Below are 144,179 nucleotides of genomic sequence, written 5' to 3'. Positions count from 1 at the left end.
TAAGAAAATATGTTTGGTTAGTTGGTGGGTATGTTATATTAATATGTTTGGTTATGGGGAATAAATTGGTGGGTATGTTATTTAAATTACTACATTGCCCTCTTTTTAAATATTAATATAATATTATTTTTATTATTAATTTTTGAATAATTTTTTAACCCCCAATATTTCAGATTTAGCTAAAACACCCCCACTTATATAAAACTTTGCTTTATGACAAAATCACCCCCACCCCTGCCGCCGCCACCAGAAACCACTGTCGGAAGTCTCCGAAAGTCATCGTGAGTAGCTCACCGTGACCACGAGGCTCTGATATGACCGTTTCTGGCCATATTGATAGCCAAAAACAGCCATATCAGGCCAGATCTGGCCATTATTGCCTAGATCTAGCCACTAATGGCCAGAGATCTAGCCTGATATGGTCATTCTCAGCCATTAGTATGGCTGGAAACGGCCATATCGAAGCCTCCCGGAGCCTCCCAATGAATCTCAGTCATTTTTAGGAACTCCAGCTTCCCGACGGTGGTCCGTGGTGGTTGGCTCGTTGTCAACGGTGGTGGTCTGTGATTTGTTTTAAATATAAGGGCATTGTTGTCCAAAAACTTAATTAAATAAGGGTAAAATTGAAATGGTATGTTAATGTAAATTTATTTTAAAACAGGGGCATTATTGTCCAAAATTTTTATTAATAATGGATAGAATTGTAATAAAAATAAGATTACGAAGGTAATCTTCAATACCTAAAAAAATGAAGGTAATTAATAAAAATTTTGTTACAATAGATCTGGCCGCTAACGGCCAGATCCGTGGCCGTTAACGGCCAGGTCTGGTCCAGACCTGGCCGATAATGGCCAGGGATCTGGCCGGAAATGGCCAGAATAGATCTGGCCATTTCCGGCCAGATCTGGCCCGATATGGCCGTTTTCGGCCATCAATATGGCCAAAAACGGCTATAGCGGAGCCTCTTGGTCACGGTGACGTACTCACGGCCACATCGGCGGTGGTCGCGGTGGTTCGCGGGTGGTGGGGGTGAATTATAAATTAAAGTTTTATATAAGCGGGGGTGTTTTAGCTAAATCTGAAATATTGGGGGTTAAAAGAGTTATTCAAAAATTAATAATAAAAATAATTTTATATTAATATTTAAAAGGGGGACAATTTAGTAATTTAAATAGCATACCCACCAATTTATTCCCCATAACCAAACATATTAATATAACATACCCATCAACTAACCAAACATATTTTTCTAAAGATTCCCAGTAATCTTTCAAGGTAATCTATCTTTCCAGTAATTTAATATTCCCAGTAATCTAACATTCCTGAACCAAACGCCCCCATATTGTTTATTGACGGAATTCCATAAAGTAGATTAATACAGTTGATGTTTATAAATAAATATTTTTAAAATCCATATTTTAGTTAATTTAGGGGTCAATAAATGATCGATCTTTACTTAGAAGACATGCTCAATAACAAAACTTTTGATTGGTGGGTTCGGGTTTTGGTTACTATATCCAGGTCTCAAGTTTAAAATAAAAGATCCGATCTTGATGGACATTGATGAAGATTTGATAAGACATTGATATGACGTTAACTGATAAATGATATACTTAATTTTTTATCACTTTTTTAATATATTAAAATGAAAGCTTTTAGAGGTATGATAGTTTGTGTTGGAGTCTCGCATCGATTAGGCACATTCAAGCCTATTGAGTTATAAAAGGGGGTAATTCTCTTATTTAATAAGATCTTATTGGGTGAGGAGTCAGGCTCACCTCAAATTCTAACATGGTATCAGAGCCCAGATTCAGTTGAGTTGATCGCTTGACCAGCGGATGAGGAGTTAGAACATGTAACTATCTCTAATAACAGGCATGACCCAACATATGAGCTTGACCGTGAGGGGAAGTGTTAGAGTCCCACATCGACTAGGCACGAGTTATAAGAGGGGGTAATCCTCTCATTCAACAAGGCCTTATTGGGTGAGGAGTCAGACCCACCTCAAATTCTAACATGGTATGAGGAGTTTGAGCCAACAACTACCTCCATTAACAGACATGACCCGATATATGGGCTTGACCTTGAGGGGGAGTGTTGGAGTCCCGCACCGACTAAGCACGCTCAAGTCTATTGGGTTATAAAAGGGGATAATCCTCCCATACAATAAGGTCTTATTAGGTGAAGAGTCAGACCCATCTTAAATTCTAACAGTTGATGATTCGGAATATGTGGTATTCAAACAAAGAAAGATAAGCCACTATGAAAAAATTTCTTGAATCATAGAATAAACTCGAGTAGAATTCCCGCAATGTCATTGTGTAGCATACTAATCTACATGGAAAAATAAAAATTGTACATGAATTTTAATAAATGCAATCAAACAAATTACATGGCAAATTAATAACGAACACAGGAGGAAAACATTCACAAAAATGTTAATTTTTCTCCATGCATTGGACCCTTTGCTAATGGAAAAATGTAAGCAAAGTGGTTAGATCAATTACAAACCCATGCAATAGCATCTAGAAAAAAATTCTCAAGGACAATGTTGACAAGTAGAAATAAGTTATAAAACATAAAGCACTCACTGAAAACCCAAAAACCCCTTCTTTGAAAATTAGATGTGAATTTTCAAAGCTAATACTAATGTGAACATGATGACAAATTGCAAAGTTAAATGATACCTACAAAACAATAGGAAACTGATTTTCTTTTGGTTTATACATAGCAAATTATTTAATACCTCGACAAAATTACCAACTTATAGTGATGAAGTTGAGAGTTGAAATCTTCTACTGTAGATGATTCAGAAGGTAAAATTCTTACCATTCAAAAAAAAAATAAAAAAAATAAATAAATATGATTCAGAAGGTATAGTGCCAAAAGTAGGAACTTGATTTGCTTTTGGTTTATAAATAGCAAATTCTTTAATACCTCAACAAACTTTACCAATTTATAGTGATGAAGTTGAGTCACTACAATTACAAATGAGTCTCACTAAATTATTATTCTTAAACATGACTATTTTTTAGAAAGCGAATCAGTGTTTTAAAAATGGTTGATTTTTCAAAAATAATTAGGATTTTAAAAATGAATATGTAAGTTATTTAAGGTTCCTCAAATATATTTATGGTTTTAAAAAGGTTTTTTTTTTTTTAAGAAAAAATAATGTTTTAAAATTGGCTATTTTTGCAAAACATATTTAGGCCTTTATAATTGGAAAAATATTTACAGTTTAAAAATGACTACTTTTGCAAAATAATTTAGCATATAAAAATGACCCTTTTTGGAAAAAAAAAAAATAGGGTTTTGAAAATAGATTTTTTTTTTTTTTTTAATATAGAGTTTTGAGAATGGATTTTTTTAAAAGAAATTTAGGGTTAAGAGAATGAATTTTTTAAAAAGAAATTTAGGGTTTCGAGAATAGATTTTTTTAAAGAAATTTAAAGTTTTGAGAATGGATTTTTTTAAAAGAATTTTAGGGTTTCAAGAATGGATTTAAAAAAAAAAGAAATTTAGGGTTTAGAGAATGGATTTTTTTTTTCAAAAAAATTAGTAAAAAATCAATTTTTGAAACCCTAAATTAAAAAAAAAAAAACATTCTTGAAATCCTAATTTAAAAAAAAAAAATCCATTCTCAAAACCCTAAACTAAATTTAAAAAAAAATCAATTCTTGAAACCCTAAATTCAAAAAAAAAAAAAATCCATTCTCGAAACCCAATTTTTTTAAAATCTATTCTCGAAGCCCTAAATTAAAAAAAAATCCATTCTCAAAACCACTGTTTTAAAACCCATCTCGGCCTAGTCTGTTTAATCGGGATTCGAAAGCCTCACTAGGTCGGGTTTACATTTTTCCTATTCACCTAAAACCCTAGAATTTGGAATGATGATCGATAAACAATTAAAGACCGAGATGTTGGGGCTTTTAAAAAGAAAGTGTTGGTGAGTGCAACGGTGGTGACAGAGTTGATTTTTGGTGAGCTAATCGACTGGAAATCGATAAAATCTGGCAGTGGCAACAATCGGCTATTACCAACGGTTGGTGAGGCTAACAGGGGTGGGGTAAGGTGGGTTTTGGTCGAGAGGAAGAGAGGAGTATTTTTAGGGTGATTGGAAGGGTTGTTGATGCCAGCGTTGGTGAGATTTGCCCTAGAATGCCAACATTGACGTTGGTGAGATTTGACCGAAATTGAACCTATTTCAACTAGATCTTGGGTAGATTTTCAGGGGAATTAGGTCAAGGGACGATTGAAGTTGTATTTGGGGTGTTGTTGTCGCCAACCAGTCGCCGATTTGGGGGTGTGTTTTTAAGGAATCAATCTACCGAACGCAGTGGAAAAATAAATTTAAAGGATAGAACAATTACGTATTTACCAAGATCCGGGTATTGATTATATTGTTTACATGCTAAAAACAAAAATTTTGTACAAAATAAAATTATTCCATTCAAGGATTAGAAATCTTACGTTCGTTTGGAGACTTCTTCAAGTGTCTCTCCTTTTATTTCACTACTGATTTAGTTTAAAATTGCACGAATGTTGATCCACACGAAGATAATATGAAAAACTAACCGTTGTTTTGCTAGAACAACAAGATGGCTTTAAGAATCAAGTTTTTCAAAGAATCAAGAAGAGAAAAATATTTCTCTTCAATCAATGAATAGGACTTGACAGAGAGAGTGAGGTAGGTGGTTAGGTTTTTTTTTTTTTTTTTATTGAATAATGTTATATTGTTTTTAATTTAAGTTGCACTTATATAGTGCAACAATTAAAACCCTATTCCAATAAGGAATATCATGTGTTCCAACCCTAATTCACCCTTGCTACCAAATACCTTTTAATTGATATTTTAAATTTTAATTAATTATTATTATAATTAAAATCAATTAATATATATAAAAAATATATTAACATTTAATTAATAATAATAATAATCCATTTAAATATATGCGCACATATAATTAAATATAATTTTACTAATTTTAATTTTAATATTAAAATTAAATATAGACAACAACCTCAATAAATTTATTTGCATTGTAAGATTACTAAAATACTCTTTCGTCCTAAAAGACAAAAATACTTCTTTTATAAATTGATTCTTAAATTATCTTTTAAGTGTGTAACCCGTAGGCTCCTTATCATATGGGCATTGAGTAGTATCGCGATTAACACCAATTAATCGTCTCATTACACACATGTCAAGGTTGGCCCTAACAAGGTATCATGGCCATCCGATAGATTTGGATTCAGCGAAATAGCTACCTATCAATGATATGATTACCGTGCAATCAAACCTTTCATCATACGTTATCTCATCGAAGCTGAGGTACAGAAATAGTGTCAACCTCAGTTATTCTTGATATCTTTGTATTTAATTATTGGACCAATGACCGGATAAATAAATTTGATTGAGCAACAACTCAATCTCATTGTGACCATAGATTTTGTGTCATTGTCATTTACTGAATTGCACAGTGAGATAAACTTCTCCCGTACTCGGGAGTGATAAATTCTTTGTCGATCCACCATAGTCTTGATACACTCCTCGATGTAGCCAATCACTACCGTATTGATAGCTCTGAATAAAACTACGTTAGACTTACCATCTATATGGAATCCTCTGGTGGGTTAGTCCAGTGAACTTGCCTCCAGCAAGCACCCATGCGTTGCACCAGGTTGTCGGTAAACAACCTTGACAAGTGAGATTAGTCATTGTCTTTCGACAGGGTCGTTCAACACTATGATAGCCTCACCGTATTATCTGCGTCCTTAGTCAGAGTAATACTGGGGCTACAGACATTTCTAGAATGACCACCATATGTGATAATATAATTCTCATTATCAAGATTTGAAACACTTGATACACTCGTCACGGTTCCACCATCCTAAGGATATATATCGATACATATAGTTTATGATTTACACAATATAAAATAAAATGTCTTTTATTGATTAATAAACATTATGTTCAGTTGCAGGAACACAACCGAAATTACAAAATATCAGAATATTGACATCTCATTCAAGACAAGCCATTGCCCAGTAACAAATTTTTTACTTATCTTTGTTATTAGAAGACAAAAGTTAGTGCTTTCGGGTAATATAATCTTATCAACAAATACTGAGATCAAACGGACCATGAAAGACTTAGCAAAATGCCCCAACCTTGATGATGCCAATAGTAGTAGGGTAAGAACGCACAAAGAATCCAAATGGAATTCGGAAAGCAATTGGCATGGTTAAAGCTTCCTGAAGCTTAGTTACTTTTTTTTGAGCATGGTAGAATAACTCAGACCGATTCACCATAACATCCATGAGGTGATTAACTTTTAACGGTTACCATATAAAAGTCAAACACTGATTTCATCAACAGAAAAAGAACCAGCCAGAATGTGGTCAAAGGATATTTCTCCAAAATAAGGTACAATATTGACCAATGACCATTGTTTCCATTCTTGTTCCAATGACTGCATTTGCAAGTCCCATTGAAGCAACAAATTGTGAGTTGTGACACCAGTAATTCAGCCACAAGCATAGCACTCGTACGGAATCTAACAAAAAATAGTGTATCATGTACATGCAGTAGATTATTTCTTCCTCAACTTGGAAAAAAGAAAAAAATTCTTTAGGTCACTCCATTACCAATAATAATTGATCCACCAATCGGACATATCTAATAAAGCAATTATTTCCAATTCCGGTCCAGCCAGAAACAAAAAAGTAACAGAAATTGGAGGGATGCTAGTTGACAACATCAAGGACCAACTTGTAGGACTTGAGAACTGACCACCTCAAGCGCAGGTAATAAGCAGCTTGAAGCAATGCCAATGACAATAGAAATATCCATTTAAAACCCATCTGCATTAGAAGGCATAAAATTTTAGGAATAACTCAATATCAAATAATGTTTTTTTGGGGGTAACTTGATTTAAAAACAAATGTACCAGCTTCCTCTCTTCCATTTCTGGTTCTGTTGCCCATGATAAAAATGACACATCTTTTCCCATCTGCATCACAATAACAAGGGTAGAAGATTGAGCTTTGTACCACAGAAACATCTATATAGTAAGCTTACAACTAAGAACGTCTACCAAAACCTAAGGCATTACATCTTAGAAGAAAAACCAACCTGAGATTCAGTTGCAGGGGTACCATCTTCATACTTGATGGCACCATCAATAAGCATTTTAGGCATAGAAATGGCTCCCCCAGGGAAGTAAGGATTATAGTGCAATCCTTCTCTAATCTACAATAGCAATTGTAAATAGATTGTGGTTAGGAAGTGAAACGATCATTATCCTTTATTTCATCAAAAATACAAGTCATAATCTCAACTGCAAATAAGATGCAACCTCAATAAATACATTAGATGATATTTAGTAGCACTCCACTTTTAAATACATAGTTTTATGACAAGATATAAGTACATAGTTTAATGACAAGATCTAAACACCTTTAAGTTTGATAACACACCGTTACCATCAAGGCAGATTGGAAATTACCCAAAAAAGATAGAAAGAAAGAAAACAACCCAAAAGTGTATTGTAACAAACAAGAGAGCAAAAAAGAATAGCCAACTGAGCAATAGTGTGCTTTATATTCATCTGGTTAGCAGCTAAACAAAACTCCTCTTGAAAGCTCAAAAATAAGAAAACTTCCTAAATGAAAATATATAAATATATATATATTGCTTGAGAAGAAATTTTCTATGGTTGTGACAGAGAAGTGAGCTTAATTTATCAGCTGGAAAAAATGACTGGTGGTCCAGGCCAACCAACCTCATAACATCTCAAAGAGCTATTATGAAAGATAGAACCCATAGAAAGGCAACTTTAATGAAAAAAAAAAAAAAAAATTAAGAGGGGGCCAAATTCCTGCCAGCTTTAACACATCTTTGTTTTTGGTTCTCCTTGTACCATTACAGTCAACCATGTCTATACTTATGATAAGATATGGAGAATTCCACAAAAGCATAACTTAAATGCCACACGCCAATTATGGAAGCCGGGAGTTAAAGAGGCTTGGCAGCAGAATTTACCATAACACCAGCAAGAGGATCACAGTAACCAGTTAAAAGAGCAAACACATAATTCTGACCATTGTGATGAGCTTAGAAGGAAAAAGAGTAAGATTTTTCCCGGATAGGAAATTACATCTTTTTTTGTTTAATACCGGAAGATAGTAATTACTTTGGTAATAAGACTCAAATCTGGAGATATGCCCCTCCATTTGCAAACCTAGCAGCTTGCTCATTGGCATATGGCTGAGGAAAACGATCACTGAGTTTACCAGGAAATGTAAACATCTCACCCTCATCATTAGGTCCATCAACCACCTCAATCTCAGTTGCCATTGGCTTTGTTTCCTCTTCTGTATATGTAACTCCCACCAAATCATGGTATGATATTAGTGACACAGAATGGCAGGATGCACATACTTGCTGGTAAACCTGGTGACCACGCCGAATCCTGAACATTGAAATTTGATCACAAAAATTACAACATGTAGTACCGTCAAACTAAATATTACTAGCAACTAAGAAACAAATAATATCACAATTTCTCTAATGAAAGATTCTAAATAGATAAATTTGAAAAGCTAACCTGCCTCTGAATTTAAATGATGTAGAACAGACACCTTGTTGTCTAAATATATATATTGAATGTTTCTCTTTCACTCATAGCATGGAGTAACAGCAGCCACAAGTATAGTACATGTAGGGCCATGTAATTTTTTAACACCACCAGAATGTCTTTCAAACAACGATTAAACTAGTAGAATAAAAGAAAACATTCTCACTTACAGTCACTACAAGCAAAAGAGTAAGGCTAAAGCCTAAACATAATGTGAACCCTGATATTGGACATAGCATGAAGATATATAACATAATTGATGGTGAATATAAATATTAGGGAACAATAAAAAAGCGATACTCAGTCAGGTTCCATTAAACTAGAACTTTGCAAGTCAACTAAAATTTGCAAGTTCAACAACGAATTTTACAATTGCAAAAGGAGGCCCTAAACTCACGAAGCATAGTCGTATGAACTAAGAATGCCTTCATGAGGCCAGGGATGGTTTGGACATGCCAAGCCATGCTCAGCTTCATCAACAGGTGCTATTGTTGCAAAACTCAAAAACCCTGAAACACCAGCACCAGGGAGTGCAAATGTTTTTAGGAACTTCATACCCACAGATCCAACATCTTCATGAAATTTCTTAGAATAAAAAAAGGATAAAGTGGGTAACCCTGGCAAGATCACATGCATAAACTATTAGGTATAGCACCAACGACTAATTATATATTCCACTTAGCAGCAAAGTATAAAGGTCCAATCAATACCACCAACTCTGATCGACCTTTCCCTTTACTTACAATTTGGGCTTTGGTTTTGGCCCAACTCACCCAATACGCTAAACACCACTTATCCTAAAAAATTTGATGCGTTGTTACTACAATATGTAAATATAGCAAGTATACTAGTCGTACAAAGTAATAAAATGATAAGTGAATATCGTTTCCATGAGGATTAATTGCTAAGCACTGATTTTCCTATTTGTTCTCAAGTTAGAGAAACCGAAAGTGTTTGGATTTATGGGAGAATCTAAAACTAAACTAAAAGTAAAATCTACTACGCAATTAAAAGACTAATTACTTAAATCAAGATTAAAGCAAGAGTAATATCAAGTAAAGCAAACGGTTAGGGTTTTGATTTTATTAGGATCCTATGGATTAATTCTACAAATTATGCTACTTTTACAGTCACATGCACGGATTGTAAATCGAATTCTTTAAGTTGCAAAACATACTTTCTTAGGCTATGAATTCCTACTTTTCCCTATTAATCTTCCGCACCAAGCAAATTGAAGATTAACAAATCCAAGTTCATTAAGCTAATGAAATTCTAAATTGATTTCATTGTTTCTCAAATCTATCTCTAGCATTCAAAATAACAATGGTGATTACCCAAGAAGCTCAACATAGATTATTTCTCAATCTCATCATGTTCAACAAGTAAAATCAATAAAAATCACAATAATCACACAATCTATGCAATAGAGTATAAAAGCAACAATAATCAATTGATTAATCCATAGAAATCCAAATTACATCAAAACCCTAACCCAAAATGGGTTAGTCATAATTAAATTAACACAAATAGCAAGAAAAACAGTAAACACAACAGTCAACATATTGAAATAAAGAGAAAAGAGTAGAGATCTCCCTTAGTTGAAGAATCCACAAGATTAAAGCTCAAATCTTCTCTCCAAATGTAAAAGCTACTCTAAACCAGACGAATCCCGACCAAATGGCAAGGTTTTTCTTATATAGTTCGCTCAAAAACCTAAAACCTTTCCTAAAATAAAACTACGCGTTTTGGAGAAAAAAAAGATTCCAGACTTCGCCGCGGCGACGAACTAAAGTAAATCTCATGCCTAGCTTCTTTCGCCACGGCGAAGAATAAACTTTGCCACGACGAACCTTCTTGGAACATTCTGAATTTACAGAATTGCCCTCCACTTGCTTCCTTGCTTGAATCTTCGATCTTCGATGCTTTCCCATGGGAACAAACTTCACAGTGCTTCAACTCTACTTCAGAACTTTCCCAAATTCTGAGATTCGCTTGCTTCTGGGTCCAGAAACTCCAATTTGCTCAAAATACACGTTTTGGCCTGAAATAGAAAATATGTTAAATTAAGTAGCAATTCAGGCATAAACGAACTAGAAGTACCCAAAATCCGGTTAAAAAGTCTAAATAAAATAATATAATCCTCGGATTATCAAATAACCCCAAACTAAAGACATGCTCGTCCTCGAGCATCAGGTACAACACACAACTATAAGAAAAACAACTAACAAACAAAAACACAAAAACAACAAAACCAAAAATGAAATAAGAAACATTAGACTCAAACTCAACACAACAAACTGCCTAGAATTTAAACAAATTTCAAAGATTGTTGAAAAATTATTACTAGAAAATGTTTAACGCTCCAAGAAGTTATAAGTTGTATTGACTATCTTTCTTTATTAGTCCCTCGAGTAGGTGATCCCAACTTTAGTCCACATTCCGACTTCCCGAATTATTCTATGTAGAAATGCAAAGTTTATCAAATGGCGGCAAACTCCATAAGCCTAAGTATCGAACTACTCTCCACTAATAAAGACTAGACATCACTAAAGATTAAAATATCTTTGCAGGTTTGTAACGTTAGGCTCGGTTAGTGGGCTTCAAAGAAAAGGAAAGGATAAACTAAGCAAGAGAACTCGGTTTCCTTTAAGCAAACACTTAGACTTACATCAACTTCCACTTTCTTTCTCAACCACCAGTCAAGATGTCAACCATTTTATAACCCTCAAACATGTGCACTTCTTATTTTTGCTTCTGAATTTCAATTCTCAAAATTTTTTTTTTTTTTTTGAAACAACAATAGTCTTTTCGAGGTTAATTACTCCTCTTATTCTTCTTACCCTTCTCACAACCCCCAAACTAATCTTTTAGTACGTGAGCATCTCACACAACTCTCCAATCTCTTTATGTTTGCATTAGGTATAGAGTTCTCTTAAAGGTTGTGGACATGTTTAGGGTGAAAGGTTTGGGTATTATTGGCTGCACAAGAAAAATATGACATCGATGATTTCATAAGGCTCAAATGGGTAACTAAGGATAAAAATTATTGTCAGCTGGAAAGGCTCAAAGGTTCTGAAAAACTGCCTAAATCACTTAATAATGCCTATTCCTAGAATTTCGCCTCAAACATTTCTCAACTAGGTTCTAGAGTCCACCAATATTATCAAGACTTCACCTAACTGTATCAAATGAATCTAAGCATGCCAAAATAATGGAAATGGTGGTTGAACCACTCAACAAACCTCAAGCTAAATTCAGTCAACCAACATAAACTTGAAGAAATGCTTAACATTTTTCAATAATAAAATCCCAACAATCTTATTCGCATCATAGACTTATGTAATTCATCATCGGCATAACACAACAAAACATGAAAACAACTAAACATAAATAAAAAATTTGTTCAAATTTTTCTTACCCCCAAACTAAAGATGACATTGTCCCCAATGTCACATTATGCACAATTTAGGAATAGAAAAACAGAATTTACAAAGGTACGAGATAGTTCCCTAAGTTACGCTCACAGCAAGCACACCCGTTCCTTGGCTTTCTCATCACCATAATCTGTAAAACAATTGAAATTCTGTGGTGTCCACTGTGTTAGAAAATTTCACTGACTAATATGAAAATATTACAATCATAATCTCGCCCTTACGACTACTAAGAAGTTCAAACAAAATTAAACAATCCAAACAAAAAGAAAAATTAGGTTCAGTGTACAAATCAAAGACAATACAACTAAAAATAAAAATAAACTACAAAACAGCTGCTCAGGTTTCATTCTTCAGCCTCCTCCTCTTCCTTGGTGTCTTCATCTTCTTCGGAGCCCATCAATTTCTTAGAATCCCAATCTGCCCATTGGAAGCTCGAAGTATCAATGTCGAGCTTGGTGCAGAAGCTGTGCTGCATACGATACATCATCTGGATCTGCTTTGCCAACCAATCTTGACGTCGTTCCATCCGTTTCATCTTACCCAACATCTGCTGCAGCAACTCTTTTACTGTGGATGTTGAACTAGATGATGTGACAGCTTCTTTGGTTCTTTGTCTTTTTGTTCCGAAGCTAAATTCTTCTCTAGGAGTATGCCCAAGTAGCTTCCGATAGTAGGCGGTGTCGAGAACTAGGGTAGGATGGATAAGTGGTTCATCATCCGTCTTCTCTACTTCTGCTCGAGTGCACAGCTCGGTGATGAGATGTGGGAAGGGGAAGCTCCCTCGCCGTGGTTGGGCTGCATTCCGTATACTCGTCATGATAATATTCCTCACATCCATTCTCTTTCCAGTGGCAATGGAATAAAAGCAATATCGCCTTATCAAAAGTTACTGAACTATAATGTGTCTCTGGAATCATTGGTATCAGATTAGTTCCCTTGATGCTCTTCTTTCCCTTCTTCGAAACCTCCCAAGAGGTATCTGGTTTTGCTATGACTTAAAGTATCTCATCCTCCTTAAATTTTTTTTTTTTTCTTAAATTTCAGATACTAATCACGGTCAATTGAAGGCAAGTTGTAAAAATCGTTGATGACCTTCGCATCAATTGGCACATCAATACCCCTTACAAACACATGCCCAGGATCATGGTCAGGGAGGCTGGCATAAAACTCTCTTACTATCGGCTCTACGGCCGCATGTCCGGTTTCACTCATAAATGAATCCCACTTTCTCCCTTGACTCCACTCTTCAGCATAGACAGTGGTCAAACCCCACTCGGCAATAAACCCTTTATCATTCCTTTTGATTGCTCCTTCATATCATTGCCAAGCCTTGTCACTCACAAATCTATTGTCTACTTTTTTTCCTTTTCCTTTACCCTTGGATGGTACTTTGAGGGGCATTTTTGGTTCGGCTCTAATATACCCCCAAACTAAGATTCTAAATAGACAATTCAACTCTAAATATCATTGCTACCGACCACAATCAATCCTGCAAATACACCAAAGTTCAAAATTTTGCACCTAGACCCCCAAAATCACTCTTCTTCCAAACTCAACAAAATACTCCCCAATTGAAAACCCAAGCTCCTCAACACCACACAATTCAAGATCCACACTTCTTTAATCACAATCAAAGCACAAACTTCACAAAATTCCACAACTCAACTCATCCAAACAATATTTCAAACTTAAAGCACTACATTCAAAATTGAGCAATTTAGATGTTGGAGAACTTGAAATCTTACCCTTCTCACGCTGAATGCACCACCAATTTCACCAATTGTGGCCCAGATTGCAAGATCCCCAAATTTTGAAAACCAAGGGTTTCCAAAATTTTCTTCAATTTTTCGCAAAAATCCTTGCTAAAACGGTGTTTGTGAGGGTTAAGGAGTGAGGAAAAGTGATGTAATTTCATTGGAAAGGCTCTAGATTGAAGGTGGAAGTGTTTGACTCTCGCATGTGTTTTGAAGTTTTTCGCAAAAGTGAAGAGCCACGACGCGGTATTTATAAAAAACAGTTTTTGCCGCGACGAAGAGTAAACTTTGCTGCGGCGAAGTTCTTCGTTCAGAGACAAAAAATTCAAACCCAATCGATGCAAGCAGGGGGCAATTCTGTAAATTCAGAATGTTCCAGGAAGGTTCGCCGCGGGAAAGTTTATTCTTCGCCGCTGCGAAAAAAGCTAGGCACGAGATTTACTTTAGTTCATCGCCACGGCGAAGTCTGCAAAATTTTGTTTTCTTTATTTTAGGAAAGGTTTTAGGTTTTTGAGCGAACTATATAAGAAAAACATTGCCATTTTGGTCGGGGTTCATTTGGTTTGGAGTAGCTTTTACATTTGGAGAGAAGATTTGAGCTTTAATCTTGTGGATTCTTCAACTAGGGGAGATCTCTACTCTTTTCTCTTTATTTCAATATGTTGACTAATGTGTTTACTGTCTTTTTTGCTAGTTGTGTTAATTTAGTTATGAACTAACCCATTTTGGGTTAGGGTTTTGATGTAATTCGGATTTCTATGGATTAATCAATTGATTATTGTTGCTTTTATACTCTATTGCATAGATTGTGTGATTATTCTGATTTTTATTGATTTTACTTGTTGAACATGATGAGATTGAGAAATAAATCATGTTGAGCTTCTTGGGTAATCACAATTGTTATTTTGAATGCTAAAGATAGATTTGAGAAACAATGAAATCAATTTAGGATGATGCGTTGTTACTACAACATGCAAATATAGCAAGCACTAGTCGCACAAAGTAATAAAGTGATAAGTGAGTATCGTTCCCACGAGGGTTAATTGCTAAGCACTGATTTTCCTATTTGTTCTCCAATTGGAGAAACCGAAAGTGTTTGGATTTATGGGAGAATCTAAAACTAAACTATAAGCAAAATCTACTATGCAATTAAAAGACTAATTACTTAAAGCAAGATTAAAGCAAGAGTAATATCAAGTAAAGCAAACGGTTAGGATTTTGACTTTATTAGGATCCTATGGATTAATTCTACAAATTATGCTACTTTTACACTCACATGCACAGATTGTAAATCCAATTCCCTAAGTTGTAAAACATACATTCTGTAATAGCCACTACTACTCAAATTCTCATAATAAAATACATATAAAATAATATAAAGAAATTGAGCCCAAATTTTTCTTTTATTAAATATATACATATATTCTTTACAAACATATACATTTTTACATAAACTTATAATGTATACAAAAGATACTAAAACATGGTAGACAGTGTAACCGCTTCCCCTCGCATGTCGACGTCCATCCGACTGCGTCCTCACCTGGATCCTGCAAAACATAGGAAAACAACGGGGTGAGCACTAAAATAATGCTCAGTAAGTAAATCCTCTACTCATCTATCCCCGTAACTCCCTTTCTCTCTAATTCTTTCCTTACAACTTCTCATTCTATTTCTCTTTGGGTACTTCTCTCTCTCTCTCTCTCTCTTTCTCTTTCTCTTAGAACTCTTTTCTAGTAACTCTCTCTAGTAAGTCACGACCCCATCTTACCGGGGGCACGACCGGGACTCACTCCCGCTCTACGTGACCTCTACTCATTTTAACCGATCGGACTCGGTTATGCATGGATTCGGAACCCTTGGCCATGTGAGTGTATAATCTCTCTCTCGGGTACTCGGGTATAGCCCTCATCCGCATGCACTCTCACGGGCTACACCACTTCTCTATCTGATACTCATGCCGCTCTCTCAATGCGGCGTACATACGAGAATACTCTACCCATTACTCACGGGTTCCCCATCGCACAACCTACTCTATTCTCTTTCTCTTAACCCTTAAAGTAGCTTATACTCAAATTCTCTACTAAATCTCAAGCTACTTATCAAGTGTATAAACAAAGGTTTAGAGCTAGCTCATGCTCCCTAATGCACTAATGAAATGCCAACTACAAGATTTCCTCAAAACCGTCATTTTGCACAGGTCACACTAAAACGGCCATAACTTGCGTTATACATCTTGGATTACTATGGTTCTAGTCTCGTTTCAAAGCTTAGAAACAGGGCCATAACTTCTATGTTTTGGTCTCAGCCCAGTTCAATATGTAAGATGCCCAAAAATTACTTAGAAAGTCACGGCAGTGACATGGTAGATTTCACTTAGGCATTTCATCAACCAACTCATGTGCATATAAACACTCTACTAAAATTACTACTATACTTCATTCTCTAGCCATCCAAAATGGGGGGAAACTCCCTCAAATACTCATTATCCCTGTCAAGGAAAGCACTTCCAAAAAGGATTGCACAACATCTCTCAAAATTCATCTCAAATTACATTTCTCTTCACACATCAAAAACACTTCTCATACATGGAGTCTATTCAACAACCACAAAAATAGCTACTCATCTCAACTCAATTTCTCATCAAGCATACTACATACTGATCATGCATATATCTCTACTCAAAAGCTTATTCCAAAACTCAAGTTGGTAGGATTTACTTACTTGTGAAAAGATGACTTCTTTAGCACTTTTCCTTTCCTTTGTTGTCTTGTCTCCTCTCTACAACTCAAAACAACAACAACCAAATAAAACTTCACTATAATTATAAGAAAACTCACATCTAAAGCATGAATCCTTACCTTAGGATGCTTTAGATGAAATCTCTACTCAAAACCCTCTTAATTCCCTTAGAAATCTTGGAAGATTGGATGGAGAAATTGAGAGAATTTAAGCAAATGGAAGAGGCGGTGGAATGGATGGACTAAAGGATTTCTCTACACTTAACTCTTTTTAGTTCATATTATAAGCATCCTTTCCCATTTTGCCCTTGCACTTTTGCTAAAATTCCATCTATATCCTCTGATTCTTTACAAATACACCCCCATCCAAACACAATCTCTACTAAATTTCCTTTTATTTTACTCCCCACTTTTCCTACTAATTAGGGGTAGAATGGTCATTGTGCCCCAAAAGAAGAATTCTCTAGAAAACTCAAGAAACTTTGTGTTAGGCTCGTCGCCGCGGCGAAGCACTTTTCGTCGCCCCAGCGTAACAGGGCAGAACCTACCCCTGGGTGCAGCTCCTCCTCCTCGCCGCGGCGAAGCTTCTTCTTCGCCCCGGCGAAGATTAGATTTCCAAACTTCACCAAAAATTCAACCAATTTCAAGGCAACCATTCAACCAACTCAACATACAAACTCAATTGAAACTGAAACAGTAAACTTTTAACTAATACAGCAAATCTTAAATACGTACCTCAAGTGGGATATTACACATTCTTAGGCTATGAATTCCTACTTTTCCTTATTAATCTTTCGCACCCAACAAATTGAAGATTAACAAATCTAAGTTCATTAAGCTAATGAAATCCTAAATTGATTTCATTGTTTCTCAAATCTATATCTAGCATTCAAAATAACAATGATGATTACCCAAAAAGCTCAACATGATTCATTTCTCAATCTCATCATGTTCAACAAGTAAAATCAATAAAAATTAGAATAATCACATAATCTATGCAATAGAGTATAAAAACAACAATAATCAATTGATTAATCCATAGAAATCCGAATTACATCAAAACCCTAACCCAAACCTTTTAGTACACCCTTTCGTTTCCTTTAATTTGGGATTGGGCAAGATGGGAAGTTTGTATGGAGGAAGCAAAACCCAGTCCATCTCTACCTTTGGACACTTTTCATATCTGTCACAAACATGCATGCATGCTATCTACCATACTCATCATCAACTTACTCCGATTGCCTGCCATTCATGTAATATCCCACTTGAGGTACGTACTTAAGATTTACTGTATTAGTTAAAAGTTTATTGTTTCAACTTTCAATTGAGTTTATATGTTGACTTGGTTGAATGGTTGCCTTGAAATTGGTTGAGTTGTGGCGAAGTTGGAAATCCAATCTTCGCCGCGGCGAGGAGGAGCTGCACCCACGGGTAGGTTCTGCCCTGTTTCGCCGGGGCGACGGAAAGTTATTCGCAGAAAAGACGAGCCTAATACAAAGATTCTTGAGTTTTCTAGAGAATTCTTCTTTTGGGACACAATGACCATTCTACCCCTAATTAGTAGGAAAAGTGGGAAGCAAAATGTAAGAAAATTTAGTAGAGATTGTGTTTGGATGGGGGTGCATTTGAAAAGAATCAAAGGATATAGATGAAATTTCTAAAAAAGGGCAAGGGAAAAATGGGAAATGATGCTTATAATATGAACTAAAAAGAGTTAAGTGTAGAGAAACCCTTTAGTCCATCCATTCCACCGCCTTTTCCATTTGCCTAAGTTCTCTCATTTTCTCCATCCAATTTTCCAAGATTTCTAAGGGATTTAAGAGGGTTTTTGAATAGAGATTTCATCTAAAGCATCATAAGGTAAGGATTCATGCTTTAGATGTGAGTTTTCTTATAATTGTAGTGAAGTCTTATTTTGGTTGTTGTTGTTCTTGTTGTGATTTTGAGTTGTAGAGAGAAGACAAGACAACAAAGGAAAGGAAAGTGCTAAAGAAGTCATCTTTTGACAAGGTAAGTAAATCCAACCCAAGTTAAGGTTCAAGCAATCAAATGATGCATATGTATGCTTATGTTTATGAGCTTGAGACTGATTGTTGAGAATGATATTATTGATGAGTTGATGGCTTTTGATGAGAAGATTTGAACTATGAGAAGTAGAAATGAAGTTGTGGTAACCAAGTGAAGTTTGGTTACATTTAGAAAGAATTTAAGTAGAATATTTGAAGTGTTTTTCTTGGCCATATTTAGATTTATTGTGGAATAGTTTTGCTCCATTAATGGATGGTTAAAGAAAGAAGTAAAGAGGTATCAAAACTAAAATTAAAGTATGCATGCATTATGTTTGATGAAATGCCTAGGTAAAGTCTGCCCTGTCACTGCCGTGACTTTCTAAGTAATTTTTGGGCAACTTACGGACTGAACTGGACTAAGACCAAAACATAGAAGTTATAGCTCTGTTTCTAAGCTTTAAAACGAGACTCAAACCGTAGTAATCAGAGGTGTATAACGAAAGTTATGGTCTTTTTAGTGTGACCTATGCAGAATGACTATTTTTAGGAAATCTTGTATTTGACATTTCATTAGTGCATTACTGAGCATGAGCTAGCTCTACACCTTTGTTTATACACTTGAGAAGTAGCTTGAGATTTAGTAAAGAATTTGAGTATAAGTTCTTTAAGAGTTAAGAGAAAGAGAATAGAGTAGGTTGTGCGATGAGAAACCCATGAGTAATGGGTAGAGTATTCCCGCATGTACGCCGCATTGAGAGAGCGGCATGAGTATTAGATAGAGAAGTGGTATAGCCCGTGAGATTGCATGCGGATGAGGGCTATACCCGAGTACCCGAGAGAGAGAGAGATTATACACTCATATGGCCAAGGGTTCCGAATCTATGCATAACCGAGTCCGATCGACTAGAACGAGTAGAGGTCACGTAGAGTGGGAGCGAGTCCCGACCGTGCCCCTGGTAAGATGGGGCCGTGACTTACGAAAGAGTTAATAGAAAAAGAGTTCTAAGAGAAAGAGAAAGAGAAGGAAAGAGAGAAGTACCAAAGATAAATTGAATGAGAAATTGTAAGGAAAGAATTAAAGAGAGAGAGAGTTACGGGGATAGATGAGTAGAGGATTTACTTACTGAGCATTATTTTAGTGCTCACCCGTTGTTTTCCTATGTTTTGCAGGATCCAGGTGAGGACGCAATCGGATGGACGTCGACACGCGAGGGGAAGCGGTTACACTGTCCACCATGTTTTAATATCTTTTGTACACATTATAAGTTTGTGTAAAAATGTATATGTTTGTAAAGAATATATATATATATATAATAAAAAGAAAGTTTTAGGCCTAATTTCTTTATATTATTTTATATGTATTTTATTATGAGTATTTGAGTAATAGTGGCTGTTACAATTCATTCATTGTAAGAGTAATTTAGATCACAAGAAAAAAATTGCAAGAACTACATATTAACATCAAGGTAGCAAAATGCATTATCATTTCATAAATTTCCTTAAACTCTTGAGGGAATGAAGTTTAATTTAAAAAAGGAGTAATTCCCTGAAGAAGTTCAATTTAAAAAAGGAGCAATGAAATTTGCTACTGGCAAGTAGTACTAAACCAAAAATGTCAAGGCTTTCTTCTCATAGAAATGCATAACCTCAATAGATGAGCACAATTAATCAATTTATATGAAATAACCTTTAAAACAAATGAAAGGAGAAGCAGAGATATACAGCTATAAGCAACAGTATGGACTAAGAATTGTATGTGAATATAGGACAAAAAAACCTATTGAGAATTGTATGTATGTTTTGTTAACTTGACATTTTGTAAATGAACGTCTCTTTGATTATTAATATAGTTTTTTAGAGCTAAGCATATCAAATTGCAGACAATATTTTATCCTCAACGACTATTTAAGCTTCCTATAGTAAGGAGCACGATAAAATGTGAAAAAAAAGAACTTAATTGAGAGCAATTAAGAGGATGCAAATTATTCGCAAGAAAAACCAAAGAACACTGCATATAGGCAAGGTGAGTTTTATGAAATAAACGTTATACTAGAAGCATATGTCACCAAATAGTTCATCAAAAAAAATCATCAATATGAGGATAAAATTTAGCCAGACGTTAAAAATGAAAAGTGGAATTTATATAATAACTTTAAGAAGTCTGGAAACAAATAACAATTAAAAACTAGAGAAAAGCTCATGAAGATATATCAATCCCATATCTATACATTTTAAGGCGCCAAAAAGTCCTGTTTTAGGTTTAGTAAACTGAAACAAAAACCTAGATTTTTCTAGGTTCCAGTATATGGACATAATCCATGAAAAGGTGTAAGCTTGAAATTGAAGGTGCTAAATAAAATCTTGACAACTAGAGAATTAGGTCCATGTCCACGACCTTCATGGCTAAGAACATGCAAGTAATCTTCGCAGCATATTTTCTTCTTGAAACCTTAGGTAAATTGAATGATTATTTTACTAGCATGTGGTCATGAAGACTTTACCAAATGATTCTAGGCATAACAAATTGAGAATGACAGTGAAACATTTTAAATTGAATTTGAGAGAATGGAGTGCTAAAAAAATTGGGAGGAAGATATGAATCCGCTATAAACAATCATGAATGAAAGTTTTAAACAATTCAAAAGGCAACCAAATGAATATTTCCAATTAAATCACATATCATAAAAAAAAATTCAAGACTAGACTGACAAGTAGAAATAGGTTATAAAGCATTTACTAAAAGCCCAAAAATCTCTCCACTGAAAATTACATGTGAAATTTCAGAACTAATACTAATATGAATATGATGAAACTGATTTTCTTTTGGTTAATATATCAGCAAGTTATTTAAGACTCAACAAAACTTGTAATGGGAACAAATCAAATTGGAATAAGACTAGGAATAGGAATAAAAACTCGAATGGGAATGGGTAACTAACCATCAGTGCATGATAACTCAAGATTTTCATACCAGGGTTTGCCTTTACAACGTGAACAAAATAAAGAGAACCTACCTATAGCAAGAGCATTGGTAAAAAAAAATGCAGAATATCACACAACAGATTATCAAACCTAACGAATTAAAAATAAAATGTGATTATTGAACATGTACTCAGTGTTTAGAATAACAAAGCAAATCAATAGATACTAATGGATATAAGACTTGAGTTTTACGCGCCTCAAACCTTGATATGTTCTTCCTTGTTCCTCCTCCAAATGCAAGCATAGGCAAAAAAGCTACAGGTCCTTTAATTTTCAATAAAAGAAATAGAAATGTCACAAATTTTCTATTCAAATATAAACATTACATCAAGCTCTATAAATCAAAATGAAATGATAATCAGGACTGGACAGGTTGGATTGGACTGGACTGGATAGAATTGGATAGGACTGGACTAAAATGGACAGGACAGGACTGGACAGAACGGTATAGAGCTGGACAGGATAGGACTGAACAGGACTAGACCTGACTGGACTGGAAAGGACAGGACTGGATAGGACTGGACAGGACAAGATAGGATGGGACTAGACTGGGCAGGATTGGACTGGACCAAACTGGACTGGATTGAAAAGAACGGGATAGAGCTGGATAGGACAGGACTGAACAGGACTAGACCCGACTGGACTGGATAGGAGTTAGGACAGGACTCGACTGGACTGAATTGGATAGGACTGGACTGGACTGGACAGGATAGGATGGGACGAGACTGGGCAGGAAAGGACTGGGACGGGAACTCTATCATAGATCCATCATTTCACCATCATTGGACAAGACAGGACAGGACTGGATGAGATGGGATGGGACTAGACTGGATTGGAGGACAGGCCAGGACAGGACAGGACAGGACAGGACTGGAGGTCAAGACTGGACTAGACAGGAGAGAACTGGAGTGGACATGACAGGACAGAGCTGGACAGGACAGGATTGGGACCCAGGGAACGGGAACTCTATTATAAATCCATCACTTCATCATCACATATTACAATTATCGTGATGTTGGTAAGATAACTCTTTCTGCTTTTTATCCTTTGTAAGGAAATCAAATTTCTATGAAATGAAGAAAATATTAAGATGAGAGTATATTTCACTCAATGAAGACAATGCAGTTAGTGCCAAATGAGTCCTATTTTCTAGCCATTTATTATCCTACTTTCGAGAACTCTAAAACTTTTTCCTTTTGAGTTCTCCTTGAATGATCATATGAGAGAAGCAGAGAGCAAACATATCCCTGACATTCTTGAAGAAAAATAGAAAGAAAATTGTCCTCCTCTGTGAATGTTCAATATTTCTCCCAATTTTAAGTGACCAACATTACTGTTATTGAGATAGACAAAATTACTGGCTCCGTTTGGTTCAAAATTTGGGGGTTTTGGGAAAAGTTTTTTGAAAAAAGTTAAAAAAAAGTTGAATTGGGCAGGTATTACGATGTAGGATTTATAAATTAATAAAATACCCCATATGTTTGTTTTTTTACAAAATACCCCCTATAATAAAACATTAAAAGTTAACAAAAATACCCCTAACCCACCCTCAAACACCCCCAATAATTTTAAAAAAAATATTTAGGGGTATTTAATTAAATTAACAAATTTAGAGGGTTTAAAAAAAATTGAATAATATTGAAAATAGTATTCCCAAAAATGAGAGTTTTTGGGTATTTTACTGTTTAACTTTTTTGGGAATACTAAGAGTAGTATTCCCAATCTTGAATCAAACGAAGTCACTGTTTCTGTTGGCAATAAAATTCACAAAACTAACTTGAGTAAAAATATTACTGTTATTAGAATATTTTTCCATCTCTTTTAAGAAACATTCAATTTAGTTTTATTCTCCTTCAAGAGATGGAGAACAAGAAAAAGGAGAAACAGGTTTAAAGAGAAAGATGGAGTAAATAAAGACTTGAAAGAGCACATGATGTGACCAGATCAGACATTGAGATAGACAACATTACTGTTCACCTTGGCAGATAACATGACCAAGTTTTTATTCTTTTTTATTTTTTATGAAACTAAAGGAATTGTATTCGTGACAGTTCAAGGAAAAATATACAAATGTGGGTAACATCACTAATATGGAACATATCAAACATGGAATGATGAATTTATAGAGATGCTTTTATCCCTGGGTAATATCACTAATGTGGCAAAATTGTAGTCCAACATTCCAAGATAAGTGCATAATGAAATAATGCAGAATCTCGTGTTCAAGATATGATCAATGTCAGGGAAAGAGAAATTTACAATCCAAGTGTTTTAAGTTATCATCTAAGCAAAAAAGATCTTGCAGCAGTAAAGAGAAGAGAAAATTTTAAAGCTTCAAGCCACTATGAGTAAAGACATAACAGTCACCTGGATCCTTCTCTGACGGCTTAAAAATGAACGTATTGCCACATTTGACAGCAACAGGAAACATCTGTGTATAAAACAGAAATTAAATAAAACGAATGACAACTTTATGGTTAAATCATCTTCCCTTCAGGACCATATTAACAATGTAAGGTTTACCCTTACGCAACAATAAAAAGATTTGTATATTATAAACAATAGCTGAAAGATGAGAATACAAAGCTAAAAAAATATGGTCATAACCACTATGCATTCTTCAATTATCACTGATTACAAGCAACACATGCAATTGCTTTCCTGAATTTTTCCCTACACAATATGATTGCTCTCATGTGCTCCCTAGACCAACACTATAGTGCAATTCAAGATTAAAAGGCCATAAAAGAAAGAGGTATGGCAAGCTTACCCATAAAGGGATCATAGCTGCAAAGTCAAAGAAGCAAATCCCACAACAAACACCAAGTGGCTCTCTAATACTATAGGAATCAATTACATGTGATACATTGGAAAAGTATTCCCCAATTTGCAGAGTTGCCAATCCCCAAGTATGTTTGATAGGAACCCACTCCAATAACTCAACAATTTGGGCTGGGCCGTGGGTCTTTCATGGGCTTGGGTAGAACTCTCCTTGGAAAACTGGCTTGCCAAGGGAGGGTGCCCAAGCCTTTATAACCCACATGGCCACCCTTTTCTCTTTCAATATGGGATCTTAACATTCCACCATGCTTCCACAACCGACGTCCACGTCGGCCTCTTTACCTCTTGGGTGACTACGTGGATCCCCTTTCCCTCGGGCCTCCATGCCCTTTCTCGGGGTAGCAGCCAGAGCCCAAGGTCAGTCTGCCACGGGTCAGCCTGCCACGCGTTGTAATACCCAAGATGTCAAAGGTATGTTCCTAACTCAAAATAGTCCTTTAAATGTTTATTTTATGTTAAAAAGCATAAAATCTAACTAAGGGCAAAATAGTCAATTCATTTAGAACGGTATGAATCAATTATCCATAAAGAGGCTTAGGGGCAAAATGGTTATTTTGCCTATGGATAAGCATTGAAAAAGTCAAGGATGAGTAGGCTTCATTGCATTTAATGGCATTAATTAAGTAATAATTATGTCTAGTGTGAAATGACCAAAATGCCCTTATATGAAGAATTAAGGACTTATGAGTTATACAATTAAAATAATTGGGCCAATTGCATAATTTTGGAAAATAAATGAAATATTTTCCTATAAATGAGATGAAATTCGTTCAAGCCAAGGGAGAGAGCCTTTCTTCAACATTTCTTCCATTTTCTCTCAAATCTTCCATGAAACAAGCTTTCTTTCTCTAGGTTTTCAAGGAGTTTTGCATAATTTTTCAAGGAGAACAAGATAGGAGCCTTGGATCTTCAATTTGAAGGGTTTAAGGTAAGGATTAAAAACTTTAGTTTTGATGTGATTTGAAGATTTGAGGTAGATGTTGAGGTATAATGTTATATATGTAGGATTAAGGTGTAAAAGAAGTCAAAGGCAAAGGATTTGTTGGAGGAAGTCTTTAAAAAGGTAAGGAAGAACCTCCCATGACTTTAGGGTTTATGCTAGGGTTTGTAGATTTTTATGAAACCTTAAATTAAGGCTTTAAGGCATAGAATTAGTTGATGGCAAGTGTAGTTGAACTCATTTATTCTACTTATTGCCTTGAATTCATTATACATGAAGTTATTGCTCTTTATGTTTTATGAGTTGTGATGTTTGATTGAAGAAAATGAAGTGTGGATACTGATTGTGGCAAAAATTGTAGTATTGGAGGCCACATGGTGTTGAATGGTTGCTATTAGAAGTGTTGATGTGTTGTTTGCATTAGCTTACAATGTTATAGCAATAATGGAGGATTATGGAAATGAGATTTTACACTTCCTTTAAGATGTTAAAGACTATCAAGGGGAGGTTTATTTGATCCACAAGTTAACCTATTGGTTAATGTCAATAGGAATTGATGTGGCATAGTTAATATGAAAATTCGGATTTAATGGGCTTAGGGGTTTTGGTAACCCTGCTTCTGTATTTCGACCATAACTTGAGTTATAAAAATCGAAATGAGATGATTCTTGAAGCATTAGAAAGCTAAGACACAGACCTATAACTTTTATGTTTATGCCAAGAGCCAATTCGTTTGAGAAAAGGATGGAAAATGGCCTGAAGCATAAACTGGTTATTAAAGTTTAAGATTTAACATAATCAATTCTTATGATTATGAATTGATTATTAATGTATTATTGTAAGTATGCCATGTACTAATGTTTACCCATTAGTTAGATGATATTTGAAAGATATACATGGTCATGATGTTAATACATGATTAATGTTATGAAATGGCATGAAGATGCAATATAATACATGTTTTAAGATGATGTATGTGAGCAAGAGGTAATGTAAGTGGATTGATAATCCATAGATGAATTAAAAGTATTAAGCTCACCAAAATATGTATTTACATGCCATAAGATGTTAGAGATGCAAATAGACATGATAGAGATGCATATAGACATGATGGAAAACGCGTAAGCATATCCTCGTATACCGGTTGAGGAAAGATGAATATATGCTTTAGATGCTAAATAACGCGTAAGCACGCCTCCCGATGATATGAGCTCTAGATGAAATTTGAGGCTAGATGATATGAAGTGCTTAAGATGCTAAGAAAGGTCCGATCGGCTAGATGTTAAATGTTTCATATGCATTTAGTTGCATTACATGAGTTATGATGTTATTTACATCATGAGATGATTTATACTCATGTTAGATGATTTTAGATGTTATGTCATGATATGTGATGTGTGTGTACACATTGATGTTTATATAGCCATGGGATAAAATGATGAAAAGCATATGAATTAGTAATAAAAGGGGAAGTATCCCTAGATGTAAAAGATAAGTGATGTGTTAACAGATAAGTTTAAATAAAGATCAAATAGTACATTTAGAATGAAACGGATCATTCCTTACTGAGCGATTAGCGCTCACCCTTTCATTGTTGATTGCTTTGCAGGTAGACTAGAAGCGAGGGATGCTAGAGACAGCGGGACTACACGTGAGGGGAGATGATTTATTGTCATCTCGATGTTTTTATCTTGATGTAAATAATGTAAATGATAAATATTTGTGAAATACCTTTGGAAGCTTCCACCCTATAAATATGTTTTGATTGTGTAATTTCTTAAAGTTTGTAAATTATAAGTTTGGATCCTGCGTGACATTTTATATGCATGTTTTGGATATTATTATTATTATCCTTATATAGATTTTTTCTAAATACAACTCGTTCTCCAGACATGTATCCTCGGGATTCTCATTGAGGGATATTCAGAGGATACCTGACTGGAGGGGGGTTTTACACGCGTGCGCTACCACATAGGCGCAAGATCATGCTCTGATACCAATTGATAGGAACCCACTCCAATAACTCAACAATTTGGGTTGGGCCATGGGTCTTTCATAGGCTTGGGTAGAACTCTCTTTGGAAAATCGGCTTGCCAAGGGAGGGTGTCCAAGCCTTTATAACCCACATGCCCACCCTTTTCCCTTTCAATGTGGGATCCTAACAATGTTCAACTATCTCTACACAGTATAATCAAAGAATTCTTAAAGCACAACATTATCAGCTGAAAATTTGTTCAAGTATTAGAAGAGAAACAATGGCACTAACCAAGTCCACGCAGCACATCATTGTGTGCCTCCTCTAGTGTCTTTCCATGTTCAGTAGTAATGTTCATAGCAAGCTTATCCTAGGACCAATTTGTGAAGAATCACTTTACTCAAAAATTAGGATACATAAAAATAAGATGAACAAGTTTAAAAAATTTACCATGTCCCTCTGAATAAGCTCTTGAAATTTGAACATGATGCGTTGACGAGTGGTAACTAGTGTATTTCTCCATGATGGAAAAGCCCATTTCGTTGTGAATATTGGAGCTCTAAACTCCTCATTGGTGGTCAAAGGGACTTGACAAACAACCAGCTGTGTTGCCTATCATGACTTGATAGATAAATTAGTAAAAGAAAAACACAATTGTTTTCAATGATTATTAACTTCACAATATATTGAAATCATCAAAAATGAAATTTTAGGGAAATTTTCCTTATAGGATTTATAACATCGATAGATGCAGAAGACTGGGAATCAACAAATCTACCTCCAATTAGATTGGGAACCCTCTGACATACGACATCAAGACAAATTAATTATAACTTCAGAGAAAGAGCCACAAAGCAACAGAGATGAATAGAGAACTTAAGAACTATAAATATAAATAAATAAATAAAAGAATGCATTTTCTTTATTTCCTTCTTACCCAAAGTAGTTGGGATAAGGCTTCATTGATCTGAGTTGCATTGGATTACATCTAAGCTTACCGGAGGGGTGATTAGCCTCCAAGATGGCTCTATAACGGCTTGATAATTATTCCTTACAGCAGACTTTTGAAGTCTTAATGACTTGAAGTTTCTCACTGCAAAGAAAAATGTCATCCCCATTGTAAGGAAATTGGAAACTTGGTATAATGATTTTTTTAAATTCTCAAGTAGACGGATGGCAAAGAGTAAAACTGATCATCACTCTGAAATCAATCAACTTTAATATGATAAAATTGCAACACTAGTAAGCTTACCGGAGGGGCGCATAGCCTCCAAGACGGCTCCATAATAGCTTGATAATTATTCCTTGCAGCAGACTTTGGAGGTCTTTATGACTTGAAGTTTCTCACTGCAAAGAAAAATGTCATCCCCATTGTAAGGAAATTGGAAACTTGGTATAATGATTTTTTAAAAATTCTCAAGTAGACAGATGGCAAAGAGTAAAACTGATCATCACTCTTAGATCAATCAACTTTAATATGATAAAATTGTAACACTGGTAATATATAGCTTTTCTAGGGGGGAACAACACTCTTCACTTCTGATAACTTCGCTCTCGAATGACCATTATTATGAATACTCACTACTTGTTGTACAATGGTTTTCAAAAAATGTTCAAGTAAAAGGATGGTGAAGAGTAAATTTGATCAACACTCTCAAATCAATCATCTTTAATATGGTATAAAAAAGCAACACTAACACTAAAAAATTGCCCTTCAAAGGGGAATAGCACTCTTGATCTCTGATAACTCTGCTCTCAAATGACCATTCATCCTCCCTTAGCAACACATCATATGTCATTTGACAATTGAACAGCATCAGCTTATTCATAAATCAAATTTTCCAATAATTAAGAACCACTTATTATTCAAGACATCCAGCAATTAAGCATGACAATAATTACTGAATTCTATAATGTTGGAAACCTCCTGTAACACAAAGCTCACGGCACCCAACACACACACACACAAGGCAATAGGCAAAGATAATATGAATGACAGATTGTATTAATAGCTACTGAATGAAAGAACAGAACAAATGCAATTAGCAAACTGATAAATCCCAGCAGTTCGAGGAGCTGGGGACCTCCCACCCAATTTCCAGAAAACTATCTCCTACCCTCCACTCTCTTTCCCATTTATAAGCAAGTTATTCCCTTCTGTAACAAACTTGACAGCCACCTGTCCAGACTCATAACAGACTCCACAATCCTAACAACTTTTATTGCACACCTCAACCCCTGAAAACAAACTCATACCCAGCACCTCTTTATTCTTATTCCTTCTTTTGCCCTTGGATTTATAGACCTTATGTATGGGAGGTCTAACATATAATGGCACATTTTTATATTGATATTAGCAACAATTATTCAAATAAGCCTAGCAAATTGTTCTGCTTTCTTACATCAATATTGATAACAATAATCTAAATCAACCTAACAATAAATGATAAAATCCTGACGCATGGCAATGCTGGAGGCAACAGCTAGCGCCTGAAATTAAGATGCTAAAATTTCTGAATTAACTTTGTCAATAGATTGAGCTGCCCTCATGGAAAATAATCCCAAACACATAAAACTCACTAAAAAATAAAAAGGCTCAAGCCATCAGAAGATATTATTAATCCTGGCATCCAAAATATTCTAAACTTAAATTATATCCATTGAACAACATACAAAGAGTCAAAGCTTGTGCCACACCAAATTCATTTTGCCAAATCAACAAAATTAACCACCAAAATCAAATATAGATTTTGATCAAGAGCCTCTCACAGCTAAAGGCAAAGAAAATATTAAACATTCAACGACTATTGTATGAAAATAGTTAAGAGTTCCACAGCACAGTTTAGGGTATTTATCAACTACAACAAACCAACCTGTATCTGTCAATGCTAACTCCTCTGTTCATTAGTTAGACATACATGAATAAAACTGCACTAGAAAGAAGATCTTAAAATAAATTTCTACACTTGAAAAACAACAATAATCACAAAAAATAAAAATAATAAATCATAAAAAGAAAAGAGTTCATGAGGACACTTTCAAAAAAATTCTACCTGTCATATTTCCTTGTCGGGAGCTTCGCTTTAACATTGTAAACATGTTTTGGAGTTGATAAGTTCTGGATTGCTTTGTCTCAGTCTTTTAAGAATTTGGTGAGGTTTTGATCCAGCTTCTGTCATCTCTTTAATTAACAAAACTTCTCTTTCTGTGAAGCGTCGAGTAGAAGGATGTTCAGAAATGTCCTTTAAAGGTTCATGGTTGTGTGTACCATTTTTAATAGATAGTATCCACAAACCATCATCCTTCTTACCAACAGCTTCAAAAGGACAATTGGTAAGTCGAGAACCTGTTTTTCTCCGGCGGATACTTTCAGCAGAAGACTCATCAATAGTTTTCTGCCTATTACGATAAACAGCTTTTCTGTCACATCCAAGGACTACTACCTTGTCCCTCTTAGATTGCTTGATAGTTACCACATATCCCAGGGATATGGCAAAGTCACTGACATGGTGGATAAGTTCCTCACGATCTACAAAAGTTCCAGGTGGTGGTGGAAGCATTTGTGGGCCTCAATCAACTCTGAGGAATTTTGAGTGTCCATCATTGAATAATGAATCAGATAACCTGCAGTAAACATATAAGTTACAATTTTACACATCCTTATAATCATCACTTATCCCATTATCATCCTCACATCAAATTCAGCTAATGAACCCCAAATCTATATAGGCAATGAAATTAGTTTTATAGATCCATACTATACTAGCCATTCTAAGGACAAAATTATTGACACTTGGTTGCAAATACGAACTATCAGCTTGCAAACAAGATTATTGATATTCTTCAGATAAATTTAAAAAAGAAGAATTAAAATAAAATAAAATAAAAAAAGGAAAAGGAAAGGAAGTTCAAAACCAAAACTTTACATTTCCTCTAGCCACTGATCACACAATAAACATAAATAAATAAACAAATGAATAAATTATTAAGCGGGAAACACTACCCAATTATAATCTCTCAACTCATTTATTAATCTTCAGGAATTAGAGTCCATAATGCAAAGTATACAGAATTCACCAAAACAATTGTCAAAACTGAATTTTGAATGAGACCCATTTTTCAACTGAGCCCGAAACAACAATTTCAGAAAGTTAAATTAAAATTATAGATTGTTCAGACATTCCGTTTTTCTTTTTTCTTTTCTCGAGAACCAAACAGGAGAATGTTAAGGGAAGGCTTACTGGCGACGGCGACGGCGATCGGCCGACAAATTGACGGCACCGAACGTTCCGGGACTGCAGAGGTTTGCTTTTGGTCCTATGATGCGTTGTCTCACAGTAAATCAGCACCAAGTCTTGAGAAAGAGAAAGAGAAAGACAGGGAGATTCAAGGCTGTGCCGTGATGGTATTGTAATTTCAACGTATTTTACAAAAACTTATAATTTATTAAATAAAATTAAGATAGAGGTTTAAATTTAACTTTTTATAAAATTCACTTTAATTTATTGATAAATTTTTTATAATAAATAAAGTATCTTTGAAAATGCTCTAAATAAAGGGGATTGTGATAGCCTCTAAAGGTCATGGGTAAGAAAAATATATTTATGTGTGTACTCCAATTTTTATATAAATTTTGCAGAGGTTGTACTGAAATAAAACGAGGATACATATTTTTTAAAATAATTAAAAAGAGGTTGGGTCCGTTGTGATCCTTTTAACTTAAATTTTTTACACAACTTTTAACCATTGATCCATTTCAACGGTTTAAGAGTTAATAATGTGGCAATGTAAATAATCACCTTCAACTTTTATTACATATTAATTAGATTGTAATAAATTAATGGTCATGAATTTATGTTTCAATTTAAGTCATGAATTTAAATTAAAAAATCATATCCCATTAAAAAGAGACATAACTTTTCTAAAAAGCAAAAGTATGACACTTAAAAAACAATTTAATTTAATTTTAAAAATGCAATAATAATAAATCTATTTGATTATATTATGTAAATGTCAAAACAGTTATTAAAATATATAAATAGCCATTAAGAAATAAACATCTGTCAAAGCCATATTGTATAAGTAGATGATATACATATTACAATATTATTTGACTAAATATCAAGAAAAATATTAAAAGGAATTTCATTAAATCCCCAACAAAACTAATTATATAATCAATCATGATTTTTATTTAGAATACAACATATCTACCATTGTTAAAATGTAAACTAAATCAAAGTAAAACCATTTAACCGAAATAGTTATATTTTTATTTTTGGAATTTTATCAATTAAAAAGGATTGAATAATCATTTTCTATATCCTGAATCCATATCATAATAATCAATATAGTAAAAGAAAAAATTAATAAGGATACAATAGACTTTTCAATATCTTGAATCATTTTTTTTTTATTTTCTCCTTAAAAATTAAATGGAAAAAGACATATCAATTTTGGGCTTTCAAAAAACTTATATTATCCCAAAACTCATCAAATTTATACTTACACAAAAACATTTTATTGAACATTCAAATTTCAAAATATAACCAATAAACTCCAAAATGCTTAACCCAAATTGTTTAACCACAAATTCTAATTATAAAATCTAATGGAATGGAATTGAAACATATGAGGGTTTGTTGTAATAACGCCTATATTAAATTTAGTTTTCACTCCGTTAATTATATTATATTATGTTAATATGGTTGCGTTTGGTTTGGGGTAAAGTAAGATTACTCTAGTAATCTTTGTTTAATTTTCAAGATTCCCTTATTTGATTTGTAAATAATAAAATATTATAGTAATCTTTTGTTGCAAATGGTGTTTACTGTTGGTAATATAGAGGGTAATTAGATTACCTTACCAAGGGGTTATTAAAAGATTGTCGTGGTAATATGATTTTATACCTATTTTGCCTTTAATTAAATACAATTTCGAACACAATTACCTTCAAATGTCTATCAAATAACAATTAGCTAGACCCTTTATATTTGAGAATTTAGCTAAAACACCCCGACCACATAAAAGTTAATAAAATTTCCCTAGCCACCCAAGACCACCGTCAGCCGCTAGCGAAAGTCGCCATATTGGCGCACAATCGACGGGATTTGGCCTGCCATGCACCGATCTGGCTATTTTCGACCTTCGATATGGCCGAAAACGGCCAGATCAAAGATCGATGGCCGAAAACGACCTTATTGAATCACAACCGGCCAGATGCAGTTGGTTGTGCGCCATTCTGACGACTGTCAGCAGTGGCTTGGGATGGGTAGGGGTGATTTTGCTACAAATTAAAGTTTTATATGGTTGGGGTGTTTTAGCAAAATTTCAAATGTAGGGGTTTAAAAGAAATGATTAAAAATAATAATAATATATTAATATTTCAAAAGGAGGGCAATTTAGTAATCTATATAACATACCCACCAATTTATCTTATAACCAAACATATCAATATAACATACCCACCAATTTATTCTAACCAACCAAACACATTTCCCTAAACATTTATAGTAATCTTCAAGGTAATCTATCTTTTCATTAATATAAAATTTTTAGTAATACAATATTCTTTGAACTAAACGCACCCTATATGGACGTTTGGATTATATAATGTTTTATTATAGGGGGATATTATATTAACGGAATAAAATATCACCTTGAAAATTACTGAGAATGTTTAGAAAATGTGTTTGGTTGGTTCGAATAAATTAGTAAATAATATATTTGGTTGGAAGGATAAATGAGTGGGTATATTATATAGATTACTAAATTGCCCTTCTTTTTAAATATTAATATAACAATATTTATTATTATTATTTTTTAAATAATTTCTTTTAACCCCTTACTTTTCAAATTTAGTAAAAACACCATAGTAACCAAAAACGTTTTAAACCTAACAAAAACACTCATACCCACCCAAGTCACTGCCGACAGCTAGCCACCACCGTTGGTAGTGCCACAGATCTAGCTGTGATGTCGGTAATGCCATAGATATGGTCGTTTCACGGCCAGATCTATGGTTGTTTCATGGCCAAAGATGTGGCCATGAAATAGCTAAATCTGGCCTTTTCCGACCATGGGTCTGTGATCTATGGTCGAAAAAAGCCTCACCGGCGCAAGACCGTTGTACACCACTATGACAACTTTTGGCAGTCTCCGGTGACAGTCGACGGTTGCTAGCGGTGGTGACTAGTTCTGGGTATAATGACATTTCTATAAATAATGATAATAACAAGGGCAATGTCATCCGAAAAATTTAAAAAGTGAGGACAAAAGTGTCTGTATGAGTGAATTGAGTGTTTTGTAAATGTTAACAAATATAAGGTTAATTTGGACCAAATGCTTAACTGTTTAAGGGTAACATGGGAAACAAAATTGTATTACCAAGGGTGAATTTTAATAATAGCACCCCACACACCCCCCCCCAAGATAGAATTTAGTGTCATCTAACACTAAGAAATGTTTAGATTTGTGATACTGTATGTGTTTTTGACTTAATTACATTAGAAGGTATCGAACTATCATTTTTTTCCTATTGAAGGTACCAAACTATTTTTTTTCCTGTTGAAGGTACTAAATTATCAATTATTCGTATTGAAGGCATCAAACTTGCACACCGTCAAACACTTTAGAGACTGAACTCTAATACCATTAAAAATAAACGACGTGAGTAGTTTTTAATTCTAAAATGTGTATGTGTAAATTTATGAGGGTTGACGTGTACATGTGGCGCTGACGTGGACTTTTTTAGGGTTGATGTGTACATTTTCATATTTTAACTTCTTCAAATGTACCCCTTCCTCCAATTTTAATTCCTCAGAAAACACAAAATGCATCCAAAATAACCTAAACCACCCAGAACGAAAACTTGGCCTGAGTTCAAACTTGCACACCGTCAAACACTTTAGAGATTGAACTCTAATACCATTAAAAATAAATGACGTGAGTACTTTTTAATTCTAAAATGTGCATGTGTAAATTTATGAGGGTTGACGTGTACATGTGGCACTGACGTGGACTTTTTTAGGGTTGATGTGTACATTTTCATATTTTAACTTCTTCAAATGTACCCCTTCCTCCAATTTTAATTCCTCAGAAAGCACAAAATGCATCCAAAATAACCTAAATCACCAGAACGAAAACTTGGCTTGATTAAAAACTCAGCCTAATCGCGTAACCAAACAATTAAGCAACTAAAACAAAATTACAAAAAAGAAAGCAAGCTAATATGATATTATATTTCTTAAAACCCTGAAGATTTATAAAATAATAAAAAAATAATTTTTAGTTTATTAAAATTATAAAATTATGATGTGTCATAGCAAATATAGTTTATTGGAAAAAGGAAATTGTGAAAAGTCCCTAGGTTAAAATTACAAAAAAGAAAGCAAAAAGACCATAATAATACAGAGAGCAGAGACTTTAAAGAGGCAATATAAATAAATAACGGGATGTACCAAAAAAGCAGCGGGATGTAATATAAAAAGCAGTGGGATGTACAATAAAAAGTAGCAGGATGTACCAAAAAATTAGCGAGACCGGGCAAATAAAAAAAGAAAAAGAAGTAGCGGGACTAGGAATTGTTATGTTTTGTTGCATAACTCTTGAACTAAAAAAAAATCAAGGATTGGCAAGAAAAACCACCTATTGTAGTCTTAAAAGCCGAAGAAATCATGTACACTAATATGAAACTAGAGAGCTTTTACCGCCTTGTGTTGAAGCTGCCCTTAATTTGGGTTGCATTCTAGTGAGAGCTTCAAGAAGCCAATGACATAGTAACCCTAGGACTTATCTCAACTTGAGACCACAAGATTCTCCATCCATGCCTCCTAGAATTGTGGATAAATTTGTTGATGAACAATGCCTTAAGTTATTAGCACTTCATTCAGGTAGTTCATTAAACTTTGCAAGATCTTCTGTGAATGTGAATTCAACTTTTCCAGTTTCACAATCAAACTGCCATGTTATTGGAAATGATAACCTAGCAACTTCTGTTTCTCTCCATTTGAAGGTATCTTTGGTTATTGGCTCTTTGTTTCTTTGTTTTTACTTGCATTTGACAGATATCAGTGTTTTCAAGTCAGTATTGTTTGTAGAAATAATGGGTTTATTGTGATGGATTTCCGAGAAGGCATCGCTTTGTTTTATGTGAATGATTGTGGTGATGATTTTGGCTTTTGATCATGTGACATGTTTGTTTTATCGATTGTTTGGTGACTGGTAAGCCATTGATGTTTATTTAGTTCTGCTTTAGTTAGAGTGTTTTTTTTTTTTTTCATATTTTTGGGTAATATTTTTCATATTTTTGCATTCAAAGGATGTGGTACTCTTTGTAACTGATAGCAATGATGATGGATATATGCCTTTACTATGGAAATTTGAGTTTTAGTTAGTGATTTTTTAGATTATAGAATGAGGGGAATATTTGGGGAATTATCACGTGCCTTAGTTCGTTTGACCATTATAAAGCTAGGGGAATATCTGGGGAATTATCCCTAACTTGTGTCTAGCCTGAGATAATATCTGCCCCAGACTTGTTTGGTAGTTAGGGTTTTCAACAAGGAGAGAAAACACATTATTGGTTACTTGAAAGACAATTGAGGATGAAAGTATAGAGTTCAATAGATTGGAAGAGAATGGAGTCTTTTAAGCTCAACATCAAATCATTTTTAAGCGTTTCCAAGCATTTGTATGGTTTACCCAAATCACAAAGTCTTACATAGTTATTAACCGAAGGTCTGCCAGTTCACAAATTAATAGGAAATAAAAACATGGTCTTGGACAACTTTCTTAAGCTCATGATCAAGTAATTTGGTATACCTATTTATCATTGAAGGAAAAGTATGCTTATCAAGTGAAGACTTCAGTTCTGATTTTGGAGTAAAAAATACAGCCCAATGTGGATAAGTTCTCTAATAATTGAGTTCCATTGATTTACATCATTTGTGGATGAAATTTGTTGAAAGACTGAAAAGAACATATGGGGTATTTAAGTAGAATACTTGATTATGAGTTTGCCATAGGTGCAGATTCCCAAACTCCTAATGCAATGATAAATGATTGGACATTGTGTTATTATTAGTGTGATGTAGAGGATAAAGCTTTTTAGATGGAAGAATGGACAACCTCTCGTGAACCTTTAGTGTACACTTTTGGGCCGTGAAAATGCATCAACGTGTAAATATTAGTGATATAATTTTTTTTTTTGGTTTGGCAAGTTATGACTTTCTGTAGTCCTTGGCCAATAGCTTTCATATGGTAGACCTAGTATCTGCCAAAAGTTTCCAACATTTAAATATTTAGATGCATCACCAAATTTGCGTTCAAGATTATAAAATGACTTCTTGTTAGATTACAAACATAAACAAATGCCAATTGATAGTTTCTCATGAACATGTCGTTCAATACTCTACTTGCTTATTTAGTATATGAAAATTGAATTTTCGTGTTTAAATTTATCATGTTTTAATTTCTCATCATTGAAGAATATATGTACAAACTTGAATTGACATGAAATGATCGTGCTTCTTGTGTCATTGCTTGGTTAATTCTTGTGAACATTTTTTTCTCAAGATTTTTGCAAAAATCTTCTATCATTGAAATCACATTCAAAAATCTCTCAGGATTCTGGTGCTACTTTTATCAATACTCATATTTTTATTTTTATTTTTTTGTCTTTAAAGGATGGTGCTTATGTATATGCAAAAGCATCAGCTAAGGGGAAGCGAATGCAGGTAAGTTTTGTAACTTTTATGAGCGACATGTCTGTTATTTTACCTGTGCAATAGTTAATATAAACTAGAATTGACTAGCTTATTGTTTTCTTCAGTGCAATATTGGTTCCAAAAATCATGCAATTGTCATGTCTGATGCAAGTTTGGATGCTACTTTGAATGCCCTAGTTGCTGCTGGGTTTGGTAGTGTAGGACAAAAGTGCATGGCACTCAACATAGTCGTTTTTGTTGGAAGCTTAACTCCATGGTATGTTTATCTTCCTTGTTAACGTGTGTTGTCTTTGTGGTTTTATCCGTCCTCGAAAAATGATGTTTTAAGTTTTGAAAGGAATCAGGTCTACTTTGTGGAGACTCTAAATCAGTGATAATATATCTTTTATCTGAATTCAATGATAGACATGATTTGGCAAGTATAAGAGTTTCTTTATAACCTTTTTGCCAGGGAAGATAAACTAGTGGAATGTGCCAAAGCACTCAAAGTAACTGCAGGAACTAAACCAGATGCAGACCTTGGTCCAGTAATTAGTAAGCAGGTGCATTCATGTTTAAGCATTTTTTCAATAATTAGATATGCCAATTCTCAAAGAGAAGAACCAGAATTTGTGGACCTCTTTTAATTTAAATCACTTTCCTACTTTTATAATTATAGAAAGCAGGTGCATTCATGAAGTTGTTTCTTTTTTTCTTGATCTCTAGAGACTGGGAGGCCATTTTAGTCCTTGATTGGTGTCCTTTGAATGGTTATTTCTTGTATTTTTTGGTTTTTGTAGTAGATTGCTATTTCACTACTTTATAATTCTTAAATAAAATTTGTTTGTTGTTCCCTGTCAGTAATGGAAAAAAAGAAGTAATTTTCCTATGTATATCATTCTAGTCATTGTTTAAGGTTTAACAGTTGCATTTTTGGGTGTATGCAGGTTGCTTTTTTAAATTGCACCTTTTAATCGGTTCTATTCTCACTGATGATACTACGGTGCTATATGGCTATCAAATATTTATAGGTGAAGGAAAGGATGTGCAGATTGATCCAAGCAGATTTTGAAAATGGTGCAAAACTACTGCTTGATGGTAGAAACATATTGGTATCTGGTTCTTTGTTTCTTTAAGCAGTTAGCTTGTCAAACTTTATCTAGTCGAGTTATTTGTTCAAAATTTGTCTACATAAAAGTTAGATTATATGATCTAAAAAACTAAAATTGTCTAATTAATCAGTGAAAGATTTCTGAAAAAACTGATTTAATGTAAACAAATTAAAAAAAAAAAAAAAACTTGAATTTTGATACAACCACCTGCAGATTAAATCAATCCACAACCAACCAACAATAATTCTCACACAAATCAACCAACACACAGTCAACCAAAACCCAAGATAATGCCCAATACACAAGAATGCAATCCCTACAATGTTTGTATTAAACAGATTAACTGAATGAAAATGGAACAAATGAAAAATGGAATAAACTGAACATAAAACCCTGGCGTTTCGAGGAGCCAGGAGCCTCCATTGTTTTATCAACCCAAAATCAAAGCTGCCTGCTACTACATCTCTCCTTGAATATATACGACTTCCCTTTTTCCACAATTATCCTTACTCACACAATTTGTATTCTCAAAACAAAATCCAACCCAATGACACCTGTACTTTGTGGACCCAACTCCCTTAACAACCTTCCTAATGCCTTTTACGCCCCTTAAGGGTGTAGACTTTATGCACTGCCAGCTTATCAATACCCCCCCTTGAAGATTGACCTTGTCCTCAAGGTGAAATTGTGGGAACTGTATTTGAATCACTTCATATGGTTCCCAGGTGGCTTCAAAATCAGGTAAATGCTGCCATTTGATGATGACCTCTTTAGACCCATCTGACAGAGTATGCACAGGAGAACAGTGTCTGGTTGGACCATTAATTCCATATCCTCAGAGAGTGAGTCTGGAAGGGGTTGGATGGGTACCGATTGATGTAAGCTCCTCTTGAGCTAAGAAATATGGAAGACAGGATGAATACGGGTTGTGGGAGGTAGATCCAATTTATAAGCCATTGGTCCTATGTGTTCCAAAACAGGGTAAGGACCATAGAAACGGGGACTGAGCTTTTCATTCATTTTTTGGGCAAGTGATTTAAACCTGTAGGGCTGAAGCTTCAGGAAAACTAAGTCACCAGGCTGGAAACAGTCGTCTCGCCGATGAAGGTCAGCATTGTGTTTCATGCGAGCTTGAGCCGCAACTAAATTGTCCTTAAGCTCCCTTAACATGGCATTACGCTCAGTCATTTGGACATTGATATCTTCCACGGCGGATGGACAGTCTGTGAATTTTAAGAGGGTGGGAGGATCTTGTCCATAGAGGGCCTTGAAAGGCGTCATTCGGATGGACCCGTGGTAGGTTGTATTATACTAGTATTCTGCCCAAGTCAGCCAATTAGGCCACTGTCGGGGCTGAGAACTGCAGAAACAGCGAAGATACGCTTCGAGGTACCTATTGACCACCCCTGTTTGCCCATCGGTCTGCGGATGGTAAGCCAAACTAAATTTCAGAACAGTGCCGACAGCCTTGAACAACTCCTGCCAAAACTGACTCATAAAGAGTTTGTCTCTGTTAGAGACAATGGAATGAGGGAAACCGTGTAGCCGGACCACTTCCTTAACGAATATGGTGGCCACATCCTTTGCATTGTATGGGTGACTGAGACTAAAAAAAATGGCTGTACTTGGTCAGGCGGTCAACGACAACAAAGATGGTATCAACTCCTTTCGAATGTGGTACCCCCCCTGATAAAGTCCATCGATATGTCCTCAAAAACCTGTTTTGGAATGGGGAGAGGTTGGAGGAGTCCAATAGGTTTTAACGACGACTGCTTATTAAGTTGATAGGTGGTGTAGATTTTAATGTAGCTTTGTATATCTCCCCGAATACCCTCCCAATAAACTACAGAAGATACTCTCTTGTATGTTCTGAAGAAACCTGAGTGGCCGCCACTAGGACTCTGATGGAATTCGGTCAGTAATTTGGAAACAAATCTGGACCCTTTTGGAATAACCAGCCTGTTCTTATAGAATAGGCAGCCCCTGCAGATATGATAGTTGGGTTGGTTAGAAGAGTCAAGGAGAAGATCCTGAATGATTTCCCTGAGTTTCGGATCAGTTTTTGCCTCCGTGGCCATCTCCTCAAATTCAGAAAACTGTACCGTAGATAAAGCTGAAAGGTGTGCCACTTCTGTCCTATCTTCTTTTCTTGAAAGAGCATCCGCTACACGGTTGGAAGCCCCTGGATAGTATTGAATGTCAAAGGTGAAACCCATCAGCTTGGAGATCCATTTGTGTTCCTGAGTTTTTGATCTTTGATCCGTTAAAAACTGGAGGCTGCGCTGATCAATCTTGATGATGAATGTTCTGCCCAACAGATAGTGACTCCATTTCCTTACTGCAAAAACAATGGCCATCAATTCACGCTCATAAACCAATTTCAGCTTAGCTGTAGGGGAGAATGCCTTGTTGAGAAATGCTATCGGTCGAGATTGCTGTACCAAAACAGTCCCGAGACCTCTTCCAGATGCGTCTGTCTGAATTTCAAAGGGGCGTGTGAAATCTGGAACTGCTAAAACAGGGACGGTAGTCATGGCTTCCTTGAGCTATCAAAAGCCGTTTGTGCCGAGTCATTCCAAGTGAAGGAATCCTTCTTTAATAACTGAGTAAGGGGCTGTGCGATTGAACCATAACCTTTTACGAATCTCCGGTAATAACCTGTCAGCCCAAGGAAACCTCTCAATCCCTTCACATTCACAGGTCACAACCAGGATACCATAGCCTCAATCTTTTTCGGATCTACCTCAACTCCGTGTTCCGAAACCAGGTGACCCAAATATTCTAGCTTAGATTGGCCAAAGGAGCACTTTTTCTTGCTAACAACTAGTTTGTGTTCCTGCAAAATCTGAAAGGTTAGTTGTAAGTGCTGAATGTGTGGTTATGCAGGGGTTATACACAAGGATATCATCAAAGAAGACCAGGATGAATTTACAGAGAACTAGCCTAAATACTGAGTTCATTAAGGCTTGAAATGTGGAGGGCACATTAGTGAGACCGAAAGGCATCACAAGGAACTCGTAATGCCCCTCATGTATGCGAAAGGCTGTTTTGGGAACATCAACCTCTCGCACCCTAATTTGATGATACCCTGACTTAAGGTCCAGTTTTGTGAACATTGTTGCCCCGGCTAATTCATCAAGTAATTCTTCAATGGTTGGTATTGAGAATTTATCGGGTATAGTAATGTCGTTTAATGCCCGGTAATCTACACAAAATCGCCAACTTCCATCCTTCTTTTTGACTAATAGAACAGGGCTAGCGTATGGGCTAACGGTAGGCTGGATAATCCCTACAGACAACATTTCCCCAACCAGCCTCTCGATTTCATTCTTCTGAAAATACGGGTATTTGTAGGGTCGGATATTGGGTGGTTTGGAACCTGGTTGAAGTTCTATGGCATGGTCATGGGTCTTACAAGGTGGTAATTTAGGATTCTGGTCAAACAGTTGAGGGTACCTCTCTATCAACTCTAAAATTCCAGGGTCAGTTTCCTCCTGTATTGGCTCTTCTTTCAACCCTATGGATCCAAATTCCACCACATACCCATTTCCCGCAGCCTGTAAATTCCTAACCATAGTTTTCAGTGATATCTTCGTCTTGACCAGTAGGGGATCCCCTCTCAGTTTCACCCTCTTCCCTTCCCAGTCAAATTCCATAGTTAATCTCTGCCAATTAGTGCTCACATCCCCCAAACTACTCAGCCATTTAACCCCTAACACAACGTCTGCACCTCCTAATTCGAATGGGAAAAATTCCTACTGTATCTCAATTCCCTGGAGTTTCAACCTCACTGCCTTACAAATCCTTTTTCCCCGAATGGTGCATCCATCCCCAACCATTACTCCAAAAGGCCTTCCCTCATCCACCTTCAGCCCTAGCTTTTGTACAACTTGTTAGTGTATATTAGTGTATGCCCTAGAAAACATTCGTGTTGTCGGTTTCAGAGCATTTTGTCTTGTATCTATATATATCATAAATAATAGAAGAAAGAGTTCTTCAATTCATATATGTAAATTGCTTCCTTTATTCAGTCATGCATTTAAAATAAAGTATGTATATGAATTGTCCAGATGATTCATTTAATAGGTAAATGAATTATCGAAAAGGGTTCCCTACGGAAGCAATATAAATTTGGGCAACTATATTGTACAGTAGGCATACCGGATGCTTCCGAAAGATATCATGAGTTGATATAAGTACGGATGACGATGATAGTCATGTCACTGGGGCATTGGTATGGATTAACGGTTGGTGAACTGTTTTTCGAACGTGACCGAATAACGACAAATCACTTGGAAAAGCATGTAGTCAATGATTTATCGTTTGGTTATATCAGTGCACGATGTAGTCCTTTGACCTGAGACATTGTAGTCGGATCCGATATGGATGCGTATGGTTCATACGGTGTATAAGTACGAGACTAATCATGTTTCGTACAATAAAGCCTATTTGGTCATGCGTTGTTCATATGCGGAAACGAACGATGGTCAAGAGGGGATCCATTGACTCGGAAATATAGGATCGGGAGTACCGCTGACTCCATCCGGATTCGAGTTCCTAGACGAACATCGATAAATGTCGGAAAACTGAATCTCTGGCCAGAGTCTATTATTAGTCATACAAAAGTAAGTTTGTGATGACAAGTTCCGGACATATTGATCGACAATTCGGTAGAAGATCGAGTTTAGGATTTTGACGTTCCATGAATCCATACTCGATTAGGATATCTCAATGGAGGGACTTTACCTGCATGGTACGTATGATCTGAAATGGGTTCGATGAAGTATTTCTTCATCGTGGTTTAGGGACTATGGCACATTGCTAGATGTTTACCATAGTCGTTGGGCCTCCGGACGGGTTTCCGGATTCATCCAGAACCGGCTCACGGCTAATCCACGGTGGACCTACATGGTCACACCAATAGCCTTGAGAAGTTAGAGAATGATGAGAGAGAGAAATGATTATCCGAAGAGGGCTAGCACCTTCCGAGGGTAATAACGGGATTTCTATAGTAATAGTTACATAGAAAACAATTTGTGACATTTTAAGGGTTAAAATGGTCAAGCAATAATTAATTATATTTAATTATTATATCTTAAAGTGTTAAGATTAATGAGATGAACAAAAATAACCTTTTAATAGTTAAAGGGTAAAAAGGGGTAAATTTTTGGGTTGTTAATGTAAACTAGTTTAGTTTACATGGGCCCTTGAATAATATTGATTATTCAAAGGGTAGCATATTAAATTCGTGGGGTCCCTTTATAAAATAAGATTTTATTGGGCTTTGAAGTGAAAAATAAATAATTGCAAAATTGCCCAAGTATATATAAATGCAAAATGTTGCATTTTTGTTCATAACACACATTGTTCACTCAAAGCAAAACCAAAACTCTCTCTAAAAGCCACGACCACTCTCTAAACCTCTCAAGGTGGTGTTAAAGTATAGAGGTTTCATCCTTTTGAAGCTAATCTTCATCAATCCAAAGCAAAGGAGTAGGTATAATCTCATATCCAAGCTTTGCATGTAAACCGTTTTTTTTTAATCCATGCTTTCATGCTTTCATTCTCCATCTCCACCACTCTTCATGCATGCTGGATCTTTCACAACCTCATGGGAAACAAAATTATGGGAGGCCCCACTATCCACCAAAACCACCACACTTTCATTCACAATCTCCCCTTGTAATTTCAAGGTTTTTCCCATTGAAAAACCCATAATGGAGTTCATCGAGAGGGCTAGAGATTTACCTTCACCGATGGCTTCTTTATCAGTTTCTGGTTCCACTTCCGGTGGGCTTGTGTCTTCGTCATCCAGGAGTAACAACACTTGCAAAGTCCTGTTTTTACACCGGTGGTTTGGCCCATATTTCTCGTCGCAGCGGTAACAGAGCCCACGCTCTCGCTTATACTACAGTTCAGCATCGGAAAGCCATCGAAAGTTGTTGTTTCGATTGACAGACCCCACAGTCTCAGTCGCTTTCTCTCTTCGCTCGGGTGCTTTGCTGAAGTTTGACGTAGAGGAAGATGGATTTGGTGGTTTTGCGCTGAAATTCCACCAATTAGTGCGTGTGGGTTCCGGGTTTGGGCTGACCCGTGAATATGGCTCCCCACGACCCGTTAGATTTTTAAATGGCTTGGGCCTTTGTTTATCCAGTACCCAGTTCCTCTCCTCAATTCTGTGGGCTTGATCCATCAGCCCAAACAAAGTATTTGGCTGAGACAAACGAAGCTCAGCTTTTATATCTTCTTTTAAGCCATTCACAAATATTCCCTTCAGCAAATCATCACCCAGGTCCTTCAATGGTGCTGCATTGGATTCGAACTGTTCCCTATATTCAGTAACTGTCCCATCTTGTTTCAAGGCCACTAAAGCCTCATATGCTGATCCTTTAAATGATGGTCGGAAACGATCGATCAAGGTTCTTTTGAAGGTTTCCCACGATTGAAAAGGTGCTCTGGATTCGACCCATTGATACCAGCTCCAAGCTCTTCCCTCCATTCAAATTGCTACTGCTTCCACCATTTTTGTCTCATGGAAACGATTGATGGTGAAGTAGCGATCTGCTCTAAAGGACCATCCAAACGGATCCTTGCCATTAAAGATGGGTAACTCCAGCTTTCGGGTGTTCTTTTTGTCGTCTTTCCCACTGTCTTCCCATTCTGATTCCCTATCTCTACTGATATTCTGGTTCTCTGTCGATGAAGAAGACTTCTCCCTTTCATGTTCTCTTCTTCCTTCCCTCCCTTCTCTCATGCACATTAACTCCCTCATTTCTGTCAAATATTCCTTCACACTACCCATGTCAATTTTCAAGGATCCTATGTCTTCCTTTACTGTGTTCATCTCCTTCTCCACACTATCCATCCTAGTCTCCATTTTGGATTTTACCATTCCCTAACTTGGCTCTGATACCAATTTGATACAACCACCTGCAGATTAAATCAATCCACAACCAACCAACAATAATTCTCACACAAATCAACCAACACACAGTCAACCAAAACCCAAGATAATGCCCAATACACAAGAGTGCAATCCCTGCAATGTTTGTATTAAACAGATTAACTTAATGAAAATGGAACAAATGAAAAATGGAATAAACTGAACATAAAACCCTGGCGTTTCGAGGAGCCAGGAGCCTCCATTGTTTTATCAACCCAAAATCAAAGCTGCTTGCTACTACATCTCTCCCTGAATATATACGACTTCCCTTTTTCCACAATTACCATTACTCACACAATTTGTATTCTCAAAACAGAATCCAACCCAATGACACCTATACTTTGTGGACCCAACTCCCTTAACAACCTTCCTAATGCCTTTTACGCCCCTTAAGGGTGTAGACTTTATGCACTGCCGGTTTATCAAATTTCAATGGCAATACTATTTTATTTTATTTGTCGAAATTGGAGAAGGCTGCTATGTATAAGGTATTCTTGAACTCACTTGACAAAATACGTAAAATCATAAACCCTTTTTATGGTTAGAGTAGGTATGTCTTTGTTAATGGTCTCGGTTTCTTTTTATGGTTGTTTAACAAGTTTGTATATTGTTAATGGCATATAATAAATGTGGACTACTAATCGTAATGTGCAGTTTAGAAAGAAGATACTTTTTGTTTCTTTGTACTTACTGATTTGTTTTGTTTTTTGTTTAACTTTTAAATGAATTTTTGTTGGCACATTGATCTGTAATTTGATGTAGCTTATTTTTGGTATTTGATTATTTGTAGTTGTGGACGACATTTTCTGTTTGTTTCAAGGCCACATTGAGAATGTTTCTCTTCTTAAGCAACAATATTGACTTAATAGAATGTTTGTGCTACAATATAGGGAGAAGCTGACAACATTAGATTTCTTCCAGAATGTTTGGGCTACATATTGGTTGGTCCTTTTTGTATTTGCATTTATATAAACTGATTTTGTCTTATTTATGTCTGCTGTTAGAATTTTCTAATTAAACTTAATCCATAGATGGGAAGGGAAAAGGAAGAAATTTTAAGGCAATTCTGAGGAAGGTGTTTCTTTCCATGGTCGAGTTCTCACTCCTTTATATGAGGTGGTAGCCGTGGTATGTCTTTTGTCATCATTAACTGCAATATGTCTGCATTTGAATTTGCAATTTGAATTGAATGATTAGAAATGTGGTGAATGATATTTCTTTTTACAATTTTTATGTTTACTTTCTTGGCTACAAATCATTCGATACAATTTTTATTATCTTTCCAATTAATTTTTATATATGTTTGGTTATTTTTCTGAACAACAATAGTAGGAATAGTGATTGGAATTAGAATAGTCCCCTTAAACCCTAAAGAGGAATAGTTAGTAGAATATGAATAGTGATTAGAATAGAAATACTATGCACATAGTAATAAGAATAGTAATAGGGTTAGGGCCCACTCGTGGGTAGCTTAGATGGTTAGGGAGAATTAAGGATCGTGAGTAGCACGATGCTAGGTTCGATTCCTCATTTGAGCATCCGTGATCTTAAATTGGGAGATTGTGGTGGTAGGTGCCATAGTTAGTTTCCCTCAAGGATTAGTCAAGGTCAGCGTAAACTAGTCTCTTCCCGAGGACTAGTTGAAATGCGCTTTCTTGAATACCTTGGTTACAAAAAAAAAATCTATCAGGTTAGGGGGTTAGGGGTTGACGGAGTGGAAGAGTTAAGGGGTGGAGGAGTTGAGGGGGTTAAGGGAGTGGAGGAGTTGAGGGGGTTGAGGGAGTGGAGTCGTAGAGGGAGTGGAGGAGTTGAGGGGGGGGGGGGGGGGGGGGGGGGGGGGGGGGGGGGGGGGGGGGGGGGGGGGGGGGGGGGGGGGGGGGTTGAAGGTGATTTTTGAGGGAGTTAAAGTTGTGAAGGGGTTGGAGGTTTTAGGACCTTTAGGGAGTTAGAACTTTTAGAGCCTTTTAGGACTTTTAGGGCCTTTAGGGCTTTTTAGGACCTTTAGGGTCTTTAGAACCTTAAGGCTAAACAAAGGAAATAATGAAAAGACAAATCTACCCTTAATAAACAATAAAACAAAATAACCCATATTTCTTAACATATGTAACTCTTGAATTACCTCGTCATCAATATATTTTGCCCAGAAACGCACCATGGCCCGGTCGATAGGATCTGCAGGCAATAAAGGGTTGTGTTTCCATGTGTCTTCTATGTACTCAAGGATGACTAAAGATTCAGAGATTGGTTTTCCATTGTGCAGAAGCACCGGAACCTTCTTGTGAACAGAATTAGATTGGAGAAGCAGGTTACTCTTTCTTTTCAAGTTTTCTTCTATATACTCATATGTTATACCCTTGAGAATTAAAGCCCATTCAATTCTAACGCAGAATAGGCTCGGCGAAGCTCCAATAACTTTCACCTCTTCCATTTTTTGAGATTTGAAAATCTTTGATCAAACACTAGTTTCTAAATACTAGAGGGGTTCTGAAAAGTATGCATTTTTGTGGAAAAGTATAGCAATATGTTTCTTGGAAAACACACAACTTTGACTTTTAACACTTATATTACCTTGGTCAGGATGTGGATGGTTGAGAAATTGTAGTCTGAAAAACATGGCTTTTCCTGGTGGAAAGTGAAAAATGGCATCTCATTTGGATAGGTCCCAAGCAACAAAACAAGCCATGAACTAGAATCTAAAGAGTGAAGATCCAACTTATTGCTTTACTTTGGGTGCAAGGCGAATGGAGTGGAACTTGGATGAAGCTGTAGAACCATTCATGAGGCAATGAGAACTTAAATTGATCGTCGACAACTATGGAAAGATATATATGAAGAGATATCAAGAATTTTGACATCAAAAGAACCCAAGTAAGGTAATTGAAAATTTATGATAGATATCCATCCTGTTCTTATTTTTAACGTTACAGTTTTACTTTTTTTACATATACAATGTATATTAAAGAAGAGATGATCATTATAAGTCAATAATATTTGAGAGATCGAATATTTTTATAATAAACTAGTGAACCTTTAAATATATTTCTTAAATACAAGTTCATTTTGTATCATATTTTTTTGTAAATGAATATACATTATACATAAATATATATCAATACACCGAAAAAACTGCACCGAAATCGTGTATCGGCCTACGTGTAACACGCTTCTCATTTTTTTTACAATTTTTTTCTAGTGAACGGCCGTCTATCAAAGATGGACGACCGTTCACTCACATGGACGCCTGTCCATGTTATATGGACGGGCGTCCATATACAAGGGACGAGCGTCCCCATTTAAAGGACGCTCGTCTATAAATAAATTATGAAAATAAAAAAAAAAAACTTTGGGGACGGCCGTCCATAAATTATGGACGACCATCCCTTACGTTTGGAAGGGCGTCCATTAGGAATGGACGCCCGTCCATTATTTTGGTTTCTACAAATTAAAGAAAAACTTTTTACTTACGTTTTTGTGAACTCTTTCCGGTGATAGCAATCTCATGCAGTATCTCCTGCACATCATCAGCCAACTTTTTGACGTCCTCCAGCCAGTATAGTACGTTTGCATCCTGGTTGAAGTTCTGTAGCTTATCCTTATTCTCTTCATCGCTACTGACTTCCCCGAAAATCTTAAACTCTTGCCTCCCCTGAAAAACACAGTGAATGAAGACGAAGAAGTAGACGGGCGAAGTTCTGCACCTTCTTCACTTGCCTCCATGGAAGCTTTATGTCATCCATTTTGATTTAACAGGTTAGAATTTCAAACACATTGACTTAGACTTTTAAAACACTACAGAAACATCATCATCTTTTATCTTCATCTTTATCTTTATCCTTAACCAACGTGAAACCACTAAACCAGGGACTTAAAAATCCAGTGAACTAACATCTTGGAATGGTTTTGTCACGACCGCCAATTGCATGTTGTTTTCAAAAACTGTTCATTTGAAAAGTCTAATTAAGCAGTAAGAATCTCATTAATATATTACCTTCAATTTAACTCTTTGTCTACTTTCATGGAGTATAAATATCCCCTCAAACTGGAACCATTACCCACCAAAACAAAAGAGTCATAAAGCTTATACGAAATTAGTCTTTCGTTCTGTGTTTAATTTGTTCTCAATTTCAAAGTTTAAGAAGAGATGGCATGCACTGCTGGCCAGGTCATTCACTGCAAAGGTACGTCGTTTTCTTCTTTTTCATGAATATAGTTCAAGAATTTTATGTTTAATGTGGACTTGAGTTAGGATTTTTATGTGTCTCAGTTATCACTCGTTACTGTAACTAATGAGTTTTGTTTTCTTTTATGTAGTTGCGTGGGCGTGGGAAGCTGGGAACCATTGGTGATTGAAGAAGTGGAGGTGGCACCTCCACAAGCAAATGAAGTTCGTATGAAGATCCTCTATACTGCCCTTTGTCACACTGATGTTTACTTCTGGAAAGCCAAGGTAAGTATCTTCACATTTGATAAACAGAAACATTTTGTAGTGACTTGGACACATTATCTGAATGCATCCAAATGATTTCTTTTATCTTTTACAGGGGCAGAACCCTCTGTTTCTAGAATCTACGGCCATGAGGCTGGAGGGTATGTGAACTTTTGCATTTGTATTCAATATCTCATGTAAATTCATACCTGAGCAGAATTTTTTCACTTCAAATTAGTGTCTGCACAACGTGGAAGATACATTATGACCCATCTCCTAAACACAGGGCTTCACGACTAGGCAATACATATGCCGCTGAAGATGAGCAGAAAAACATGTTTATACTGTAAGCAAAAGAACTAGAGATAAAAGATGATGATGTTTCTGTATGTTTTTAAAAGTCTAAGTCATGTGTTTGAAATTCTAACCTGTTAAATCAAAATGATGCATAATAAGTTTCCATGGAGGCAAGTGAAGAAGGTGCAGAACTTCGCCCGTCTACTTCTTCGTCTTCATTCACTGTGTTTTTTTCGTGGAGGCAAGAGTTTAAGATTTTCGGGGAAGTCGTAGCGATAAGAGAATAAGGATAAGCTACAGAACTTCAACCAGGATGCAAACGTACTATACTGGCTGGAGGACGTCAAAAAGTTGGCTGATGATTGTTAGACCGATCGTCACAGTCTAAAAATTAAACCTAAATACCGTAGTAGCGGTAAGCAGGATCGAATCCACAGGGAGCAAGACTAACAACCTAATGTATTTTAAGTAGGGAAATGAAATTGGCATGGATTAATGAAACTAAATAGACTAAATGCAAATAATGAAATAGTGAAATTAAAACAAAAAAGACTTTATAATAAAATGTTGCCGTTACGGTTTGGGTTCGACACGAGACCGACTCACAACATTCTCCTCCACCCTCTCCGATCTCCTAAACCTACAAGGCAAGGTAATCAATGAAATGGCTTCCCGACACTCTAGGTATAATCTATCCTGTCTTACCCAATCACTCAAGTTCGTTGGTTAAAACTATTATTGAACGTCGATAAACGCTACAAGGCAATACCACTAGTTGGTACGCGATTAACAATACAATCTTTCAACATTAATATCCAATCAACCAACTTCACAATAACCGCAACAATAGTAGAAATTAAATTAAATCCGAACACAACTCAATTACATCGATGCGAAGTAATGAAAAGCAATATCTATTTATTATTCCAAACCAACGTTTAACATTCAGGCAAGTTCTATGAAAACATTAAATCATAATGGACAACAATATTCATCACAAGTTATGCTCAAATCATATTAAAGTATCGAAATCAATCATGAAACTAAAACAAATATAATCTGAAGCACAATACTACCAAATGTCCTATAATTGGGCTCATCCAACTAGTCGAGAGCTGATGAGGAGAGTTGTGGAGTCAATCCCGATCTCGCCTATGCCGTAACAGACAACCGGGAGCTTAGCCACTCATGGTGGTGATGACGGAGGCCGAAACGGTGGAAACGAAGCTGACCATGGCGGAGAGGGGGTAACCGACAGCGATATGGTGTGAAGAAGGGGCGAAAACGACCAACGGACAGCCCAGAATATGAACAGTTGCACTTCGTCGGAAAACGTTAATTTTCTGGTGGGTCTCCGGAAAACGGTGGCGGAAATGGGATTCGAAGGTACCGATGAAAAGCTCTGGTGATGGGGAGTTCAAATCAGATCCTGGGGAGGTGAGAAGTCGCTGGAAATGAGCATGATCTGGCCTGGAAGATGAAGAGGCGCGGCGGCAAAATCGCGGATTCCGGCGGTTTTCGCGACGGCTGAAGTTAGGGAAGTGTAGATCCGACTGTGGGGAAGGGAGATCGACCCTTGGGGAGCTGGAACGTCGTCGGAAAATAGCCAAAACTGGTTGGGAAGACGAAACGACGTGGTGGGAAGATGAAACGCCGCAGTGGGAAGCTTGGTTCACGGTGGTGATGAAGGGATGATGGTGACCGGAGCAAGGGGGAGCCAAATCGTGGCCGGAAAAGGAGATGAAGGGTCGCCGGAGCTTGATCGGAGAAGGTGAAGGGTCGCCGGAAAATGATGATGAACAGCCGCCCTGGAAAACGCGATCTGCAATTTTCTTTTATAGAACAATTTGTAAAATATCAGTTTAGTCCCTACACAATTGAAAAGTGACAAAATCAACCCCTTAAAACATGACATTATACCACCTAAAAAGAATAAATGAGACAAAATCACCCTTAATCCATAAACCACAACCTAATATCAACTCATATACTTTCCAAAATCATTCCAAACACGTTAAATTCATAAGAAAAATATTAAAAAGCGATATTCGTGAATAAATTCATAAATTCTTTAATTATCTCAATATACTTCAATTTAATCACACATGGGGTATTTTTATCACCAAAATAGAGTCACTTTCATGACTCTAACAATGATGTGCAGGAGACACTGCATGAGATTGTTATCACCGGAAAGAGTTCACAAAAACGTAAGTAAAAAGTTTTTTTTAATTTGTAGAAACCAAAATAATGGACGGGCGTCCATTAGGAATGGACGCCGGTCCAAACATTTTTTTTGTTTTTTTAAAGTATTTATGAACGGCCGTCCTTTAAATGGTGACGCCCATCCCTTGTATATGGATGCCTGTCCATATAACATGGAGCGTTCACTAGAAAAAAATTGTAAAAAAAATGAGAAGCGTGTTACACATAGGCCGGTACACGATTTCGGTGCAGTTTTTTCGGTGTCCGTAGCATTATTGAATATATATTCCTTATTCATCATAAACTAAAGCCCTTTCATGAATAACTTAACTATTTGTAAATATTTATTAAGTTCATTAATGATAGATAAATTATATAAATGGCCGTAATCTAAAAACCACTCTTGCAAACAGTAGTCCTCACAAAGTTTAAAAGATGATACTGCCCTCATATATAAAAGCATTATTATGTGATGGCATTTATTCATCAAGATGGACCTCGCGGACATGAGCAATCTTCGACTCATCACGTCTGCAGCTTTCACTCAGAGTAGGACAACCTTGAATCTTCAGTTGTCTGAGGTCAGTAAGGCATTGCATCCCTTCTGGAAGACATGACAACATCGGGCAATTTAAAATCTCCAGTGTTTGAAGTGATGTGAGATTTTGCAGCCACTCCGGTAGTTCTACTAAATTGAGAAAACCGCTCTTGCAAACAATAGTCCTCACAAAGTTTAGAAGATGACAATGCCCTCATATATAAAAGCTATTTCAAACTCTCTCCAGTCACTGATATTACAAATCGAGAAGGTAAACTCTTCTCAACTCTTTATGGCGGTTTTCTTATTTTTGTTTAAGTTAAATCAGAGGGTTTAAGGATTAACAATAATGAAACTGTTTGTTTGAAAGCCATCAATTCTAAGCAGAAAAAGCTTAAGTTGGTTCTTCATTTAGATTATAAAATTGATAAGCAAAGAGATACATTTCCTACAAAATTTGAAATAGTTGAGAAACTTTTCTTTGCATCAACCATTCATGAAGCAATGTCAACTCAACTCTGCATCAGCCAGAGAGGGATCCTCTGTTCTCTCTCCACCCAAAATTTGTCTCCTTCAACTAGCTTCTCAATATATGTAAGTTAATTGAAAATAATACCTCATATTCTAACCTCTGATCACATTACAGTAATTTCCACCAGCAATATTCAATTCACATTTCAGTTGAGATAAAAAGTTGTGATATTGAGTAGAATTAGTTATTGGTTAACAGCTTTATCAAAGTTAAAAAGGTAATTTTCACAGCCTGGTTAACTTTATTCACAAGTAAAATAAAAATAGACTAATAAATCTATATTATAATTAATTTTTTTTGGTAAGACTGGATCATAAGAAGGAGATTTATTAACAAGAAATATTTAAAAAAAAAAAATAGACTCAATATATGTAAGTTAATTGAAAATAATACCATACATTCCAACTTAATGGCTATACAGTAATGTCCACGAGCAATATTCAATTCACATTTCAGTTAAGATAAAAAGTTGTGATATTGAGTAGAATTAGTTATTGGTTAACAGCTTTATCAAAGTTAAAAGGGTAATTGATACAACCACCTGTAGATAAAATCAATCCACAGCCAACCAACAATAATTCTCACACAAATTAACCAACACACAGTCAAACCACAACCAAAGATAATGCCCAAGACACAAAATGCAATCCCTGCAATGTTTGTATTAAACAAATTAACTGGATGAAAATGGAACAGATGAAAAATGGAATAAACTGAACATAAAACCCTGGCGTTTCAAAGAGCCAGGAGCCTCCACTGTTTTATCAACCCAAAATCAAAAGCTGCCCTGCTACTACATCTCTCCCTGAATATATACTAATTCCCTTTTTCCACAATTACCCTTACTCTCACAATTTGTATTCTCAAAACAGAATCCAACCCAATGACACTTGTACTTTGTGGACCCAACTCCCTTAACAACCTTCCTAATGCCTTTTGCGCCCCTTAAGGGTGTAGACTTTATGCACTGCCGGCTTATCAATACACCCTCCCACCCCTTTGAAGATTCACCTTGTCTTCAAGGTGAAATTGTGGGAACTGTATTCGAATCACTTCATATGGTTCCCAGGTGGCTTCAAAATTAGGTAAATGCTGCCATTTGATGAGAACCTCTTTAGACCCATCTGACAGAGTATGCACAACAAGAACAGTGTCTGGTTGGACCATTAATTCCATATCTTCAGAGAGTGAGTCCGAAAGGGGTTGGATGGGTACCGATTGATGTAAGCTCCTCTTGAGCTGAGAAATATGGAAGACAGGATGAATACGGGCTGTGGGAGGCAGATCCAATTTATAAGCCACTGGTCCTATGCGTTCCAAAACAGGGTAAGGACCATAGAAACGGGGACTGAGCTTCTCATTCATTTTTCAGGCAAGTGATTTAAACCTATAGGGCTGAAGCTTCAGGAAAACTGAGTCACCAGGCTGGAAACATTCATCTCGCCGATGAAGGTCAGCATTTTGTTTCATGCGAGCTTGAGCCATAACTAAATTGTCCTTAAGCTCCCTTAACATGGCATTACGCTCAGTTATTTGGACATTGATATCTTCCACGGCGGACGGACAGTCTGTGAATTTTAAAAGGGTGGGAGGATCTCGTCCATAGAGGGCCTTGAAGGGGGTCATTCGGATGGACCCGTGGTAGGTTGTATTGTACCAGTATTCTGCCCAAGTAAGCCAATTAGGCCACTGTCGGGGCTGAGAACTACAGAAACAGCGGAGATACGCTTCGAGGAACCTATTGACCACTTCTGTTTGCCCATCGGTCTGTGGATGGTAAGCCAAACTAAATTTCAGAATAGTGCTGGTAGCCTTGAACAACTCCTGCCAAAATTGACTCATAAAGAGTTTGTCTCTGTCAGAGATATTGGAATGAGGGAAACTGTGTAGTCGGACCACTTCCTTAACGAATATGGTAGCCACATCCGTTGCATTGTATGGGTGACCGAGACTAAAAAAATGGTTGTACTTGGTCAGGCAGTCAACGACAACAAAGATGGTATCAACTCCTTTCGAACGTGGTAGCCCCCCGATAAAGTCCATAGAGATATCCTCAAAAACCTGTTCTGGAATGGGGAGAGGTTGGAGGAGTCCGACAGGTTTTAACGACGACTGCTTATTAAGTTGACAGGTGGTGCAGGCTTTAATGTAGCTTTGTATATCTCCCTGAATACCCTCCCAATAAACTACCGAAGATACTCTCTTGTATGTTCTAAAGAAACCCGAGTGGCCTCCACTAGGACTCTGATGGAATTCGGTCAATAATTTGGAAACAAATCTGGACCCTTTTGGAATAACCAGCCTGTCCTTATAGAATAGGCAGCCCCTGCGGATATGATAGTTGGGTCGGCTAGAAGAGTCAAGGAGAAGATCCTGAATGATTTCACTGAGTTTCGGATCTGTTTGTGCCTCCGTGGCCATCTCCTCAAATTCAGAAAACTGTACCGCAGATAAGGCTGAAAGATGTGCCAATTTTGTCCCATTTTCTCTTCTTGAAGAGCATCTGCTACTCGGTTGGAAGCCCCTGGATAGTACTGAATTTCAAAGGTAAAACCCATCAGCTTAGAGATCCATTTGTGTTCTTCCAGAGTTTTTGATCTTTGATCCTTTAAAAACTAGAGGCTGTGCTGATCAGTCTTGATGATGAATTTTCTGCCCAATAGATAGTGACTCCATTTCCTTACTGCAAAAACAATGGCCATCAATTCATGCTCATAAACCAATTTCAGCTTAGTTGTAAGGGAGAATGCCTTGCTGAGGAATACTATCGGTCGAGATTGCTGTACCAAAATAGCCCCGAGACCTCTTCCAGATGCGTCTGTCTGAATTTCAAAGGGGCGTGTGAAATCTGGAACTGCTAAAACAGGGACGGTAGTCATGGCTTCCTTGAGCCTATCAAAAGTCGATTGTGCCGAGTCATTCCAAGTGAAGGAATCCTTCTTTAGTAACTGAGTAAGGGGTTGTGCGATTGAACCATATCCTTTTACGAATCTCCGGTAATAACCCGTTAGCCCAAGGAAACCTCTCAATCCCTTCACATTCACAGGTCAAGGCCAGGATACCATAGCCTCAATCTTTTTCGGATCTGCCTCAACTCTGTGTTCTGAAACCAGGTGACCGAAATATTCCAGCTTAGATTGGCCAAAGGTGCACTTTTTCTTGTTAACAACCAGTTTGTGTTCCTGCAAAATCTGAAAGGTTAGTTGTAAGTGCTGAATGTGTGTGGTTATGCAAGGGCTATACACAAGGATATCATCAAAGAAGACCAGGATGAATTTACGGAGAACTGGCCTAAATACCGAGTTCATTAAGGCTTGAAATGTGGAGGGCGCATTAGTGAGACCAAAAGGCATCACAAGGAACTCGTAATGCTCCTCATGTGTACGAAAGGCTATTTTGGGAACATCAACCTCTCGCACCCTAAGTTGATGATACCTTGACTTAAGGTCCAGTTTTGTGAAAATTGTTGCCCCTGCTAATTCATCAAGTAATTCTTCAATGGTTGGTATTGGGAATTTATCGGGTATTGTAATGTCGTTTAATGCCCAATAATCTACACAAAATCTCGAACTTCCATCCTTCTTTTTTACTAATAGAACAGGGCTGGCGTATGGGCTAACGCTAGGCTGGATAATCCCTACAGACAACATTTCCCCAACCAGCCTCTCGATTTCATTCTTCTGAAAATACGGGTATTTGTAGGGTCGGATATTGGGTGGTTTGGAACCTGGTTGAAGTTCTATGGCATGGTCATGGGTCCTACGGGGTGGTAATTTAGGATTCTGGTCAAACAGTTGTGGGTACCTCTCTATCAACTCTAATATTCCAAGGTCAGTTTCCTCCTGTATTGGCTCTTCCTTCAACCCTATGGATCCAAATTCCACTACATACCCATTTCCCGCAGCCTGTAAAGTCCTAACCATAGTTTTCAGTGATACCTCCGTCTTTACCAGTAGGGGATCCCCTCGCAGTTTCACCCTTTTCCCTTCCCAGTCAAATTCCATAGTTAGTCTCTGCCAATTGGCGCTCACATCCCCCAAACTACTCAACCATGTAACCCCCAACACAACGTCTACACCTCCTAATTCAAACGGGAAAAATTCCTGCTGTATCTCAATTCCCTGGAGTTTCAACCTCACTGCCTTACAAATCCCTTTTCCCCGAATGGTGCATCCATCCCCAACCATTACTCCAAAAGGCCTTCCCTCATCCACCTTTAGCCCTAGCTTCTGTACAACCTCATGGGAAACAAAATTGTGGGAGGCCCCACTATCCACCAAAACCACCACACTCTCATTCCCAATCTCCCCTTGTAATTTCAAAGTTTTTCCTGATGAAATACCCACAATGGAGTTCATCGAGAGGGCTAGAGATTTACCTTCACCGATGGCTTCTTCGTCAGTTTCTATCTCAACTTTTGGTGGGTTTGTGTCTTCATCATCCAGAAGTAACAAAACTTGTAGAGTCCTGTTTTTACACCGGTGGTTTGGCCCATATTTCTCGTCGCAGCGGTAATAGAGCCCACGCTCTCGCTTGTATTGCAGTTCAACATCGGAAAGCCGTCGAAAGTTGTCATTTCGGTTGACGGATCCCACAGACTCAGTCGCCTTCTCTCTTCGCTTGGGTGCTTTGCTGGAGTTTGACGAAGAAGAAGATGCATCTGGTGGTTTTGCGCTGAAATTCCACCAGTTAGTGAGCGTGGGTTCCGGGTTTGGGTTGACCCGTGAATATGGCTCCCCACAATCCGTTAGATTTTTAAAAGGCTTGGGCCTTTGTTTATCCAGTACCCAGTTCCTCTCCTCAATCCTGTGGGCTTGATCCATTGGCCCAAACAACGTATTTGGCTGAGACAAACGAAGCTCAGCTTTTATCTCTTCTTTTAAGCCATTCGCAAATATTCCCTTCAGCAAATCATCACCCAGGTCCTTTAATGGTGCAGCATTGGATTCGAACTGTTCCTTATATTCAGTGACTGTCCCATCTTGTTTCAAGGCCACTAAAGCCTCCTATGCCGATCCTTTAAATGATGGTCGAAAACGATCGACCAAGGCTGTTTTGAAGGTTTCCCACGACTGAAAAGGTGCTCTGGATTCGACCCATTGATACCAGCTCAAAGCTCTTCCCTCTATGCAAACTGTTGCTGCTTCCACCATTTCTGTCTCATGATAACGATTGATGGTGAAGTAGCGATCTGCTCTGAAGGACCATCCAAACGGATCCTCGCCATTAAAGATGGGTAACTCCAGCTTTCGGGTGTTCTTTTTGTTGTCTTTCCCACTGTCTTCCCGTTCTAATTCCTTATCTCTACTGATATTCTGGTTCTCTGCCGATGAAGAAGACTTCTCCCTTTCTTGTTCTCTTCTTCCTTCCGTCTCTTCTCTCATGCGCATTAACTCTCTCATTTCTGTCAAATATTCCTTCACATTATCCATGTCAATCTTCAAGGATCCTATGTCTTCCTTTACTGTGTTCATCTCCTTCTCCACACTATCCATCCTAGTCTCCATTTTGGATTTTACTATTCCCCAACTTGGCTCTGATACCAATTTGATACAACCACCTGCAGATAAAATCAATCCACAGCCAACCAACAATAATTCTCACACAAATCAACCAACACACAGTCAAACCACAACCAAAGATAATGCCCAAGACACAAAATGCAATCCCTGCAATGTTTGTATTAAACAGATAACTGGATGAAAATGGAACAGATGAAAAATGGAATAAACTGAACATAAAACCCTAGCGTTTCGAGGAGCCAGGAGCCTCCACTATTTTATCAACCCAAAATCAAAAGCTACCCTGCTACTACATCTCTCCCTGAATATATACTAATTCCCTTTTTCCACAATTACCCTTACTCACACAATTTGTATTCTCAAAACAGAATCCAACCCAATGACACCTGTACTTTGTGGACCCATCTCCCTTAACAACCTTCCTAATGCCTTTTGCGCCCCTTAAGGGTGTAGACTTTATGCACTGCCGGCTTATCAGTAATACAAATTATTCTCAATTCAAAACCTCTTTAAATCATTGGATTACAAAGAATACACGACTTTGATTGAATTCTGGCTTTACATTCAAGCCTTGCAGTATAAGCAGGGTTCCTACTTCCCTTAACATACACAATCCAGTGCATTGTGTTTTGCATATCTTACACAACTTAAAAGACTTTAGCTTCACTTTGAATACTGAACAACGTAACTGCAATACTAAAAATTGTTGTGACAACTTAAAGAATATAAAAGTTTGAACTAATAACATTAAAAAATTGGAAATTGAATTGACTGGACAAGCGCCCTTGTAAGTTTCACGGCCTGGTTTAACTATATTCACAAGTAAAATAAAAATAGACAAATCAATCTAAATTATTATTATTATTATTTTGGTAAGTCTGGATCATAGAAGGAAATTTATTAATAAGAAACATAAAAAAAAAAAAAAAAAAAACACTGGGAATAAGAAGATGTGATGAAGCTTAGACACGATGAATGTCATGGCACAAAGGAAATATAAAATATTCAAACACGCATGCATTAGAAACAATAAAATACAACCAACAAATGAAAACAGAGAAGAAAGAAGTTGGAGTGATGTAGGTCTTGAAAAATAAACGAAGAAGCAACAGAACACACCACCAATGCTTTAGCAAGAGAATCTGCTATCACATTTTCTTCAACAGAAAAAAAAAAAGCATTATTATGTGATGGCATTTATTCATCAAGATGGACCTCGCGGACATGAGCAATCTTCGACTCATCACGTCTGCAGCTTTCACTCAGAGCAGGACAGCCTTGAATCTTCAGTTGTCTGAGGTCAGTAAGGCGTTGCACCCCTTCTGGAAGACATGACAACATCGGGCAATTTAAAATCTCCAGTGTTTGAAGAGATGTGAGATTTGGCAGCCACTCTGGTAGTTCTACTAAATTGAGACAACTTTGAATCATTATGCACTGCAAGGTGTTTGCTGATCCTTGAAGAATAAGCTGAGGCAAATCCACTAACGATGGCAAACGGGAAATTATAAATTTTCGAACTCCCAAACAAAGGTTATCTTTATCTTCTCCTTGAAATTCCATCTTCAAGTTGACATTTACACAGTCAATAATCATTACCGTCTCTAATCGCTTGAGGTACTTGATACTATATGGCAACGAGGTCAGGGGACAAACTTGAAGAACCAATCTTCGGAGGCTTGTGAGACCTTGCATCCCTTCAAACAATCTTACCAGATTCCTACAGCCAGATAAGGTCAAAAATTTAAGAGAACTCAAACATCCGATTCCATCTTCTCGTAGATACCACTCTTTTGTCGTTATTTCCACATGCCTAAGGGAGATCATCCTTTGTATCTTCTTAGGCAACTTCTTAATCCCATCAGAGCCAAAAAGTCGTAACGTCTTCAACTTCTGAAGCTTACAAATAGATTCAGGAAGTTTCTTCAATAAATGATTATATGATAAGTCAAGGTATCTCAAATGTATCAGTGTACTGACAGACTTTGGCAAGACATAAAAAAGTATACGGTTTAACGATAGCAGTCGGAGGTGCTTGAACTTGAATATGCATGTACCGATAAATGACTCATCAATAGACTCGTATTTTTTCAGAAAAATAACGGACCGAACCGTCTCTGATCTATTATATAGAACTCCTGGAGGTTTTTGATGGTTGACAACAGAATCAGTAATTGAAAAATGCCGAACACTCCCATCAACTATTTGGCTTCCGGATTTTACAACAGCACAGTCACTTTTTGCCACTGATATTGCAAGATCATGCATTTTAAACTTATAAAATAAAAGATTATGTTCTGTAAAATCCTCTAAGAAACACCTTGACCATAAATCCTTCAAACAACGCACAGCAACATCTTCTAACTCTTCAATATCATCATTAGAGCTTGCAAGGAGTCCATGTGCCATCCAATATCCAGTCACGTCAGCACTGTCATAAATGTAATCCTTTGGAAATAAGGAAAGATAAGCAAAACATTGCTTCAACTGAGACGGCAAATTATCATAGCTCAATTTCAATACAGGTAAGATGTCTTCCTTTTCCTGTTTCAGCTGCCAGATGTCACTTCTTTTTATTCTTAACCACTCATTTTCATCTGTGTTTGTAAAAAGTAAGCTCCCTAAAGTTCTCAGAGCTAACGGAACTCCTTTACATTTTTTCACAATGTCCTCAGCAATTTTAATGAGGTTTGGAAAATCTTTCTCTTCTCCATCTTTAAATGCGCACTTTTTAAACAAGGATAAAGAATTCTCTAGTGAAAGACCTTCTATGACATGTGGGGAAACGGTGCCCATTATCTTGGCAACAATTCTACTGCGTGTACTAACAATAATTTTACTTCCATTGACACCATTTCGCAGTAAATTTCTCAGATCCAACCATTTCATTGGTTTTTCATTCCAAACATCATCTAAAACAAGCAAAAACTTTTGACCAGCCAAAATTTCTTGCAAACGCTCGGGTATTTCATCGGCTTTTAACTTAGCACAATCCTCATGTTTTGCAGAATAAATAATTTCTTTGATCAACCTAGTAACATCAAAGTCGTCGGAAACACATACCCACATCTTTAACTCAAAATGCCTATAGACCCTCTCATCATTGTAAACCATTTTAGAAAGAGTGGTTTTACCCAAACCCCCGATTCCAACTATAGGAATGACGGAGACATTATCATCACCTGGTTGCATCAAAAAGGTTATGATGTTTTCTTTATCCTCCTCTCTTCCAATAACATCAGAAGCTTGGAAGAAGGAATTAGTCTCCCTCTCCTTGGGAATTACATGCCTCACGTCAACATGACTCTCAATAAGAAGAAAAGGAAAATTTCGCCTATCATCTGCGATCTCATCTAACCTTTCTTTAATCTGTTTGATCTTGTGACGAATTTTAACAGGATTAGATCTTGAAAAGTATTTACTTACTTTTAATGTTGAGCTCCCCCGTTGCGATCTCCTGGAAGCTTGAAAGTCGAATTCATCTAAAACGTCCTCAGCATCATAAAAAACATCCTTAAGCTTCCCAAGCCAGTCACGCAGCTGATGGTTTTGAGTCTGCTTTGTCTCGGCATCCAAAAGCACAGCTTTGATGGCGCTCATGGTTCGCTGAAGTCTTCTTAAATCACTATCCAGATTCCACAGCAACGACAATTCCCCACCAACAAGGGAACCTATCTTCTTCAAAATTTCAGTGGCAGTGCCAAATACAATGGATTCAGCCATATTTTCTTTGAAGAGAGTGAGAATCAGGTAGTTTAAGAGAAATGAAATTGCTAAGAATGGATATTTGAGCGTACTCAGCCATCCTGCTAATACTAAAACCTTTAAAGTCGACATGCAGGGAATAAAAAATGCGTGAGAAGTTGGTAAAAGTATGTAACTATCGAATCGTATCTAATAAAATAAAGTGACGTGGGTCCTTATTATTTATTCTTTTACTTTTTTTTTTTTTTTTTCAATATTTTTGACTTTATTGCTTTTCTTCGAATGACATCTAATAAAATAAAGAAAACAGTGGAAAGAAACTGATGTGGGTCCTCCTAATAGTAATAAATAATTTTAAATAAATATTATTTATTCTTTTACTTTTTTTTTAATCAATAGTTTTAACTTTAATGCTTTTGTTCGAATGGCATCTAATAAAATAAAGAAAATAGTGAAAAGAAACTGATGTGGGTCCTTCTAATAATATAATAATTAAAAATTTAGTAAAATATTATTTCTTATTATTTTTAACTTTTATGCTTTTCCTCTAATGTTATTGGTCAATGTTCCGAAAATTGAACCGGATTATGATCCGATTAAGGGTCTGATTTTTGGTTTGACCGGTTGAATTGGTCGGTTAGATCGTATTATGTAAAATTATTTTTAGTTCCTATATGTTTAAAATTCATCAAAAACATCCCTCAGGTTTGAAATCTTTCTAGAACACCCTTATCGCGTGAAGAGACTGGTGAGTGGTGGCGGCAGCGACGATTGATGGCCAATTGAAGTTGGAATCATGGGCTTTTGATGTATAGGTTCCGGCGAATCTGATCGTGGTGTTAGGGAGTTCCATCGACGCCGAAAATTGTCGGAATCAAGAACGAAGTCCGACGGTCGCATAAACTTTAGGTGGATTGCGAGCGATGAAGGCTAGATAACGACCACTGAAAATGGATGGGTTTTGTTGTGGAGATGTCGTCACATTGAATAGTGGTGTTTTCTCTGTCGAACAATGCCGGAATCTGTCGGGATTAAGTTGCGATTGGACCGCAATTGAACCACAACTCGACACTATTCTGATGGTCCAATCGCGGCTCAATTCGGTTTAACTGAAAATGCCACTTTTTAGAAGATACCAGACCAGAGATACCACTGGCTCCTGATCGAATTAGTACGATCGAACAATCCGATCCAGTTTTCAAAACATTGGTATTGGTATCTAATAAAATAAAGAAAATAGTGGAAAGAAATTGACGTAGGTCCTTCTAATAATATAATAAATTTGAATAAAATATTATTTTTCTCTTACTTTTTTTAATATTTTCCTCCAACAAAAACGTCTCTTTAAATAAATTATAATGAAAATCAAGGATTTTATGGATTTGACCTTACTTACTGCTAATTATAGTAATTAAGATTAATTTTGTGGTCACCATGACTTGTTCAACAAAATGACATATTTTAAACAAGCATTTTGAGACAAATAACCATGGTGATTTGAAGTGGTTTTACCTATTTGGTAAGTAATAAATTTTATATTTTTAATTTTTTATGTGTTTTTAGACAAACATAAAATATACATTTTAATTTTTGGCCTTTTTATATACTTTTTTCAGATAAATTTTTATTTTTTTGTATTTTTCAATATTTATCGATATTTTTAGAAAACTAGAATACGAAAACTCAAAATTCATAATCAAACACACCATGTTTGTGTTTTGATATTCAAGACCATAACATCTATTATTAGTTCTGTAATGTTGACAACCCCAAACGGCTTAATATGACTTTGTAAATGTTATATAATCATTTATTTTTGAAGTTGAATCTCTTTCGCTTCATCGAGTCTAAATTGTTGGGTTATTAGGTGTATATTTGGATTGGATATATGGTTCAGGGTCCTCTTCTTTTGAGTTAGCTTTTGAAAATTAATATGTTTGTTTAAATATTTAGGATAATATTTTATTCTAATTAGGATTTTTGGAAAATATGATAGAATTTTGAGAATGTTTTGGTACATTTTTGGAAAATATTTTCTTAAAATACTTACATTAATTTTTGACCCTCTAGGTTTGTTAATTTAACTAAACATCCCCACAATAAAAATTTAAAAATTGACAAAAAACACCCCACCTACCCAACTATTGTTGGCAACCAGTCACCATTGCTAGATGGTGGCCGAAAGCCGTCAAAATAGCTTAAGACCGATTGGATTTGACTGATCATGTGCTGATATGGTCATTTTCGGTAGGCATGACAATGTTTCCCAAGATTTCAGGGACCCGTCCTAACCCACCCCATGTAGGGTGGGGAAGCCCTGGGCTTTTTGGGGATTGGGCCGGGGGTGGGGGTGTTTTAATCCCCATCCTCAGGGATGGGGCGGGGTTGGATGATGTCTTTCCCCCGCCCCGTAATATATATAAAATTAAAACTATATATATATATATATATATATATTACCTAATTACACAATTATCCTACTTATATAAACCCATATTTTCCCAATTTCCCTCACCCTAAACAATTGAACAAGAACAAACCCTGACCCATATTTATGTATAATTAATTATGTTTAAATGATTAATTTAAGTGTTTGTCACGTGGATGAGAATTAACTATAGTGTTTGGTAATACTCAAATTAATTTATGTTTATATAAAATTAACGGGGCGGGGACGAGCCTTCAACATTCCCTTTGGGGCGAGGAGGGGAATTCCTGTCATCCCCGTGAGGGGGATGGGGAGGGGTGGGGAGTGATTTTGAGGGCGAGGATGGGTACGGTGAATGAGATCCCCGCCCCACCCTACCTCATTGCCATGCCTAAATTCCGACCAGATTGTGGATCTAGCTAGAAACGGCTAGATCTACGACCACAAATCTGGCCATTGACAACGACCAAGATATCTCACCATCAATGACGACCATATCTTGGTCATCGTTTGGTTGTTGTTGATATGGCCATCGTCAACTACTAGATATATCTGTGGTCGTAGATCAGGTTAGAAAAGACCAGATTGGCACATGACCGGCCAGATCTAGCCAGTTGTGCGCCATTCCAACCATCTTCCAACGATGGTGGCCGACAACCGGCAATAGTTGGGTGGGTGATGGTGTTTTTGTTAATATATAAACTTTTATTGAGAAAAATAATTGTTTAATGTTTTGAGTTGAATAGAATAAGATTGGATTTTGAATCGAATTGTAAATTTTAAGACAAATATGTAGTTTGATAGGATTGTATAGGATAATAAGATAAGATAGGGTTAAAATAATGAAACAAACGGAGTCTCAATTCTTCCCAAATCAATACATTAAAAAAAAAAAAAAAAAAAAAGCCACATGTTATAACTATTTATATCATAGAGTAATAACCTTTTTTTTCATATAAAAAATTAAGAACTAAAACACAAAAAACAAAACAAAGAGAAGAGAAGCAACAAATTAAACCCTCAAAATCAAAATGCACTTAGTTATATATCTTCTTTCCAAGAGGTCCCAACCAATAAACCATAAACTAAAGAGATAAGATCAACTTATTATTGGTTGTTGGCTGCCAAAGAGCGCATGTAGCCCACACTAGCAGTGAAATGGTTGACAAGCTTTTCTCTTGGGGGAAGGCTTTCTTTGATGAGTGGAATTTGGATGAAGTTGTGGCACCATTCATTCAGCAATGGCAATTTCTCACCATCAACCAACTTCATTTCTCCAACTTGTTCCATTACCGGCAGCCAGTGAGGGATCCAACCCAATGCTAGATCCAGATATCCTATTTCTTCTCCACCGAAATATTTCTTTCCTTCAATCTGCTTCTCAAGAAGGGCAAATGGTTCTATTGCAGACTCCACTGCTTTGTCCTTTTCTTCTCCTTCTTTCCAGCAAGCTCCAAATGCACCCATCAAACACTAGTTTCATGCAAAATTAAATACAAGATAATTAGATGCCTTGTATAAGCACAAAGTTAAACACATGATTAATCAAACATATTTTTCATGTACCTTCTCATCAGCAAATTTAGCCCAGAAGCGAGCCATGGCTCTCTCACATGGATCTTCAGGCAGTAAAGGGTACTTTTCTTTCCACAACTCATCGATATATTCAAGAATTACAAGTGATTCAGCAATCGGTTTGTCATCGTGAACCAGCACAGGGACTTTCTTATGCACAGGATTGTATTTCAGAAGGATTGGACTCTTGTTCATTCTTAGGGCCAAAAATCGTCTTGGGCTTGACGGGGCCCAATAACGAAATAAACATGTCACGGCCCAAGGCCTCAACCCAATCTCGATTGGGCCCACGCTTAAAATCACCTTGTGACTTACCCACTCTATAAGTTGGGCTATCCTATAAGTTAAGCTAAACTGAGTTTCAGCCCATTAGCCTGCAACAGAGTATAAATAGGAAATCAGAATCTCATTCTATTTCCTCTTCTTCTAAGATTTCAAATCTCACTCAAACTATTAAACTTGATCTGATAAGGTCAAGAAATCATATCTCTTTCATGATAGGGATTATCTCCCAAAATAGGACTTAGTGTCCTACTAAGATTCCAACTCTTATTTAAATTATTAAACTTAATCTGATAAGATTAAGAAATCATATCTCTTTTATGATAGGGATTATCTCCCAAAAGAGGACTCAATGTCCTACTAGGATTCCAACCCCTTAGGTTCACTATAAAAACAGAGGCTTGCCCTCTCATTAAGCATGCAATCTCTCACAGTCAATCTACACCACTCAAAACCATTTATTTGCTCCTAAGTTTTTGCTCCCAAGAACCCGACGCCTCCGCCGTAGTCCTAGCCTCCGACAAGACTCCTGGTAATTCTTCTTCTCCTTAATTCTTATTAAATCTATTTCAGCCTTGCTGACTTGAGCATCGGAGTGCCTACGGCAAACACCACCTCGGTGTTTTCCGGAAGCTTCACGCTTGCCCTTTCATGTGTGCAGAATTGGCTTAAAGTTGATCCAATCACCTTCACTTCACCCATGTTGATAAGCTTCGATATGAACTGTGAACTCAATTTGCAATTTATTCCAACTATCTTCTGGTGATTATCGATCTAATATAAAGTATTTAGCAAAGAGTTGCCTTGTATGTTTTTCGTTTGAAAAGTCAAATGACTATAAAATATGCGGCCGTGCATTTTGACTTCAAGGATAAACAAAGAAGTTTTATTAATGGAGAATTCGTATATATATGTTTGAATAATAAAAGATAGAGAAAAAGAATATCTTCAGCCTGGACGACCGATTAGCAACCGGAAAGTTCAACAGGAAAAATTCTAAATAAAAGGATTATAATTTTGACTGATGTGACAATTGTAGTAAAAAAATGAAAACAGGGGTTCATTCAGGACTAAAAATAATTAATTAGCTAAATGCATCATTGCTTGCATAGATAGCACCAATATTATTAATGAAATTGAAATTAAAGTAATAATTAAACCAATGAGAAAATTATAAAGATATATATTACAATCCAAACCGTAACATATTACGGGTTTTGATAATTTATAAAGGGGTTTTATATTTTTTATGGAATTTTTGATAATGATATTTTTAATACTTTTTAAAGGATGGGTTGAGTTTCGTTTGAGCAGTCTCATAGAGGAAAATGAAATAAACCCTCTAGATATAGTTCACATAACCTAAATGATTTAAACGAACACGCATGCATAAGAAACACAATAAAATAAAACCAAAATGAAAAGAAAAAAAAAAAAATGCAACCAAAATATAATTAATAAAAATGAAGTTCAACTGATAAAGTGAACCAAAATGACATGAGAAACATGCAGGATGATGTCATTTATTCATCAAGATGAACATCTCGGATTTTGACTTTGTTAAGAAGCAAGTTGACAGAGGAGAAGCTGAGCTGGGAAAATTAGTTATCCTGAGTGCTGAGCTGAAAGTTTTAGTTAGAGTTTGTTAGTGTTTTAGTTAGAGTTAGTTAAACGGTTATTCTACAAGTTATATGTATATATGTATATTGATGTACTAACGAATGATTAATGAGAAGAGTATTTCTTTTCTTTTAATTAGCTTTCAGTTCTTCCAAATACATTTTCTTAACATGTATCAGAGCCTTGTTCTAAGGCATAAAATTCTTGTTTAATCATCATAATTTTTCACCAGATCTGGTTCTGCTCTCTTAATCATTTTTCCTAAAAGACCCCTAATAAAATGCAAAATTTTCATTCAATGCACCTTGGGCTTGCTTAACTGGCTTTACTCTTTCACTAATCACGCAAACGCTGGGATTTCTTCTCCTATTCCCCTCTCTTCAACCTTCCAACCTCTTTATTTCAAACTCCACGTCACAATCCCACTCTCTCAGATATTTTCTCCTCAAAATGATCTGCCGACAAAATTCTCAAACCTGATATTCCATACACATACACATATATCACCTGAATAACAATAATATTTAGAAAATAAGAAACACAATCACAGAAGTCGATCTGTCAAAGAAAGTCGCCGATAGGTACCTCAAGCGCGAAGTGCTCGGTGAAGGTACATACGGTGTCGTTTACAAAGCTATTGATACGAAGGTAAAGTCAATGTAAAACCCTAGCCGTTTATTTCCGATTATTTTATGTGTTTGTCTTTTTATTTTCCCTTATTTTTGTCAGTTTGGTCGGTGATTAGATTTAGCTAATGAAGAGAATTGGGTAATTTATGATGGTTAGCTTTTTAATTTTGTAATTGCTTAGTTTTTAGCTATTTAGAAATGCAAATAGGATACTACACGTTTATTCGTTTCGGTTTATAAGAAAGGATTATAAGGGAAAATCTATAACGGTTGAATTTATTGTTGAGAATGTTATATTCAGAAAATTAAGCAACTCAACTGTGTTTTGTTATTTCTTTTGTTGCCTTTGTCATGGGAAAGAGTTCTTTTAATGACGCTTATTTGATTGTGAAGGCTCTGTTCAATTGATTAAACTAAGTATCATAATCAAGAATTTAATTCTTTTAGTTGCCTCTTTCTGAGTGAATTATTTGAATTTTGGAAGAACTGTTGAATGTTTTAACGTAGTATAGAGACTTGAGTGTTTGGGGAGTAGGTGGTTGAAAGGGTAGAGAAAAGATTAGATGATTGGAAGGCCTTTTTCTTTTTTCAATTTATATATCTTTTTCCCTTTCCCTAAAATATCTTCTAATGGGTGCCAGCAGTATTGCCAATTTTACCTATTTTTCCTTCTCTTTTAGAATATTCCTGTTAGAAGTGCCAAAAAAGATTGAAAACTAACGAGGAAGCTTTTATGGGAAGGGCATGGTGGTGGAGAAAAGCATATTTAGATAGATGATAGTTGGTTTCGTGCCCTAGATGTTGGGCTGGTTTAGGGCTCAGCATCTTGGTTGAAGGGAATTCAGTTGTATTGTAATTGGTTGAAGTATTGCGGGATATAGTTCATTCTTTTGGCTTCACTATGGTCGTGGTTTGAGTTCAGAGGTATTCCTTTTTCTTCATTCACTCTGAATCGGAAGCTGCAGTCCTTGTTGTTTGTCTGTTTATTTGATATGACTCGATTTAGGGGACTGCTTGTTACCACTGTATTTGAAATATCGTGGTCTATTTAATGAAATGTAGTTTGTTTATTAGAAAAAAATAAAATAAACTAGAAATAAGCAGACGATTAAAGGATATTACTATCTGTGAATTGTTGAATGCTATGATTCCATCACAGAAGAAACTGTAATTGGTAATTGGACTACAATCTGGATTTTAATTTGAAATAAATAATAGTATTGCTCTTTCTCTTATTTTCCAATAAGATTTAGCCAGTAAACTTAACCAATCATACGTAAAATCACTGATTAATCTTAAGTAACCTATATAAATGATATCTATGACTTTGATTTTACAACTTTAGTGCCAATTGTTCAATAAATCCTTTTATCTTGATGAAAATATAATGGTTTTTGAAAGAAAAAAAAATGTGTTTGGTGTTTGCAGACAGGACAGACAGTTGCAATCAAGAAAATTGGGCTTGGAAAGCAAAAGGAGGGAGTGAATTTTACTGCACTAAGAGAAATAAAGCTGCTAAAAGAACTGAAAGATCCAAACATTATTGAGTTAAAGTAAGAAATTGTCTTCTAAAGAACAAGTTTGAATAGATAAACACAGACACAGAGAGAAGGGAGGGACTACTGTGTTCTAAATCATACCGCTACTGATAGGATTGCAGGCTCCATCTTGGGTACAAACTCTTCTCCTTCCAAACCTTGACGGCTTTTCCTGTTTACAATCGACCACGTTGTCAACCAACATAACATCAGATTCTCACAAAAGAGAAAAAGCTTCCAACTCTCCAAAGTTCTATCTGCTTAATGACTGTTCCATCCCACAAAATATTATTTATTCACCTCCGTGGTATGAAACCAGAATTATAAAAGTTCGCCAAGTTCATCCTCTAAAAAGGAAATGCTCTGGAACCCAAAACATGAAGACTTGTCAGGCCCAAACAGAGAAGTCATCTCAAGGGATAATTTTTCTGTACGCTTAACAAATTTGAAAATATTGGTTTTCGATTTCCTTCGTTCCTTGTACTTCAGTGATTTTCAATTTCAATAGTTTCTCTAGCTGCATTTTCAATCAAAAGATCTTTCATTCCAATAGCACCAAAATTGAACTTTAAAAGTAAATTTCTCCCATCAAATTGAACTCTCTCTGTTAACCATCATCCAAGCATACCAGTACCAATGGAATACTATCATCTTTTCCACTGATTTATACGACTAGCAGACAAATAAAGTGAAAACTACTAACAAAAAAGTTCTTGCGCAGATAGCTGGGTTTTTGGAGACACTTGGTGGTACAGAGTCTCCTGGCAGAACTTGGATGTTGATCTTCACTGCCGAAGTTCGTGTACTTGCATTGCTTTCTCTTATGTGATTATATATGTGATTTCGAGTTTTCTCATTGAGTTAAAATTCGTCTTGTTATCATTTATATATTGTAGAAGCAATTAAAGGGTGGTCGCTACTTTCCTATTACAGCCGTTCAGAGGTTTGACGCTGCTGTAAGCATCTCTTGTCCTTTTTAACTGATTCAGATTGGTTTTCCATTGTGCAGAAGCACCGGAACCTTCTTGTGAACAGGATTAGATTGGAGAAGCAGGTTACTCTTCCTTTTCAAGTTTTCTTCTATATACTCATATGTTATACCCTTGAGCATTAAAGCCCATTCAATTCTAACACAGAATAGGCTCGGCGAAGCTCCAATAACTTTCACCTCTTCCATTTTTTGAGATATGAAATCCTTTGATCAAACACTAGTTTCTAAATACTAGAGGGGTTCTTAAAATTATGCATTTTTGTGGAAGAGTATAGCAGTATATTCCTTTGAAAACACACAACTTTGACTTTTAACACTTAAATTACCTTAGTCAGGATGTGGATGGTTGAGAAATTGTAGTTTGAAAAACGATGGCTTTTCCTGGTGGAAAGAAAAAAAATTGTAGGTCCCAAGCAATAAAACAAGCCATGAACTAGAATCTAAAGAGTGAAGATCCAACTTATTGCTTTACTTTGGGTGCAAGGCGATGTTTGATGAATGGAGTGGAATTTGGTTGAAGCTGTAGGACCATTCATGAAAGAAAGACAACTATAGAAAGATATATATGAAGAGAAATCAAGAATTTTGATGTCAAAAGAACCAAGGTAATTGAAAATTTATGATAGATACTCGTCCTGTTTTTATTTTTAACGTCACAGTTTCACTCCTTTTTCATATATATGTAAGTTAATTGAAAATAATACCATATATTCTAACCTCCGATCACATTATTCCGGAATCCTAGAGGGTATACAGTAATGTCCACCAGCAATATTCAATTCACATTTCATTTAAGATAAAAAGTTCTGATATTGAGTAGAATTAGTTATTGGTTAATAGCTTTGTCAAAGTTAAAAAGGTAATACGTGAATACGTGATTTCTATTGAACTCTGGTTTTACATTCAAGCCTTACAGTATAAACAGGGTTCCTACTTCCCTTTACATATACAATGCAGTGCATTTTATTCTGCATATCGGATTATAGTTTACACAACTTAAAAGACTTTAGCTTCACTTTGAATACTGAACAACATAACTGCAATACTAAAGGTTGTTGTGACAACTTATACAAGTTTGAACTAATAACATTAGAAAATTGGAAATTGAATTGACTGGACGAGCGCCTTGTAATTTTCACAGCTTGGTTAACTATATTCACAAGTAAAATAAAAATAGACTAATAAATCTATATTATAATTAATTTTTTTTGGTAAGACTGGATCATAAGAAGGAGATTTATTAACAAGAAATAATAACAATAAAAAAAAAAAAAAAAAAAAAACTCGGGATAAGAAGATGTGGTGAAACTTTGACGCGATAAATGTAATGGTACAAAGGAAAAATAAAAGAGCAATACTAGTCTTACAAAGACAAAAACAAAGAGGACATACAAAGACAATTTCTACCCTTCATCTTCATGATTTCTCTCTCTCTTTCTCCCTCTTTTTCCGTTTTTTCTTTGTTTTTTTCTTCCTGCTGATGTCACTTTGTAGCTCTCTTTGTATTATCTTTGTAAGGATAGCATTTTTCAAAATAAAATATTCAAGCACGCATGCATTAGAAACAATAAAATACAACCAACAAATGAAATTAGAGAAGAAAGAAATTGGAGTAATGTGAACCTGGGTACGGAAAACTTGCTGGAATCATGATGTAGGTCTTGAAAAATAAAAGAAGAAGCAACACAACACCCACCAATGCATTAGCAAGAGAGTCTGCTATCACATTTTCTTCAAAAGAAAAAAAAAAAGCATTATTATGTGATGACATTTATTCATCAAGATGAACCTCTCGGACATGAGCAATCTTCGACTGATCGCGTCTGCAGCTTTCACTCAGAGCAGGACAGCCTTGAATCTTCAGTTGTCTGAGGACAGTAAGGCGTTGCATCCCTTCTGGAAGACATGACAAGCTCCCGCAATTTAAAATCTCCAGTGTTTGAAGTGATGTGAGATTTGGCAGCCACTCCGGTAGTTCTTTTAGTTTGGGACAATTTTCAATCATTATGCACTGTACGGTGTTTGCCGATCCTTGAAGAATAAGCTGAGGCAAATCCACTAACGATGGCAAATTGTTAATTATAAATTTTCGAACTCCCAAGCAAAGGTTGTCTTTATCTTCTTCTTGAAATTCCATCTTCAAGTTAAGCTCTGAACAGTATTGAATAGCTACCTTCTCTAATCTCTTGAGGTACTTGATACTATATGGCAACGAGGTCAGGGAACACGATTGAATTTCCAATCTTCGGAGGCTTGTGAGACCTTGCATCCCTTCAAACAATCTTACTAGATTCCCGCAGCCAGATAAGTACAAAAGTTTAAGAGAACTCAAACGTCCAATTCCATTTTCTCGTAGATACCGCTCTTTTGTGGTTATTTCCACATGCCTAAGGGAGATCATCCTTCGTATATTCCTAGGCAACTTCTTAAGCCGATAACAGCCACTAAGTATGAACGTCTCCAACTTCTGAAGCTGACAAATAGATTCAGGAAGTTTCTTCAATGAATAATTATATGATAAGTCAAGGTATCTCAAATGTATCAATGTAGCGACAGACTTTGGCAAGACTTCAAAATTTATATCGTTTAAGTATAGCATTCGCAGGTGCTTGAATTTGGATATGCATGTATTGATAAATGATACACCACTATGCTCGTTTCCTTGCAGACAAATAAGGGACCGAACCGTCTTTGATCCATTATCTAGAACCTCTGGAGTTTTTTGAGCGTTGAAATCAGAGTCAATAACTGAAAAGTGCCGAACGCTCGCATCAACTATTTGGCTTCTGGATTTTATAACAGCACACTCACTTTTTGCCACTGATATTGCAAGATCATGCATAAGATCATGCATTTTAAACCTATAAAATAAATGATAATGTTCCGTAAAATCCTCTAAGAAACACCTTGAGCATAACTCCTTCATACAACGCACAGCAACATCTTCTAACTCTTCAATATCATCATTAGAGGTTGCAAGGACTCCATGTGCCATCCAATATCCGGTGACGTAATCACTGTCATAGATATAATCCTTTGGAAATAAGGAAAGATAAGCAAAACATTGCTTCAAGTGAGACGGCAAATTATCATAGCTCAGTTTAAGTACTGGTAAGATGTCTTCCTTGTCATGTTTCAGCTGCCAGATGTCACTTCTTTTTATTCTTAACCACTCATCTTCATCTGTGTTCGCAAAAAGTAAGCTCGCTAAAGTTCTCAGAGCTAACGGAACTCCTTTACATTTTCCGATAATGTCCTCAGCAATTTTAATGAGGTTTGGAAAATCTTTCCCTTCTCCATCTTTAAATGCGGAGTTTTTAAACAACGATAAAGAATCCTCAAGTGAAAGACCTTGTATGAAATGTGGGGAAACAGTGCCCATTATCTCAGCAACAGTTTTATTGCGTGTACTCACAATAATTTTACTTCCATTGACACCATTCACCAGTAAGTCTTTCAATTCCCTCCATTTCATCGGCTTCTCATTCCAAACATCATCCAAGACAAGCAAAAATTTTTTACCGGTCAAAATTTCTTGCAAACGTCTGGGTATTTCATCGGCTTTTAACTTAGCACAATCCTCATGTGTTGCAGAATAAATAATTTCTTTAATCAACCTAACAACATCAAAGTCGTCGGAAACACATACCCACATCTTTAACTCAAAATGCCTATAGACCCTCTCATCATTGTAAACCATTTTAGAAAGAGTGGTTTTACCCAAACCCCCAATCCCAACTATAGGAATGACGGAGACAATAACATCGCCTGGTTGTGTCAAAATGGCTATGATGATTTCTTTATCCTTCTCTCTTCCAATGACATCAGAAGCTTGGAAGAAGGAATTAGTCTCCCTCTCCTTGGGAATTACATGCCTCACGTCAACATGACTCTCAATAAGAAGAAAAGGAAAATTTCGCCTATCATCTGCGATCTCGTCTAACCTTTCTCTAATCTCCTTGATCTTGTGACCAATTTTAACAGGATTAGAGCTTGAAAAGCATTGACATACCTTTACTGTTGAGCTCCCCTGTTGTGATCTCCTGGAAGCTTGAAAGTCGAATTCATCTAAAACGTCCTCAGCATCATAAAAAACATCCTTAAGCTTCCCAAGCCAGTCACGCAGCTGATGGTTTTGAGTCTGCTTTGTCTCGGCATCCAACAGCACAGCTTTGATGGCACTCATGGTTCGCTGAAGTCTTCTTAAATCACTATCCAGATTCCACAGCAACGACAATTCCCCACCAACAAGGGAACCTATCTTCTTCAAAATTTCAGTGGCAGTGCCGAATACAATGGATTCAGCCATATTTTCTTTGAAGAGAGTGAAAATCAGGTAGTTTAAGAGAAATGATTTAGATAAGAATGGATATTTCAGCGTATTCAGGATCAGTATACTGCTAAAACTAAAACCTTCAAAGTCAACATGTAAATTTCTTAAGATTTCCGCTGCCGGATTGAGACAATCTAGTGTATTATTTTTATTTTGTAGTGGTTAGAAGTAGGTAAAACAAGTGACTTTCTTCTAATGGTATCTAATAAAATAAAGTAAATAGTCGAAAGAAACTGACGTGGGTACTTCTAATAATATAATAAATTAGAAATTTAAATAAAAATATTATTTATTCTTTCAATATTTTCTTTTCTCTCTTTAAACAAAAAAACTCCTTTTTAAATCAAAACCTTTCATACAAAATTATAAATAGGAATCAATAATTGACATATTTGAGACAAACCCTTTGAAACAAATAAAGTAGTAGTTTAAAGTGGTTTTATCTATTCAGTAGAAAATAAATTTCATATTTTTTAATTTTTTATTGTTTGTGATTCTAGACAAACATGACAAACGCGTTTTTAAATATTGGTTTTCAGACAAACATATAAAACTTATTTTTTTGTTTTTTACGTTTTTCAATCATTCTCAATATTTTCAAAAAACTTAAATAGAAAAACTCAAAATTCAAAAAAGAACACACCGATAACTTAATATTATTCTTTGAATAATAATACTAGATTTGTGTACAAACGATGTGGAGTGAATACAAAATATCAAACTCATTATATTTACTCTTCCACTAATTTTATGTCACATTAGTTTGTACTAAGGGTGAGCACAAGTAGTTGATAGAACTGAATTCTATGGGTAGAACCGAAATCGGAACCAGAACCTATCCAAAATTGGCACTGTGCGGGTAGGTTCTGGTTCCATTTTATTGGAACCGACACTGTGCGGTTCCGGTTCTTATGTGTGGAGAAACTGGAACTGGAACCGGAACTTAAAAAAAGAATCTGAAACCAGTACCCAATTTGGAACCTACTTGGAACCTATAGCGGGTACCTGATTTGGAACTGATTTTTGAAACCTGTTTTGGAACCTAGGCTCTAATGAAATATTTGTGAATAATGGAGGGTTTCATTATTTTACATATAAAAAATTTAAAATAAAAAAAGTTAAAATTTTAGAATAACCTAATTAAATAAATATACAATAATACTTATTACACATAAATTACACCATATTAATAACTTTAATATATTATAATATATTAATATTAAAGTTTTGATTAATTAAATATATAATTTGAATTATGATACAATTAAAAGTGTTTTAATGTTATTAAAATAATCATTTTTAAATAAAACAGTATATTTGATTGAATAAAAATATATTTAGTTATTTACTTCAATTATCAAGTTCTAAGTATATCTATAGTAAATTAGTAATTAATTAATTATATATGATAAATTGATAAACATTAATAAATTTAATTACTAGTTAAATATCATACTTAATCAATTATAATATTACATTATAGTTAAATAATTACTTAATTAATTATAATATTATATTAATTAATTACTCCTTAATTAATTGATTTATAATATTAAATATATTATTTAATTAATTAATTATAAATTTAATTAATTATAGCATTATACTTAGATTTCTTACTTCTTCTACACCGAAATATTTCTTTCCTTCAATCTGCTTCTCAAGAAGGGCAAATGATTCTATTGCAGACTCCACTGCTTTGTCCTTTTCTTCTCCTTCTTTCCAGCAAGCTCCAAATGCACCCATCAAACAATAGTTTCATACAAATTTAAATACGAGATTAGAATCCTTGTGTAAGCACAAAGTTAAAAACATGATTAATCAAATATATTTTTCATGTATCTTCTTGTTGATACGTAATTTTGATACCAACCAAACGCACATATGAAATACTGAGCTGGCCCAGAAGACACACGTGAATGAGAGAGTGAGAGTAAAAATAATAGAGAACAACGTTTAAAGTGGTTCGGATGCTCAAAGAAGTGAATCCTACGTCTACTGATTTTGTATTAATAATAATGGTCAGGTCGCGTTTAGCAGACTGACTTACAAATGATTACACGAGAGAGAGAATGCTATTTTTCTTTAGAGAGATTAGCTAATCTCCCAAATAAGAGAAGAGCTCTCAATTTATAGTGGGATGGATTAAGGTTATGATTATTAAATTTGTGAGTTGATGGGATTATACATATAAATCCTCTTTTATGTCTCATTGCCCACCTTCCAGAGTGATTTACGCGATTTGGTGCAGGGATTAAACACGTGGAATCTCTCTAGCTCTTGGCTGGTCTGATGCGTACCCATTGCCCTGACAGGAGCACGCCGTTCATGTCATTGCGTGACGTGGCTGTCTTTGACTGGTTGCGGATCTACCTAAGCTCTGACTTTTTATGCTGAATGGGTCTTGCGTCAGCCCTACTTTTTCAAGCATAACACTTCTCATCAGCAAATTTAGTCCAGAAGCGAGCCATGGCTCTCTCACATGGATCTTCAGGCAGTAAAGGGTACTTTTCTTTCCACAACTCATCGATATATTCAAGAATTACAAGTGATTCAGCAATCGGTTTGTCATCGTGAACCAGCACAGGGACTTTCTTATGCACAGGATTGTATTTCAGAAGGATTGGACTCTTGTTCATTAAATCTTCCACTATGTATTCATATTCAACCCCTTTAAGCTTCAGAGCCCATTCAATTCTCGTGCAGAATAGGCTTAAAGTTGATCCAATCACCTTCACTTCACCCATGTTGATAAGCTTCGATATGAACTGTGAACTCAATTTGCAATTTATTCCAACTATCTTCTGGTGATTATCGATCTAATATAAAGTATTTAGCAAAGAGTTGACTTGTATGTTTTTCGTTTGAAAAGTCAAATGACTATAAAATATGCGGCCGTGCATTTTGACTTCAAGCATAAACAAAGAAGTTTTATTCATGGAGAATTCGTATATATATATGTTTGAATAATAAAAGATAGAGAAAAAGAATATTTTCAGCCTGGACGACCGATTAGCAACTAGAAAGTTCAACAGGAAAAATTCTAAATAAAAGGATTATAATTTTGACTGATGTGACAATTGTAGTAAAAAAATGAAAAGAGGGGTTCATTCAGGATTAAAAATAATTAATTAGCTACTTACATCATTGCTTGCATATATAGCACCAATATTGTTAATGAAATTGAAATCAAAGTAATAATTTGCTAATGCTGGATGTTGACATCAACTATTTGTATGTGTAAAGAGCTAAACTGACTTAGAAATTATATGTGAATGAAAAATGTAATGGAATAAATGAAAGATGATTTTTAAAGTGGTTCAGATGCTTAAAGCGAATCCTACGTTCACTGTTCTTTTATATATATGAGGTTACAGGAGATTGCGTATAGCGAACAACGAGCAGAGGTACAAATGACTAATTATTCAGAGAGAACATCGAGTCAGTCTCTTTCTCGTAGGTTATCTATATTTTGAGAATAAAATGTTATAATTAGAATGCGGGTTTTTTATCAGAATCCCGAAAATGAGAGGGGGTGCCCTCTATTCATAATAGAAGGTTTTTAATGATTACAAATTTGCAAGTAGGCAGGTGTAGTATAATTCCTACCGTGCTTCCCATTGGCTGATTACATAGAAAATATCCTCAAATCGCGTGAAGTTTGGACATGTGGGGGACTTCCATCCACTCATAGACAAAAATTGAGTCAGTCTAGTTGATGACAACCATACTCTTTTTGTCTTTGGACGACGTGGCATCTCTTAGACGACACAAAACCTTCCTAAACTCTGATTGGTGCTTGCTAACGTAAGCCCTGATTTTTTAAGCATAACATAATTAAACCAATGAGAAAATTATAAAAATATATATTACAATACAAACTATAACATATTAGAGGTTTTGATAATTTTATGAAGGGGTTTGATATTTGTTAGGGAATTTTTGATAATTATATGATTTTTTTTTTAATACTTTTTGAAGGATAGGATGAGTTTCATTTAAGCAATCTCATAGAGGAAAATGAAATAAACCCTCTAGATATAGTTCACATAACCTAAAAGATTTAAATGAACACGCATGCATAACAAACACAATAAAATAAAACCAAAATGATAAGAAAAAAAATGCAACCAAATATAACTAATAAAAATGAAGTTCAACTGATAAAGTGAACCTGGACATGAGAAACATGCAGGATGATGTCATTTATTCATCAAGATGAACATCTCGGACATGAGCAATCTTTGAGCCATCGCGTCTGCAGCTTTCACTTAGAGGAGGACAGTCTTTATGTGGATGTGAGCTGGTATCCTAGAGATATTGTAAACCATGTAAATCACGCATCTAATTCTTAGGAGAAATTATAGGAGATTTGTATAGTATTTTCCTTGTATAGAATTCTTCCTAGAATAGGATTCTTCTCTGCTCTGTTTTCCTATTCTGTTCCTAGAATATTTGTATATATATTCTACCTCCATACGTGAGAAGAATACATTGGAATCTATTAAAACCAAGTATCTCTATTTACATGGTATTAGAGTCAGGTTCCTCAAACCCTCCATAATCTTTATTCCTTGAAATTTGTATTCGAAAAAAAAAAATGGAACAATCGAAAACTATTGTTCCAGCAACAACAAGCAATAGACCAATTATTATACAACAAGACAATTCCGTTTTTCCCACAAGTATCATTCTAGGTGAAACTAATTATTCATTATGGTCTCAACTTATGGAGATGCGCATTGGAGCACGTAACAAAGCTGGTTACCTCACCGGAGCAGCGGCAAAACCTATAACTGAAGATCCTAATTTTGGAACATGGATCATGGAAAATCAAAAGGTGAAAAGTTGGCTTATTGATACAATGAGTCCATCACTAATGCAACAATTTATTCGTCTTTCTACAGCCAAAGAAGTATGGGAAGCTGTTTCAAAGACATTCTATGACGGATCCGATGAGACTCGTCTTTTTGAATTGAATCAAAAGTCCTTCTCTATTCGACAAGACGGTAGACCATTGTCTACCTATTACAATGAACTGGTGGCTATTTTTCAAGAAATTGACCACAGGTCAACTTCTCTAGAAGAAACATTTAATCTGATTCATAACAATCAGCAACAAATTTTCTGTATCAGTGTTTTTCTATTGTAACGTATATTCAATCCAAAATATAATACAAAACTAAATAAATGGATAAGTTATATAAAAATGTTCATGGTAAAAAACTAAATAAATGTATAAATTATATAAAAATCGTTATTAACCTGCACAAATCTCTCTAATCTCCCTTTGAACAAATCTCTGTAATCTCCCTTTCCTGTATCTCTCTTTCGACTGTAAAAAATTGGCTATGGTTTGATGAAATGAAGTTTGATGAAATGAACAGATGATAGATTTCGTTATTCACACGGTACCTGGAAAATGAGAAGAAAACGTTTGTTGCGGGAAGAAATGGCTGAGGAATGCAGACGCTGAGACGAGGAACAAACGGCAACGATGAAGCAGAAGGGACGACGAATTTTGGCGCTGGTTTTCTTTCGCTTTAGCTCTTGTAATTGGAGAAGCGTATTGGAGAAGCTAATATAAACAAAAAAATAATTTATTACTAAAACGCGAAATTTTTTTTTTTTTTAAATTTTTAATAACATTATGGACGGATTATGGACGCCCGTCCACAATTAATGGACGGCCGTCCACAAGTTAGGGATGACCGTCCAATATTTAAAAAATATTTTTTTTAAGAATTAATTTTGGACGGGCGTCCAAAACTTACGGACCCCCGTCCAAAATTAAGGGACGGCCGTCCACAATTGGTGGACGGGCGTCCCCATGGAATTTTTTTTTTTTTCATATTTGGGTGAAGGACGGGCGTCCATTATTTGTGGACGCCCGTCCAAAATTAATGGACGGCCGTCCATAGTGGATGGACGGCCATCCCTAAGCTTTTACAAATTTTTTTATTTTATTTTAATAGGGACGGGCGTCCATATTATATGGACGACCGTCCCTAGCATATGGACGCCCGTCCATATTTGTGGACGCCCTTCCAAAATTAATGGACGGCCGTCCATAATGGATGGACGGCCGTCCCTAAACTTTTACAAACTTTTTTATTTTATTTTAATATGGACGGGCGTTCATATTTTATGAACGACCGTCCCTCACATATGGACGCCCGTCCATATTTGATGGACGGGCGTCCATGTGAGTGAACGACCGTCTAAATTCTAGAAAAAAATTATAAAGAAATGGGAGAACGCGTTCCAAGTCTACCACAAAAATTCGGTGCAAAAATTTCGGTGTCCGTAGTGTTATTGTTAAAATTTAATATCTAAAACATGAAACGTTAATGGCCATAAGGGACTGTCTTTATTGTTTTCTGTGTAAAAGTAATGACAATAGGAATTCCAAATCGATGGGAAGCCCTATCAAGACAAGCTCACTTTTCTTCCCTTTTAGAAAAGAATGGGGTTGTATAAACGACTCAAAAATTTACAAATTACGACCTCCATTGTATCGCCAAAACATGGTAGGCTAACGAGAAATAGAGGCAGAATTGACAAACTATCCTCATATGTATCAAAGAAGCTTGCTGGTTCTTCGCCTTGATGGTCCACCAGGGAAGAGCTTCATAATCCATCCCAAGACCCTTTCTACAACCTGATGGGAAAAATAGAAACAAGAGTGTTTTAATGAGAAAATCAGTATGTTGAAAATGAAATAAATCTCTAATGCAAATTTGTTTCGGGCCCAATATCAACCAGAAAAGAGATATTTGCATTTCTGGATAGACATTCATGGGTTACTATATGCTGTGGCAAAAAAATTGTAAAATATTGGGGGCCATATTTAAAGTCATTGATAAATGGAATATCGACTTTCAATGTATATCTGATGAGAAAAAGAAAGTACCTCATCTCCCTCATCTGCATATGGCGTATTATCATGCACAGTGTGAGGCTCAAGCTGTCTGATTGAAGTATTCCCACTAGCCATACTTTGAGCAGTCAGAAGCTCTAGTCTTTGAGTTTGAGCTTCGAGTTTTCGGGACAACTCCTTGTTCAAATCCTTCAAACATTAAAAACAAATGAGGAAAAGAATCACAAGCACGATACAGTACAAAATATGAGAGAATTAGTCATTGGCAAGAAGTAAACAAAAGTGTAATTCTTTTGTGAAAATTAAAGATTGGAAAATAATTAGCTCAAAATCTTGGAAGAAAATATACATCCAACTGGCTCAATCCAAATCAAGCTGAACATGATCAAATAAAAACTGATTCTAACAGTCAATCCACAAGTTGCACCCTAGATATTCCCTTGCCCCAAAGGAACTTTTCTTTTCCTTTGAGCACATGGCCAATTTGAGTCCAACAAATCTAGGAAAACGAAAGGAGTATAATTTTGTATTCGAGTAACGAAAGAAAAGAAAAGAATGGGCAACCTGCACATAAAAAGGACAAGCTAAAACAATTTATGACAAACTGAGAAAAGGATTAGCAGGATAATCATGGCCACTATAAACTCAATGAGGAAACAAATCTGGAAAGTGAAGCAACAAAAGATAAGAGGGAAGCAAATCATAGCATAGCCAAGGTGGCGTGGGAAGACATTAAAACATAGTGTTTTATTCTGAACAAGGCCCTTAACAAGATTGAATGCCTTAAAAAATCAATCAATCAACCCAAAACAAACAAGATCAAAGGCTTTGATACTTTTAGTTGAAATTGTAAAATTAGAACTGTTGAAGTGTATAATTTTATATTAGAATATTAGAATTATAATCAATATATATTAAGAACAAAATCTATAAAATAGAAAGTCAGATTATTCATTTCTTAAATTAGATTATTTGTTTCCCAGATTAGTTCTTTATTTTCCTATATATTGATGTATTATTTTCTAATCATAATACAAGAAATACAAACACACTATTAGTTCTTCCTGATTTTTCACATGGTATCAGAGCTAGGTTGTTAGAAATTTAAATTTTTTTTTTTTTTTCGGGCGACGATTAAGCGTCTCTCTCTGGTGGTCAGAACCTCCATCTAACCATACACGTCTCATCATCTCCATCTCGCCGGCAAAACCTCACAAAAATTGACGTCATCGGTCGCTGCACACCCTCCACGCACGATGTTTCTTTCTGGCAGATCCAACTCCGATCTCCTTTTTCGGCGAGCGTCAGTTCTCACCGCCAACACCAGCTTGCTCAGAAGACGACGAAGAGCAAAACCCACTAAGGTTCTACTGCCTTCGATGTCAAACTCCGATAGCTTCACTAGATTATGCCGCTGTCCTCGCCGGATCTTCTTCTCCGATCTATTTGTTTGCTCTGTGTTACCTCTGGTTCTGGTTTCCAGTCAGATTTGCTAGTTATCATGGTTACTTCCAACTCAAACTCCACTTTTGGTGGTTTTTCTTTCTTGTCTCTCCCATTAATCACCACTGATAAGTTGATTGGGAGTGCGAATTATTCTTCTTGGGCTGCCTCTGTCGAGTTATGGTGTACGGGTCAAGGTCTAGAGGATCACTTGACCACAAAGGCTGTCAACATCACATCAGATAAGTCTTCCTGGATCAAAACTTATGCTTTATTGTGTAATCTATTATGGCAGTCCATTGACACTACTCTGCATTCCATTTACAAAACATACCGCACATGTTGTAAGATATGGAGTTAGGCTAAACTACTATATACCAATGATATTCAATGCTTGTATTCCGTTGTGTCCAATCTCATTCATCTAAACCGTTGTGTCCAATCTCATTCATCTAAAACAACAAGATATGAGTATGTCAAATTTTCTTGGTAAGATGACCTCCTTCAAGGCAGAGTACAATCTTCTCCTACCCGCTGGTAAATCTGCTGCAGAAGATCTAGCACAATGAGATAAATTCTTCATGGTTCTAACCCTTGCTGCTATTAGTCCTGATCTCACTCCTGTACGAGATCAGATTTTAGCTAGCGCTACTGTGCGATCTCTTGATGAAGTATTTGCTAGGTTACTTCGGGTTTCATCCCCAAGTACTATCCCCCAGTTCTACCGCTATTGATTCTTCTACTTTGATTTCTCAGTCTCAAACTACTTATAAAGGAGAACGGGGAGATCATGGTCGAAGTAAACGACCCAAGTGTAGTTACTGTCATCATTGGGGGCATACCAGAGAAAAATGTTACAAATTACATGGTCGCCCTACTCGGACTGCTAATGTTGCTCAGGTTGATCTTCGTTCTAACTCTTCTAAAGGACACACTCAACCATCATTAACTCTCACTGGGGCTGATTATGAAGAATACCTCCAGTTTCAGGCAAATAAGTAGTCTCCTTCATCTATTGCCTTTATCGCTCAATCGGGTAATTCAGTCGCATGCCTTACTTAGTCTTCTTCTCTTGGACCTTGGGTTCTTGACTCAGGTGCCTCTGATCACATTTCTGGTAACCCTCACTTACTTTCTCATTTAACTAATGCTGCATCTTTACCATCCATTACTTTAGCCAATGGCTCCAAAGCTGTAGGTCATGCCAAACCACTTCCATCCTTAGAATTAGACTCTGTTCTCTATATTCCCAATTGTCCATTTAATCTTGTCTCTGTTAGTAAACCTACCCGCTCTCTAAATTGTTCTATATCTTTTGATACCGACTCTGTTGTTTTACAGGATCGAGGGACAGGACGGATGATTGGTATAGGACATGAGTCATAGGGCCTCTATCATCTTCATCTACCATCTATAGCATGCACTGTCACTGAATCTCCAACACTCCTTCATAATCGTTTGGGTCATCCCAGTTTAGTAAAGCTTAAAAAGATGCATCCTAGTCTATCTAATTTATCGTCTTTAAATTGTGAGTCATGTAAGCTTGGAAAACATTCTCATAACACCTTTCCAAATCGTGTCAATAAACGAGTTGCGTCCCCTTTTGAGTTAGTTCATTCAGATGTTTGGAGAACTTGTCGTGTGTCATCTGTTTTAGGTTTTCAGTACTTTGTTACCTTTATTGATGATTACTCATGCTGTACTTGGTTATTCCTAATGAAAACTAGTTCCGAGTTATTTTCCATCTTTGAATCTTTTTCTGCAGAAATTAAGACTCAATTTGATTATGTTATTCGAGTATTACGCAGTGATAATGCTCGCGAGTATTTCTCTGATCCTTTTACTAAATTCATATCTTCTCAGGGAATCATTCATTAGTCCTCTTGTGCTTATACCCCAAAACAAAATAGGGTTGTTGAGTGTAAAAACAGACATCTCATTGAAACTGCTTATACCTTACTTTTACATAATAAAGTCCCTTTTCGTTTTTGGGCGAACGTTGTTTTGACCGCCTATTTCTTAATAAATTGGATGCCCTCTTCTATCCTCAACGACAAGGTACCTCATTCCATTTTATTTCTTGATCAATCATTGTATTCTATCCCTCCTCGTGTCTTTGGGTGCACATGCTTTATCCATGTTTTCCCTCCTGGTTAGGACAAACTGGCACCTAAATCTATTGTGTGTATTTTCTTAGGGTATTCACGTCTTCAGAAAGGATATAAGTGTTATTCTTCATCAACACATCGCTATTTTCTCTCTGCTGATGTTACATTTTTTGAGTTGTCTCCATTCTTTTCTTCTTCTACCTTAGATTGTGAGTCAATAACTACGATCCTTCCCATATCGTCCATTACCAATCTTCTTGAGTCTGTCATAGCCCCACAGTCTTCTACTACCAAGTCTCCCATTACAAACCATAGTCTTGTTCCATTTACAGGTACTACTTCTGATCCGACTAGTGTCCCTGAGGCTCCTGTCGATGGCAGTCCTGCTCCTGATTCCTCCAATGCCACGATCCTCTCTCCTGATGATCAGTTTCCCATTATCATTCGTAAAGGTATATGGTCTATTCGCAACCCTCATCCGATCTATAATTTTTTTAAGTTATCATCGTTTATCTTTATCATATTGTGCATTTGTGTCCACACTTTCTTCTGTTTTTGTCCCTTCCAATGTTCATGAGACACTCTCTGATCCCAGATGACGTTAGGCAATGGTTGATGAGATGATTGCTTCGCATCATAATCACACATGAGAGTTAGTTCCATTACCTCCAGGACATTCAACTGTTGGGTGTCGTTGGATTTATACAGTCAAAGTTAGTCCTAATGGTCAAGTTGATCGCTTAAAGGCTCGATTAGTTGCCAAGGGCTACACTCAGATACATGGGACGAATTATTTTGATACTTTTTCCCTGGTTGCTAAGATGTCTTCTGTCTGCTTATTCTTAACAATAGCTACTATTAAACATTGGCCTCTACATCAATTGGATATTAAGAATATCTTTCTTCATGGTAAACTTCAGGAAGATATTTATATGGAGCAACCTCCTGGGTTTGTGCTCAGGGGGAGTCTATCTTGGTATGCAAACTTCGTCGTTCTCTATATGGTTTGAAACAATCTCCTCGTGCCTGATTTGGACGATTCAGTACTGTTATCCAAAAGTTTGGTATGATTCGGTGCGAGTCTGATCATTCTATCTTTTATAGACATACAACACCAAGGCAATGTATCTATCTAGTTGTCTATGTTGATATTGTCATTACAGGGAGTGATCAAGATGGTATTGAACAATTGAAGAAGCATTTATTCAGACACTTTCAGACCAAAGATTTAGGAATTCTTAAATACTTCCTTGGTATAGAAGTTGCTCGGTCCAAATCTGGTATTGTTATCTCTCAGAGAAAGTATGCACTAAATATTCTTGAAGAAACAGGAATGTCAGATTGCATACCAATAGACTCTCCTATGGATCCTAATTTAAAACTCTCATCTAAACAAGGGGAGCCACTGGCTGATCCTGGAAGATACCGAAGACTGGTTGGTAAACTTAATTATCTCACTATCATATGACTTGATATTTCCTTTTCTGTTAGTGTTGTAAGTCAATTCCTACAGTCTCCATGTGATAGTCATTGGGATGCAGTTGTTTGGATTTTAAGGTATATAAAGGGTGCACCAGGCAAAGACTTGTTATATGAGAACAGGGGTAATTCACATATTGTTGGATATTCTAATGCTGATTGGGCAGGGCCTCCATCTGATAGACGTTCTACTTCGGGTTTTTGTGTTCTTATTGGAGGAAACCTAATGTCTTGGAAAAGTAAGAAGCAAGCTGTTGTTGCCCGATCAAGCGCAAAAGCTAAATATCGTGCAATGGCCTTAGCTACTTGTGAGCTCATTTGATTAAAGCAACTGATCCAAGAGTTAAAATTTTTAAAAGTGTCACAAATGAAGTTACTCTGTGATAATCAAGTTGCTTTCCATATTGCCTCTAATCCAGTATTTTATGAGAGGACTAACCACATAAAAATTGATTGTCATTTTATTCGGGAAAAAGTTCTATCTTGATGTATTACTAATAGTCATGTCAATTCCAACGGCCAGTTAGCAGACATCCTCACTAAATCTCTCAAGGGTCCGTGCATTGATTTTATCTATAGCTAAGCTTGGTGCATATAACTTATATGCTCCAGCTATTGTTGTAGATAATCATGCAAAATCTTACAGATATTGCATGATTAAGTGAATAAATCTATAATAGGATATTAGGATTGTAATCAATACATAATAGGAACAAATCTGTAAAATAGGAGTGTATAAATCTATAATAGGATATTAGGATTGTAATCAATACATAATAGGAACAAATCTGTAAAATAGGAAGTTAGATTTTTTATTTCCTAGATTAGATTATTTATTTCCTAGATTAGTTCTTTATTTTCCTAAATATTGATATATAATTTGTCAATGCAATATATAAGAAAATTACAATCAGTTATCTGTTTGTAACAAGCTTGAGGGAGAGTGTTGAAGTGTATAATTCTATATTAGGAATATTAAGAACAAAATATATAAAATAGGAAGTTAGATAATTCATTTCTTAGATTAGATTATTTGTTTCCTAGATTAGTTCTTTATTTTCTTATATATTGATGTATTATTTTTTTATCATAATACAAGAAATAAAAACATACTATTAGTTCTCTCTGATTTTTCACAAGAACCATACTTCTTATTGAAATTTTAAAATGAGAAGTGTTTTTCAGAATAATGAGGTAAAAGATAAAGGGCAAGGAGATAAGACAAGTGTTTATTCACGTAATAACAGGCAAACTGTTTATTCATGTCAGGCCACTTAAGAAATTGTTATGCCAAAAATGTCAATATCAAGCTAAAATATGTATCATATGTCCACATCATTGCAAGATAATCCGATTCCCATTGGAATTTTTAGTTTTAAGTGACTTAAACTAGGAAATCTTATATTGATTTAAAAACATATTCCTCGTGTAGTAGTCTAACCTGGAAAGAAAATTATTATAGGACATTTATGCTACTTCATGATACGACAGAGGCTTCAAGTTTTTAACAGGTTAAAAAATAAATAAACTGTGACCACAATCAAAATATTCAAATTAAATTCTTCTTTGAGGAGCCTAAAAGAAAGTTATTAACGACTTGAAACACAAGTGCTAACTGTATAATAAATATTTTGGTACAGGTTAAAAGTACCTTCAACTTAGAACTTTGAGATAACTCAGATGATAAAGCTTGCATCAACTCTTCCTTCTCCAACGCTAACTGAAACCAGATAAGGTCCATTTGTGATTTTAATAAGAATACTTTAGCGATCTACTTCAACTTCCACAAAAATGACATTTTATAACAAAATGACAAAATCAGGCGAAAAGACTCTAAATCGTAATGAAGAAAATAATTTACGGGCATTAGAACAAACAATACCTCAGAAGTTAGTGCATTGATATTCTGTATCATTGTCATCTGATCAGATGGAATATTCACAGCTAAAACTTCAAGTTCTAATTGCCCATTTTCAGGTAGCAACAATGAACTGGACATATCAGTTCCAGCATGAGAAACAGTATCATGCATCTCCCGGTTGGAGTTGTCTACAGTAGTATCTGCATTTTTCACATAAATGAGAGAAATTAGTTTAGCACCCAGCAGATAACCAAAAATTAAATAAAAATAAAATAAGAAAACACCTTAGAATTAAACCAACTCTTAAAGAAAAGATCATAAACAATATCCACTATTCACTCATTTAATTGCTTATTTCTACATTTCATCATCTCCAAACTTGAAGAAGCTGAAGTATGTTCACTCACTATTCATAAACATTATAACTCAGATCAACCTCATATCCACACACTCAAACACCAAATCAGAAGGGGAAACAAGATACTTAGAGAAATAAAAATTGGACAGTTTCCTGGATTATAATGTTGACTAAAATTCACAGATAGACATTCTACCCATTGGAGGTCATGAGAGATTAAACTACACGTATATACCAATCCTAACATTCTCAGAATTTAAAGTAACACAATCATTCAGGATGAAGAAGAAAGAGGAGGTCAAAGTGGGCCAGGGTCCAACCAATGTTAAAAAATGCAGCTTCAGATAACTGCACAATAAACTTAAATTTCGGCCCTCTCAATGTATTAGATTAGGCCCTAAATTTTCATAAATCATTTCAGGCTACTACGATGCCTGCCTCTTCCCAAACCCCTGATATTTGCTTATTCAGTAGCACTATCAGCTCATGAATGAACTTAACTGATGTCTATGCTATGCTTCTTGACCAATATTTCATCAGTTACTAAACTACCTAAAGCTTCTATTATTACATCAAATATAGTCTAACCCCTCTGCAAATAGTAAGGGCATTATTGTTTTCCTTAAAACAGAGAATCAAACCCCACAGAAGAAAAACTTTTGTAATTCCAAAATATATTTTTGTTCTTTGAGAGTCCTCTACACATGATAATGAATTCATTTATTTGTTGAATGAAGAAAACCTAGCCAATCATTCTGACAGATTTGTGATCATAAGTAAATACCAGTAAACTAAAAAAGGAATTCTATATTGTCAAATACAGATAATAAAATCAATTCATTTCTGTCTGATGATCATATTAAAGTTACCCTGGGCACCAAGGGAAATTTTAATATCCACAGTTGTAGAATATGCACAAGCCTGGTCTCAAACATAAAGAATTAAATGCATTAACACAATAATAGAGGATCCATACTTCAAACATCTTTGCTATATGTCAAACAAATCCTAGCTTTTAAGAAGTCAAATCACTTAAAACTGAACATCCCAATCCAATTCCATGGAACCAAACTTAAAGTTTTCTAAATCTGCAACAGAGGTTATGGTTCTAAATTTCATTACAGTAAATCCATTCTACTTTTGTGGTGCAACAAAAATGAAAAGAAGATTTAGCTAGCACATCAAATGTTAAAGTCTAGAGGACTGGATGCAAAGTATATCATGCAGGGCACTAAATCCTTAGCAACCAAAATGATCTTGTTAACTTGAATTTTCCTATACAAGCAGACTTGTTGACTAAATCCAACGTCAATATTTACAGAATAGAAATAAGAAAACTAAGCAATGATTACCTAGATCTTCAGTGGAAGTTGACATATCTTTCCTGCTGGTAGAATTCTTATTAAGATCAACAGATTTCCCACTACCAGAAGCTTTCCGAAGCTTAGATTGCAACACCTTCTTCTCTGTGTAATACAAATTAAAATGAGAAGATAAGCATATAATTCAATGTAGACATTAAGTATCATATTGACTCAATATTAGCATCCTCACCTTCTTGAAGAGCATCAATAGTTGACTGCAAATCCTGACGCTCTTTCTCCAGGCTAGACATTTTCCTTCTGCAAGATTCAATTGAAATAAAATGACCTGTTTTTATAAGATAACTTACTCTATATTCTGGAAATATAGTATTCTCAAGTCTCAAGGATGACATCAGATATATTGCAAATTAAAGAAAGATGACAAGAAAAGCACCCCAAAAAATTAATGCAAAAAAAAGAGAAAAAAACAGAGTTATACTCCAGTGTAGGACTTCAGGATGACCAATCCTAAAAATTTCCACTAGGCAAGTTTAAATGACCTATCAATTACATATATCTTCTATATGTAATGTTATTCATGTTTTCCCTCTCATTTTTTTTTTTTTTTTTTTTTTTAAATTTGTTACAGGAAGCATGAAAGTGTCAATAAGAATGCACAATCAGCAAAGCAGGTCTCTAAACATATCAGTACCAAACAGCTCCTCAAAATGCTAGGCATCTTGGTAACTTAAAACCTTTACTTTTCATTTACAACATCTTAAGCAGCTCTTTAAAATGCAACTAGTTTAAGAAAGAATAAGATAAGTCATAAAAAAGAACACCAAAAACATATTAATATTAAAAACAAAGAAAAAATCAACTTTTTTCATCACAATAGGTTCCATTGTTAAGGCAAATGAAAAAGTCTAAGTCTCCAAATACCAGGTGCAAGAACATGAGCTGCCATTTAAAGCAAACATGTAGAAGCTCTGGACAGGATCCAGATTACCTATCTCAAACCTTATCATGGAATACCAACACCAATAATGGACCAACTCAAAATACTGTGATAAAATTCCCAAAATTTCAAATAAATTAGAGTTAATAGCATTAACCCCCATAGGTTTGTTTAATAACAAAAATCTCACGGGGTTTATGAAATAACAGATATCCCACTACAGTTAAATTTTAGGTGTTAAAATAAACAACAGGAGTTATTCAGTAAATATTAGTTAACTTTTATAATGGTATAGGTTCTAACATACCACTAATTGTTCACTAACATTATAGGGATTTTTGTTATTCCAGAAGCCTCAGGGGCAATTTGTTATTTCAGAAACCTCGGGAGAATTTTTATTATTACATCATACCTCAGGGGTCAATGTCTTTAACTCAATAAATTATCATAACCTAATTCATACACATATTAGTTATAGTACAGAATTATGCATTAGAGTAATGTTACAGCCACCGACGGTAGTGCACCGAATTATGTGGTAAAATCTTGACCGTTGATTAATATTAAGTTAAAATTAATCAACGGTCAGGATTTTGCCACGTCATTCGGTGCACTATTGTCGGTGGCTGTATTATTTTCCTTATGCGTTATGACCATCAAAGTTGAAGAACCATTCTATAATTTTCATGCTACTCATAGTATAACAATAATTAGAATTACTAACAAATCCAGACACAGCATCAGAACAAACTGCATGCACAAGGCACAGCTTCTGAACACAAATACAATGTAGGACCAATAATAAGTCCATAGATGCATGAGCTGTACATTACCACATCTTCATATTCGATCACATAAAAATTAAAGCATACTTGTATGAAGAGATTTCAGATTGAGAGTTCTCCAATTGCCTCTCCAGCTTTAGCTCACTCGACCGAAGTCTGAGTGCCTGAAAAGATTATACAAAGAACTGATATTTTAAGGGAAAACAAAATATATCCAATGCCAAAGACCACACAGGTCAACTGTGGATATAATTAAGAACATTAAAAAAAAATATATATATATATATATCTTATTGTTAGTAAAGCTTCAAGTATCAACAAAATTTATGACCTTTTCTTCCAAACCAATTACTTCAGAAGCCAATATCTTGGCACGTTCTTCAGATGCATTACATTCTAGTCGAGCAATTGCATATTCATTTTTGACAGACTCAAGTTCTACCTGCAAAGATGAGATAAAATTTGGTAAGAGAAAAAAAAAATCAAAGAGATGAAATATAGTAACAACATTGAGAAATTCCACCACCAGAAAGCATAGGGAACTAATTAGAACTACCACAACTATCACATATGACACACTTTGTAGAAAATCCATAACATAGCAACATACCCATATATCATTTTTTAGTAGAAAATATCAAACATGGCCCCAGCCAAAATGATATTCCTTCAATTCCTCCAAAGCTTCAAAACAGCACATAGGAGATCATGAAAGGCAAACCATTGTTTAAGCTAATACTTTCACCAGTGTACCAAAATTGGTCCAAGAAAACCTAACTTTCCTATCGTTTATAATACCAAAAATCTTCAGTCTGCACACACATTAATCCATCCTCAACTCTCCAAAAACACCAAAGTGATAGAATAGCAGGACTGCTATACGAAATAGTCATATAATTTCCAGATCTTGATTTTCATTGAATGATTAACCAGAAAAGTAGGGACGAACCAATTAACATAACCATAAGCCTATCCATATCTAATGAAAAATTTGGTACGAGATTAATTAAATGACTATATAATTACTAATCCAGATCCAAGCCCCAATTACTAAATATATTGCTGCATATTGATTTCTTTCATTTAGTATGATCAACACCACCATGAGTGAAAAATTTGATAAAATTTAATTCAAAGCTCAAGAAAAGAATGTCAATCTCAGAAATTTTAAACATTGGAGAAAGCATCTTTTGTTCCTTATGTAGCAAGGGTAAGTACCCATTTAAAAGATATCCCACATACTAAAGACCTTTTGCTTGTGATTTGCAAGACACTTCACATTAATGATTAGTATATATGTTAAACTTTATATACGCACAAATATACACAACTACTCATATAAGTTTAAATTTTTCAGAGTTACATGCATGGCCTCTCGTGTCAGTGCCAGAACACAACTACCATGTCCCTGATGATAAATCATAGCTTCTCATAAATTTCAACTAGCCCCTATCGGACAAACAACTACCTGAAAGCCCAGTCAAATCCCCTACTGACCCAACACATTATGTGTGTTTAGAACTGTTCTACCTGAAATACTTGCTGGAATAAATTCTTTGAACCAAAGAAAAATCACGGAGGAATGAAATTAAACAGGGATGGGACAGAGATGGGAATGAAATTGATACACCTCCTATTCACAAAGTTTATAAGTATAAAAGGGGGAAATAAACTGAAGGGCAGCGGGGTGTAAAAGACGTTATGGGCAGGGGTGTAAAGAGTGTGAAAGGGAATTGGTTAAGGGAGGTAGTTAGAGGAATATACGCGTGTCTAGCTGAGATGAAATGTATATAACTAAAGAATGTGAGAGAGTGTGGGTCTTGAGTGAATTCTGGAAATTGGTTGGGAGGTCCCTAGCTCCTCGAAGTGCTAGGATCCATATTCTATCACTTTATTGCATCTCTGTTTACTGCTATTCCATTGTTATTCTGAATTCATATATGAAATATACCATTTTGGTACCATTAAATTCTGTCTTATCTCTATAGTGTGCACTGTTCCCGTGTGTGGTTGTGTGGAGTCTGATTCAATAGGAAGTGTTTCCATCAGAATTAAATAAGGAATCCCATCCCCACAGCCAATTATATTCAGCTTAATTTTTTATGATTTCAATGAAAATTTATAATTTTCGGTAGTCACCTAATATAATTCTCATATATAGGAAAATAAAATTGTTATTTGCACCATATCAAAACATGAAACTATAAATCTTAGCACGGAATGATTAAATTATATATGATCCATCATATTCAACAATATTATTACTAAGTACTGTGTATTTTTTATTAATATATTAAAAATGGGGCAAGGTTGGGGGTCGAGGATTGAAATACCAACCTTGTCTGTTTATAACCAGGTACAAAATAATCCTGGTCCCCCTTCTTCCCCTCTTGATTAATGATTATTACCTCCCAACCCCACTATATTTGGGGCAGCTCCCTGCAGGTACCAGGGTCCCCAAAAAATTTTGGCATCCCTGATGTTGCTGTCAAACATTGGGGTGAGTTCTATACAATTTGCGTGCTTTTGTATATGCTAGAGCTTAAATGATATTGTTAGGCCTTTATCTATCAATTTAAGCTTTAGACAAAATGATAACTTAACAGGGAAGATGAAGATGCAAAGTTAGAAGACATAAATATCAATACTTTTAGAATATATTTGCAATCCCATCATAAAATGAATTTTCAGCCCATGGAATTCATATAGTAACCAGTAACACAGCAATCAATATACAGACTGGTTTGCACACTCAGTATTCATTATAATTATACGGCACATAGTACACACAGAAAATGTACAAATATATAAGTACATAATATAATGGGAAATTAAGCCTATGGATAAAGCTGCACAAAAACCATGCCTCATAGACATCAAGTTAATAACAATAAATACTAACCAGTTGGGCCTTGATCTCTTCCTGCAACTTCTCCATGTCTGATTTAAGTTGGTTGACAACGCTTCTCTGGTTATAAAACATGCAAGTAATCAAATAAATAGATAATATCAATAGACTAAGAATACAGATGAGATACCATCAAGTAAGATCACCGGGCTATCAGAAATTTCATAAAGCTGTAATGAACAAACACCAGTGCTGTGAACCCTAGGGTACAAACAGGAAATTTAATCCATAGACATTTTAATTTGATAATTAAAAGTAAATTCTCCTTCCCTTGAACTTGGACACCTATTTTATCCTCTGTTCATGAGACAACACACTATAACCCTATTGCCGATTAAATAATCCAATACTAATTATGCATAATAATGTAAAAGAACATTTAAGAAACAAACACCATCAAATAACATTAGTATTAAGAGTAACATTAAAAACTGCTATAAGTCCAGTTGAGTCTAAATGGTCTGGAATCATTTTCCAGCAACATGAACGAAACTGGCAAAGTATTATAGAAATGCATAATAAAATAACCCACAGTAATCGCACCGCCTTAAAAACACACTGGAAGACAAACTGTGAACAACATAGCCATTAGTATCATAGTTTAAAAGCCAACCTGTTGATTATAAGTATCAGTCAGCGATGAATTTTCAGCAGCCAAGGATTCTGCTAAAGCTCGTGAAGCCTCAAGAGATCGTTGCAATGAAAACTTTTCTTGTGTCAAATCTTCTATATGCTGCAGGCAAGAAAGATAATAAATATTTCTGAGACAACAAACTCATGGAACAAATTTATCAAAGCATTTGTGTGCCAATAAAGGAAAAGTCCAAGGACCGATGCTACCCTTTGCCTAAAATACAAGAGTTGTTTCAGAATTCATCAAAAACCTCCCTTAAATATTTAAATTCATATCAAACCTCTCCTGCAAATTTGTCAAAATTCAACAAAGAAATAATCCACAACAAGCTGCCTGTATTTAAGCCTCATGGGAGTTAGCAAAATTTTTCACTAAACAAAGGATTCCTGACAGATACAATAGGAAAACTGTTCCACCACGCATAAATAAATGAAAATCAAGGAGGAAATATAAGTAACCACTCTTTGATCATCAATGTATCTAAAGCAGGAAGGCAGACTTTGAGACTATTAGGCTTAAGGAAGCACATTAACCAGCTGACAAAGATTACCTTCTATTTTTGCCGTCTTTTTAAAGAAACTAATTTCTTCAAGTCCATGAATACTGACAAGTATGAATTGCTATATACTTCCAATTTAAAAAACTGTTGAATTTCAAAATAACAGTAGAAGAATTAATTTTAAGGTTCCGTGGTTAACACCAAAAACATTAACGGTACAAAACAAGGATTGTCAGACCACACATAATAGAGTACAAACCCAACTATGGTTGTTTTTTTATTTCCCTTTAATGAAAAAAGATAACACATTCGCTTTTTTTTTTTTTTTTTTTTTTTTTTTTTTTTTTTTTTTTTTTTTTTTCTTTTTTTTTTTTTTTTTTTTTCTTTTTTTTTTTTTGTTTTTTTTTTTTTTTTTTTTTTTTTTTTTTTTTTTTTTTTTTTTTTTTTTTTTTTTTTTCCTTTTTTTTTTTTTTTTTTTTTTTTTTTTTTGTAAAAAACATAGAAAAGTGCCACCTTATGCAAGCCAGACATTTTCTATAAATCTATTAACTGGCAAAATTCAAAAAATAAATATTCAATGTTCCCACACTTTTTTTTTTTTTTTTTTTTTTTTTTTTTTTGGGATAAGTTCAATGTTCCCACACATTTAATGCCATAGGATATTTTATAGAATTTACAAACATTCAAGCTACTTGAAAACATGTCACTCCAGGAAGCATAAATAACAATAGAAATTTGAATTTTTCTTTCAGAGGCTAAATAAGATATAAGAATAAAGAACAACAACAAACCAGTGAAAGCACTACATGCACCAGGTGTGGGTACCTGCTCCAGTGGCAACAAATCTTCATTCGTTTGGATGAATAGAATCCATCTCTCATTGCCATGTTGCTATCATTATTATGCACCCTCAACATGTCCGCTCCATTACTAGCAGTAACTGAAGAATTGCTTAGATAATCAAATGCACCTGACACATTAGGGACAATTATTTTGAAAAAGGTCCAATAGTTTCAGTCTCCATGAGAGCTTCTGGACAACAGATGATCCCAGAACATCTGAGTTGTTTAATGGTGAACATTAGACATAAATGACTGCTTTTCTGGTTCAGATCGTTGAAAAGGTGCCCCTGATGAAGATCTTGAAACATTAAGAGAATCAAGGAAAGATGGACGAGATCTTGTAGAAGTAAATTCATTTGCGCCTGAATACATGGTACATGATTGGAGAAACTTCTGATATCAGACTGAAACTTGAAGATTCAGATGTTCTAAATGGCACACCGTGCCCAATAGGCAAACCACTGGTAGAGGTACTGAGCTTTCCTTCTTCCATATCAAAGATCGAAGGATTATTAACTGTGAACCGCCCGCAACTTTTTCCCAACTTCAAGGGCAGACCCTCTCGGCTGTTGGAAGGTTGAGTAGAGTCTACCATTACCCAAATGTATGCAAAGGAAGTCAGTTGCTTCCCAAAGAAAGTACTAAAGAATGTTTTACAGAATTAAAAAGAACATGTGAAATTTGCTAGTTTTATCACTAAAGACATGTCCAAAAATTACAACATACCTTCAAAAGAAGAGTGGAATGTGCGGCCATTACCAAGTGTGGGACATTATTCTGAGGGATCATGTTAGTGGCAAAATCATGAGAAAAACCAGGATTGATAGCTGAAGAGATCTTCAAAGGACTGTAATTTTCTTTTAATTGCATTTCTTCCATTCCTAGAAAACTAGATCTAATAGAACTGCTACCATGATCTGACTTGCTTGAGGGCGCAGGTCAAAAATTTGGTTATATAACACCTATTGATTCTGCAGAATCTGAAGAAGCATCTATCTTAATTTTTTGATTGTTTGAATACATCTGTGCTAGATCTCCAGAAGAAGATTTAAAATCATTGGCTGAAAAAGGAAAATTGGCATGTGTATCATTCAAAGATCCCCGTTGACTTTGCAAGGCTACTTCAATTGCTTTGTTGTCGTTGTTATTCATTATAGGAGTAGGTTCAGTAATAGCTTTATCAGGTCCATCAGATGTACCAGCTCCATTGGAATCTGTGACTCGCACACTATCAGCTTCTAAGTGATGTCCGTCTTGTAGGCTAATATCAGAAGCAAGAGGTTGGCCAACAGACAGAGTCTTCTTGGCTCGTTCCGCTGCCTTTTTTACGGAACTCCTCTAGCTGCAGGAGGAAAGAAAAGAATATATCAACTTCAAAAGATAATTAAATACAGAAAATTGCAATAGAAGAAACACACCTCTTGACGGCATGCAAAGATGGAGAAACATAAGTAATAAAGTACTTCAACATAAGCTTCTGAAAGAAATGAAAATTCTCTTTGACTGGAGAACTAGGAAAAGCTCATATAGAGAATAATCAGCACCAAAATGACGAAAAATGAACCTATACTACATACTTAATTGGTAAGACATTGGAGTATCAGACGAAGTTCGTTTATAATTACTTTGCACTTTAGCTTTCCAGTGATTGTTTCTCATAACAGTATCTAGCAATCAAAGCCTAGTCTGACTAAAAAACCTTTTGATTGGATACACGATAGTATGATCACAACAGTAACAATTACTCAAAATTATACCAATAACAATAAAATTCCATAAACCATATTAAATCTTACAAAACTATCTTAATTATAAGGCTAATAATGCTCGACGAAACAATACAAAAGCTAATTACGATGATTTTATCATATGCAGCATAAAGAATCAAAGCTGCACCAATACCATATACTACTGATAATCCCAAAAACGCACGATTCAAGACAATGTGAAGACAAAATCTAGTAGATTTCCATATTTCGTGCAAAAGTGATGGTACAACAACACAAATCAATAGCCTCCTCGTTTAACATCATCACAACTTCAAACAACAAAAACAAAATAAAAAATAAAACGTACCTTCCGCTTTCCTGTCCAAATGCTCTTGTTTACGCGATGTCGGCAACACACTGAGCCGACGCCATTTGATCCGAAAGAACGATTTAACGGCTCAAAAATATCATAAGAAGGAATCGAACAAAATTTTAAAAAATATAATGAAATAAACACCTGAAATTACAACAAATTCAGATCAAGATGAGATTTGAAATTAAAAGAAATGGAAAAAAAAAAAAACGGCTCGGGGAGAAAAAAAAAACGGCTCGGGAGAAAAAAAAAATTTAGACAAAGGTGGTAAGGGCCCCCGATCTAATCGGGGAGAGAAAAGAGAGATTTTGTGCGTGAGAATAAATAAATATTTAAAAAATATATAACTATTATTTGGATTTGTAATTGCTGTTGTTGTGTCAGATCTCCGTTCTTGTCCGTCCCTTTTGTTTCTCCCCCAATTTGAAATTTCATTTTTACGTATTTATTAGTTGGTTTAATTTTATTTTTTTTGTTTGATATAAATGGTGGTAGAATTGTTGCCTGTTGCTGTTGGTGTTACAATTGAACGCATGTGGGAACAGAACAGAAGCCCACGTTTGCTGAATCCAAAAGCAACCCAACATCTTTCCTTTTCTCAATGGTCATCAACACTCTATTTCATGCATTTAATATACAAAGTTATAATAAATAAATAAATAAACTTAACAGTTATTAATTAAATTAAAGATTTGAAATAAATTACTATCGCCAAAAAAATAAAAAATAAAAAATAACAGAAATGTTACTATCGCCAAAAAAAGGTGATGTTGTATATTTCCTTAAAACGATGTTGTGTAATCACTAATCAGTAAAGACGTGAATACAATAATTGTAAATATTTAGGGTAAGTTTCATTAATTAATTTTTTTTTCTTATTATAGTATGAACATCTCACCAACTTCTTTTTGAGTCGAATTGTAAAATACATTCATATTCATCCAATATTCATATAAAGTTGATAATACAATCAATTTCAACATAAAATCTCCATGGAATATATCAGAAATATATGCGGAAGTAAATGCAAAACCTCCAGCCATAGCAATTGTTGTTTGATCTTCTCACTCCTTCAAAATACAGGATCTTCTACTGAGTGTTATTTTAGACTGATGGTTTTTTAATCTGAAATAAACATGGCGTCTAATGGGACCTGTAAAGTCTCCTTTTAATATGCAGTTGTCTTTCCATCAAAGACAACTGCCAAGAGAAGAGACACAACCGTATGACACATCAATCCACATCAACATAAAAATGTAAGACCTTAATGTAATTATATTAAATGTAGGATGATAATACAAAAAGTCTAACAGAATTCAATCTAATGTATATTACATTAACGGTGTAAAAGAATTTAAAATATGAGACACGTGATTGTAAAAATAATATACATTTATTATAAAGGTTGTTTGTGTCTCAATCATTCATTTTAATTGATTTGTAGATTATTTCTTAAGTTAATAACAAAAAAAGAAGTTTATAAATTTATTTGAAAAGTAAATATAAAAAAATCATTTTCTAGTGTTCAAGAGTAGATTAGGCTAACTTAAAAAGTCAAAAGTTTCAATGTAAGTGTAAAAAGTAATACTATATGTATAAAAAAAGTATTATAAAGATTTTTATACAAAGCGATGTTAACAGAAATTAAATAGAAAAGTTAATACGATGAGTTTAACTTTTTATATTCACTGTTTCATTCATTTTTTATCTCATCATTTTATATTAAACATTATCAAATTCTAATTTTTTTTATAATAATACTGTAATAATTAACCTTAATTCTAAATTTAATTTTCATAATAATTATTTAATTAAATTATTAAATTTAAAAAAACTAGAAAATTTGATAAATTAGCTAGCACAGCATCATTGATGTTGTATTCAATGACACTATTGGGTAGATTTTACGGTGATGAGAAATACTGCAATTACAAATAAATTTTATAAAGACTTCTATATAAAGTAATGTAACAAAAAATGAATAAAAGAATATATTTATACAGTAATAAGTAATTAAAATGAAAGCTAAAACAATCTCAAATTAGAACTTATCGTAATTGCATGAAGAAAAAAAAAAAGGTTCTATCCTCTGCAATTATTACCCTAAAACTCTAGGGTCTCATATCTTACAAAGCAACCGGAAAGATAGAACTAGAATCTTTGACAATTATTTTCAAAGTTTATCAATATGTTATTTTTGGAGAAATTAGTGGTGTCTAAAATTTATATTTACCTGAGTTTATATATATTGTGTGTAGTTTTAGTTTTCCTATTATTAGGTTTAGGGTGGGTTTGGGGTTGCTTAACTTCTCCCATAATAAATTACTTGTTTCTTAAGCAATTATACAAAATGTGTTTGGCAAACACATTTCAAAAGTGATTATAGAACAATATACTTCTTTCATAATCTATTTTATTGAAGGATCTCAAAGTAGGGATTTCTAGCTTTTAGAATTCAAAATCAGCTTTTAAAAAGAGTCAATTACCAAAATGCTTAAAGATTAAACATAGATTCTAATTTCATTAAATATAAATTCTAATTTTTATATGAATAAATTTAAAATTAGATTATTAAAAAATGAAAAATATTTAAAACACAAAATACATAAACTGGCCAGCGGAGTAGTCGGCCAGATTCTAGCCGAAATTTTTGTTCCAACAAGTGCAATTTCATCGTCAGCACTATTGGGATTGCCGATTTGTGATCTACCCAATGGAGCTGGAGGGTTGTTTGAACAATACGTCAGTTTGCGACAACAATCCGGGAAAGTTTCGTCAAAACTTTTCAGCTTGCTTGTGATGCAACACTGCCTAATTTTGGAAGACCGCCAACTTCACCATTGATTTCAATAGGCGCGTTTGGTTTATTATTTTGGATAGGATTTTAGATATAGTATTGGATAATTAAATATGGGAGTATTACGAGGTAAAATTTATAAATTTATAAAAAAATCCTCTAAGTTTGCTAATTTAATAAATACCCCAACATATAAAATGACAAAAATACCCCTACCACCTGCAGTGCCAGATTCCAGCCACCACTGCCAGAATCTGGTTGGAAAATCGCGTTACGACACAAACCGATCCGATCTGTGTCGTAACGTGTTGTTATGGCCTTTTCCGGGCAGATCCACCATGGATCTAGCCCAAAAAGGCCAGATCCACGGCCTTCCGTGGTCGTCGACGACAGGAAAATACGTCAACGACGGCCAAAGATATGGCCATCGTTCTCGATCAACGATGGCCATTTCTTTGGTCGTCGTTGACGGTCAGATCAGATCAGTGAATTACCATCCAGTTTCGGTCGGTAATTCACCGTTGTGGCAGATTTCGGTTACCACCGATGGTGGTTGTCAGAATCTAGTAAGTATGGGTCATAGGGGTGTTTTTGTTAATTTTTAAACTTTTTAAGGGGTATTTAATGAAATTAATAATCTTTTGGGATCTGAAAGTAATTATAAAAATAGGGTAATATTTCTAAAATAATGTGCTAAATATTGTTTGAAAAATAAGATTAGGAATATTGATAATAATAATAAGCCAAACATACCCGATGATGATGTTGGTAGTGTCATCTCGCTTGCAAGAAAACATTTTCCAGCGATGGTGACCAGCCACTGTTGCCGATAGCTGTTTTAATTTTTTTTTAAAAAAATTAAATTTTATATATTTTAATAACATGATAGAAACTTACTTAAAAACTGTTCATTTTTTGTCTTTTTGTTTCAGTCATATCCCATTTCTCAAAATCAAAAGTGATTTAAAATTATGAAAAACAAACACTTAATAGATTATATTATTTTTAAAAGTAGATCCATAAATGATTATGAGACAAGTTACAACAATCTAAAATCATATAAGACAAATATTCCCAAAAGGGGGTGAATGGAAATTTATAAAAATAATTTGCCGAGTAAAAACTATCGACAACACCAATAAATAACAATGAGTTTAAATAATGGGTGACAATAAATAAACTCAACCAACAATGAATGATAATGTTAATGAATAAACAATATTAAGCAATAAATGCGAGAGAGTGCAAATATGAGCAATGAATGAAACCAAGTGATAATGATGTTCGAGTAAATATGCGAAGAATAATAAATAAGTTGAGAGAGAAGAAATGTTTATAGATTTATAGTGGTTCGGAGCTCTATCCATAAGCTTCTGATATTCACTTTTTCAAGGTAACCTGCTAGAAGTTTCACTAAAATTGGATTGCGCCAAGCAGATTCACTAAAATTGGATTGCACCAAATACATTAATTTGACATGATTTATCCTTTTTTACAATAGTTTGACAAAATTTTGCATCTAGATTTATAGGATTTCGCCCACAAGATGTTTGAATAAAAACATGTGAAAGATTGCTTCTTAAATTAGGCTTGAACACACAATATCAATTATACATGGTAACCTAATATACTAACTAACATGGTAAGATAACACAATCTTTGTGATATGGTAACAAAATATACAAGTATACAACCAACATCTCAATAGTAACTGTATGGTTATTACTGATTGCGGATCATTTAATCATATGGGCAAAAAAAGTATCAAAGTTTGAATCAATAACAGATTGTATTACTCCAAAAAGTCCAAACTACAGGGGATGTTTAAAAAATCATACTAAATGTCAAAGGAGTTTTGTTAGCAAATTAAACCAAAAAAGTCAATAAAGATACCTAATGAATTTCAATATAATTTTACTTTGCCTTTATTGAATTTAAAAAATGAAAAAGATCAATGATTNAAAAAAAAGTATGGACGGGCGTCCATTCCGAATGGACGCTCGTCCAAACGTAAGGGACGGCCGTCCAAAATTTATGGATGGCCGTCCCCAAATTTTTTTTATTTTCATATTTTGGTTAAGGGCGGGAGTCCCTTATTTGCGGGCGCTCGACCAAAATAAAGGGATGGCCGTCCATAACGGATGAAAGGCCCTCCCTAATTTTTTTTTTAAAAAATTTATTCCATTTTACTTATGGACGGGCGTCCTTTAAATGGGGACACCATCCCTGGTATATGGACCCTCGTCCATATAATATGGACGGGAGTCCATGTGAGTGAACGACCGTGCAAATTTGATAGACGACCGTTCACTAGAAAAAAATTGATAAAAAAATCAAGCGCCTAGTACACGTAGGCCGGTACACATTTTCGGTGTAAATTTTTCTGTGTCCGTAGCTTTGTTGTTTGGTTAATGGGGCCATTGTGCTTGGGCAATAAGTTAAAGAGTTTGAAAAGATAATTGTAAAGACCATTTTAATATGTTTCTTTTAAGCTAATTAGCTTTGTTAGCCCTATATTTCCAGTTTTTCATTTTATCGATCGCACACGCTTTATCAATTTTTGATCTAGCTCTAGTCATACACACAACTGCCTCAAGCATGACAGTCAAATGGTCAAGAAGAGTGCTCATTTTAAGAGAACTATAGTGGCCATGGGTGTAACTGCAAGAACATATATATATATCTATGTTTTGGGAAATAATTTTTAAACGTTTAGAAGCATGTGACATTGGATGAGAATATAAAAAACTATGGGCCGTACTTTTTAACTAATTTTGCATGAATTTGTTTCTTTTGGGCCAAGCAAATTTGCAATTATTCAACTTGTTCATATCATTAGATCCCAGACCTTTAATTGATTAATCTAAGGCTAAAAATTGATTAAGAATATGTGTAAAGTTGAAGGGCTACAAATCCTCCTCCATATCATAATCTATATGTTTGTCTTTATGTGTTGTCACCATGTGACTCAACACTATGTTATTCAAGTTTTAATATCCCCTAATCCCATCAGAAAAGTCAATTACGCAACAATATTTCATTTTGCTTTTTTTTTTTTTTTTTTCCTTATGACTATGAGTGTCCAGCAAGCTTATGTGTATCTCAATTAATCTTCCAGAACTCTGGAACTACCGGTCGGGTAAGAACTCTAATGATTATCTCTATTAGCAACTTAGAAATAAGTCAAACTTAAAACCTTTTGAGTAATATACCCAAGAGTCCCTATCGAATCACTCGACCATCCTATTAGCAACAATATTCATTATGCTTTTAAGTTCATTGCATTTAGACAACAATGTAGGACAGCAGACCAATGCAATATTTAAATTAGGTTATATAGCAGCTTTATCAGAAGAGGAAAAGAAATTATCCATTACAACATTAAATGTTTTCAGAGGAAAGAAAAAGTCAAAAGCACCCTTCAAATACCTTCAGGGTGCGTTTGTTTCGGGGGCATAAAAGATAATACCGATAATCTGTCTTATTTTTTGAAAATTACTACGTTTGGATGTCAAGTAATGAAAAATTACGATAAACTTTCAATGCCAATAGTGGTTACTATAAGTAAAAACAGGGGTAATTCAATTGTCATTTGGGAGGGTGTTATTTTTCTATTACCAGGGTAATCAACTGTTCATACCAATTTTACCCTTAATTAATAAACAATTTGGACACAAATGTGCTCATATGTCTACCAAATAACAATTAGCCCAAATGTGCGAAGTGACTTCTTTAACCTCATATATTATTTTTTAGACATAAATACCCTCACTATTTATATAAATAATACCCAAAATACCCCTAGCCACCCAAGACAATTGTCGGCAGTCGACCACCACTGTTGGCCACTACTGGCAATCGTCAGAATAGCACACGACCGATCGGATCTGGCCGATCATGCCCCTATCTAGCTGTTTCCAACTAGATCAAAGGTCGGAAATGGCCAGATGGATCTGATCGGAAACGAATAGATCAATGGCTGTAAATGACCATAGATCTAGCTGTTTTTGGCCAAATCCACAACCGTTAATGGCCACAGATCTGGCCGTTAATGGCCAAAATGGATCTGGCTTTTCGGCTCGGTCCATGGCCATCTAGCCGTTTTTGGCCTTTGATTTGGCCGTTTTCAACCTTTGATCTGGCTGGAAACGGCTAGATCGGTGAACAACCAACTAGATTCGGTCAATTGTGCGTCTTTCTAACAATTGTCGACGGTGACCGATGGTGGTGGCTGGCAACCAGCAGTCATCTTGGATGGTTGGGTGAATTTTGTTAAACTTTAAACTTTTGTTGTTAGGGCGTTTTAGCTAAATTCTCAAATATAGGGAGTTAAAAAATGTTCTAAATAATAACAATAATATTAACAAGGAAGGGTAATTAAGTAAAAATCCTTCGATAAATCTCAACCAAACATATTAATTATTTATACTCATCAATCTAACCAAACATATTAGTATAACATTCCTCCATTAATCATCAATGTAATATTCTCAGTGGTAATCCATCCTATATTTTCAGTGATAAAGAATTCTCTAAAACAAACGCACCCTCAACGAATTAGAAGTTAGCATGGTTCATTATGATAAATGGTGATTATCACTGTCTTGCCTAATTTTTAGATTTGAATAAAAGAGGACATTTGTATTAGACAATCCTAACAAGAGAAGTTTTTGACGACTTTGAGAAGATTTATCCTAAATTTGAAGAAAAAATCCCAACAAAACTATAAAAAAGTCCATAAATATTTCTAATGAATTTCAAATAAGTTTACTATGCCTTTATTTAAAATAAAGAAAGAAAAAAGATCTATCATGATAGTGGATAGAGCAAACCAGACAGCCAGCATCTTGGTAAAATCAAAGCCATCACACCCAAACCAAAATTACAAGAATATGAAAGTATTACAATATTTTGAATAATTAATTTTCAGAACTCTGCAACTTATTAATTATAACCCTGCATCAATCGGTTTTTTCTGCGACAAGCTTCTCCCTTATGTTCTTGATATGAGCCAAGAGTTTCTCAGGGTCAGGAAGATTTTCTTTGATGACAGGAACTTCCTTGAAATTGTTAACCCATGCATACAACCGAGGGCAAGTGGTTGATTCCAGCAATTTTATACCAATCACTTCTTGAATGGTCTCAAACCAATGAGGCAACCAGCCATATGCAATGTCAACTAGATTGATAGTATCCCCTCCGAAGAATTTCTTGTCTCCAAGGCCTTGCTCTTCCAATACTTTTAGCACTGCCAATACCTCTTTTGCTGCCTTCTCTTGCTCTTCTCCACTGCTTCGGAAAACTGAGAAAAAAAAAGGACCCTGGAACCCAATCCCGAAAAATTGTTCAGTTTTAAGGGTAATTAATACCCCTATGATCGGTAATTACTGATATCAACAATTAGAGCAAATGAAAATCGTATTCTTCAACAATCCAGGCACAACTTGAATGCAAAAAATTATAAGAAAAAAGATTTGGGGATTAAATTACCTTGGCTGCTCCATATTGAATCCAAAAGCGAGCTATAGCTCTATCATAAGCATGAGTTGGCAGCAATGGATTCTTAGGCCACGTTTCTTCAATATATTCAAGGATGACAAGCGACTCAGCGATTGGTTTTCCACCATGAACAAGGACTGGGATTTTCTTGTGAACAGGGTTGTACTTCAAGAGCAACTCACTCTTGTTAGAAAGATTTTCTTCTATGTATTCGTATTCAACACCCTTCAGTTTCAGTGCCCATGTCACTCTGCTACTATATGAGCTTGGCCAAAACCCATGTAACTTCAATTCTTCCATAGTTTTTAGATCAAAGATACAACAAGTATGCAGAGGTCTGATCGATGTCAGTGCAAGGTCAATATCTGTGATTTAATTACTGGGTCATTGTTCTAGGAGAAATAAGTTGCAGAGTAGAGTTTTCGAAGGGTAGAGAAAGATTATTCTTTGCTCTGTTCCTTGCTTGCTTATATTATTTGTATTGTCCTTGGGTTATTGGCAATTATGAAAAGTACTGGCACCATTTTAGCGCTTAAATTTCCATGAATTAAATGAAGTCAAATATGGTGTGCGAATTGGCGAAATATTCAACAGTGAAGGCGGCTTTGTATACGTTTATAGCTTTGTTTTTCTCGTCATTTGGACGATAGAGTTGACTGAGAAACTATCAAGTTTTAATATGATCCGCCTGATCCCAATAGTTGAGAAAAGTCCAATAACGAAATTTTACTATTCATAAACAATTTTAAAAATTCCATAAAATTTTATTGGGATGGCCGGATCCAATAACGACAACTTTTTAAAATTCAACTCGAAAAAAGATAATAAATATATATAATGTTAAATTATTCATAAAAAATAACACAAAATAAGTCTCAATAATGTATAAAATAAATAAAAAAGAAATATTAAACTTAACCATACATTAAAATGTAACTCGACGAGATCTCATATTTTGAAGGTCATTTATAATTGATTCTATACTAAATTTCTCCAAAATCATTAAAATTAATACTAAATACTGATATCATTATGTTGTGAAATATAAATTAATTAAACTTTAAATTTAATATAGATTCACGCAAATTTTAAAGAATTAAAAGACAATCCAATTATCTAAAATCAATGCAAATTTCCAAATCAAGACTTATTCTAAATAATAAACATTAGGATCAAATTATAAAACATAAAACTTAACAATATAATAAGTAAATAATGTGAACATGAATAATATTATAATAATATAATAGTATAAAATCACTAACTTATTAATAATATTTCAATTCTCTTCCACAGGAAATATAAAAAACACAGATATTATTATAATTTTTTTTCTATTTTTAATTACAAGTGGTATTAGAACTATTATATGATATATCATTGGTTTACTAATTAAAAGTTTATATTCAATTTTTTTTTTCTTCTAATTGGCAAAATTAGTGAATAAATTTATCTTCTCAAGAATCATTTTCATCTTAAATTCAATTAATTTTCTTCCATCAGAAATATTTAAAAGAGAGATAGGTTTGTTTTGTATTTTATTACAAGAGTTATCAAGACTAGTATATGACATAACATATCATCAATGCATCATTTACAATAAATTAAATAATGAATCATGAGATAACCATTGCCAATGCAAAATAGTGTTCAATTTCTAATCATTTTTAACGGGATTGTTAATGTTGTTAATGACACATATTTTGCAAAAGAAGGTAAGGAAAAATAATCACAAAATTTGTAGTATTTAAAAACTCACTATAGCAATCATATGGTAATTAACAATTGTTTTACTACTTCTATAGTAATTTAAAAAAAAAATACAAAAGAATAGAAAAATTAAAAAGAAAGAATTAAATCAGGGCCATGGCCAGCAGCTGGCCAAGCCCAAGTCTTTGTTTTTTTAAGCGTTAATACTAATTATTTTGTATTTCTTAGTTTTGGTTTTCTATTTTTTTTTTCAATTTTTTTAAAATTTAATGGTTTCTTAAATTTTCTTATTTTTTTTATTAAATTTTACTGAGTTTATTTTTTATTTTTTAAAACACATTTCTATAAATGTTTGTTCATGGTTATTTATGTCCTTTACTTTTTCTCCATTAAATTAAACGGTAATTAATAGAGGTATGTCCATTTTTTAACTATTTATAAACTTGTGTACATAGTTTCGCAAAACATTGTCCTCTAGGAGATGATAGAGAAATTAGGCTATATATTTTACTGTTGATGCTGGTTTTCGGCACCAACCAATTGTCACGTGGGTTTTGCCCTTTGATGAATTATTGCACGTGATAATAGATATATGAAATGAAATAAATGCAGGGAAAACTTTTAAAGTGGTTCGGATGCTAAGGTAGCAAGTCCTACGTCCACTGGGTTGTATTGATTTTAGTGTGGGTCAGGTCGCGAAGCGGACTGACGTACAAAAAGTTATGAAAAGTAAATGTTTTCTTTTACATGAGAGAGAGAGTTATTTTTTGTAAAGAATGGCCGAATCCCCTTAATGGAGGGGTCTTCTTCATTTTATAACAAATTGAGGCGTGTAATCATCATTAAATCCATGGGTTGGTGTGATTGTCAGGATGTAATCCAGCTTTATGTCCCATTTTCCTTTTTCCAAGCTGATTTCGCACGACTTGCTGCAGAGGAATGGATGCGTGTGAGCTCCACATTACTTTGCAGATCTGACGTGTGCATGTTGCCCTGACGGGAGCAGGTCACCCGTAACGTGACTCTTCCCACGTCAGCCTTTTGTTTTCCCGGGTATAACATTTACAGTGCTGTATGAGGAGAAAGAAAAAAATTATCCATTATAATATTAAAATTTTTCAAAGGAAAAAAAATCAAAAGCACCCTCAAAAATTCTTCCACTTCGAATGAAAAATGGGAAATAGAAAATACTAAATTAAACTTTTTGTCACTTTAAAATAATTTTAAGCAATTGAAAATTAGTATGTTCCATTGTGATAAATGGTGACTATCTCCATCTTGCCTCATTTTTGGACTTGAATACAAGAGGACATTTGTATAATGCGATCTCAATGAGGGAATTTTTTGACAATTTTAAGAAGATTTACTCCAAACTTGGAAAAATATCCTTCTAAAATCAAAGCCCCATCACACCTAAAATCATAAGAATATAATAATGTTGCAACATCTTGAACAATATTCAGAACTCTGCAACTTATTATCTATGGACCTGCAACACCTATATGCTAATTGCTAATTCAATTGGTTGTTATGTAATGAAGCTTCTTTCCTTGAGTTTTTCAGGTCAGGAATATTTTCTTTGATGACAGGAATTTCCTTGAAATTGTTAACCCATGCATGCATGCAGCGTAGGGAAAGTGGTCGGTTCCAGCAATTTTATGCCAATCACTTCTTGAATGGTCTCAAACCAATGAGGTAGCCAGCCTTATGCAATGTCAACTAGACTGATAGAATCCCCACCAAAGAACTACTTGTCTCCACGGCCTTGCTTTTCCAACAGTTTTAGCATTTCCAGTAACTTTTTTGCTCTCTTCTCTTGCTCTTCTCCACTGGTTCGGAAAAGTGGGAGGAAAATTGGAACCTAGGTCCAATCCCAAAAATTTGTTCAGTTTTAGGGATTGTTAGAATTCTAGAGAGAAAGTCAAAGAATTCAAGAGCGAAATGTAAAGAATTGAAATTATTTCAAATGTACAAGACCTTTCTATATGTACTTACAATACAAGCTAAAATCATTAGCATGATTTATGCTAATGACAAAAATCAAGCTTTGCTTGATTCAAGCCATTGATCAAGCTTTGCTTGATTTTGGCTAACACCCCCCCTCAAGCTCAAGGTGGCAACGTAGATTCTAGCTTGAGATTGGAAACTAACTCCGTGAATTGTCTTGGATGATGAGCTTTTGTGAAGACATCAAAAAATTGATTGACGGAGCGGATAAATAACAAGTCAATAGTGCCTTGTGCGATGTGGTGACGAAAGAAGTGACAATCAATCTCAATGTGTTTATTGCGTTCATGGAAGACGTCATTATGAGCGATCTGTATGACACTTAGATTGTCACAATGAATAGGAATGACAGAGGAATGAGCAACACCCATATCTTCTAGGAGCCATTAGAGCCAAATTAGTTCAATAGTGGTATCAGGTAAGGCACGACTTCTGTGCTTGATCGAGTTGTAACTGATTGTTTCTTACTTTGCTAAGAGATAAGTGAGTCACCAAGGAAGAAACAATACCCAGTGGTGGAACGTTGATCAGTAGGATCCCCTGCCCAGTCAGCATTAGAATAAACATGCAACTGTTGTGAGGAGTGAGTAGAAAAGAAAATACCCATAAAAAGAGTGCCTTTGGTGTATCGCAGAATCCGCAAGACAATAGTATAATGGGTGGAGTGTGGAGCAGACATGAATTGGCTAACAATATGAAAAACATAAGCGATGTCAGGTCGAGTGACAATGAGATTGACCAAACTGCCCACTACCTATTTGTATAAGGTTGGATCTAAAAGGAGTACGTCATCCATGGGAGTAAGGCGAGCATCTGTTTCTAGTGGCGTAGAGGCGACCTTCGTGTCAGTAATTCTAGCACGAGAGAGCAAGTTAGATGCATACTTTGCTTAGGAAGGAGAATAACCATCAAGAGTGGAAGAGACTTTGAGTCCCAAAAATAAGTAAGGGAACCAGATCTTTCATCTCAAAGTGCTGACTAAGGGAGTTTTTAAGCTTGGTAATGCTTGATACATCGTCTCCAGTGATAATCATATCATCCACATAGAGCAAAAGAAGAATAAGGCCATGATCAGTCTTCCAAATAAATAAGGTTGAATCATGGGACTTGAAGAAATTTTGAAGGAGTTCATAGTTGCACTGAACTTTGAATACCAGGCCCGAGGCGATTGTTTGAGCCCATATAAGCCCTGACGCAATCTATGCACTTTGTTAGGCGGATGATCATAATTAGGTGGTGGTTGCATATAGACTTCTTCCTCAAGCTCACCATTGAGAAAAGCATTTTTTACATCCATCTGAAATAAATGCCATTTTCGAACAGTAGTAATTGTCAATAAACTTTGAACTGAAGTGAGACGTGCAACAGGAGAAAAAATCTCTTCATAATTGATTCCATACTCTTGAGTAAAACCCCCTGCCACTAGACGTGCTTTATAATGTTTCAGAGACCCATTTGAAAGAGTTTTGATCTTATAGACCCATTTACAACCCACAAGTGTTTTATTTGGTAAAAGATCTACCAACTCCCATGTCCTTGTCTTTTCTAGAGCTTTGATCTCTTCGTCCATTGCTTGCTGCCAAAATGGGTTAGAATTAGCTTCACAATAAGTATAAGGCTCATGCAAGGAGACTATAGTTGAGAAACAATGAAAATCAATAAGGTGGGAAGAAGGTTCTCTTAACGAGTAGAGCGCCGAAGAGCCAGAGTATCTGACTCATCGAGGAGATCAAAATGTGCCACAAGTGTCGAATCCTTAGAAGATATAAAATTGTTGGGAGTAGGCGTAGGAGGAATGACATGGTCAAGCTTAGAAGAGGAACCTGTATTAGATGGAAATAATTCTGCAAAAGAGTGAGTAATAGGGGAAAAAGATGAAATATGGAATTTTGACAAAGAAGAGAACATTATATCTTCCTAAAATACTACATGACGAGAGACACATAAGCGTCGGGGGATGGGATCCCAACATCGATACCCCTTATGTTCTATACCATATCCCAAGAAGCAACACAAACGGGCACGTGGTTCAAGTTTGGACCGCTCATGGGGCTACAAAAGAACGAAACAAGCACATTAAAACACTTTTAAGGGACTGTAGTTGGAAGAAAAACCAAGAAGACGCTCATAGGGAGTTTGATTATCTATAATAGGAGAAGGCATGAGATTGATGATAAGGACGACGGTGAGGGCGACCTCTCCCCAAAATAATTCGAGACAAGAAGATGATAAAAGCATGGCTAGAGCGGAATCCAAGATATGTCAGTGTTTGCATTCTGCACGACTATTCTATTGAGCGGTTCTAGGACAAGATTGCTGAATGATGGTTCCATTGCCAAGAAGAAATTCATTTAGGGTAGAATCACAATATTCCATGGCATTATAGTATGAAGCATTTTTATTTTCTTGGAATATTGTGTCAGTACCATGGCCGCAAAGTTTTTATATGTTTGATAGACTTCAAATCTGTTTTTTAAGAGATATATCCAAGTAAAACGAGAAAAATCATCTATAAAAATTATAAAGTACTGTGAACCTCCCATAGTATGAATCAGTGCGGGGCCCCAAACATCAATGTGAATTAAATCAAAAGGTGTGTAAGAAACTGAGTCATTATTATTAAAAGGCAAGATAGGTTGTTTAGACAAAAGACATGACACCCAATCAAATGTTTCAAGTTTATTAGAACCCAGGCGACCATTGAAAACAAGTGAACGTAATTTAGTCAGGGAAACATGACATAAACGAAGATGCCATAAGTGAGAAATGGATAAGGTAGATGCAGTTGACAAGGAAAGAGATACTTTAGAAGGTGAAAGGTGGAGTGAGGTGAGCTCGAAAAAGCATCCCATCTTGTGCCCTGTCCTAAGAATTTGACCTGTCTGAGAATCCTACACACGACAACCATGAGAAGAAAAGGTAATGTCAAGACCAAGTCCACATAGTTGATTGACAGAAACAAGATTATATATGAGTTTGGAATGAGAAAAGTATTGGGTAGAGACCTAGTTGGAGTACAGATGGTTCCTATATGACTAACATGCATATGAGAACCATCTGTAGTATGAATGACAAGTGTATTTGAATTTAGAGATGTATCAGATAAGACAAATGAATCCGAAATCATATAATTACGACATGCAGAATCAATAAACCATGGAATAGTACTTGAAGTGATGGATAAGGCACTGCAAAAAACATGAAGAATGAGACAAAACCTATTTAAGGAGAGACCCTATATCTTTAAGGGTAGGTTGGGATGGAAGTGGGGATGCCTTAGTGGCAACAACAGCAACGTGTGATGAAGATCTGGATTTTCCAAGTTGGGGACAACGAGACTTGGTGTGACCCTTCTTTTTGCAATAATTACACAAAATGCTTGGGCAATAAAGAATGAGATGTCCATTTTGGTGGTAGTATTTGCAAACAAGTGAATCAGATTGCTTGGTCAGATGAGCTTCAGATTGCTTGTTAGGAATAATGGCAAGAACTGCATCTAATTTTTTTATACCTTAGGTGTGAAACCAAGTCTCATTAGACTGAAGTTCAGAGAGAGCTGTGTCCAAAGGCATACAATGGAGGAGCATGGATCAAACAGACTCATACTCTGGGGTGAGAGCCATCAAAAACTGGATCAAACACATATGATCACGATGTTTTTCATATTGAGTGGCATCTGTAGTGCATTCCATCTAAGATCAGATTGAGCTAGGTAATCCCACACAATTTGCATCTGAGCATGGAAATCTGTGATAGACTGAGCGGGCTCTTACTTCATGTGTTGTAGAGACTACTAGAGTTGATATTGATGAGAGAGTCCTTTGGTAATAAATCGAGTGGCACGCATATCCCAAACTTTTACAGTTTCATAGCGACCAAACTGGAGATGAATAGATGGAATAGAAGAATTTTGGAACCATGTAATAATCTAGTGATTGTTGCTATACCAATCATCAAGTCTCTCACTAAACTTGTCATCTTCTTCAATATCTCCTTTAACCGATGTTTTAATATCGTTAGTCACATAACACCAAAGTTTTCGTCCTTTTAGAAAAAGGCCGCATTCTTTGACTCCATGAGGTATAAGAATTGGTGCCATCTAAAATCCCAAAAATTAGACATTGGATCTCCATTTTTTCCATTGGAAGACAAGAATTCTGATGTTGGAATAAGGAAAAATTGCTGATGTAGGAGCAAAGTCAGTGCTGATGTGGCAAGTCAATGATGATGTGTGATAAGAGCTTGAAAATACATGTTTTGTTAGTGATTCAATTGGATTATTTGTGGGAAAATTTGTTTAAATTGCAAAATTTGAGTTAATTACTTCATAAATACCTTTTATGGGATCACATGTGTATTTTGAGTATTTTTAGGTTGTAATTAATGTTTGAATGAAGAAGGATGATGTCGATGAAATTTGTGACAAGTAGGAACAAATGGTGCAAGAATCAGAATTGAAATGAGGAAGTTATGATGCATTGAAGATGAGACTTAACACCTGGAAATTCTTCAAGATGAGCATGCTTTAATGTTTTGATCATAACTTGAGCTGTAGAAATCAGAATTTAATGATTCTTATGGTGTTGGAAAGCTTATTCAGAGGAATACAAATGTTGTGTTGATGACTTTACCAAATTCTGAAGATATCAAACTTGTGGGATAGAAAGAACTATCATCGTAGCGACCATTTATGTTGCTGCAGCGATGGAATGCGAGCCAGATGGGCTATTTTATTTTCCTACTCTGAATCTAACTTGTCTAAGGCATTTAATTCTTTCCTAATTAACCTCCAAACCCAAGCACTATAAATAAGGGTCTTTAATTAGTTTTTAGGGAGAAGAAGGGAGAGAGAGCGACTACTCTTTGGAGATCAGAATTCTGAGAGTTTTGATTCACAAATTAGAGAAGTTTTTCTATTTTTCTTTCTTGTTCTCATATTTGTTAATACAATGGTTGTGTTTAGTACTGAAAGTATGAACTAAATTCTTTTCCAGGGCTAAGATGTAGCCTAATTTTATGAATATGCATTGAATTATTTGTTGTTAATTTTTATTAAATTTTGTTCTAAGTTTTATTATTGCACTTAATGCTTTCAGTTCTTAAGGGCCCAAGACTTGAATAATTTTATGGGTTAGGTTAAGATTGAGAGATGAAACCTAAATAGTCTAATGTAATAAAACCACAGATTGAGTGAATGCTAGAGATAGGTTACTGCGATCTGTGAGGCTCTGGTAAATTCCATAAAACTAAATGATCTCTTAGCTTCTAAATCCACTTTAGAGATATTTTGGGTTGTTGATTAAGGGTTAATCTGTAATTGTTTGAGAGAAAATTATCAAAATATCAGGGAATTTGGCCTTTAGAATAAGCTTAATTAGGTTAGCAATAATTATCAATGCCTAGGATTAAATTTGTGTGAAATTTGTGCCTTAGGTTTAGTCATATTGATCTTTTTATCAAAGTATTAATAAAATTATGTTTTTGTTTAGTTTTTAGTTTGTTTTATTTTTCATTAACTAATTCTTAAAATTTTGTTTTATCAAATAGTAATAAGATAGATTAGTTTGGTACTTGGTAAGTAGTTCTCTTAGGATTCGACACTCATTTACTCGAGCTTTATTACTTGTGTGATTTCATACACTTGTGATTAGCCTGTCAAGTTTTTGGCGCCGTTGCCAGGGAACTATTTTTCTACCAATATCAATACGAACTATTTATTTGCTAATTTGATTTGTTTTTTTTTTTTCTAAAAATTAATTTTTATTTTATTTCGTTGTGTTTATTTCTTTTATTTAGATCCTAGAGAGTTTACGTTCTAAAGGTGGTGGTGATCTCAATCCCTTCGATTCTGAGATTGAGAGAATGACTAAATAGTTGAGGAAAGAAAAGAGGCAAGCCAACTTAAAAAAATCAGTGGCTGACAAAGGAATTATAAATAACAATATGGAAGATTAACAGAATCAGAATGGGGATATCCCAGAGGGCAATGCAACTAGTGGAATTGTAGTTTTTCAAAGAGCATTGAAGGACTACTCTAGTCCTACTATTGAAGGATTCTATTCTAGCATCAAGAGACCACCAATTCAAGCGAATAATTTTGAGATCAAGCCAGTAATTATTCAAATGTTCAACATTCGGTCCAATTCACAAGGTTGCCTAGTAATGATCTCAACTTGCATATCGCCAATTTTATGGAGTTATGTGACACATTCAAACATAATGGGGTATCTGATGATGCAATTAGGCTAAGACTTTTCCCATTCTCTCTTCGGGATAAAGCTAAGGCTTGGTTGATTTCTCTGCCATCTGGGAGCATCACAACATGGAACAAGTTAGTTCAAGCATTCCTCACTAAATATTTTCCACCTGTCAAGTCTGCAAAGTTGAGAAGTGAGATTACCAATTTCTTCCAACAAGATATGGAATCATTGTATGAAGCATGGGAAAGATATAAGGATCTCTTATGAATGCGTCCTCACCATGGTTTGCCAATCTGGTCACAAGTGTAAACGTTTTACCAAGGATTGCTACCAAATATACAAGCCATAATAGATGCTGCCAGTGGAAGAGCGTTGAATAATAAAACATGAAGGAAGCTTACAATTTGATTGAGGTGATGGCGAGCAATAACAACATGAGGACTTCGAAGAGAAATTCAACAAAGAAAGCAGCGGGAGTGCACGAAGTTGATGGCTACACCGCATTGGCTGCTCAGCTTTCAGCCATCCAAAAGCAATTGGGAGTTGCTCTAAAGGTAAATGCTATTGAATCTTCTTCTCTAACTTGTGAATTTTGTGCAGGGAATCATATGACAAGAGATTGTAAAGTAGGGAATCCATTTGCTCCACCTCAACAATCAAAGTATGTCAACAAATTTCAAAGAGAGCAAGGGAATCCATACTCTAACACATACACTTTAGCACAATCATCCAAACTTCTCATGGAGTAACCACAAGGAACATAAACAATCTCCTGGTTTTCAAGCTCAAGAGCCGAAATCTAACTTGGAGAATTTGCTTACCAAGTTCATTGAAGAGACAAGCAAGAGGTTTGAAAAGAATGAAATCCTTGTCCAAAATCAGTCAGCCTCCATTAGAAACCTTGAGACTCAAATAGGACAAATCCATAACATATTAGCGGGAAGAGTTTAAGGAGTTTTGCCAAGCGATATAGAGAAGGGCCCTGAGGAGTGGAAAAACCTTGGAGAATTCAAAGGATGAAAAACGGATGCAAGAAAGAGAGAAAAACTTGGAAGAAGAAAAGAAGGAAGATCGCCAAGACTAGGAAAATTTTCACCGCGACAACCATGAAAAGAAGAAATATTGCCACGCGAGAAATGTGGTCGCCGCAACTACTGTGAAATTTTTGAAGAAAGAGGCTTTGTTGATAACGATCATCATGATGACCATGAAATTGTTCTTGAAACTTTAGAAGATAATACTTATCGCCACGACAAGGAAATTAGCCACTACAACGATCGTGAATCTGACCAGAATGCATCTTGAAGTCATTAAGCCAAAGAGAAAAAAGAATCCACCCTTTCGTACCCACACCGATTGAAGAATCAGAAGCTTGACAAGCAATTTGGTAAGTTTATTAACATGTTTTGAAGCTTGCATATTAATATTCCTTTTATTGATATGTTAGAGTAGATGCCCAAATACGCCAAGTTTCTGAAGGAGATCCTCATTCATAAAAGAAGATTTGAGGAACATGAGAAAGTAATGCTAACGGAGGAGTGTAGTGCATTGATTCAAAAGAAACTATTGCTGAAACTATGAGATCCAGGGAGTTTTACTATCCCTTGTATTATTGGTAGTTGTTATTTTGACAAGGTTTTGTGTGATCTAGGGGCAAACATTAATTTAATGTCGTTTTCTATCTATAGGAAACTTGGATTGGGAGAAGTTAAGCCAACCACTGTGTCTATCCAATTGGTAGATCGATCAATAACATATCATGAGGGTGGTAGAAGATGTCTTGATTAAGGCAGACAAACTGATTTTCCCGGTAGACTTTATAGTATTAGACATGGAAGAAGATCAGGAAATGCCTTTAACCCTAGGACGACCTTTTCTAGCAACGGGTAGAGCATTGATAGATGCTCATCAAGGGAAACTAATCTTAAGGGTAGAAGATGATTAGATGAGTAAGTAGAGTTTAATGTTTTTGATGCTATGACGCGCCCATCCGGCTTAGACACCTGCTTTGAGATTAGTATCCTTGATAACATAGTGAATAAAAAATTAAAAGAAAACTACCATAATTCACACCTAGAAAATTGTTTGGTCAACTCTATGACTATAGAGGCCTAAATTGAAAATGAGAGGGTGAATGGTCCATGCTTGAAGCCTTATGAAGATGGTGGAATTGAAGATGAGCGGGTTGCGATTCTCCTTGACAATGCAGACTGAAGATAAAGAAAAGTCAAGCTTTTTACTCTAATTAAGTGCTTCTTGGGAGGCAACCCAAGCTCTTTACTTTGATTTTGATTTTTTAATTTGAATTTGTGTTGGTTTGTACTTGAGTCATTCTTATTTTCTACATTTTTTTTTTACTAGTGATGATGTGTGAGTTTCCCTAAATTCATGAATTTTAACTAGTGGTGTGTGTTGCCCATAAGGTACACTGAAAGTCTCATTGTTTTGCAGGAATTTGATTTCAAAGATGGAATGAAACGAGAAAGGTGGTTAAACTTTCACGCTTATCTCACTATTGCAAAAGGGGGTAACTTTTCTTTTTCTCTTTTTCCTTTCGTTTACATTTGTACATTAGGGACAATGTAGATTTTAGGAAAAATTTTGAAATTATGGATTTATGAGAAAATTTTATTTATTTATTTTTATTTTTGTGTTATGTTTTGAATTTTGGTTCTATTCTTGGATTAATTTATATGTCTATGATAGGAATGTAATTGCAGTAACATGTAACAAGTACAAGACATTAATTTTTGTCTTTAATTACGGATAATTGTGAATGTTAATGACATTTAGTTTGAGGCCCTAGTGGTTTGTGAATTGAAAGTGGTTAAATTTACTTACTTAGAGAAGTTTCATTTGTGATTTTTTCATGGATATTTTTGTGATCTCAACAAACTCTAGAACTTATTTGACAACCACTTTAGGCGAAATCCTAGAGTTCACATCATTTAGGAAATGATTTAGGCTGTTTTTAGACCGATTGAGCCTTTCAAGCTAACCCTTTTTATCATCATCGCTAGTTAGCCATTTGAGCCTTTCTAAACTCAATTTAGCCTTGTGTTTCTTTCTTTGAACTTAATTTTGACCCTACCCTGATTATGAGCCTAAAATACAATCTTACCCATTTTATCTTTAAGAGATTTAATTGTAATTCAAGCTTATTATGAGTATTGGTGGAGAGGTGTAGTTTTGCCACAACCCAAGTTTATGCGAAGAAATAGGTTAGGGGTTGTGGAGTGGTTGTAAGATCAAGGTGGGTGTGTGTGTTTTTTCTACTTTCTTTTTATTCTAAAAAAACAAAAAAATTGAAAAACAAAATCTGAAAAAAAAAGAAGAAAAGAAAAGTGGGCATTGAAAATCATTATGAAAATGTGAAAATTATGCAAATGGGTTTATTTTAGTGTCGAAAAGAAAGAGCTTGATAAAGGTTGGGAAGCTGTTGAGTGAAAATGGGAAGTGTTTTTGTATGATAGTAATAAGAATGAATGAAGATTAAGTCTCTTAATTTGATTTTTGTTGAATTCCCTTTCCATTCTTTCATGAACCCATACCCTGGTCTAATGTTACAACCTTTACAAAGACCTATTAATACAAGGTAGTGTGAACTTGTACATTAGTGGAGAGTAGTTTGAAAAGTTAGCCTATAGAGTTTGATTCCATGATACATAAATGAGTAATAAACCGAATACTGAGATTAAATTTTTTTCCATGAATGTTATGCATAAAACCATCCGGGTTTGTAGACTAATGGTTTGAGGTTGTATGGATGTACTAGGGTCGATAACGAAAATGGAATTGATGTTTGCATTGTCTGTGGTTTAGGCGATTTTTAATTATTCTATTTGTTTTGTGTATATGCGATTTCTGAGACAACTTTATGAATTGATTCAAAAAAATTTGTTTGTTTTTGTTCTTTTTATGTTTATATTTATATTTTGGAATTTAGGTTAAGTTTAGTATGGATGTTTGTGGGTATCATTGCTGGAAACCCTCATGAGACTACAATTCGACCAACTAGGGCCGCCTAGGGGTTTAAAGGCTTGTTGCATACACTAAATGCAATCGTGTCAATCTACGAAAGTGATTAGGATAGTTTAGATATAGGTTTTAATTGTTTGTTTTATTTTCAAGCTTAAAGATATGTTTTATCGCTTAGTTTGCTAGGGACTAGCAAGAAGCTGGTTGGGGTTGTGATAAGAGCTTGAAGATACGTGTTTTGTTAGTGATTCAATTGGATTATTTGTGGGAAAATTTGTTTTAACTGCAAAATTTGAGTTAATTACTTCACAAATATATTTTATGGGATCACGGGTGTATTTTGAGTATTTTCAGGTTGTAATTAATGTTTGAATGAAGAAGGCTAACGTTGATGAAATTTTTGATGAGTAGAAACAAACAGTGCAAGAATCGGAATTAAAATGAGGAAGTTATGATGCATTGAAGATAAGACTTAAAACGTGGAAATTCTTCAAGATGAGCATACTTCAATATTTTGATCATAACTTGAGCTATAGAAATCAGAATTTGATGATTCTTGTGGCGTCGGAAATCTTATTCAGAGGGCTACAAATGTTATGTTGATGAATTTGCTAAATTCTGAAGATATCAAACTCGTGGGACAGAAAGACCGATCGCCATAGCACCGATGATGAGGCAAAAGCCCTGCTGAAGTGGCGTTGCTGACTTGGAAAGAAATTGTTGATGTATTAATGATGACATGGCAAAGGAGCGAATGACACAGTAGGGTCAATGCTCATGTGGCAATTTTGACAAGGCAAGGTGTGTGCGGAAGCGTGGCAAGGGCAGAGGACTATAATGGCAAAGGCGGTCCTAGATGGCGTAGAACAGTAACCCAAGATAGTAGTAAGTGCTATGCTGATATGATTTAATATGCACCAAGAAAATTCCTAGGAAATTGGAGGGGTCACAAACGGTCCCACTTAAAACCCAAAATCATTAGACTATTATTGTCTTTGTGACAAAATTTTCCTAGACACATGCATATAACCATAGAAATAGCAACTCAATATCCTAGCTGAGGGAGCCACTCCAGCAAGCTCCACCTAGAATTCTTGTTTCCCTGCTTTGGAAAAAAAGATGTTCCTCTTGAAATCAACCAAACCAACCAAAAGTAAGGAAGTCCACTTAAGAACCAGAGTTAGAAGAATTTTTGAGTTTTTGTTCTGTCTGCCCGCCATAGTTTTTCTTGTGGAGGAAGAGAGGAAGTTTCCATATTAGTGGACTGCAAGTTCAGGCAATTTACATGTGAAACAAATTACTATTTGTTATTTGTATATATGGTATGTATCACTGTGGTTTTACAAAATTTTACTTTGGTTTAACCTAAGCCTTTGGATTGTGAGGTCAACTCTATTTAATTTTCTAGAATGGTGAAATTTTTTGGAACTGAGTAATTGTAATTGTAAATATTAGGAATGTGTTAATTAGTACACGTACGCACCTCACTGTTTTCTCGAGCCTTTACGTACGCGATCTTCATCTTTCTTTGTTTTTGGTTCATGGCTTATTAATTGACCAGTGCAAAATGATCCACTCCAAAGTCATCCACCGCTAAAAGACACTTCAATTATATAGAATAGGTCAAATTTAGACTAAGCAAGGATCCTTCGTGGCTTTATGGTATAACAGCGACAACTAATCTCTGAGAAAAGGTTACCATCTTAACAGTATTTTTCATTTGCTGACTTTAAATGATTTTTGTTTTGTTACCCTATTCTTTGATTTCTACATTTGAGAGGATTGGGCGGCTAATAATCTGGCCACCCTGCCACGAATTGTAATCTGGCCAATCGGTCAGTCGCCAACTATGGGTCATTGGGTTGTTTGAAACATTTTTTTTTTTTTTTGTAGGTTTTCTACTTTTTGCTTTTTACTTTTAATGATAAGGTTTTGACTTTTGAGAGATTAGAGATTTTAATTAGGTTCAGGGCTTTTTTTTATTTAAAAAAAAAACAACATGAATGCGTTTTAGCAATCAACTTTTAACGCTTGAATTTGAAAATTGGGAGTGACATTGATTGTTTAATTTCGATTTTCGAAATAAAGAGGAATACTTCTTTTCACTATTTTTAGGGGTCATCTCTTTTGGTAATTCAACCCTTTAATAATTAATCTGGCCATGTGAATAACTTAATTAGCTTGAAGTACTTTATATTACTTGACTAGAAGATGATTTATCCGTATCCACGCGGGGGTCTAATTCATACTAAGACTATCAAATATAGTTTAAAGTTTGCATGTATAAGATTCTTAAACTCCAATTAGAAATCCTCAGTATGATCATTAAAAAATAACCTACAGTAGTCCAGAATTAAAGAGCCTATACCCAACCAAATTAAAGAAACTATAAATTTTCAAGTAAACTCAAACCATGTACCTGCCTGACTTGAATCTTTGATAACCTCCATTTTGATATATATGGTTTAATACAAAAACACCCACTTGTGGCTGGATGGATTGAGGGGTGCAGGGTTGAAAGAGTCTTAAGTTCAAGTTGTACCAAGAGGTGGTTAATTACCATAGAAGAAAAAATTTGTATTGAGTAAATTAATTGACAGCTACAAAAGTTTTAAACATCTACAACAAATGTTTTTGATCTCCCATCTACTTCGGCTGTGTGATTGCTTTCGTAGAAGGTTGACATAATTAGCAAATAGCAGCACATATTGATAAAACTAACAACTGTTAACCTCTTGTAGTACTCATCCAGGCGACTGCTGTTCAAAATTCTAGTGAACAAGCTTCTATTAGTATAAACACTGAATATACTTAGGAAACTTCCAATTCCCATAGCCAACTTATTAACTGCCCATACATAGTCTTTCCATGATGCATCAGGGAACTGATAAATCGAGAAGTCGTCGAGTCCATCTACAGCAAGTCCTTCCATAAGACCTGGCAGGCAAAACTGTGGAGCAAGCCAGAAGATGTTCATTAGTACACGTTGCATATGGGTCATCCTGTAATCCTTCAGCATTAACTATATCTAATCTTTGAGCCTCAATTTGACTTGCAACATCACAACAAAAAATTGATACCACCATTCCAGCCCAAATTCTCACTAACTGAGCAGGTTCTTGTTTTGCTTTTGGTATCCATCTTGAAAGTAATAAATTAAACAGATAGGCGACTGTTTGACATGATACAGATCGAAGTAGAAATAATCCAAGGAAAAAACTTGAAATATTCATGCTTTCGCCTTGCTCGGAAAAAAAAGATATTTCCTGTTGAAACTACCAAACCAAACGCAAGGAAGGTTGTCCGCATAGGAACAATTTTTAAAAGAAGTTTTAATCTGTTGGACTCAAGATTGATCGAATTAGAGTAAATCAGATTCCTAAGTTTCTAATTTAGCAAGAGCACAAACAATCAATTATGAGTAATCAAAAGAGCATAAAGAGAAAACAGAGAAAGTAAAGAACACACACACAATTATAGTGATTCGGTAATCAATTGATTACCTACATCCAATCTTCAGGGCAGTACAGAAATATTCAATATAGAGAAAGCAAACCTTACAAAGTTTATAGCTCTCTCTTTACATGAAGATCCCCAGGAAAACCCCTCTGTAATACACCCGAAATAACCCAGATGTTCCTCACCTCTCATACATTGAAAAAACCAAAACATCAACAACCATTTATACACAAAGAGAGGAATAAAAGAATAACAAACTAGACTCACCATCACCGTTTGATTCCATCTAGCGATCTTCAAAGCTCCAACTCAACCATTTTTTGTAACAACCTTTCTCTCTATGTAATCAAGAGGGAATAATCGCGAAAGAACAAAAAATGGGTAGAAGCAATTAGGTCTAACAAGAATCCCAATTGGGAAATCCCAGAAATGTCCTTGCCTTTCTCAAAAAAATGGCCTTTGACGAAACATATTAGAGATTGACCTTCCACATAGGCACAAAATAGGTGCCACATCACCACAAATCTCCACCTTGACATATGCTTTTGCCATCCCTCACTGCCCTAGAACATAACTTCAACTCTGTTCAATATGCAATAGGCTCTTGAAGAGCCTTAGCTTGTCCAAAGTGACAACTTTGGTAAACATGTCTGCTGGGTTCTCCTTTCTTGGAATTTTCACCACCTTAATGACTTTATCTTCTACCATATTCCTGATGAACTGCAGCCTCACATCGATGTGTTTTGATCTTTCGTGAAAGACTTGGTTCTCACATAAAAAGATAACACTTTGGCTATCACTCTTGATTGGAAATTGTTGCTAATTGAATCCCATTTCACCAAGCATTCCCTTGAGCCAGATTGATTCTTTTGCTGCCTCGGTAATTGCAACATATTCTGCTTTAGCAGTTGATAAAGTCACAATAGCCTGCAAATTTGCTTTCCAACAGACCAAGTGATCCCACAAAGAGAAAACAAACCAGTCATAGATTTCCTATTGTCTAAATTCCATGCATAGTCTACATCAGCACACCCTACAATGAAATTAATTTGATTCTGTCCTCTACTATAAACAATACCAGTTGAAATTGACCCCTTGACATGCCTAAGTATCCATTTCACAACTTCCCAGTGACTCTTTCTAGGATTACTCATAAACCTGCTCACATAACTAACTGCAAATGCCAAATCAAGTCTTGTATAGACCATTAGATATATCAAACATATTGCATTTGCATAAGGAACACTAGCCATTTCTCTTTCCTCTTCTTCAGATTCTAGACACTATTCTACACTCAATTTAATATGTTAACCCATGGGAATTTTGACAGGTTTAAAGTCATACATCTTAAACTTCATTAATATCTTTTCAGCATACTCCTTTTGAGATAACATCAACCTTCCTGTTTTCCTATCGCTTTCAATATTCATCCCTAAGATCTTTTTAGCTTGTCCCAAATACTTCATATCAAACTGCCTATTCATTTCACTTTTAAATCTAGCAATTTCAGAGGAATCTCTTCAAGCTAAAAACGTATCATCAACATACAAGGCTAAATAAAGATAACAATCACCATACAAGCACTTGAAGTAAAAATAGCCATCAAAACTACTTCTAACAAATCCAGCATTCATTGCCTAGGGGACTGTTGTAAGCCATATAAAGATTTCTTCAAAAGACATACTTGGTTTTTTGACCCATTTTCAAACATTTCAGGTTGCTTCATCAAGATCTTCTCTTCTAAATCACCATTTAAGAAGATTGTCTAAGCCACCAAAGACAAAAGCACTCTAATAGTTGCATGTCTCACAACTGGTGAAAGTATTTCATTATAATCAACTTCCTCAACCTGTGTGAAACCCTTTGCTACCAATCTAGCTTTAAACCTAGGTGCTTCTACCCTTGGTATTCCCTCTTTTCTTTTGAAAACCCATTTGCACTTAACAGCCCTACTACCCTCAGGCTTATTTATAAGAATCCAAGTCTTATTCTTCATTAAAGAATCATACTCTTCTTGCATGGCTAGTTTCCACTGCCTAGAATCTTCACTATCCATAGCTTCCCAAACTGTTCTAGGTTCATCTTCTACTTCTTTAGCAACTTGAAGAGCAAATGCTACCATATCAACATGTGAGTATCTCCTAGGTAGTCTAATTTGCCTCTTTTCTCTATCTCTGGCTAGCTGATAGTTTTATAGTTCATTATCCTCATCATGGACTTGTTCATCATCAATATCTTCTAAACCAGGTTCCTCTTCCTGTGGTTGAGAAATTCCTTATTGATAACCTGACTGTAGACTGTCATGATTAACAACAAAAGATTCACCACCTAAGTTCAAATTAATCACCTCTGTCATCTTTTTGATTTCACTCTCTTTCTCACTTAACCCACCTAGTTTTCCTCATTAAACTTAACATCCCTACTGACTATACACCTTTTATTTGCAATATCCCAACATTTATACCCTTTAAGCCCATTAGGATAACCAAGAAAAATACACCTAATAGCCCTTGGTTGTAATTTGTCTGATTTTTCATGCACAAACACAATACAACAAAAACTCTTAGGTGGCTGTAATTAGCAGGATGTCCAGACCATTTCTCTATTAGTGTTTTGAAATCAATGGCTGAGGAGGGTATTCTATTGATTAGATAAACTGTTGTGTGGCTGCCTCTGCCTATAATTTAGTGGGGAGTTTGGCACAGGATAATAGACTTCTCACCTTCTCTAAGATAGTCCTATTCATTCTTTCAGCTAGACCATTTTGTTGAGGTGTATACCTCACTGTCCTATGCCTCATAATTCCATTATCTCTACACAATTTATCAAACTCTTCATTAACAAATTCCAACCCATTATCTATTCTTAGTTTTCTAATCTTCTTCCCAGTTTGATTCTCAATCAAGATCTTCCATTCTTTGAATTTACTAAAGGCTTCCCCTTTATTTTTCAAAAAATATATCCAAATCTTTCTAGAAAAGTCATCTATAATGCCAATGAAGAATCTGCAGGCCCCCCAAAAGGATATTTAGTTGGTCCTCATACATCAGAATGAATGTACTTAAGAACAGACTTATAACAGTGCTTTCCAATATTAAACCTAATTTTGCTCATTTACCCATAAACACAGTGATCATAGAAGGCCAGTCTCTCAATTTTGTCTCCTCCTAACACATTTTGCTTACTTAGCTCAACTAAGTCGTTCTCACTAACATGCCCCAGCCTCCTATGCCATAAAGAAGTCTTATTTGATCTCTGTGACGACACACCTACTGTTCCAGTGATGGCTGAACCATTTAGAACATACAACCCATTTTTCATTTCTCCTTTCATTACTACTAGGGACCCTTTTGTGACCTTAAGGACTTCACTTGAGCCTTATAACTAAACCCATTAGAGTCTAGACTTCCTAAGGAAATTAGATTCCTTTTTAACTCAGGTATAAACCTGACCTCTATGAATAACTTAGAACTGCCATCATGCAAGCCTAACCTAAATCTCTAATGCCTAAGACATTACACACAACATTATTACCCATCAGAATTTTCCTAGATTCTAATTTCATAAAGTTTATCAGAAAATTCCTATTTGGAGTCATGTGAAAAGTACACCCAGAATCTAAAATCCATTCAAAATCAGTTTCCCCATCAGAAGCAACCAAAACATTAGAACTTTCATATCCATCAAAGGCTACATCTACACTTCCACTAGCCTCTTTTTCTCCTAGTTTCTTTTCCCTATCTGGACAGTCTCTTTTGAAATGCCATTCTTTATGACAATAGAAACACTTCCTCACAAACTTGGATTTTGACCTAGACCTACCCCTTAAGTGACTATTCTTAAACACTTTCTTTTCAGATCTGCCTTTTGCATTAAGCCCTTCACCATCTAACTTACCCTCTTTCCTAAACTCAACATCTTTGGCAGTAATAGCTACTACCATTTCATCTAGTTTAAGAGTCTGTCTACCATACTTAAGGGTATCAAAAAAATTAGAATACATCTTGGGTAATGAGTTAATGAGTATAACAGCTTGACCCTCATCCTCAACCTTGACACTTAGACCTTCTAAATCCTACAACAATTTCATGAAATCATTCATGTTTTCTCCTAATGACTTATTTTCATCAATTTTAAAACCAAAAAACTTATGTTTTAAAACTAGCCTATAAGGAGAAGACTTGGATAGATACAAAGAGTTTAGTTTTTCCCAAACCCCTACTAGTGTGGTCATTTTCTTCACTTCTCTCAAAACTTTGTCCCCCTGACCTAGAATTAAGGTGCTATGAGCTTTATTTAGAAGCTCTTTCTTCTCTTTCTCACTCAAAGACTCTGGTAAGCTATCCTCACCCTCTAAGGTAGCTGACAACCCATCCTTAACTAGAATAACCCTCATCTTTATCTTCCATAACCCATAATCATTATCTCCTGTGAACTTCTCTACTTCAAACTTAGACATATCTAGGCTTACAAACCTCACAAATACTAAGAGATTAAAAACCCCAAAAGTTCAAGACCTAGAAAACCCTAAATTGCGAAACCCATAACCAACAATTTAAAGTAAACCCTAGACAATGCCAAAAATGATCAATCCCCAAAACCCAGACTTAATCTGGCTCTGATACCACTTGTTGGACTCAAGATTAATCGAATTAGAGTAAATCAGATTCTTAGGTTTCTAATTTAGCAAGAGCACAAACAATCAATTATGAGTAATCAAAAGAGCATAAAGAGAAAATAGAGAAAGTAAAGAACACACACAAAATTATAATGGTTCGGTAATCAATTGATTACCTACATCCACTCTTCAGGGCAATAGAGAAATATTCACTATGGAGAAAGAAAACCTTATAGAGTTTACAACTCTCTCTTTATATGAAGATCCCTAAGAAAACCCCTCTGTAATACACCTGAAATAACCCAGATGTTTCTTATCTCTCATACATTGAAAAGCCAAAACATCAACAACCATTTATACACAAAGAAAGTGATACGTTTACAAGTCCTAAAACACTTGTAAACATGAGTGGACCAGAAATTGCAAGTCCTAAAACACTTGCTAATTCGCTTGAATTGAAGAATTTCACTCCAATTCCCAACACACTTGGTTTGTGGAATGTGGAAAGCAATGGAGGCTATTCGGCCCAAGCAAGTTCTAAGGAGGGAGAAAGTCCAAACATTTCGGTCCAAGCCACTCCAAGGCCAAGCACAACAAGGGAAGCTCAAGCCCACAAAGAAAGAAGCCCAAGTGTTGAAAAAGTTCAATCCAGCCCAAGTTTCATTGCAAAGGGGAAGATCCACATGATACCTTATTGGATCCATTTACATGATTCTCAAAGCCCAAATTCTTACACCCTTATTAGTAGACTTAATTGAAATCATTGATTAGTTTTGATCTAATGACAGTAAGCTTAGATAACTAATGGGGTGATTAAAGACATAGATACTAGAATCAGAGAATTATGTCTCTTTTGCATTAAATAGACATGACCTTGCTTTTTGAATGAATGACTTGTAATATTTAGCTAAGTTTATTTCATTTTCTTGTATTTGTCAATTACTTGTTTATCCTTGTATTTGCCTATATAAGGGCAACTATTCCATTGTAACATTTAGTCTTGAAATATATGAAAATTGGTTTATTCATTTGAGAGAACTTTTGTGTTTTTTGATTGTGCATTCTTTATCCAAGTCTTGGCAAGGGGATTTGGTGGTGAATTAATTCAAATTGGTGGAGTAATCCTTTAAACTTGAAGTGTTTCTACTTGCCTTGGTCCGGTTTTTCAAGTAAGTGTGATTTTGTTTATGTTTTTAGTTTGGCCGAATTTCTAGTTTGTTTTGGGGTATGTTTTGTTGTTGAATTGGTTGGATAAGGATCATTTGGCATCAGAGCATAGGTTGTGAAGTGGAGTAGAATTGTTTTAGGGTTGAATTTGTGTAGTTTGCCCGGAAATTGAGTTGGAGTTGCCGGATTTGGAAGTGTTTTTGGCTTGAGTTGTTTTCTGTCTCATTTGCATGTCATTGAACCTTTTTCTCTTTCCTCAAACACTATTACCCTAACCAACTCCCTTACATCTTGTTAGCTTCTAACCAAGTAGGGGTGAGCATGGGTAACGGGTAGAACCGGAACCTACGGGTAAAACCGAAACTGAAATCAAAACCAAAACCGAAACCTACCCAGAACCGGCACTGTTCGGGTAGTTTCCAGTTCCATTTTATTGGAACCGATACTGTGCGGTTCTGGTTCTTATGTGTGGAGGAACCAGAACTCGAACCTGTAAAAAGAACCTGAAGCAGGTGCCTAGTTTGGAACCTGCTTGGAACCTGTAGCGAGTACCCAGTTTAGAACCTGTTTTGAACCGATTTTTGAAACCTGTTTTGGAAGCTAGGCTGTAATGAAATATTTGTGAATAATGGGGGTTTTTCTATTAATTTACATATAAAAAATTTAAAATAGAAAAAAGTTAAATTTTTAGAATAACCTAATTAAATAAATATACAATTATACTTATTACATATAAACTACACCATATTAAAAACTTTAATATATTATAATATATTAATATTAAAGTTTTGATTAATTAAGTATATAATTGAAATTATGATCCAATAAAAAGTATTTTAATGTTATTAAAAGAATTATTTTTGAATAAAATAGTATATTTGATTGAATAATAATGTATTTAGTTATTTACTTCAATTATCAAGTTCGAGTTTCACAGTAAATTAGCAATAATTAATTATATATGATAAATTGATAAACATAATAAATTTAATTACTAGTTAAATATCATATTTAATCAATTATAACATTACATTATAGTTAAATGATCTTAATAATTATAATTTTAAACATTAGTTAATTGATTTTTAGTATAATTAATTATAGCATTACATTAATTGATACTACTACTTAATTAATTGACTTATAACATTTAGTATATTACTTAATTAAATAATTAGAAATTTAATTAATTATAGCATTATATTATAGATTTATAATAATTATTTAATCAATATAACATTTCTTAAAACATTAGTACAATATTAATTAAATGATTAAAAATTTAATTAATTATAATATTAAATTAAAGATTTATAGTATGATTACTTGATTCACATAATATTACATTATATCATATATTAATTATAACATTACATAATTAAAGATTACTTAATTGATGAAATTATTATAAACATTAGTAATTACTAATTTACTACATAAACATTAGCACAATATTAATTAAATGATTAGAAATTTAATTAATTATACATTACATTATAAATTTATAGTACGATTACTTAATTAATGTAACATTATATTATATTAAATGATTACTTAATTAATTATAACATTATATTAGAAAGAAATTAATTATAATATATATTAAAGATTTTAGTATAATTAATTCATTATAACATTTCTTATAGTATGATTACATAATTAATTATAACATTACATAATTAGATGATTTTAATTGATTATGACATTATATTATAAACTTAATTATAACATTACTTATAAACAAATGATTACTTAATTAAATGATTAGAAATTAATTAATTAAACATTACATTATAGTTAAATGATTACTAATAAATTATAATATTATTACAACATTATATTATAATCACTTAATTATTATAGTATTCATAGTTAAATGATTACTTAATTAGTTATAAATATATAACATTACATTTAAATATAGTAATTTACTATATTATTACATTATTTAATAATGATTAAAAATTTATATATACATTACATTACAAAATTTATAGTATGATTATTTAATCAATTATAAATTCCTTATGAACGTTAGTATATTAATTAAATGAATTAAATTAATTAATACAATATTATTATAGATTATAGTATGATACTTAATTTATTATAACATTACATTATAGTATGATCACATAATTAATTATAACATTTCATAATTTAAGATACTTAATTGATTATGACATTATATTATAAACATTAGTTATTACTAATAAAACATTAGACAATACTTAATAAATGATTAGAAATTTAATTATTATAACAATTAACATTACATATAAATTTATAGTATGATTACTTAATAATGTAACATTACATTATAAACAAATGATTACTTAATTAAATATTACTAATTAATTATAACATTATATTATTTACATATATTATGATCACTTAATTAATTATAACTTACATGGTTAAAGATTACTTATTAGTTATAAATTTATAACATTACATTATAAACATTAACAATTTATCATTATTACATTACTTAATTAAATGATTAAAAATAATTAATTATAACTTACATTATAGATTTATAGTATGTACTTAATCAATTATAATATTCCATTATAAAATTAGTACATTAATTAAATGATTAGAAAATTAATAATTACATATTAAATTATAGATTTATAGTATGATTACTAATTTATTATAACATTACATTATAGTATGTCACATAATTAATTATAACATTACATAATTTAATGATTACTTAATTGATTATGACATTATTATTAAACATTAGTAATTTACTACATAAACATTAGCACAATACTTAATTAAATAATTAGAAATTTAATTAATTATAACAATTACATTACTTATAAATTTATAGTATGATCTTAATTAATTGTAACATTACATTAAACAAATGATTACTTAATTAAATGATTAAACATAATTTACCTTATATTATGATCACTTAATTAATTATAATATTACATATTAAATGATTACTTAATTAGTTATAAATTATAACATTACATTATAAACATTAATATTACTACATTATTACATTACTTAATTAATGATTAAAAATTTAATTAATTATAACCTTACATATTAGATTTATAGTATGATTATTTAATCAATTCTAAACATTAGTACATTAATTAAATGATTAGAAATTTAATTAATTACAATATTAAATTAGATTTATAGTATGATTACTTAATTCATTATAACATTACATATTAGTATGATCACATAATTAATTATAACATTACATAATTAAATGATTACTTAATTGATTGTGATATTATATTATAAACATTAGTAATGTACACAATCTTAATTAAATGATTAGAATTTTAATTAATTATAACATTACATTATAAATTTACAGTATGATTACTAATAATTATAATATTCTATTATAATATTGTACAATGTTAATTAAATGTTAGAAATTTAATAATATAATATTACATTATAGTTAAATAGTATATTACTTAATTAATTATAACATTACAATTACATTGTAGTATGATCACTAATTAATTATAACATTACATGATTACATGATTATTTAATTAATTATGACATTATATTATAAACATTAAAAATTAGTAATTAATTAAATGATTAGAAATTAATTGATTAACATTACATTATTGGTAATAATTACTTAATTAATTATAACATTACATTATATTGATTACTTAATTATGTATAACATTACACAGTTAAATGATTACTTAATTAATTATAAATTTATAACAAACATATAAACATTATTAATTACTACATTAGTCATTAGTATATTAATTAATAATGGTTAAAAAATCTAATTAATTATAATATTACATTATAAATTATGTATGATTACTTAATTAATTATAAAATAATTATTATAAACATTACAATATTTAATTAAATAATTAGAAATTTAATTAATTATAGCATTATATATAAATGTATAGTATGATTACTTAATTAATTAAACATTATATTATAATAAATAATTACTTAATTATACAACATTACTATATTACATTATAAAATAATAATTATAACATTAATTTACTACATTAGTATTTAGTGTGGGAGAATCAAAGAAGTTGGTGACAGTTTCTAACTTTCTATATTGTTGTTTGTTTGAATGATTTTGGTGAAGTTATTTGATGTGAATTGTGATAAATAATTGTTTGTGTTTTGGTTTTGATTGAGGAATTTTATGTGAATTGTGATGAATTGATTGAATTCAAGTATTGCCTAGAGATTAGAGGATTTATGAGTTACACTGGACATAAATGAATGAGTAATCAAAATTTATTAGGCGTGTATTTGTAAACTTTTAAGGTATTTTTGTCATTTTTTAAACCAATAGGGGGTAATTAATTTTTTACAATGTACCCGGGAAAGGAACCGAAACCTGCATTTTAGGTTCCGGTTTCTTGAATTTAAGAACCTGCATTGTGCGGTTCCGATTCCGATTCCGATTCCTTTTGTTTGGGAACCTGCATTGTGTGGTTCCAATTCCTCCGAAAAATGCAGGGTACCCGGAACCGCTCACCCCTATAACCAAATCCTTTGCCACCTTACCCAATCCTAACCAATTCCCTCCAAATTCAACTAAACCCATTCCTTCCCAACCAAACCAACTATAAACCTTAACCAAACCCTAAACACTAGGGGTGTTCAGTTCTGGGTACCTTGCATTTTTTGAAGGAACCGGAACCGACGGTTCCTTGAAATTTGGGACTGAAACCAGAATGGTTCCGGTTCTTAGGTACCCAGAACCGGAACCTGTAACAACAGTTCTGGTTCTGGTTCTGGGTACCTTGTAAAGTTCATGACCCCCTAAAAGTTTTTAAAATGGCAAAAAAACCCATTAAAAACTTACAAATACCCCCCCACCTGGCACTTGGTAACAAAAATAAAATTACAAATTACAAATTCAAAATTACAAACTTCATTACTTTGTAAAGATAGATTCTCAAAAGTCAAACCAACTTACTTTAAATGTTATAAAATATAAATATAAATGTATTCACATTATTTTTTCTACGAAAGTTTTTATTAACCCCTATACTCTTTAATTTTATTTTATATTAGTCTCGGTTCCCAGTTTCGATTCCTAACTATAGGAATCGGAACCTACCCGTTGATGGTCGGTTTCGAGTAGGAACGGAAACCAAACCCCGGGTACCCGTTGGTTCCAGTTCCAATCGGTTCTTTTGAACACCCCTACTAAACACACTTAATTAGTTTAATCTCTAATAATCATAAATACTATTCATAAATTACTATTCATTTCAACCAAAATCACCAAAACTTATACACTTGACATTTCCCTCCCAAATTTCACTTTTCCCTTATTCAAAAAAAGTTATTGTTCATCTGAGGTTACTGTTCACAGAACCAAAATTCACCCAAAGTTCATGGCAAACAAAACCCCAACCTCCCCACCTTCACCTCCACCCCTATAGGAGTTTTCTAACTTAAAGTTACAAGGTGAAATTGATGAGGTTAAACAACAAATGAATACAATGATGGTCATGATGGTTAACATGTCTAAGGACATAGCCAATTTATCCCAACCCAATCCCGTCTATGTAGAAACCCCATACCAACCCCATCGAGGAAGACGACCACACTACCACCAAAGAACCACCATGGAAACACCACCACGAGTGGAAGAGATAGAAGACAGTAGTGCTTCCTCTAGTGAAACCGAGGCACCTAGGAGGAGAAGAAGAAACTTTGATAATGATAGGGGTATTAAGATAGACTTACTCGAAGTTAATGGAAGTCTTGACCCAAATGACTTCATTGATTAGTTGCATGAGATATTTGAATTCAAAAATTACAATGATGAGAAGAGATGCAAAGTGGCCATATTGAAGTTCAAGGAGTATGCCTCTTTGTGGTGGGAAAATACAAAGAAGAAGAGAGAAAGGGAAGAAAAGACTAGGATTAGGTCATGGGAGAAGTTGAAGAAAGTGTTGAAGAAAAGGTTCTTGCCCAATAATCACAAGGAAGACCTTTATCTCAAGCTCCATAATTTGAAGCAAGGAGATAGAAAAGTTGAAGAGTATATTTAGGAGTTTGAAGGGTTGATGTTGAGAAGTGATATTCCTGAAGCGAAAGAGAATACACTTGCAAGGTTCATTGGCAATTTGAGTAAGGATATTGCATACAAGATTACGTTGCAAACTTACCATTCTTTTAAGGATGTTTGCAAGCTATCCACAAAGATTGAGAAGCAATTGAAGAGCATGAAGTCCTTAGCCCCCGAGAAGTTTTTTAAAGAGAATAACTAACAAAGGGGTTCACATTTCTACACCAAACCATATGTGACACCTACGGCTTATGATAAGAACAAAGCCAATGAAGCACAAAAGGAGAAAACAAGTTTTGTGAAGCATGATAGTCCATAGCTAGACTTGAAGAACAAAAAGTGTTTCAAGTGTCAAGGTTATGGACACTTCCAAGCTAACTGCCCAAATTGAAGTGTTATGACCCTTAGAGAGATTAATAAGATCGATGATGCATGTCAAAGGGATTTTAGTAAAGAAGAGGAAGTAGATGAAAGTGAGAATGAGGTTATTGAGGAAGCCGATAGTGGAGAGATGCTTATGCTCAAGTAAACCCTCAAGAGAACCAAAGGGAGAACTTGTTTCATACAAGATGCACCATCAAGGGGAAAGTTTGCTCAATAATCATAGATAGTTGGAGTTGTACCAATGTTGCCTCTACCACACTTGTGGAGAAATTGGGGCTGTCAATTGTAAATCATTCTCATCCATACAAGCTATAATGGTTGAGCAATGGAGACACCATCCAAGCAGTCAAGCAAGTAGTAGTACCATTCTCCATTGGCAAGAGCTATTCGGATGAAGTGCTTTGTGACATCATCCTCATGGATGCTTGTAATCTTTTACTTGGAAGACCATGACAATATGATCGAGAGGTGATCCATGATGGCCGCAAGAACACCTACTCATTCAAGCTCAACAAGAAAACTATTACCCTTGCACCATTCGCCCCTACCCAAGCCATTGTCCAAGGCCCCACACAGACAACTTCCCAAACACTTTCCCAAACACCATCCAAGGAACCAACTCGAAAGACCCTTTTCCTAAATAGCACCCAATTAGAGAAAGCTTTCCAAAAACACAAGCTTCTCATTGCACTCCTTATAGCTGAAAGAAACCAAGAGAGGAAACAACCTGAATTTCACCTAAAATTTCATCATCTCTTGGATGAATTTGCGGATGTTTTTCCTCAAAATTTACTAAGGGGTTTGCCACCACTTAGGGGGATAGAGCATCACATTAATTTGGATCTTGATGTCCCTCTTCCCAATAGGTCATCATATCGATGTAATCCCAAAGAGTCAAAAGAGCTTCAAAGACAAGTTGAAGAGTTGATTTCCATGGGATTTGTGAGAGAGAGCATGAGTCCTTGTTTGGTTCCAGCCTTGCTTGTGCCCAAGAAGGATGATACTTACCAAATGTGTATTGATAGTCAGGCCATCAACCGAATAACTATCAAATATAGATATCTCATACCTCGATTGGATGACATGTTAGATGAGCTTCATGTTGCAACCATCTTCTCAAAGATTGATCTAAGAAGTGGCTACCATCAAATTAGAATGAGAGAAAGAGATGAGTGGAAAACAACATTCAAGACCAAGGGAGGATTGTATGAATGGATGCTGATGCCCTTTAGCCTTTCCAATGCACCAAGCATCTTCATGAGGTTAATGAATGAGGTATTCAAGCCTTTTATTGGAAAATTTGTGGTTGTGTATTTTGATGACATATTAATATATAGTACATGTGAAGATAGCCATGTAGAACGCCTTAGCTTAGTACTTGAATTGTTGAGGCAGAAAAAGTTGTATGCTAAGCTTGAAAAATGTGAATTATTTATGAAGCAATTGGTGTTCTTAGGTTATGTGGTTTCGGGAGAAGGCATTAAGGTAGATCAATTTGAGGTAGAATCCATTCATAGTTGGCTTTTCATGATTTAGTCTCTTTCTATCGAAGATTTGTACCTAATTTTAGTTCCATCATGACTCCCATAAATGAATGTTTGAAGAAGGGATCTTTTGAGTGGACTAAGGCAACAAATGAGGCTTTTGACTTGATTAAGAAGAAGTTGTGTGAAGCTCCCATCCTTGCCTTGTCGGATTTCAACCAAGTGTTTGAAGTAGAGTGTGATGCAAGTGGTGTTGGCCTTGGGGCAGTTTTGAATCAATCCAAAAGGCAAATAGCATACTTTAGTGAGAAGCTTAGTGATTCAAGGAGAAAATATAGCACATATGATAAGGAGTTTTATGCTATAGTGAGGGCACTTGACTATTGGGTCACTACCTTCGGCCAAGACAATTTGTCCTCCATTCGGACCACTAAACTTTGAGGTTCATCAATGGGAAGCATAAACTCAATACAAGACATGCCGAATGGGTTGAGTTCATCCAATCTTTCTCATTTGTGCTGAATTACAAGCAAGGAGCACACAATGTTGTAGCTGATGCACTCTCTACAAGGTATGCCTTACTTTCTTTACTTGATTCTAGAGTTTTAGGCTTTGAATTAATGAAGTTGTGTTATGAGGTAGATTTCAAATGAAAACAAGCATAACTGAATGTGGGAAACCTTGTTTTGAGGATTATATTATGCATGATGGGTATTTGTTCAAGGGTAGAAAATTATGTGTCCTTAAGGATAGTTTTAGAGAATTAATTATGAGGGAAGCACATAGTGGTGGGTTGGTAGGTCACTTTGGGCTTACTAAGTCTTTAGAAACTATCAAAGAATATTTCTATTGACCTAAGATGTTAGGGGATGTCTCATTAGGAGGTGTGTATCATGTCAAATAGCTAAAAGTCAATTCAAGGTTGGCCCATACTTACCCTTACCCATAGCTGAGCACCCTTGGGAAGAGCTTAGCATGGATTTTGTGGTTGCATTGCCTAGGACTCAAAGGGGAAAGGATTCTATCATGGTAGTGGTTGATAGGTTCTTAAAAATGGCCCATTTCATACCATGTCATACCACACATGATGCCTCCAAAGTTGCCGAATTATTCTTTAGAGAAGTGGTGAGACTTCATGGCATTCCGAGAACCATTGTCTCGGATAGGGAAACAAAATTTTTGAGTCATTTTGGAGAATTTTATGGGGTAAATTAGGGACAAAATTGATGTTTAGTACCTCACATCACCCTCAAACCAATGGCCAAACCGAAGTGGTGAATAAGGTGTTGGGCAATGTCCTAAGGAGTTTGGTGAGTAAGCATTTAAAGGACTGGGATTTGCAATTGGCACATGTTGAATTTACCTATAATATGAGTCCTAGTTCTATTATGGGTCACACTCCATTTGAGGTGTTATATAGGGTAAACCCACTTATCCCTTTTGATCTCACTTCCCTACCCCTTGATTTTGAGCCAAGTGTGGATGCTAATGAGAAATTGAAGCAAATGAAGAAACTCTATGAAACCATGAGAGCTCAAATTGAAATCAAATGAAAAGACCAAAATAAGGCACATAAGCATAGAAAGCCTAAGCTTTTCCAACCGGGGGATTTAGTGTGGATTCACTTGAGAAAGGAGAGGTTTTCAAGTAAGAGAAAGAGTAAATTAGCTCATAAGGCAGATGGACCTTTTGAGGTTGTTGAGAGGGTAAATGATAATGCTTATAAGGTGGAGTTGCCTAGTGAGTATGGGGGAGTCTTAGCCACCTTCAATGTGGGGGATCTAAGCCCATACTTGGAGGATGATTTGGATTTGAGGGCAAATCCTTCTCAAACTAGGAAGGATGATACGTTTACAAGTCCTAAAACACTTGTAAACATGAGTGGACAAGGAATTGCAAGTCCTAAAACACTTGCTAACTTGGTTGAATTGAAGAATTCAACTCCAAGTCCTAAAACACTTGGTTTGTGGAATGTGGAAAGCAATACAGGCTATTTGGCCCAAGCAAGTTCTAAGGAGGGAGAGAGTCCAAACATTTCGGTCCAAGCCACTCCAAGCCCAAGCACAACAAGGGAAGCTCAAGCCCACAAAGAAAGAAGTCCAAGTGTTGAAAAAGTTCAATCTAGCCCAAGTTTCATTCCAAAGGGGAAGATCCACAGGATCCCTTATTGGATCCATTTACATGATTCTCAAAGCCCAAATTCTTACACCCTTATTAGCAGACTTAATTGGGATCATTGATTAGTTTTGATCTAATGAAAGTAAGCTTAGATAACTAATGGGGTGGTTAAAGACATAGATCATAGAATTAAGGAATTATGTCTCTTTTGCATTAAATAGGCATGACCTTGCTTTCTGAATGAATGACTTATAATATTTAGCTAAGTTTATTTCATTTTCTTGTATTCGTCAATTACTTGTTTATCCTTGTATTTGCCTATATAAAGGCAACTATTCCATTGTAACATTTAGTCTTGAAATACATGAAAATTGGTTTATCCATTTGAGAGAACTTTTGTGTTTTTTTATTGTGCATTCTTTATCTAAGTCTTGGCAAGGGGATTTGGTGGTGAATCAATTCAAGTTGGTGGAGTAATCCTTTAGGCTTGAAGTGTTTCTATTTGTCTTGGTCCGGATTTGCAAGTAAGTGTGATTTTGTTTATGTTTTTAGTTTGGCCGAATTTTTACTTGGTTTTGGGGTATGTTTTGTTGTTGAATTTGTTGGATATGGATTAGAAAGGAATAAAAGAATAAGAAACTAGACTCACCATCACCGTTTGATTCCATCCAGCAATCTTCAAAGCTCCAACTCAACTATTTTTGTAACAACCTTTCTCTCTTTGTCAACCAAGAGGGAATAATCGCGAAAGAACAAAAATGGGCAAAACCAATTAGGTCTAACCAGACTCCCAATTGGGAAATCCCAGAAATGTCCCTGGCTTCCTAAAAAAAAGGCATTTGACCAAACACATTAGAGATTGACCTTCCACATAGGCACAAAACAGGTGTCACATCACTACATAATCCTTGGACTTGTGTCACGGTGCAAAGCCTGCCTGCCTTTTCTTGTTCTTCTTGAATAAAAGTGGAATCTATAATGGCAGCTTTGTCTACCCATCTGCGAATTCAGAGGACAAATAGTAAACAAAGTTCAATTTTTAATTCTTTAAGTACATAATATAGTAGAGATAAAAGAAAGAGAAGAAATGATACTATAATTAATTCTTGCTAATCGTGTCTATGACTATGTTATATATAACACTTGACAGCGAACATATAACATATAATGATGATAGATGATATACGGCAGGGATTTGATTTGAGGCGACAAACATAATTGATTTCCATCATTAATGATGCAGCCAATATTACCAAAGAACTGATTCTTCGAAGTAGGATACTGGAGGTGCCTTTTCAATAAGGATGCCTTGACAACGCGGAATCTAGTAAAACGACTGCCATCATTAACTATTACTCTAATACAGTAAGAATGAACACCGACCAAGAACATGATGAAAGCGCCTCCCATTCATGATTCAGAGATTATAAGAATTATTTTCCACGTATAGAAATATGTTAATGGTAATGCAGCTGTTGCACTACAACAGCAAGTAACAATCTTCCACACTCATCCGAGCTTTATCTCTTTTTTTTGGAATTCATGATAGCTTCTTACTTGATCAGCGAAAAATTCTCCTAATAGTGTACTCGCTCCAGCTTCCCCCACTGCTAATAAGACCACTGCAATAATGTTAAGTAGATCGGACTTCGATTCTGGAAATAATTCCCGCTATACAAGATTTAGCAGAACCAATCCCTGCAAAAAAAAAAAAAAAAAAAATAAATAAATAAATTTGTGGGTTCGTCCTTGTATTTGTGTTGGGCGTACGATTAGACACGGAAACTAATACAACATATACTTACACTGATGTAGAAAGCTATAGAAGAAATGATGATTTTGACAGGACC

The 144,179-nt window shown here is 35.0% G+C and overlaps 7 protein-coding genes, 1 long non-coding RNA gene, 1 other non-coding gene and 2 pseudogenes across 9 annotated transcripts; 2 read left to right on the top strand and 9 right to left on the bottom strand.

The window, feature by feature from the left end:
• Positions 1-6,526: 6,526 nt before the first annotated feature.
• Positions 6,527-9,396, bottom strand: LOC116122424 (annotated as a pseudogene).
• Positions 9,397-21,522: 12,126 nt separating this feature from the next.
• Positions 21,523-30,973, bottom strand: LOC116122432 (annotated as a pseudogene).
• A 5,166-nt stretch (positions 30,974-36,139) lies between these two features.
• Positions 36,140-40,026, top strand: LOC116122431 (methylmalonate-semialdehyde dehydrogenase [acylating], mitochondrial-like). Its single transcript, XM_031408279.1, has 6 exons — positions 36,140-36,328; positions 37,941-38,051; positions 38,147-38,298; positions 38,494-38,584; positions 39,053-39,133; positions 39,859-40,026. Exons 1-6 carry the CDS (start codon positions 36,140-36,142, stop codon positions 40,024-40,026), a joined length of 792 nt encoding a protein of 263 aa, XP_031264139.1.
• A 20,767-nt stretch (positions 40,027-60,793) lies between these two features.
• LOC116122430 (disease resistance protein RGA2-like) lies at positions 60,794-63,402 on the bottom strand. Its single transcript, XM_031408278.1, has one exon. The coding sequence runs from the start codon at positions 63,317-63,319 to the stop codon at positions 60,794-60,796; it is 2,526 nt and encodes an 841-aa protein (XP_031264138.1). The 5' UTR covers positions 63,320-63,402.
• A 3,316-nt stretch (positions 63,403-66,718) lies between these two features.
• On the bottom strand, positions 66,719-72,550 carry LOC116122444 (glutathione transferase GST 23-like). The gene is made up of 3 exons (XM_031408289.1): positions 72,441-72,550; positions 67,296-67,497; positions 66,719-67,202 (listed from the first exon to the last, which is right to left on the bottom strand). Exons 1-3 carry the CDS (start codon positions 72,548-72,550, stop codon positions 66,837-66,839), a joined length of 678 nt encoding a protein of 225 aa, XP_031264149.1. The 3' UTR covers positions 66,719-66,836.
• On the top strand, positions 69,660-72,409 carry LOC116122446. The gene is made up of 4 exons (XR_004126898.1): positions 69,660-69,854; positions 71,264-71,507; positions 72,095-72,169; positions 72,270-72,409. It is a non-coding gene; the product is annotated as an uncharacterized LOC116122446 (long non-coding RNA).
• A 1,585-nt stretch (positions 72,551-74,135) lies between the features above and the next one.
• LOC116122429 (putative disease resistance protein RGA4) lies at positions 74,136-76,673 on the bottom strand. Its single transcript, XM_031408277.1, has one exon. It carries the CDS (start codon positions 76,671-76,673, stop codon positions 74,136-74,138), a length of 2,538 nt encoding a protein of 845 aa, XP_031264137.1.
• Positions 76,674-79,120: 2,447 nt separating this feature from the next.
• LOC116122428 (glutathione transferase GST 23-like) lies at positions 79,121-79,444 on the bottom strand. The gene has a single exon (XM_031408276.1). The coding sequence runs from the start codon at positions 79,442-79,444 to the stop codon at positions 79,121-79,123; it is 324 nt and encodes a 107-aa protein (XP_031264136.1).
• Positions 79,445-82,984: 3,540 nt separating this feature from the next.
• Positions 82,985-98,724, bottom strand: LOC116122441 (protein BLISTER-like). Its single transcript, XM_031408285.1, has 10 exons — positions 98,706-98,724; positions 96,776-97,514; positions 94,205-94,315; positions 93,961-94,037; positions 92,381-92,448; positions 92,179-92,292; positions 90,490-90,668; positions 90,259-90,327; positions 83,611-83,766; positions 82,985-83,358 (listed from the first exon to the last, which is right to left on the bottom strand). The coding sequence occupies exons 2-10, from the start codon at positions 96,854-96,856 to the stop codon at positions 83,278-83,280; spliced, it is 936 nt and encodes a 311-aa protein (XP_031264145.1). The 5' UTR covers positions 96,857-97,514; positions 98,706-98,724; the 3' UTR covers positions 82,985-83,277.
• A 9,653-nt stretch (positions 98,725-108,377) lies between these two features.
• Positions 108,378-109,579, bottom strand: LOC116122442 (probable glutathione S-transferase). Its single transcript, XM_031408286.1, has 2 exons — positions 109,126-109,579; positions 108,378-108,956 (listed from the first exon to the last, which is right to left on the bottom strand). The coding sequence occupies exons 1-2, from the start codon at positions 109,432-109,434 to the stop codon at positions 108,597-108,599; spliced, it is 669 nt and encodes a 222-aa protein (XP_031264146.1). The 5' UTR covers positions 109,435-109,579; the 3' UTR covers positions 108,378-108,596.
• Positions 109,580-119,231: 9,652 nt separating this feature from the next.
• Positions 119,232-119,338, bottom strand: LOC116122451. The gene has a single exon (XR_004126899.1). It is a non-coding gene; the product is annotated as a small nucleolar RNA R71 (small nucleolar RNA).
• Between the last annotated feature and the right edge of the window lie 24,841 nt (positions 119,339-144,179).

Source organism: Pistacia vera, unplaced genomic scaffold, assembly GCF_008641045.1.
Source record: "Pistacia vera cultivar Batoury unplaced genomic scaffold, PisVer_v2 Contig134, whole genome shotgun sequence".
Taxonomy (NCBI): domain Eukaryota; kingdom Viridiplantae; phylum Streptophyta; class Magnoliopsida; order Sapindales; family Anacardiaceae; genus Pistacia; species Pistacia vera.
The sequence above is the reverse complement of the archived record's forward strand: the minus strand, read 5'-3'. Positions and strand labels throughout refer to the sequence as shown.

Coding starts and splice junctions, on each gene's coding strand:
- LOC116122431 (XM_031408279.1), top strand. CDS start 36,140: ATGCCTCCTAGAATTGTGGATAAATTTGTTGATGAACAATGCCTTAAG. Junction 38,052..38,146: donor CTAAGGGGAAGCGAATGCAG/GTAAGTTTTGTA, acceptor TGTTTTCTTCAG/TGCAATATTGGTTCCAAAAA. Junction 38,299..38,493: donor GTTGGAAGCTTAACTCCATG/GTATGTTTATCT, acceptor CCTTTTTGCCAG/GGAAGATAAACTAGTGGAAT.
- LOC116122430 (XM_031408278.1), bottom strand. CDS start 63,319: ATGGCTGAATCCATTGTATTTGGCACTGCCACTGAAATTTTGAAGAAG.
- LOC116122444 (XM_031408289.1), bottom strand. CDS start 72,550: ATGGAAGAGGTGAAAGTTATTGGAGCTTCGCCGAGCCTATTCTGTGTT. Junction 67,498..72,440: donor TATATAGAAGAAAACTTGAA/AAGGAAGAGTAA, acceptor GGCCCTAAGAAT/GAACAAGAGTCCAATCCTTC. Junction 67,203..67,295: donor CTAAATTTGCTGATGAGAAG/GTACATGAAAAA, acceptor GCATGAAACTAG/TGTTTGATGGGTGCATTTGG.
- LOC116122429 (XM_031408277.1), bottom strand. CDS start 76,673: ATGGCTGAATCCATTGTATTCGGCACTGCCACTGAAATTTTGAAGAAG.
- LOC116122428 (XM_031408276.1), bottom strand. CDS start 79,444: ATGGGTGAAGTGAAGGTGATTGGATCAACTTTAAGCCTATTCTGCACG.
- LOC116122441 (XM_031408285.1), bottom strand. CDS start 96,856: ATGTTTTATAACCAGAGAAGCGTTGTCAACCAACTTAAATCAGACATG. Junction 94,316..96,775: donor AAGAGATCAAGGCCCAACTG/GTTAGTATTTAT, acceptor TCATCTTTGCAG/GTAGAACTTGAGTCTGTCAA. Junction 90,669..92,178: donor AACTTCCACTGAAGATCTAG/GTAATCATTGCT, acceptor TGAAAAATGCAG/ATACTACTGTAGACAACTCC.
- LOC116122442 (XM_031408286.1), bottom strand. CDS start 109,434: ATGGAAGAATTGAAGTTACATGGGTTTTGGCCAAGCTCATATAGTAGC. Junction 108,957..109,125: donor TTCAATATGGAGCAGCCAAG/GTAATTTAATCC, acceptor ATTGGGTTCCAG/GGTCCTTTTTTTTTCTCAGT.